Genomic DNA, 123,163 nt, shown 5'->3' on the forward strand with positions numbered 1-123,163 from the left:
TTTCTTTGCAGGTCGAGCGTGATATTTTGTACAATTCTTCTTTACAAGTCCAACCTCACATTACAAAAGAAACATTTATTATCTTGTTTTTTTTTCTTTTGTAAAGGACCTTTAGCAACTTCATTTTTGGGATTCTTAGTTTTCTTCCCTTTGCCCTTGTCTTTAGAGGTACTTGATAAGTGGGCACTTTGATTCTTTTCTTGGTTTAGTCTTCCTCTTCTTTTACATAGTATGAAATGAGATCATTAAGAGACCTTTTCTCCTTCTAACAGTTATAAGATACCTTAAACTATCCAAAATGTCAAAACTTAGTATATGAGTAAGTATTTTGACACCTCAAGTTTTAGCACCATAAGTTTTGGAGCAATGTTCGACATTCTCATGATGTATTTTCTCATATTTCCTTTGCCATATATTTCATGGAAATCAAGATCTAAAGAAGCGCAATTGTTTCTGCCTTATCACTTTATGCAAAACTCTTTTAAATCTGAACAAGGATATTTTTAACACTTGTTATTTCTTAAGATATAACATCCCTAAAGTGCTCTTGAGTGTCCTGGTTAATGATCATTAGTCTCATGTAATTTGAGCAGTCTTACTTCTCATAATCTTTCCTTTCTTCAAAGGTACTTGAGTCTGTAAGAAAATGGAGTTTCTCAATCCTTAATGTAAGGTTGAGATCCATAAAGCCAAGAACTATCTTCATGTTCTCTTTTCAGTTATTAAAATCTGTTCCATTGAGGATCGAAATTGATTTCAGATTAGTAGATACAAAAGCAATTTTTGTTGGACTTAGAACAAGAGAAATAAAGTATTAAATAATAAATATTTTCAAATAATAGTCCAACCCATTTCAAGACACCTAATGCACCTTAAATTTAAAGTCTTTGGAGAATAATATTAATTGTTAGGGGTTTATAATGTTCAAACATTGACAATAAAGCATGTCTAACAACAAAGTTATCTTTGGATTCATTTATTATTGACAAGCAAAACCTTATAATTATCATACGTTTACCATCACAGTGTGTATGAAATCTAGTTAAATATTAAACACAAACATGAATATACATAAAAATAAACATTTAAATTTCTTATGAACTAACTGAACAAAAAAGATTCACTTTGGTGATTTCTTAATTCAAATAACTCATTTAAAATTATATAAAAAATGTAAAAATTTGAATATTTATTAACTCCAAAACCAAAATATATTTATATTTGTATTCTAAAATCTAAAAGAATATATACAAATATATAGTTTATATTTCAATTCAATTGTTAGAAAATAAAATAATTCCTATGCGCACCAACCCTGAAACGTATGCATACCATAAGCGCACAATCAATCCACCATCATCACTCACAACTATCACCACAAGACAAATATACACCTCAAGCAAGTCCCCGCTAGCCACAAGATCTGACGCAATGATTTATAGAAATTTAAGATGTGTTCTTCAATCTCTTTCTATTGCAAAAACACAATCGTTATCCTTGGAAATGACTAATATAATCAATTTTCTTCAACATATCACAAAAGAACATGATCACCATCATTGGAATTTATAATATAATAGATTTTCTTTTATATGAAGCAATGATTTGGAAAAAGTTGTTAGAAGTGGACTTTAAGTCTAACTCAACCCCACAAAACCAGTTTGTAGGGTAAGGTTTGCATCTACTTATAAACTATGAATTGGCCTTATCTCTAGTCGTTGTGAGACTTCAAAAAAAAAATAGTGTTTTTATCCTCGTGCAAAAACCAATTCCATTATGACTTTCTTTCAAATAAAAATATCTTCATATAGGGAAAATCTTAACTTAGATCATGTTAGCTTGATGTTCCTTATGAAGACCACAACTACTTCCTTCTCTATTTATACAAGATTATATGTGTTTTTATTTGGATCTTGAGTGTGGACTTTACGGAGAGGTGACATGATCCTAATTGTGTTTTGATAGATCTTTTAGTTTAGAGAGGGTCTTCTCATTGATGAGAGGGGAAGATTCACTTACAAAGACTCTTCGACGCTAAAGTCAACAAGAGAGTTATGATATATAAATGATGGTGAGTGTTATGGACTAAGCATTCCCTTGGCATACTAGTTGAACTTATAATATCAACATGGATCGTGGACCTATGTCCTATTAAAATAATACTTAAGTGAGGAGTATATGTGTTTTTATTTGGATCTTGAGTGTGGACTTTACGGAGAGGTGACATGATCCTAATTGTGTTTTGATAGATCTTTTAGTTTAGAAAGGATCTTCTCATTGATGAGAGGGGAAGATTCACTTACAAAGACTCTTCGACGCTAAAGTCAGCAAGAGAGTTATGATATATAAATGATAGTGAGTGTTATGGACTAAGCATTCCCTTGGCATACTAGTTGAACTTATAATATCAACATGGATCGTGGACCTATATTCCTATTAAAATAATACTTAAGTGAGGAGTATAATAATAATATAATAAATAGTAATATAATGATAAATAGTAACCAACATATTAAACTACCAAGATTTAATATGATAATATGACCCAAATAGACATAGTTTGGGTTGTTCCATATGCAAGAATTTGATGTATGGCTTTGTCATTTTCATTCATCCATACACTTCATTATTCAACTTCTTCAAAGCATTCTTTAAATTCCCACTCAAGGATAAATATGTTGCATGTCATGTTCCATGACGGAGGTCATGTGAGTCAAGTCACAATTAATTTATAATAGTTGGGTTGTTATGCTCTTAAGTACAAAAAATTAAACCTTGATTATTAGTTATAGCTTTTAGCCTATGGTAAGCATTCAATTCAACAATCGGTACCAAAATCATGGCCATAAGTTTGATTTCCAACAAGAGAATTGTTCAGAGAAAAATTGTTGCAAGTGAAATCAATTATCTAAACGAACAACTTGTTACTTCCTTAGTCCAAAATTTCTAAGCTTATTATAGATCTTAAACTATACTACATGAGGTTTTCAATGTCATTTCCTATTTTATTATTTTTTTCCCAATGCTTTAAATAAGAAAAAGTTTAGAGCTAACCTATTTTTTAATTTTCTATGCTTGAGTCTAAGGTGCATTACTTGTAACAAGAAGCATTGTTTATGGTGCATGGCTTGTGAAACAACTTTCTAAGGTCCCATTTATTAAGGTTAAGAGATGTAGTTTTAAATTAAATGAACAATGAATATATTCTTCCAGAAATTATTATAAATAGATAAAACAATATTCTTCATTAAATCTAAGATTTCATTTCTCAAAAATTATATGCACTTCTCTATAATTCAAGATTAATCATTCATCTTTTTTAATGATTGAGTCTTACCTTTATGTAGTTAGTGTAGAATAGACCAAGCTAAGTCAATCATAATCTTGATATGAGTAAGTTCATATCTCAAATAAATGATCTTATGACTTTCATTTTTATTTATAATTTGTGGGAGTTTTATCCTACATCTACCTTAATTAATTAAGCATATAGGAAAATTATATTAATATGAAATAACAGAGATTTTGGTTGCATATAGAAGATATCTCCATGTAAGAAGTTAACATCTTCCATTCGTTCAATTAAGTTCAGTTCATATACATTGAAATGTGATGAATTTCTTGGTTAGAGCTAAGGTTGATTTAAATTAGAAATACATGGAGATAAGGTTTATTTGATATATACATATTTTAACTTGAATAGGAAACACTTGCATTATTTACTTTATTTAATCACTCTAAAATAAATATTCTAAGGAGACAAGCTATTAATTTAGTCAATTCAACGAACGTTCATGCAATACAAGTAACATACAAATTAAATTAATAAGCTTCCCTTACCTCTGAGCGTGACCGAACGTTCCTAGAGGCAGAATAAAATTTCACCACTACAGGTTCTTCTACCGTCAATGCTTGACAATTCCAACTACACCAAGTGACAACCAAAACACTCTCAAAACCACTCACTTGGATAATGGTGATCAACACATGCAACCAGAACTGAGTTTGCATGTCTAGGAAAACGAACGACTAATTGAAGAGAAAGACTTACCAGCTCAGCTTAACAAACTGAACGATTTATCTGGAAGCTCTTGATGCCAGAAGTGCTTCTACGGTGTCTTAACGAAGATCGGAGAAGAGAAAGGGTGAGATTTCGTAGAGAGAAGATGAAGGAGATTTAGAGAGAAGGAGGTGAGAATGAAGTTTCAGAGTTTTGGAAGAGAGGTTGCATGCAGAGAGTGGTGTGAGTTTTCCTGAAAATCAAAGTTTTGCTTTCCACGTCAAAAACGGACGTCCGCTCATCAGCCAACACCTGCCCTTTACCAGCTGAGTGTCGAGCCCCTCTCTTGACACGTGCAATCCACTAAAGTGAATCATGAGTAGATTTTAATGGCTCTGACATGTTGTAATTTATGAACTTTTGAAATATTGATTATCTTACAAATAAAATTATCTATGATATATCACTTGATTGATTAAATAGATTTTCTTACGTACGTTAGCATTGTATAAATGTTAAACTCAATAAATAAGACCAAATACTTTATATATTGATTCTAATATTTGTTTTGATGTTTAGTAGAAATGGTTTTAAAAATGACAAAAATTAAAGTTCTAATTAAGTTAAGTATATAAATTCCAAATTTCACTATCTCTCTAAACAATTTTTTTCTTTCTTCAAAATTTATAAATTTTATTTCAATTATTAATCTTTCTCCAATCAAAAGTGATATTCTAAATGTAAGAACTTAAAAAATTGAATACTAGAGTTTATAGGTGTTTTAAAATAATGAGATCGAATATTTTAAAGTTAAATAATTCAATAATATAAATAGAATTTTATAAACTCGTCTCTTTATCTAAATTATTCATCATCTCTTTAGAAGTCTTTCTCTAAGTTCCCCCTTCCTTCTCTCTACAAATTCTAACTCATCGATCATTTATTTGACGATTAGGAAGTGCTCAAGATATCACATCAATGCATTCTCCAACATCTACTGATCAGTTCTAGTATAAAGCAAGTAAGTTTGACTCCTTTTTCCTTTTGCTTTTAAGTTGAGATCATGCATAGTGATTCCTTCTCCCATGTGTCTTTTGGTCTCTTTTTCTAGTTTCTTATTGATTAGAGGTTTTAAGGACTTTCTTTGATCATAATTTTGTGTTCTATAGGTGTTTCTAGGAGTCCTTGAGCTAGAAGTAAGGTTGGTGAGTTTTCTAGAGTTGTGGTATTAGAGTTGATAGGTGTTTAAAATAATGAGATAAAATATTTTAAAGTTAAATAATTCAATAATATAAATAGAATTTTATAAACTCGTCTCATCATCTAAAACATTCGCCGCCACTATAGAACTCTTTCTATGAGTTCCCTCTTCCTTCTCTCTACAAATTCTAACTTCTCGATCATTTGTTTGACGATTAGGAAGTGCTTAGGATATCTCAACATTGCATTCTCCAACATCTACCGATCAGTTTCTAGTCTAGAATAAGTAAGTTCGACTTTTTTTTCCTTTTGCTCTTAGGTTGAGATCATGCATAGTGATTCCTTCTCCCATGTGTCATTTGGTCTCTTTTTATAGTTTCTTGTTGATAAGAGGTTCTAAGGACTTTATTTGATCATAATTATGTGTTCTGTAGGCGTTTCTAGGATTCCTTGAGCTAGAAGCAAGGTTGATGAGCTGTCTAAGGCTGTGGTAGTTCTCCCTAAGGTAAAGGAAGCTAGTGTTTTCTTTTAATATGAGTTATGAAGTATGAAATGATAGTTATTAGTAATTGAGTTGAATGCATGTTGAATTGTATGCTTGAAAGGAGTATGTTAGTAGTAATTGTGTTTGAATAATTGAATTTGGTTGAATGATTATGGCTAAATGTGATTATTGACTTGAATGTTGTTGCTACTGTTGTGAGATTTTTGGTGATGAATTTGGTTAATGTGTTGAAAAGATATGATATGGGCTGAGTTATGAACTATTTTTAGTCAAAAAAAGAGGTTTTGATAAATGATTTTTAGAAGTGAGGGTCTAATTGGATAAACAACAATGTTAGACATATTGTAGGGTCACATAGAACTTGTTGATAGCTCGAGTTGATAAAAATATGTGATAGAAGTGAATAGGAGTAAAGAAGATGGTTTAAGAATGTTTTTAGGCTTAATTTATGGGTTTTAGAGAGTGAGATTTTGATTTGGTAGGTTTCAGGTAGGTTTGAGTGTTTAAGGTCTGTCCCTAAGTCATTGGTGACTTGTTCAGACTCCTAAGTGGTTTGATTATCAGCTAAAACTTGTAAACTTGAATTACGGTTGAAGTAGGGTTTTGGTTAATTTGAGTTGAATTTTTGTTGTAAAATGAGTTTAAAACTAGATTGAGTTAGTTCATATACATTTGGTAGAAGTTGTAGCTTAGAACTTCATCTAGAAGTGGTAGAAGTTGGTAAAAGTGCATAGGGTAGGTCATGAGAAAATGAGGGATGCAAATTCTACATATTTTGGTGTTGTAGAATTATGTAGAGTGTCAGGGAGAATCATTGGGTGAGTTTTAGAGGGTGTTGGCAGTGGGTTTTAGAGGTTAAGCGAGTTAGCTCGTTGGGCTTGTGGAGCTAGTGAGTTGGCTCGCTAGACGAGTTTTTGAGGGTACTAACAGCGGGTTTCAGTTACTAGGCGAGCTAACTCGCTAGCTTGTGGAGCTCACTATTTTAGCTCTTCACTAGTGCAGTCAAGGGAAACGACAACGGTTATTTTCGCCTATAGGCAACAGTTCCTGAACCGAGGCATATACAGGCGAGGTAAAAAGTCTACCCATTTTTGCCTCAGTTGTGAACCGAGGCAGTATCTCAGACTCTACTACCTCAGTTAGGACTTGAACAGAGGCAGTAGAGTGTTTTCCAAAAGCATAGTGATACCACCCAAAGCTACAGTGATACCACCCAAAGCTATAATAATGCCAATGTAAGCATGCTTCCAGTCATTGTAGCGATCCCCTGCGGAAACTTCCAATGCCTCGAACCCTTTAAATATGTTGATGATACTGATGATTATGGTGGCGTATCCGATGGTGTAGTAGTAGTAGAAGTTCTAGTAGATTTTGATTTTGTGATCCTTGTTGGGCCTCAAAAGCATAGCAAAAACCTGTATTCAGCGAAATAGGTAGTTTCTTTGAGCCCCCATAACATTCAAAAGAAGTGGGTTCGGAAACAAACAAACGAAGAACATCTCATAAATCATACTTGAAGGGTTCCAAGGTAGAAAAGGGTGACTCCGAGTGCTCTATGGGTGTCGTATGAAAGTGAAACAGAAGCAACAATTTTCTTCTACCACCACAACAACATTACAAATTCAACCGCACTTCTACACCAACAAGCTTCAATATTTCAGCATCACAATTCCACACAATATGTTATCACTTCATCACATTCTCCTCCAACAAAAGCCCGAAAATCTAAAACAATTATCCAACTTTCTTAGCACCTAGTTAATTTTCCAAACCAGAAGCAGAAACTAAAATAAAACCCTAATTGAATAATTTCTTAAAGGATGGACTTCTCCACTCAGAACTAAGAAAAAGAAAACCTAACCATAAGAATTCCGAGTCCGCCGAACAACGAAGCCAGCAAATTCAGATGTCCTAGAAGGTGATTCCCCACCCTAGCCATCGACGCTTCTCCAAAGGCCTACTGCTGCTGACGTTGGTGATGAGCAAAGAGCGACGCCTGCTGTTGGGACACCGACACGGTGACGGGTTGCACGACCATTTCTGGAGCGACGACGAAGCTCCAAATTTGTCCGAAATCGGGGCGAGCAGGGAGGGCCCATAGTCCGAGCGGGGTAGAGGGGCCCACGGAAACAACGTCATCCTTGGAAGTGTCATCGTCGGTGCCTATGCGCTTGCCGAGGATGAAGGGCGTAGGAGCGAGGAGCTGCGACTTTTGGTCGGAGGCAGAGAAAGGCGAGGAGAGAGACGCAAAGTTGGCCAGAAAAATAGCTACTTACATTTCTTCTTCTTCGAAATGAACCCCCACTTGATCCTGCTTGACTGGCACCAGAAAGAAGATCCAAACTTTCCTTAGATTGGATGTTGGACAAAGAATGCGATTGAGGGGTAGAATCAGAGAGAGGAAAGGTTCTACGCGAAATGGGCGAGGAAGAAGAAAACTAAAGGTTAAATTTGTTAACCCCTGCAAGCGATACTACCTCGGTTAGCAGTTAAACCGAGGCATAAACATGTTTTCATACCGGTTCTGGGTGAACCGAAGTAGTAGGTCAGGCTCGAAAAGCTGAAAAGTCTGTTGTGCAGAGGGGTAGGTGGAATTGCAGGTTGTTAGGCATCAGTTGTATGCTTTAACCGAGGTAATAAAGCTTACATGCTTCGGTTCCTTTTAAACCGAGGCGTATAAGTTCGCCTAAACTACAAAAATGCCACCGCGTTTTGATAGGCTTCGGTTTCGCCTAAACCGAAGCCTATTGTGCGAGTTTAAATAGCGTTTTTTTACTAGTGCTTGCTGGGCGGGTGGAGGCTGCTAGTTGAGCGAGCCTGTGCTTGCTGGAAACTTTGTTTTTGGTGTTGGACGTGTGGATCTGAGTCTTTTTTGGTGTTTTAACTTCTTTTATCTTATGTGCATGGTTTTAAATGATATGATGGTTTGTGTTATGATATGTGGTATGGTTTGGAGCATATGATTGAATGTATGTGAGATTTGTAAGATTTCTAAGGAGAATTCTTAATGGTTGTATCAAAGTATTATTGGTATGAATGTAGGGAGCCTAGTCTTGGAAGTTATCTTGACAATCTAATAATTATTCATTCTCAACTAGAGAGGAGTGATACATGTGGTGAGAGTAGCAGAAAGCCTTAGTCTAGGAGCTTTCAGTATGACCTAAGATGCGGTACAAACTAACCTTGTGAATGTGGTAGAGTAAAATTCATTGACAATGGCTCTACAAAGTACTAGAGGTCATCACAAGTACATGACTCGTTATAGTTCGACATTCATTAAATATCCGAATAGTCTAGTCTAGATCATTGGTATGATTAAGATGTTTGGTATACTTTATGTGAAGTATAATGTATACATAACATGTTAATATATATATATATATATATATATATATATATATATATATATATATATTATGATCGATTTTGTATCACTAGTTTACCCTCTTTGTTTATTCTTGGTTTGGGTGTTCTTGTGTTTTGTTTCCTTGGCGATGATCATCTGGTGAGTGTGAGTAGAGGGTGGTGGTATGTTGTAGAGCAAGCTTAGAATGGAGGTGCGACAGACATTTAGTTTCTTTTAGACCAGCTGGGTGTATATAGTTTTGTTGTGTTGGCTTGTATATATAAAGTTAAATTGTGGTTATAATTTTGTATAACTATGATGAAACTTTTAATTTCCTCGTCTTTTTAAGTGTTCTATTTTATTGAATATGTGATAGTTCATCTATAGTATTTATACTATGTGAATGAGATGTTACACTAAAGGATAGTAGAAACTATAATAATTTGATCGAATTAGATTTGTTTTTATTTGTTAATTATAATCTTAATCTTAATATGATATACATAGTGATGTATTTTGTATATGATATACATATTGTGTTATTATAACCCCTTATAGGGACATGAGATTCTAAAGTTATATTTTATTTTGTGATGGTTCTAATGAGTAATTACTAGAGATGAACTATCCCTACCCGACCCGACCTGTTGTCATCCCTAGTACTTACTAATTCTCGGTGGTTAGTACAAGTCTTTTAGAAAATATTGAGTGAGAGGATTTTTCTTTTCAATCATTAATTGTAGTTGAAGATTCTTATATATATTAGACGAAGGTAATTGAATAGTAATTTTTTGTGCAATTTCTTTAGTATGAAAATGTAATTGTTATGAATGAGAGTGTTATTGATGTAAAAAGAACATGTTTTCATGAATATAAATATAAAGTATATTTCTATTGATATGGATGTTTATATTAATTTACCCTAATATATCTATAATGTGGTACCATTATGCAAAGTAAATGAATAATTAATTCTTAATTCTAAAACATCAGAATAAATGAATGACCTAAATAATTGATAAAAAAAATACTTACCACTTATATCTAGTGTTCCTTCTAATTGATTTTCGCTTAAATCAAGACACTGTAGATGTGGAAGTCCCCTCAGAGATAAAACAAATTTGTTGCTAAAACTGTTACCCAGGAGGATTAGTTCTTGTAAACTGGTTGGCCATTGGAATCTGTCATTCTCTGATGAAAACAAAACTGAAAGCATCAACTTATCTATAATTACTATATTGTTTTAATGTTGTAATAAAGTAAGGATGAAAATACTGACCACTTAGATCTAACGTTCCTTCTAACTTATTGTAGCTTAAATCAAGATATTGGAGATGAAGAAGTCCCCTCAGAGATGAAAGAAATCTGTTGTTCAAACTGTTTGAACTCAATTCTAAACGTTGTAAATTGGTTGGCCATTTAAATGTCTCACTGATAAAAACAAAATAGAAATATGTGGTTACGAGTCGACTCACTTAAAATAAAACAAAACTAAAAGCATTAAATTTTTGGTAATCACTATATATTGTAATATGAGAAGTATATAAGGGCTTACTATAAATTGATCTCCAACTCAATTCACTGTTATTCAAATATAAAGACTCGAGGGATGAGAGTCCACTGAGAGTAGAGCCAATATCAGTTTGGCTGCAGTTGTTATAGGACAAGTCAAGGACCTCAAGATTCCTCAATGTTGACCATAAATCTGTGTCAATACTCAATTTCGTCCGGATTGAATATTAGGTGTTGTCAACACCCAATTTTGTTCGAATAAATTAAATTCATCACAAAAATGAATAAAAAAAATTAAATATAAAAAAAAAACCAAAATGAAAAGTACTATTTGTTTTACTTTTTGCACCCCCAAATTTTCTTTTACACACTTAATCCAATGGCCCAAAATAATCTTTTTCTTTTTTATTTCCTCACCACCCATCTTCTCTTACCACACCCCACTCTCCACATCACCATCCACATCACCCTCCATATCACATTCCACATAATCTACCTTTTTCATTCACTTTTTCCACCTCATTTCCATATTAATTTTTATATACCAACTTTTCTAATTATTCCACTTACATTTTTAATCATCTTTTCTCCACCAACTTTTTATATTATTTATTTCACTTATTTTCTGTAACATCCCGATTATTATAGCATTAAACTATAATAGAGTTCTTACATCATTGATACAATAGAACAGTTGATAGGAGGAGGAATAACAGTTTTCCTCATTATTATACAAACCCTCACTCATAATTCAAACTAAAATACAGTTCACACTTAAAACAAAGACTAAAATTATAAGGCTCAATCTTATAACTAAGCTTCCGTCGATCCTCCATCTAAAGCTTGCTCCACCGGCACATCACCAACTTCTGCTCCCATCCACCGGATGATCATCGCCAGACAAAATACATAACACCAAATAACAACCACACAACAGACAAAGCAAGGGTGAGCTAATGCAACATAAAATGTTATGGTAAATTAAATAAATAATCAAATTTCCAACTTACAAGTTAAATTACTCAATAATACAAAGAACATACCATACTCATCGTAAACTCACTCCTTCGAATAATCGTATGAATATTGAACTCTTAGCTAGTTCTACACTTACCGTGGTACTTTACTCAGCTACATCCTTCCTACTCTGTCCCCCAAACTGGATCTTCGGATATGGATGCACTTATTCGCTAGCTCAAGTATTCTATTCTACTCTGTCCCTCAAACTGGATCTTCGGATATGAATACAACAACTGAAGCTACATCCTTCCTACTCTGTCCCCCAAACTGGATCTTCGGATATGGATGCACTTATTCGCTAGCTCAAGTATTCTATCCTACTCTGTCCCCCAAACTGGATCTTCGGATATGGATGCACTTATTCGCTAGCTCAAGTATTCTATCCTACTCTGTCCCCCAAATTGGATCTTTGGATATGAATACAACAACTGAAGCTACATCCTTCCTACTCTGTCCCCTAAACTGGATCTTCGGTAAGGATTTCCCATTCTCCATCACATGGCTTTCTCTCTAAGAGAGATCGAAACTATTGAGAGCATAAGAATGAACCCCTAAATCGGAGTTCCTATATTCATACGTACAGTACTTGACACAAAAACAACAAGGAGTTCCTCCTTGGAACTCTATTCCACACTTTCCATTCATAAATACACATGTCAACATATTATCATCTTTAGTCATATCTCAAGAAAATAACTCTTACATACTCAGACATTTCACATCCTCACAGAAACATCACTTATTAACACATAACTCTTTATAGTCTATTAATTCGAACCCTTAAGTAGTTCAAACAGCTTGGATACCTTCACTAATAGCTCCGGAAGGGTCAAAAACCCCCATATCGACCTAAAGAACGTCCAAAACGGACATCCAGAACTCCCAAAACGTCAAAAACATCAAAACACTAAATTTGTTACGCATAACTCGCTCCAGCGAGTTAACTCATTCACTCAAGCGAATTTACTATTCCAAAATCACGAAAATTCACTTCCCGGACTATAACGACTATTCCTTTCATCATACAGATTTTCTAGACATCCAAAAACTCATCTCCTATCAACAACCCATATTCATCCAAATCTTATAAACATCTAAACTAAACATATAATTAAAAGGCAGCGGATAATTAGTACAATCCAAAATTTCCGATCAAAACCTAGTCTCCTTTTAAATCCATAAACAGATTCAAAATCTTCGATCTATACGTATACCTAAAAACTTCCACCGATTCAAAATACTTAATACGAACAAGATCTCTTCAAAACCATCAAAACAGAGGCATATCCCAATTTCAAACCGTACATCAATTCAAAAGATACAACAGAAGTAGAATTTCATTCTAAAATCATAAAGAGAATCAAAATCCTAAACATATACCAAATTTAAAATCATACAGAAACAAAAAGACTCAAGGTTAGCTCCCCTTACAGTTTTCTCCTTAGCTAGCTTTTCGAAACCACTTTGCGAACGTTCCCTCGACTCAAATCACAGCTCTAAAGTCCCTCTGCTCCAAAACCTTCGTACTCTAGCCTCTGGTTCAACTTAGGAACCATTCCAGCCCCTGGGACGTCCTTAAATAGTCAAACATTTGGCCAGAAACGCGTTTAAACAGTAAAACGCGTTTAAACAGTCAAAAACGCGTCAAAAACGCGTCAAAAACGTGTACACTCACTCGGACAACTTTGTCAGTCTGGTTGAACCCCTTCCCGATGTCGGAATTACGTGTATGAGTACTCGAATCGAAGCTATTTGAGTCTACTTTCCAATGGAGAAAGAATTAACTCAATATCTAATTTATAAAAAAAGTTATAATTGAAATACTAAACCTTGTCAAAGTCGACAACATTGTATTTTGTACTATACTTCGTACTTTTGTTACAACTTGTTACATATTGAGTTTCTTAGTATTCTAATGACCCAAAACTTAATATTTCTTCTAATTTTCAGGGTCTTACATTCTTCCCACCTTTAAAATTTTTCGTCCTCGAAAAATGCACTTGTTAATCAAACAGATGAGGATAGAAGGTCTTCATTTCTTCTTCCAATTCCCATGTCATCTCTTGGGTCTTCTCATTCCACAATACTTTGACCGTACGAATATCTTTTCCTCTTAGTTGCTTCGCCTGAACATCAAGAATTCGTACTGGTTTTGCATCTAATGACAAATCCTCTTTGACTTGAATATCATCCACCTCGAGTACATGATCAGGACTTGACACATATTTCCTCAATTGAGAGACGTGAAATACATTGTGCAAGTTTGCCAGTTGAGGAGGTAGAGCAATCTCATATGCTACCGGTCCAATTCTCTTGATAACTTGGAATGGACCAAGAAACTTCGGAGACAACTTCTTGGATCTGATAGCTCTCCCTACTCCAGTCATCTGAGAAACTCGTAGAAACACGTGACTTCCCACTTCAAACTCAAGAGGCCTTCGCCTATGATCTGCATAAGACTTTTGTCTGCTCTGTGATGCCTTCATCCTCTCCTGTATCAGTTTCACCTTTTCTGTGGTTTGTTGAATTAATTCTGGTCCTAACATCACTGTTTCCCCTTCTTGGTACCAACATAGAGGTGTCTTACATCTCCTACCATACAGTGCTTCATATGGTGCCATGCCAATGCTTGCATGATAGCTGTTGTTGTAAGTGAATTCAATTAATGGTAAGACCTCATCCCAAATACCCAAGTGATCTAAAACACAAGTCCTCAACAGATCTTCTAAGGATTGAATCGTCCTCTCAGACTGTCCATCAGTTTGTGGATGATACGCAGAGCTCATTTGTAATTTGCTACCCAATTCACTTTGTAGAGACTGCCAAAATTTTGATGTAAATCGCGGATCTCTGTCTGACACTATGCTCGACGGTATTCCATGTAGTCTTACTACTTCTCTTATATATAGTTGGGCGAGCTTCATCATAGACATCCTTAGATTCATTGCCAAGAAGTGAGCGCTCTTCGTCAACCTATCTACCACAACCCATATAGCATCATGACCCTTTCCTGTCCGTGGTAAGTGGGTTACAAAATCCATAGCGATACTGTCCCATTTCCACTCAGGTATTTCTAGTGGTTGCAACATACCTCCAGGTCGTTGATGTTCTACTTTAGCCTTTTGACATGTCAAACATGCAGACACAAATTGTGCCACATCTCTCTTCATTCCAGACCACCAGAAAGACTTCTTGAGATCTTGATACATCTTAGTCATACCAGGATGCATGCTAAGACGACTTTGATGTCCTTCCTCGAGAATCAACCTTTTTAGCTCAACGTTATCTGGGATACAGACTCTGTCCCTAAACCTCAAAATGCCATCAGCTCCTAACATAAATTCTCTGGCTTGATCTGTACCCAATAAACCCACTGTTTTCTGCAGCTCGGCATCTAATAATTGTTTATCTTTGACTAAACCCAACAAATCACTTGATATCATTAAGTTGCTGCACCTGATGAAATCCGGCTTTAGCTCGACATACAACTTCATATCCCTGAATTTCTCGATCAATTCTAACTCTCTTACCATTATAGTAGATACATGCACTGTCTTTCTGCTCAGAGCATCTGCTACTACATTAGCCTTACCTGGATGATATAGAAGTTCAAACTCATAATCCTTCAAAAACTCCATCCATCTTCTCTGTCTCATGTTTAATTCCTTTTGATCAAAAAGATATTTCAAACTCTTATGATCACTGAACACTTGGAACTGTGCGCCATATAGGTAATGCCTCCAAATCTTTAAAGCAAATACGACAGCTGCCAACTCTAAATCATGAGTGGGGTAATTTTTCTCATGATTCTTAAGTTGTCTCGAAGCATAAGCTACTGCTTTCTTTTCTTGCATAAGTACACATCCCAGTCCTTGATATGAAGCATCACAGTATACTTCGAAAGATCTTCTTGGGTCAGGGATCACTAACACTGGAGCACTTGTCAACCTCTTCTTTAGTTCCTGAAAACTGGCCTCACATCGGTCTGTCCAAGCAAATGGATGATCTTTACGAGTTAATTGCGTCAATGGTGACACAATCTTGGAGAATCCTTCTATGAATCTACGGTAGTATCCTGCTAATCCTACGAAGCTCCTGATCTCAGTTACAGACTTAGGTCTCTCCCATTGAAGCACAGCTTCGACCTTAGCCGGATCTACCGATATTCCACCATCCGATATGACATGTCCCAAAAATTGCACTTCTTTCATCCAAAACTCACATTTGGAAAACTTCGCATACAACTTTTTATCTCTTAACACCTCAAGAACTGTTCGAAGGTGATCCACATGTTCTTCCCGAGTCTTGGAGTATATAAGAATGTCGTCTATGAAGACCACGACAAACTTATCTAAGAAAGGTCTGAATATCCTATTCATATAGTCCATGAATACAGCAGGAGCATTGGTTACACCAAAAGGCATAACCACGTATTCATAATGTCCATATCTGGACCTGAAAGCAGTCTTTTGTACATCTTCTGCCTTTACTAAAATCTGATGATAACCTGATCGTAGATCGATTTTCGAAAACACTTTCGCTCCATGTAACTGATCCATTAAGTCGTCGATTCTTGGCAACGGGTACTTGTTCTTGATAGTCAACTTATTCAGTTGTCTGTAATCCACACACAATATGGAGCTCCCATCTTTCTTCTTGACTAACAACACTGGCGCACCCCAAGGTGAAACACTTGGTCTGATAAATTGCTTCTCAAGCAAGTCTTCTATCTGCTTTTTCAATTCTGTTAATTCAGCTGGAGCCATCCGATATGGAGCAATTGATACTGGTCCGGTGCCTGGTATCAGATCAATTGAGAACTCAGTCTCTCTTTGAGGAGGCAGCCCCGGTACATCTTCAGGAAACACATCCATGAAATCACTCACTACTAAGTGATCTATGCTCCCTCCATTCTTGTTAACCTCCATGTGTGTCAACACTATGAAGCAACACGACCCTTCTTGTACTTCACGCCACAATTTCCCCGAAGATAATATCCTTGACTCTTCCTCTTGAGGAAATAACAATCTTTTAGCACCGCAGTCTAAGAGAATGTGATTGGAAGTTAGCCAATCCATTCCTAAAATTACCTCTAAACCTTGTAGAGGTAAGCAGATAAGATTAACTCTAAACTGACGTCCTTCTACTACTACAGGACATCTAGTACATGCTAGAGATGTCTTAACTAAGCCAGAAGCTGGAGTGGATACTATCAGGTCATACTGTAGCTCACTCACAGTCAGTCCCAACTTTCTCACACAATCATCAGAAACAAAGGAGTGTATAGCTCCAGAATCAAACAAAACACAACAAGCTTTCCCAAACAGTAAATAATTGCCGATGATAAGATTACCTGGCCCAGTTGCCTCCGCTCCAGTCATCGCATACACTCTGCCCACAGCCTGAGGTTTGGTATCTGCCATCTGTTGAGGCTGATTAGTTGGTTGTTGAAGCCTTGATCCTTCAGATGTGGGACAATTCCTGGCAAAGTGTCCCTCCTTCCCGCAGGTATAACACTTCATAGGACCAACTAATTGAGGGCAAACAGACTTATAATGTGGTCCTCCATAGCCAAAACACTTCACCACGCTAGATTGTCCTTCTTGACCTGATGGATGAAACGAAGGTCCTTTGATTGCTTGAAAAGGAGGTTTAGAATAGGGCTTCCTCTTGTCTCCATGATTGAACTTGTTATCTCCATGATTGAACTTGGACCCAGATGGTCCACCAATTCTCTGTGACTGTCTTTGCTGACCTTGAACTTCATTCTTGGTCTTTTCTAAAACTTTGGCCCTCTCCACTAATGTAGGAAACTCCTTAATACATAAACCTTTTACTAGCAATTTGATATCTCCTCGAAGGCCATTTTCAAACTTCCTACATTGCCATTCTTCATCCATATCCAGAGTGTGGAAGCGAATCAGATGCTTAAACTTATCAGCATATTCCGTCACGGACATTCCCCCCTGCACTAGCTGAAGAAACTCCACTTCTTTGGTAAACCTTACACTGTCAGGGAAATATTCAGCATAGAACTTCTTCTTGAATAAGTTCCAAGTGATCGGGGTACCACTTCTTTCCAACAGTGTCCTTGTACTGGTCCACCAGTGACTGGCCTCTCCTGACAATAAATATTCAGTATAAGCCAATCTATTCTCTTCTGGGCAGTTTTTGGCATTGAAAATCCTTTCCATATCTCTAAACCATTGGTCTGCTTCATCCGCACTAGTATTACCACAGAATTTAGCTGGATGGTGTTGAAGAAAATTCTCTAGGCTCCATTCTTGAATTGGAGTAGGTGGAATATAAAAATGGTCAGTGGAAATTCTTGCACCACTGTTCATTAATTCCACATATTGTCTCTGGTGTGCCTCGGCTGACACCCTAGCAGCTTCCAATTGTTGTAAAGCAACTGTGTTTTGTTGCATCAAGGATGCATTCTGCTGCTGCATCGCCACCACAAATGATTCCATTACTCTTACCAGATTAGAAACATCAGACCGTACAGGTGAAGGAGGAGAAGATGGTCTGGATGCCATGGTTCTGTCCAACGAGAGGAACCATTAGTCTAAAAATTAATTCCTATAATCGAAAGACACAACTAAGATCACACAACTAAAACATGATATCTTCATAACCTACAGGATTCCTAGGGAAAGAACTGCTCTAATACCATTAATGTAACATCCCGATTATTATAGCATTAAACTATAATAGAGTTCTTACATCATTGATACAATAGAACAGTTGATAGGAGGAGGAATAACAGTTTTCCTCATTATTATACAAACCCTCACTCATAATTCAAACTAAAATACAGTTCACACTTAAAACAAAGACTAAAATTATAAGGCTCAATCTTATAACTAAGCTTCCGTCGATCCTCCATCTAAAGCTTGCTCCACCGGCACATCACCAACTTCTGCTCCCATCCACCGAATGATCATCGCCAGACAAAATACATAACACCAAATAACAACCACACAACAGACAAAGCAAGGGTGAGCTAATGCAACATAAAATGTTATGGTAAATTAAATAAATAATCAAATTTCCAACTTACAAGTTAAATTACTCAATAATACAAAGAACATACCATACCTCATCGTAAACTCACTCCTTCGAATAATCGTATGAATATTGAACTCTTAGCTAGTTCTACACTTACCGTGGTACTTTACTCAGCTACATCCTTCCTACTCTGTCCCCCAAACTGGATCTTCGGATATGGATGCACTTATTCGCTAGCTCAAGTATTCTATCCTACTCTGTCCCTCAAACTGGATCTTCGGATATGAATACAACAACTGAAGCTACATCCTTCCTACTCTGTCCCCCAAACTGGATCTTCGGATATGGCACTTATTCGCTAGCTCAAGTATTCTATCCTACTCTGTCCCCCAAACTGGATCTTCGGATATGGATGCACTTATTCGCTAGCTCAAGTATTTGCACTAGTGAATATTTAAACTATCACCAACCACCCAATAGCTCAAAGATTCAGATAATCTTTCTATTTTGTTTTAGATTTTATTTTTATTCCTTTTGTTTCTACACCCTCCTTATTATTTAATGTCCACACCACTTAATGAGGGTATAAGACTTTTTTATCCTTGGGTCCCAAAATACAAATTAAACTCAAAAGTTTACTTTAACTCTCTTTCTTCCTAAAATTTGGCCCACACGTATTAAATATCAAATCACCCTTCTACCATCGATCCAACACATCATATTGGTAACGCACACCACATAAATCATCATGATAAACAACATAGCAATCATGTGTTCTAGTTAATCAATAATAACATTAAATAATAACATAATAATTATAATTGTAGAAAAACATCACATAATTATTTACTCCATTAGTTAATTTTCAGAATTAGTTACACGGATTAGCTTAATTATAGGAATTGAGCAATTTTTGTTTCTAAAGATATATTCTGTCTACTGCTATACATATACCTACTTTTTGTAATCATAAAAAATATGTTTTTGAATGTCATTTCACAATTAAAAAAAAAACACCTTCAGCTCCTTCATTCTAACTTTGCTTCCTCTTTCTTCCACCTCTGCTGCGTAACGACACTGGACCACTCTTCGGTGCCTGATATTTTAATTTTTATTTGTTCATGTTGTATTTTTCCTACTGTTCTCTAATAAGTTTTATCTGCAATACAACATAAGACAACTCTAGATTATGATGTCTGAGATTAATTAGGTTATATCCGAATTTTACGGTGGAGATTGATAAGTCATGATATTTACAAATGAGACGAAAGCATAACAATTTAGTTAGAAGATAAATCTTTCTATCATTAATTAATGTATGTTACATACAAGTTTAGCCGAACATATTTTCCTCAATTACCCACAATCATGCTCCAAGTACACTCCGAAAGGCATATATGCTACCTTTTTTCTAACAGCCAACCACCTTAACCAAATCTAGCGACATATAGACTTTATGCACGTAGTTGGCTAAAACACCATGAATAAGAAAATTTTTCTATTTGAAAATTTGTTAGTATTCAAATTAGGGTTGGGCAAAAGTAATTATACTGTACTGAATTACAGTTAACTGTGTTATATTATACTTAAAATAAACTAATCTATTTTTACTAAAAACTAAATAACTTATTTTTGGTTCAGTATATTATACTTTTAGTACAGTTAACTGGTTTGAACTGTGTGAACTGGTGTGAACTCTGTTTTTATTTCTTTTAAGTCTTTTGAGTCCTCATTTCCACTTTCTCTCAGCGAGCGAAAACCCTACGCACTTCAAGACCTCCTCCTCCAACGAAAACCCTACATAGTTCAACACCTTCTGCACAGTGTACTGGCGTGACCGGTTTCGATTGGGAAGTGCCCTGCATAGTGTACCGGCGTGGCGTTGAGCATAGCAGCAGTGTTGCTTGGTGCTTGTAATCCCAAGACTGGGGCTAGGATCATTGCTTTCGTTGGTGGTCCCTGCACTGAAAGACCTGATTCGGTAAATGAATTTATGTTCTTCGCTGCTTTCAAATGGAGTCATTGGTGATAATAGATTTTATTACAAATGGGTCGAATGAATTTATGTTTTTGCGGGGGATTATGAAGTCTGTTCATTTTCATCTTCTTCTGTTTGATGGACATTATTGTTTTGAAATTTGAATCAATAGGTTGGAGTAGCAGAAATCAAAGTTGCAGTTGAAAAAAACTAATGGCCTTGTTGTCTTGTCTGAAATTTTTGGTCATTCGGTCTTCAAGGACTCTTTTAAGCGTGTCTGAAATCATCAATTAACTCCTTGGTTTTTGGGTTGTGTTTACAAATATAATGAATGATTTTGTTTGATCTCTTGAAAATGTCTAGACATGAGTTTTCTTAGATTGCATAATGTCAGCAAAGCATTGGAACCATACTGATTGTGAGTTTACAAAATAGGGTCCATGTCATCACCCACTTCATGAAAATTGTATTATTATTATAAATAATATTAATTCTTTTGGTTGCTTCATCTTAGTTGAAATTATAATTTTTAGGTGAACATATAGAACCGAATAACACATTGGAAGAATTGTATATGCTTTTTGGAATTGAATAAGTAGAAACTTTGTTGGAATCATACTGTCCAGTTTCTTGGCAGCCAGGGCAGGAGCCTGTGTGAATAAACTTCGACTGTGTGAATAAAATTTAAAACAGATGAATCATTTTATATTTAACCCTGTTTAGCTTGGTTACACTAGCAGTTTTGCTTTATCTAAACTCATGGACAACTATATAAAAGCTTCTCATTTGTTACTTCGAAGCTTTTTCTTTCAAAGTTTTGAATGTTGAAACCAATAGAAAAATGAAAACCGTATAAAAGAGCTTTTACTTTCCTTTATTTTCTTGGATGCAATGATGAAATGAATTAAAAAGGATTCGTGTTGAAAATCCTGGTGTACCACTTTCATTTGGAGTCAAATTTATTGATACACTTTCTAGCTTATATATAAATTATATAAATTATACATTGTTTTTCCTCTAATTGTGAATTCTAATAATGTATTTGCCATCTCTTGTAACATTGTTTTTCTGCTTTATTTCTGTAAGCTGTCGGCCAAGTCAAAATATAATTTTGTAATGTTTTTTTTTCTCTGTAGAGTATATCCTCTGCACAGGCTAAAAGATTCACAAAATTCAGGGAAAGGAAAGGGCTTATTGAGAAAGATGTGGTAAGCTAGTGGAATAGATTTTAAATTTGAATGACTATAAATGAACAAATAAAAGATGTTAATGCAGTTTTAATTATCTTCTGCTTTTGAAGGTGAGAACTGATAGATCGATCCTTTCTATGAAGGGGATGATAATCCAAACGTAAATATTCTACGAGATATACTGTTGACCTATTCATTTTACAACTTTGATCTTGGTTATTGCCAGGTAACTATGTCGTACATTTTGGACTTAATTTTAATTGCTGTGAATATTATATATCTTGATTACCAAAATTTTGATCTTATTCTTTTTGGAAGTTGAGTCCTCATTTTTCCTTAAACAGAATATGTATGTAGTCACTACAGCAGGGATGGGTATCTTAATGGCTATTATCTTCTTGAACCATGTCATAACTGCATAACTCACTATAGGGATTTAGATTCTATGGTTAGTGTTAAAAATCATGCATTCATTAGCATATGAGCAATGGAATATATAAATGATGTACTCCTCTTACTTTAAGAACTAATTTTTTGGATTTAGTAAGGTAAAACTCAAATTTTTAAGAGCTAAACTTATCTGCACTGAACCATCATGCATCTGTTATCAGTAATTTAATTGAAAAACTAATAATAGCTAATAGCCCCTGTACTATTTTTTTAGCTAATAATACGCAAATTTTAGAAGACCCTTGTGAAGATATAAATTTATTCAATATAATAATGCAGAAACAGATTTAACAGTAATGAAACACCAACATTGGACGAGACAAGTGACCCACATAACCCTATCATTGTAACACATAATTAATAAACTATCTAAACAAATCTGGAAAGTGGAGGGAGAGAGAAAGAGAGAGAGAGAGGGTACCTGAAGAAGGGATTCCACTCAAATATGAAGTATGTCAAGAATATTAGAGCAAATCATTCCACTCAAATATAGATCTAGAGCATATTTCACATATTACGTACATGGTAGCGAATTACCTTTGCATAAAACATAAGATCTAGCGTATTAAATACCATTTTAGATCATAAAAATAAAAAATTATTTTTCTTATTTTGAAAATATTTAGTTCTCCTAATATTCAAATAAAATACTAATAAACATACGAGTCTAAAAAACTGTACATAGTTAATTCAAGTAAATATATACAAATATAAATACCTTGAACTGAAAGCATACGTAGACATTTGCTAAGTTTACAATAAGAAATTATGTGTCATAAAGGAGATAATAAAATAGGAAAGATCCTTTTGTCAAATGGAGATTTAGATTCCATACTTAAGTCCATTACATACAATACTTCGAATAGCAGTAGCAGTGTTTGCTGTTGTTTAGGTTACATAACATGTTACAAAGCTATATCATCATCATTTAGATTTTTTCAGATCCTATATCATCATCATCATTTAGATAAATTTGCCTTTTGTTTGATTCAACTCTTAATTAATGTAGTGACGTGAATGTCAGAAACGGTAGAAACTCTCACACCAAATACTTCTAGAATGGATTATTTACCTCCTTGTATCGATTCATCGTCAACTGAGAATAGTAAGGGTCGATCAGATGTGTGGGGACATTTTACTAAACAAAAACCACATTCTGAGAAGAAGGCCAAATGCAATTATTGTGGTGATTTGATTAAATATTTGGCTGGAACAAGTGGGATAAGGAATCATTTGGCGAGATGTAAAGAAAATCCTAATAGAGAAGCATTCAAAAGGCAAAAGCTTTCATCATCAATTGGAGAAGTTAGTGTTAGCCCCTCACCAACTATTTCTAAATTTGACCAAAATGCATCTCGAATGAAGTTGGTGAAGATGTTTGTGAAGTCTGAGCTTCCTTTTCGATTTGTGGAAAATGAGGACTTCCGTGACTTTGTATGGTCCTTGCAACCACGATTTGAAGTCCCATCCCGCACTACATTGAGGCGTGAAATATGGGAACTCTATGAAGAGGAAAAAGCAAAGTTGAAAGTGTTTCTATCAAAGCAGTGTGAGAGGATTTGTTTAACTACAGACACATGGACTTCAATCCAAAACCTAAATTACATGAGTTTAACAGCTCACTTTATTGATAATGATTGGAAACTTCAAAAGAAAATTTTGAATTTTTCTCAAACAACGGGACATTCAGGGGAGCTTATTGCTAAACATGTTGAGGCTTGTTTGAATAATTGGGAGTTGAAGCGAGTCCTTAGCATCACTGTGGATAATGCTACAGCAAATGATGTTGGGGTCCAGTACCTCAAAAGAAGGATGTTATCATGGAATTTTCTCGTCTTAAAGGGAGAATATGTTCATATGCGTTGTTGTGCTCATATATTAAGTTTAATTGTGAAGGAGGGCTTAAAAGAAATCAAAGATTCAATTTCAAAAATCTGAAGCGCAGTTAAATATGTGAAATCTTCTCCCGCTAGATTTGCTAGATTCAAGGCATGTGTTGAACAAGAGGGAATTTCTTACAAAGGTATTGTTTGTCTTGATGTTGAAACAAGGTGGAATTCAACTTATTTAATGTTAGAGGCAAGCTTGAAGTACAAAGATGCCTTTGTCTTGCTAGATATGCAAGATAAGAAATTTAGTGTTGAAATGGCCAAAAGTAATGGTGGTGTGCCATTAGAAGAGGATTGGGAATATGCGAGGCCCATTCTACCATTTTTAAAGATGTTTTATGACTCTACCCTACGCATTTCTGGTTCTTCTTATGTCACCAGTCATATGTATATGAAGGAGGTGTTTGGAATTGGTAAAAGGATAGTAGTGATTTGAGCATAAAATTGATGGCAATGAGGATGAAGGGCAAGTATGAAAAATATTGGGGAAATCCTAATGGAATTAATATCTTATTATTGATTGCTGTTGTGCTTGACCCTAGGAGTAAGTTGTATTTTGTTAATTACTTTATTGACTACCTCTTTGAATCTAGTATGGCCAATGAATTGAAATCAAAATTATTGTCATCTTTAAAAACACTTTATGAACAATATCAAGGTATTGAGGAGGGTTCTCAAAGTAGCCAACAAGAATCTCAACTAGATGATGATGATGATCCTCATGGCATGGGTTTCTACCTAAGAGCTACATGACGTAGATTTGATTATATATCAGAACTTGATAAATATTTGAGAGAGGATCCTGAACCTTATATGAAGTCAGTTGAGCTTGATATTTTACATTGGTGGAAAGTCAACTCGACTAGATTTCCTATCCTTGCGAACATGGCTCGAGAGGTGTTAGCCATTCCTATCTCTACCGTAGCATCAGAGTGTGCATTCAGTACAGGAGGAAGAGTGGTTAGTCCTTATCGTAGTTGCCTAACGCCTAAAATAGTGGAAGTGCTTGTTTGCACACAAGATTGGTTAAAAGGAACACCTTTCTCTATACTTTTTGACGAGGATCCTAAAGAACTCGAGAAATTTGAGCAAGGTGAGATTATATGACAAATTTATATATTTTTTAATTTATATTTTACGTGTTAAAAAATGATTAAATATTTTATTTTATTTTTGTAGAGATAACATCTCAAGATGAAGTGGGACCTTTAAGTGCTGCTATTAATTTGGATGATTGAAAATCAAGAAAGAAGCATTGATGTAAGTCCTCGACCTTAATGTAAGGCTATTGAAGATGTTATTCTTGAGCTTGAACTTAATGACTATTGTGTCTTGTTTTCCCTAACAATGGTTTTATGAAGTTTTTAATATTTATTTTACTTTTCCAAATATAGAGGAGACCAACACGTTTGGCTTTGAAAGATTTGCGAGGAAGGTTGTTTGCTTCATCTTCCTTCACCATCCATGGTTCTGGTGGCTTCCACAAGTAGAGATGGAACAATGAATTGCTCAAAAGGTTTGCCATTGCAGCAGGTAATAAAGGAAAATCTGAAGCCACTGAAGTTGCTGTCACTGAAGGGAAAAAGACCTGGTATAGTAAAATAGGTTTTAAATATCTTTGTCCAAGCTGTTTATTGTCCATTCCTTCAATTCAAAGAGTTTTTACTGCAACTCATATAAAGTGTAAAAGTTAAAAGAATGCTTCAGAATGAGAAGTTGTTTTCTTAACAAGATAATAGAAACTGTTATTTACAAATATCATAATTCTGACAGCACAAAAGATGTAACTGATGATGCTTTGCCTGGTAGTAATTGGTGATTACTTTTCAGTTTTCCTACTACTACTTTCATAGTTCCTTTAAACTTTAAGATCAAATTAGTTTGTTTTCTTTGAAAAACTGCTACAGGTTTTTGTAACTATGAGATGTGATATTCTTTTAGAAGATACCAGAACACTTACTTTTGAATAAGCAATTATGCTGAGTTGGTATATATAGTATATATATAGTAAAGTAGCTTCATACTTTGGATTATATTCATGATGTCATCATAATGAGTACATGTTACGCAGTATTTACATAATGCTTTACAGGATGCTTTCGGGAAATTAAGTGTAGAATATTTTAATGTTTCAACATTAATAATTTTCAAATGAGTGGAATTTTAATATTAATGTATGCTGATAATGTTGTTCATACTGATGTTGAAGGAGAAATCATCCTGAACTTCTGTTTTTCTTTTCTCTTCATGCTATGAAAATGTGTTTATTCTACATCTGGGTATGTATGAGATCATAGCATAACTTACTAGTTTGAAAGAAGCTTGTATAAATATTTTATTTAATCACTGTTTATATCATTGTTGTACTTTTTTTGGACAGTTTTTAGTTGCTTCTGCACCACCTTTGAACTAAGGATTTTAAAAAGCAAGATGCATTTGTAACTGGATTTGCTTTGCATCAAACTGAACTATACTATAGTAAACTGAAAAATAGTTTACTAAAGTGCACTGTACTATAACTTAACTAAAAAATAGTTCAGTTCAGTTACTCTGAACTATTATTTAGTTCAGTTCAGTTTTCTTAAATTGTTTTATAGTTAACTATAAATTTTTATAGTGCAGTATAGTGCACTTTGTCCACCCCTGATTCAAATCCATGCTTTAACTTGTGTTAAGATGAACTTCCATATGACTGGGATGCACGTGTATTTTCACATAATGCTACCTTTGTTACTTAAATTAGGTAGTAATCTAAATTGGTAAAAGTGATTCCTTGTAGGCTTGTGATTGGCTGCGTAAACTCTAGTTTATTTATCACACATTTTCCAAATATTTCCGGTAATCATTCAAGTGAAAAATAAGTTATATAGCAGGAATACAAGCAAATAGGTTAACCCTTTAAATTTTTACTTCCTCGGGTTGATGTAGTAATTTTAAATTTGTGCCGATAAAAATTTTAACAATTCCAAAAATTTAAAATATATAGTATTTGAATTATTTATGATTAATTTTTCTTTATTTCTTGTATATATATTAAATTTTAATTTTCTTATTTGTATAAAGCAAATTAAGTTTTTTTAAGATAAAATTTTATTTTTAAAATATTTGGTTTAATGGACTGATTCATCTAAACCTTGACCATGGTTGACTTTGATCATCTTTTGTTTCTTACTAAATCAACTTGGCCTTCAATAACAAAGATTTAACTAAGCCAATCCAAATTGAAATGTCGAATTAAGTTAATTAGAGAAAAATATCGATTCGAGCAAAAGATCTAATTGAGTAAACTTTAATTAAAAATCGAAACTAATCAACCATAACTAATTGCTGACGTTAATGGATTCTAATTAGAGGTTGAAACGAATAATCTTAATTGAAGATCGAAAGTAATCAATTTTAACTAAAGGATGAGATAGTTAATCTTCGTCGAATATCAAAACGAGTTTGAATAAAAATAATTCACAATAAATTCAAATATTCATTGGGTTAAATATGTTTTTAATCCCTAAACTATTGGCCATTTTTGGTTTTCGTCCCTCTTCCAAAGTAAGGTACACTTTAGTCCTCATACTTTTCGAAACTTTGGTTTTAGTCCTCCAAAACTAACACCGTGAAAAATATGCTGACTGTGACTAACGGTAAACTTACACAGTTTTTTTTTTTTCAGTTTATCAGCTTTTCTTCCTTTCTCTCTCCCTCGTCTCATCAATTTTGGCCTCACCAGAGTACTTCATTCTACCTCAGTGCTTGCCCAGTTACAAATGTTTATGATTAAACTGTTTGTAAATTTCTTATTTTAAATTATCCAGGTTCCTGGAACATGGCGTTGGATGCTTGGAGTTGCAAGTTTGCCAGCAGTTCTTCAGTTTGTACTCATGGCCTTTCTCCTGGAGTCCCCCAGATGGCTTTACATGAAGGTAAAAATATTCCCAGAAATAAATCACTTAGAAATCACAGACTTTGTGATTTTCTTTTCTTACCCGCCAAATCATATCTGTTGTAATTCTTCAATCCATTTCATATCTAAATCCTTGCTTCGATTGATGAATAAATTTGAATTTGATTATTACAGAACAGGAAAGAGGAAGCAGTTGGTGTGCTCTCTAAGATTTACTCATCACCCTGGTTGGAGGACGAGATTGCAATTCTGGAAGAACTCCTGGAGCAGGAACGCAAGAGTGAGGCGAAAGTGAAGTACAGTGATGTTTTCAGGAAGAAAGAGATTAGATCTGCATTCAGGAAGAAAGAGGTTAGATTTGCTTAAAAAAACAGTTTCCTTTCAATTAACATTTCTAACAAAGAAAACATAAAGAGACGAGGGAGAGAGAAAGGAAGAAAAGCTGATAAACTCTGAAAAAAAAAGAACTGTGTCAGTCTACGGTTAGCCACGTCAGCATATTTTTCACGGTGTTAGTTTTGGAGGACTAAAACCAAAGTTTCGAAAAGTACGAGGACTAAAGTGTACCTTACTTTGGAAGAGGGACGAAAACCAGAAATGGCCAATAGTTTAGGGACTAAAAACATATTTAACCCATATTCATTATACAAATTATGGATAATTTCAATAGTTGAAATCGAAATAAAAAATTTCAATATGCATCTCGATTAAGAAAATTTGAATGGACAAATCTTTTCCAATCTGGAAAGTTGTAGCTGTTGATTGCATTAAAAACCAACTTTAATTATAAGAAGAAACTTAGAGGGATTATAAAGGATATCCCCTTGTACTCCATCTTATCAATATTGTACACAAAAACCAAAACAATATTATTAATCTCAGCTGTGATTCAATTATTAATAAACTTTTAGTTGATATAGTTATTGAAATAGAATACTGACAAAATGAGAGGGTATTATCTCATTCAAACCCCAAGAGATTATAAACAGATTATTTCTGTTACTTCTGGACTCTGCATATTCTTCCACTCTCTTTGTAACTCTTCCACTCCCTTTCTACGGAATGATTCTCTACATTAATGAAACGTTTCATTGCACAATGTAAATTCATAAAATGGTAACGTCTTTTCAATGTTAGAATGCGAAAAGACGATGGATGCAGTTCAAAGTGTCTTTACATCTTCAATATAAATAAATACCTGAATGCTTAGAAAGCCCCTTAAAAATAAAAGAGAGATACTTTGAAGCATTCTTCATAAAAAGGTTGTATCCTCTTAGATCATTAAAATTTGATCTTTTCCTCTACAATGGCTGCCGATGGAACTGAGGAACCTGTTACCTTGAAGCTTATGGTGATGAAAGGGAAAAAAAAGGTTGTCATTGCAGAGGCAGGGAAGGAGTTTGTGGATATTCTGTTTAGCTTCTTAACATTACCTTTAGGAACCATTGCAAGACTTGTGCGTGAGGAGTCCAAGGTGGAGCCACCTGAACTTGCATTGAGCAGCCTCTATCAAAGCGTAGAGAATCTTGACGATGGGTATCTTTGCACAGATACGTGTAGAGAAATGCTGTTGCGTCCCAGAAACTCCATGGAAGCTTACTGTAGGAGATTGAAGCTAAACATTGACGACACAGAATCCACGGAGTATTTTGTTTGTAACAACTTGATCAGTTGTTCATACTCAAGCCCAGTTAAGTTAAGCACCTTCAAAAATAAACAATGCAGATGTGGCCACATGCTGGCAAAACCGATTTCTGTTGAAACCTCTTGTGTCTTTGATGGCATTCTTAAGAGTAATTCCCGTTTTATGATCACGGACGATCTGAAAGTCATCCCAAACTCAATGGATAAAATCGTTAATGTGCTAAAGAACAGTGGAATAAAAAGCATGTCTTCAGTAAACGTAATGTCGGTAAATATAACTAAAAATCAGGTTTGTTTAAGTCCGAATGATGAATTTGCATTTCCTTTCAGTTTCTTAGGATTGTTTACTTAGCAACTGATTTAAGGTTGTGATGATTATTCTTCGAACTCTCCTTTTTACAGGTAGTAGATATGTTGAAATGTTGTTTGTGCTCAAGGACAGTTTTGACAGATTTGTTCTTAGAAAAACTTCCCAGAGAGATATTACATAAAAGGAAAAGAATCGCTCCCTCTGATTTTGAAGCAAATGACAGTGGTAATAAAATCATAGTGAAGATAATGCAGAGAAAATCTAATGGGAAGATAGTGTTTGCTGAAGGAAAAGAAGATTTTGCAGACTTTCTGTTTAATTTGCTAACTATTCCCTTAGGAGGAGCGGTACATATGATGGAAGGGTGTTCTTGTGTTGGTAGTCTTGATGGATTATATAATAGTGTTGTTGATTTGGATGAAGATCATTTTACCACAAAGAAAGTGAAGAATAAGTTTGTTGATCCTGTACTTGCCCCACAGTTCAAATTGAATAGTTTGCTACCTTTAACGTGCGACTATGTCCCCAAATATTTTTGTTACGTTAAGCTTGACAATCAAAAACGACACGGACATGTTAGTAGAATCATTGAAGATTACTATTTAACTTCCGTGTTGAAGTCATACGACTCATTCTCGGAAAGGTGTGTTCCTGTAAAGTTTGTGGACCCCATATCTTATACAAATAACAATGGTAAAGGATATTTAAAAGGACCGACAACGTATATGGTAACAGATGATTTGGTCGTGACGCCGTCTTCCTCCATTTCTGTTATGTCTTTGGTGAGCAGTATGAGCATTCCCGTTGATGACTTGCAAGAGAAAGTGGTTAGCATTGGCACGGAGGAGGTAAGACCACTAAACTGAAAATTCATAGTGTTATTTCTACGTAAAATGCTTTTCATCTTTTCCATCGAAAGAGTAAAGATTGATCTGTTAAATGAATTTAAAAATATGGTAATGTATTTGTCAATGTAATTCTCAATTTTCAGCTTGTGTTAACTTTTGGCAGGCAGTGACAGTAATAAGTTTATGGTGTTGTTGCAGGGTGTGCGCATATTACAAGCGTCATTGAGCTCTACATCAGCCCTAACATTAGGTCTCAGCCACTTAACAAAAGTGAAAGAGGACAACTGAGTTATATTTACTTCTAGTCCTTCTATTTATTGTCTTTTTCTTCATTTTCGGTAATTCTATATCTGCATTTTAAAATGTTCTGTTGTCGTACAAAGATTTTGCAGTTTTGCAGCAATTTCGCTGCTTTATTCTTTCATCTTTTTATTCTTTAATCTTTCCCAACATCGGAGAAGCTAGAAATTTGAAATCACGTTTCGTTGCTCTACAACTACATTTTAAAAGACCGATTGAGCCAAGTAAAAATGATTTTATTTTATGCGTAACCTAAACCGTTCAATATAAAAGGGTTAGACTTACATTTTCAAATATATTACGTACATTCTTTTACATGAAAATCCAACGTAAGTAAAGACGTAGTAACCACTTTTTCATTTTAGTTCACTTAAACCAAAATGTAGCTTAGATATTCATACTTTTAAAATTTAGTTTAGTTTATTTGTGATAAAACTCTCGTTAAACTTGGATGCATAATTGAAATAAAAAATAAAAAAGCTTATTTGCATAATAGAAATTTATTCAGAAATACACCTATCAATATAAAATTCTTTTATGTACTAAATTAAATATTTACTATTAAAATTTTAAATGAATTGACTCACAATATCATATCCAAATATACTCTTAACCATTAGGAGAGAGATGTCTTTTCTATAATTGAAAGTATTTTCTTAAAATCAAGAAATATATAATATAATAAAAAATTGTTAATATAATTAAAAACTGTTGTTAATAACCTAATCAATGATACAAAAGTACTTGTTAAAAATATTTTCTTAACGAAGAAGAGTGAATTGGTTCTATATTAAAAATTATTTTTTTCGAAATTTATGAAAATTTTTTAATTTTTTCTTGAAAAACAAGCAAATAAGATTGTAATGCAATAAAAAAGATAAGAGATAGAAAGACAAACACCAAAATTTTTATACTAGTTCGGCCTTAATGCCAACATGTAGCTCTCTTTCAATCAACTTAAGGGAATACTCTAGTTACTAAGAGATACATCAAGAAAGGTGCTTAAAAGATTTGACATGCAAGATTGTAAATTAAGGAATACTCTAGTTACTAAGGGAGACAAGTTTAGTCACAACCAATGCAAGATTCCCTATGCTTCAACTATAGGGAGTTTGGTGTATGCCTAAGCATGTATGTGTCCACATATAACATACATAGTTAGCATATTAGCAGATATTTAAACAATCCAAGAATGGATCATGGAAAAGAAACTAAAAAAGTTATGAAATATTTCAAGAGAACAAATGATTATATACTCAGATATAAAATATTAGTTGCCGAATGCCAACTGTACCACCATTTCAGATGCTACTAAATACTTACAAATTTTTCGTCAATATTCTAAATGTATGTATGTATCTTGCATCTAAAAATAAAATTTAAACATTCATTTATTTCATCAAATAAATGTTCCGTTAAATAACATATATTTCAAATAATAAGAAAACATTTAAAACTATTCAATAATTAAAAATAATTAAAAATTATTCAAAATACATCCAAAATAAAATAAAATGCATTCCGAAATCAATCTCCAAACTCTTAATTGTTTTACATCTCACTTAGTCATATCATTATCACAAGGTGACATGTTATGTACTTCTTTTATTTGAAAACTTGAGCAAAACCATGTCCTCAATAAAGTAGTAACAATTTGTACACACAAATTCTATATTATAGAACCATCTTCGTCTCCAGTAAGGATTAATATAGAGAATTGCTACAATTACCAGGACTGTCGATGTGCATGACACACCAAAACTTATCCAAAAAACAAATATGTCAATGAAACTGCAATTGCCGCCATCAGTGTGAGAATTATTTGGTGAAATAGCATGTGGTTGTATATAAGGATTGCAACTTCTTGGCAGTGGCGGTCCACAAAGAAAAGCATTACCTTCATAACTGCTTTCATCAAACGTAATAAACTGACCTTTCCGCTCTGGTGTTTCACCAGTTAAGTTGTTATGTGCTACACTAAATACGGCAACAAAAGACAATCTACTTATTTGAGGAGGAATTTTACCACTCAATTTGTTAAAAGAAAGATCCAAACTCTCTATTTGTACCAAATTGGAAAATGAAGCTGGAATTTGTCCAATTAAATCATTGTAGGACAAGTTCAATGCTTTGATTCTTGTCAAGTTTCCAAATTCAGATGGAATATTCCCAGTTAATTTGTTATTGGATAAATCAATGCCAGACATATAACCAAGGATATCCCCTTTGTAAGTGTAGGATGTTTTCTTTGTAGTAAAGTTCACCTTTTGTTTCACATTTGGATATGTATCCCCCCACCTAGAATAAAAATCACCAGTAAGACTTAATTCTTTAAAGTTCTCGTCCACAAAAGGCATTTTACCCAAGCAACTGGGTAACAAACCAGAAAGATTATTAGATGAAAGGTCTAGTATAAATAGTTCTTTCAATTGGCATACATGTTGTGGTATATGACCTGAAAAGTTATTCCCTTTCAATATGAGAATGTTCAATGATGAATTTTCAAGATCCAATATCATGTCTTGAATTTTACTGGTTATTCTATTGTAACTTAGGTCAAGAATCATCAATGAAGATCTGCTGAATGTCGATTTGGACAAGCCAGTAAACCTATTATTGCTCATGTGGGCGAATTTCACGAAAGAATTAGCAAAAGACGGTAAAAAGCCAGAGAAATTATTTCCTGAGATGTCAAGATATTCCAGAGCGTTCAGTTCCACAAATCTTGTTGAAATAGATCCTCCCAGATTATTGTTTGACAATGAAAGCTCGGTCAACCTCGAAAAATTTCCCATCACACTTGGTAAATTTCCCACTAAATGATTATTGCTTAGATCCATGGTCGCCAACGATGTGATAGAAAAACTATCTATACTTCCAGAAAGACTATTTCCGTCCAAATACAACTCTTCCAAATACTTCAAAGTCGATATGTTTTTCGGTATTTCTCGTGAAAAATTGTTGTCAGAAAGATCCAATGTATCCAAAAAGTGCATTTGGCTGAATTCACGAGGGATTGAACCTTGGATGTCATTTATAGACATGTTCAGAACTATCAAATTCGGAAAGATTGAACTGATGTTGCTGCCAAGTATTTGACCAGTTATGAAATTGTCAGACACATCAATCGTCGTTATCTTAAGAAGAGGACGTGATGGTACCTCAAAATTACCACTAAAAGAGCAATTTCTGACACTAATGACTTCCAATTGTGTGTTATTTTTCAACAGCCAGTTAGGAAATTCCCCATCCAACTTGCAACTGGTAAAATCCAGACTAGTTATGTTATATTGGTAAAGAAGAAACTTGGGGAAAGGAATAGAATTTGTGTCTGTTGTTGATGACAAACTAAGTACTTGTAATTGAAATTTCGGAATCCAATTTTGCAAAGGGGACAATGAGTCCATGATGACTTTGTTGCCATCACCATAAATGAACTTAAGATTTGAATGATTGGCAAATGGTGTAAAAGAAATAGGTACCTCAAATTGGTTTTCTTCGAAACCAAAATATTCAAGTGAAGTAAGACTTGCAAGGTTAGAAGCAAAATTTCCAATGAAGTAATTATAAGATAATTTCAGCGTTCGAAGAGATGTCATGTTTACAAAAGACGACGGAAGTAATCCTTCGAAGTGATTATAGGATAGATCTAACTCTTCCAGCTTATTCAGCTTAAACCAATCTGAGAATTCAAATTTTGAGAATAAAATTCATTATTTAGGGACACAATGAAAATATATAAATATTTTAACAAAGTGAGAAAAAAAAAAGTTGTATTGAGTAACTTAAAAGGTGATTTATTAAGAACGTTACCAACTGCAGGAAGTGTGCCATTTATGTAACATTCGAAAAGTGACAAAACTTTCAAAGAAGTCAAATCTCCAATACTTTGAAAGAAATCATTTTCCAGATTAGAACTTCCATCTAGTATCAAACTTCCTAGGTTTTTTAAATCATGAAAATCTGCAGAAAACAAAAAAATGATAAGCTTAATGTAACAGAAAGGAAATTAATTTACCAAGAAAAGTTAAGAAGTATTAGGTAGTACCTCGAGCCACAACTGCTCCTTTAAATTCATTCCAACACATAGAAAGCATCTTGATTGACGATAAAGTTCGTAGGGACTCCCTTAGTTTCTTCCCATCTATCACATTATCATCTAAAGTAAGGACCTCCAATGTGCTTGTACTTTGAAAGCCTGCAAGATGTAATGTAAATTAACTAAAAGTATGCAAATATATATGAACTTTGGCTAAGTAATCACATTTAGCAGCTTCAAAATGCAATGATTTTATCCTAAACATGTCTCTTTCACAGGTAAACCATTAATTAAACTTAATGTTCTTAAATACCTTCGTAGACCACAAAATTGTTGATTTGATTTAAACTTAGATCGAGATTCTTCAGACTGGTGAAAGTGGATAATCCTGCAAGAGATACATGTCAAAGTATAATAGTAATGGTACGTGTCAGTAAATATTTCTATAAACCTTCTTAATTGCTGATATTCATTATTTTAAAACGTATCATCTCTCTATAAACAACTTTTCTAGTGTTTTTTACCTTCTCCCTAAGAGTTCTAACTCCTAAGTCATCTCTTTGACTATCAAGAGGTACATAATCGACCACAGTAACGAGGTCTACATTTCTACACGATCAATGTCTCAATAGAGCAAGTAAGTTTCGGCTTCTTTTTCTCTTTTCGTTCTTAATGGAGATCGTGCTTAATGATCTCTTGTTGCATGTGAGTTGTAATGTCTTTTCCTAGTTTCCTGTTGATCAGAGGTTATAAGGACTCTCTCTAATCGTTGTTCGGTGTTTTATAAGCGTTTCTAGAGTTCCTTGAGCTCTAAGCAAGGGTTTGGTGTTTATAGAGTTATGTTGCTTCTGTGTAAGGTAAGAGAAGCTAGATGTTTTAGCATTAACTATAATTGTCTTGCAAGTTTAGTGGTTGTTTGATTATTAACTTGATTGCGTATTAATTTGAGTAATTATGATATGTTAGTTCAATTAGATGTGTATATTATTATATTGTATGATCTATGTATGATGAAGTTGGATTTCTTTGTCGTCTTGAATGATGTAATATGAAGTTGCTTCGATGTTGGAAATTTAATTCAAAGTGTTTGGAGGGAAGAAGGATCAAATACTTGGGTGGTGAAGTTAAAAAGGAAGGTTTTGATAGGTGAGTTTGAGAAATAGGTGTTAGGATGAAGAAACAACTATTTCAGGGCTGTTCGGATTAGAATTAGCTTATACGTGTGTTAGAATGGAGTAGTAGTCATTTTGGAGTATTTACAAAGTTTTTAAAGTGTAAATCAATTCCTAACATTGATTTATGAAAATCCAAATAGTTTTAAAGTGTAGAGCTCAAGTTTTTGCCAAAAATCTATTGAGTGTGCTTAGTATAATAGAGCCTAGGATTTTGTCAAGAATATTAAGTGTGTTTGATCTAGTAAAGTCTGGGATTTCTCCACTAAGTGTGTGTTTGGTCTAGTAGGGTCTACGGTTATGCAAAAAATCTACCATGATATTTGATATGTATATGTAATTAATATGAATGTAGTTATTTCCGAGAAGAAAATACTACATTAAGTGGTTTTAAGATATTTATTTAATAAGGATTTTGGGAATGAGATTCTTTGGACTCTACTAATATTATATTTACATAAAGAAAGATATTATGCGATGATAGTTGACTGAGGTTCCTATAGACTTAGATGTTTGAGTTTGATATTTGTGATGTATGTTGTTTACACACATAAAAAATATTTTAAAAAACTCACTATCGTATCCTGTTTTGTAAATTATCATTTATGTGAGTTATGATCGTGTGTTATATGGAATATATAATAATACAAGTGAGGATGCACAAGAGTGATATGGGTTGAGGATGAATGAAATTAACGTAGATATTGTTGGGTACAAACAAAGTCCCACATCGAATAAAATAAGAGATGGACATGAGTTTATATACACATAAGATACCTCCATTGAAAGAGGCCTTTTGGAGTGGTACCAAAAGCAAATCTGTGAGGGCTTGGCCCAAAGCGGACAATATCTTACCAGTGTGGAGAGCTATGTGTGTGTTGTCCCTCCCTACAAATGGTATCAGAGCCAAGTTCAGGTCTGGTGACCGGGCTTAGTCGAGTACGTCCCTCCATGATAAAGTGAAAGTGAAGCCTGACAGGTGGCCAGATGTTTCATGAGAGGTGGAGAGCAAGAGATGCTCAGTGTTGTGACCATGGATTGTGAAATAGGGCAAGGAGATGCTCACTGTTGACCATGGTGTACTCGAGGATGAGAAAAAAGACTTCCGCTGTAGGGGAGGTGGAGAGCCATACTCCTTTGTTTGAGGGGAGGATATTGGGTATAAACAAAATCCCACATCAGATAAAATAAGAGATGGACATGAGTTTATATACACATAAGATACCTCCATTGATAAGAGACCTTTTGGAGTGGTACCAAAAGTAAATCCGTGAGGCGTGGCCCAAAGTGTGGAGATATATGTGTATATCAAACCTTCTCAACAGTGGTATCAGAGCTTTATGCTCTGAGTACCGAGAGAGAAAGAAAAAAAAAGAGAGAGAGTAGAGTCAAACACCGCGAGAGAAAAAGTGAGTGCTTGATTTTTTTTGGAGAGAGATGACAAAGGTTGTCAATGGTATGAGTGTGCCACAATTGACGTGAAAAACCAATTATGATAATTGGTGCCTACAGATGAAGGCAAGGCGTTATTGAGATCCCAAGATGTTTGGGATATGGTGGAATACGGGTACGTTGAACCTGATGAGAATGAACATCAGACGGTGGCACAAATGACAGTGTTGAAGAAAACTCATGCAAGAGATGGGTGATGGGTGAGCATTGTATTTTATCTATAATGCAGTAGATGAGTCGGGATTCGAAAAAATAGTGAATGCCAAATCATCAAAGGAAGCGTGGGAGATATTGGATGTTACGTATAAAGTTGATAAACACGTTAGACAAGTCTGAATACAAGCTCTTAGAGAAGAGTTTGAACAGTTGAAGATGGAGTCAAAAGAGCATATAACCGAGTACATAACTCGAGTGGAGAAGGTGGCCAACCAACTCGGAAGGAGTGGAGAACAAATGCCATCAAGCTGGGTTGTGGGAAAATTTTTGAGATCCCTTACAAAAGATTTCGAAAGTATCGTGTGTGTCATCGAAGAATCTAAAGACTTGTCAGTTCTCACAGTGGATGAACTTGTGGGGTCATTAGAAGCCCACGAACAAAGGAGAAGAAGTTGGGATGATAATGTTGAACCCGATGATCAAGCACTACAGTTAGAGTTTGACTCAAATAAAACTCGGATTACTCAGAGCCGAGGTCCTGGCGACAAAGGGCGAGGAGGTCGAGGACGAGGTGGACGTGGCCAAGGTAATTTTGAGAATGATAGTGAAGAGCAAACCAATCAACAAAATTGGCGTGACCGAGGACAAGGGAAAGGCCGAGGAGATCTGTCAGGAGTTGAGTGTTTTAAGTGTGGCAAGTATGGCCACTATGCAAATGAGTGTAGATCAATCAAGTGCTACAACTGTGGCAATGCTGGCCATATTGCAAAGTATTGCAAGACTGACACAAATGGGGAGACTAATCTCCTTACTGAAGATGTAGAAGAACTGTTGCTGGTAAAGAGCTTGGATGTAGTGGACATGGAAAATTCGGTCTCAATAATGGATGAATTGATCTCGGTAAAAGGTGCGACAGACGTAGAAAAGGAACTCAAACAAAAAGATGAAGAGATTCAGCGGATACGGATGCTTATGGATGAAGCTAATGAGATTATGAATAAATAGAGTGTTGAGCTTGAGGAGCTAAAGAAGGCGGTGTCGGAACATGGTTGAAATCAAAGACTGATGAGATTTCTACCAACTCGGTATGATATCTAGATACTAGGGCAAGCAATCATATGTGTGAAAACGTGAACTTTTTTGATAAACTCACCAAGGTGGAGGCCAAATTTGTGTCTTTCGGAGATGACTCTAAGGTGGTCGTGAAAGGACATGGAACAATTCGACATATGCAGAACAATGGACGAGTTGGAGAGATTAGGGATGTTTACTATGTTCCCGAGCTGAAGAGCAATATTTTAAGCATTGGACAGATAATTTAAAAAGATAATTCAATTTTTATGAAGGACCAGGTACTGTATTTAAAGGATAAGCATGGTCGTCTAGCAACCCAAGCAAAAGCGAAGAAGAACCGGTTGTATGAACTAGAGCTGAAAATATTGGAGAGAAGGTGCTTGAAGCAAGGTATGACTAGTAAGAGCTTGGATAACCCCAACTCAAATCTGGTTGAAAGAAGCAAACCCGATGTGGGATGATGCACATGGAAAGCCGAATGAAGGAAGGAATAATTGAAGTTTATGGGAGAGTTTGTTGGGATAAACTTAAATTTTAGGGTTTTATTAATAATTTTGTTTAAATCTTATTTTATTAGTTTTTTGGTCTAGTAATATTTAGTTTGATTTGATAGAGATAAAATTGGGATAGAAAAATTCAAATTGTTTCTAAATATCGTAATAGAAAAAGCAAAAGGGATCATCCAAAGTATTCTGGAAATTATTAAAAAAAGTATAGTATTCCTCGCGAAAAAAAGACAAGAATTTTTAAATTTAAAATATTTATTTATTCAACGGAAACCCAAAAAACTCGATGAATTGAGCGAAAACAAAAAAGATTCAACAATTTGGAAGAATAATTCAATGATTTCTGAAGCAACCATTTCAATTCAATCGATAAAGTTGACAAATTGTTCATTGAAAAAAAAATCTATAAAGGATCTGAATACTAAAAAAAAAGTAGTTATAAAAAAAATAGAAAAAATGAAAAAAGAAGAAAAGAAAAGAGGACTTGTAATTCCAGAGACAAATATTCATTCGAAGAAAAAAATTTATGATAGTAAAAGGATAGAATTCGGAAAAAAAATTTTGCAGATATTCCAAAGAAGAAATATTAGATTAACTAAAAATAAAAAATCACATTCTTTTTTTCAATTTTTAATGAAAAAAATATACATAGATATCTTTCTATATATCATTTGTATTCTGAAAATCCAGCTACAACTTTTTCTTGAATCAACAAAAAAATTTTTAAATAAATGGCTTTACGATAATGAACCAACTATAGAAAGAACTTATAAAACAAATCAAAGTATAATTTCCTTTATTTTAAAATTACACAAATAATTTAATAATAAGAATGCGAATTACCATAATTATTTTGATGTCTCCTTTTTGTCACAACCATATGTATTTTTAAATTTGTTACAAACCCGAATTCTTAACATAAACATATATAAGTTAAGACTTGTTTTTCAATATCATAAAAAATTTTTTTTTCTTAAAAATGAAATAAAGGATTCTTTTTTTGGAGCACAAGGAATAGTTCATTCTAAAAGAAAACAAAATAACCTGCTCAATTCTAAACTAAATCAATGGACAAATTGGTTAAAGAATCATTATTATCAATATGACTTATCTAACAGTAGCTGGTCCAAATTAGTATCACAAAAATGGAGAAATAGAATCACTAAATGTGGTATAGCTGAAAATTTCATACGTAGTTATGATTTTTTATTTATCTATGTACAATATTATTTTATGATAGATTAAACAGATTTTATTTTTAAGATAGTTGATATTTTATTTTCAAATTTTATTTTTATTTCCATAATATTATAAGTGTTACGGCTATTTAAAGCCTTCAATTATCAATGAATAACAAAACTCAGTTTTAGGAAAATATCTAGTGTATATAATGTGAGATTTTCTGATCAGATATCTACTATATATGTATATTTGTATTTTGTAATTATCTTAATGAGTTAAAGTTTTATATTTTTTATGAATGAATTTTGAAAATTTTGTTAGTTAAATATGTTTTTTTAAAATTTGTTCATACATATACATATACATATGGATATTAAAAATATATTTACTCATATAAAAAATTCTTAAGATTTTAATTGACTAATTAATGTTTTTATCTAGATAAATAAAATAATTATTATATTTTATATATTAAATTACTATGTTATAATTAATAATTGAAATATAATTTGTAAGTAATAATGATTTAAACTATAATAATATTACACATTATTATTTAAGAAAAAAAATGATATAAAGAAATTAATCTTTTAAATTATTTTAATTTTAATTTAAGAAAGCAGACCAGTAGACTCTGATTGACTAACCCACCTTTAACCAACTGATTTAGGCTTTGTTCGTTTAGAGTGATTTGGGGGAGATGATTTGGGGGAGATGATTTGAATGAATTTGAGTGGATTTGAGGGTAATTTTTTTGTTGTTTTTTTCAGTGGATTTGTGGGTATTTGAGAGTGGATTTGGAAGTAAAGTTTGTGAGAATTAGTATAGGATTTGATTGATGTGATAGATTTTAAAAATGAGTTTAATTGGTAGAAATTAAAGATTACCAAAATGCTCCAAGTTATAAAAATAATATAAAATGTTATTTATAAATGTTATATTTAATTGTAAAAATGTTTATAAAAAAAAATTATAAATAATTTATAAAATTAATGTTTAAAAATTATAAAAATTAAATAATAAACTTATTTTTAATAAATTAAAAAATATAATATACCTAATTTTATTAAGATTTAAATTTTTTAAAATTATAATATTAAAATAATTATAAAAAAACTGAAAAATAAGTTTGCATAATAAATATAAAAAAAAAAATCTGTAACCGGTTACGCGTTTGCGTAACCGGTTACATGTGTGCCACCAAAATTAATAAGCTCCTGTAACCGGTTACATGCTTCTGTAACCGGTTACGCCACCCCCTCCCAGTGCTTCATACCCCTGTAACCGGTTACGACTCTCCTGTAACCGGTTACGCTCCTTGTGTTACGTATCAAGTGAAGGGCACACACGACTTTTCATCAACAATTCACGCAAATCTCTTCAATTTTGCGAGTGATGAAAACGGAGTGCGTCCCGCAAATCCGTCCTCAATGATCCGTTCATTTCAGCTCAAACAAACAACCATGCATTGATAAATCGTCGCTCTCAAATTCGTATGAACAGTAAAATTTGTTCATGCGAACACAGGCTTAGTGAACTAAGTGGGTCGGACCTACCCACATATCCTAACCCACTTTATCACCCAAGTCTTAACTATATACATCATCTATAAAAAATAAAATAAATAACATCAAATATTCAAAATCTTTATAATAAAAACATAAAGTTCCAAATTTATAAAATACTGACCGCTTATGTCTAACTCTCCTTGGAATTGATTGCGGCTTAAATCAAGAAACTGAAGATGTGGAAGACCCCTCAGATATGGAACAAATCTGTTGCTCAAACTGTTTACACGCAGGTCTAAATGTCGTAAATTGGATGGCCATTTAAAAGTCTGATTATCTGATTAAACAAAATTGAAAACATCAACTTATCATATTAATTAATTAAATAATAAGGAGGATGCATATCCATGTGTTGAAAGGGAGTAATATCTTGTTTAAATATAAAATGCTATCAAATGTTAATCATAACTAACCTTTGAAAGGCCTCAACATACTGCCAGACTCGTTCAAGTTGCTCCCGTATAAGTCAAGGAACTCCAAAGAACTCAATTTTGAAATATCTAAAATACATATCCCGATTATAGACAGGTGGATATATTTTGTAATCAAGATTTATAATATGGAAAGTATATATGGGGCCGTACTGTAAATCGATCTCCAATTCAATGCACTGTTATCTAAATATAAAGACTTGAGGGATGAGAATCCACTGAGAGCAGAGCCAATATCAGTTTGGTTGAAGTTGTTATAGGATAAGTCAAGAACCTCAAGATTCCTCAATGTTGAGCATAAACCTGCAAGCAAGGAATATATCCTCCATTAATTAACAACTACTCAGCTCTATTAATGAAGTGGAAAAGTTACCGTCAAAGTGAAGATCCGAGTCCAATTCAGTTCCACTCAAATTCAGTTCCTTTAAAGATGTGAATCCCTCAAGGGATGGCAAGATCTCATTAGTCAAAGGGTTCCCACTTATGTGAAGGACCTCCAGATTACGACGCAGCTTTCGTGACACACTTTCAAAAACTTATATATATGCACCAACAAATGTGAACAAAAAATATATAGTATAAAAAAATAGAAGATCTTCATGATAATAAAAAATAATACTGTTATCATTTCTTTAAATAAATAAAAAAATTGGTACTCACCCTGGTTTAATGAAGATGTACTGAACTTATTTTCCCTTAAATAAAGAGACTTAAGAGATGGAAGTCCATCCAAACAAGATAGAATGGTGGTATCCAGATCGTTATTATCGAAGCTAAAGAGCTGGAGATTTGGCAACTCTGTAAAGTATGTAAAAGAAAGTTGAAATAATGAGTATTCCATAAAACATAACAAACAGACTTATAGGAATGGATACCTGCATCCCCAACGCAACCAACTATATTGTTATATGCGAAGGAGAGGTTCTTCAAATCTTTGAAGACAGAAAAATCAGAGTAATTTATATATTGTTGGTCATAGAATATAGAAAGATCGAGTTGCGCCACTCTCCCCGTGGAGGGATTGCAGTGCACTCCTTCCCATTCACAGCAATCACCGGGTTGTTCACGGAAACGTAGGTCTAAAAGTGCTTCTCTCTCTTCCCTCCAACATCCTTCACACCACAGGGCTTCCAATAAAAGGAAAATGAGGAAACACACTCTCAAACTCTTCATTTTCTTTTTCATCCACTTCAAGGATTTCGTCTCAACCTATCCCTTAAATAAAAGGAAAATTTCGTTATTTCATTATTTTGTCAAGCCGTGTAAATGAAGACACTTGACTTCAGGTCAACAGGGAAGACCATAACTTCTCTTAGCTCCACCAAGAAAATATTCTTTCTCCAATTATTATTTATATTTAATTGGTTTTAAACTAAATTTAAATTTTTTGTGCCTTAGCATATCACATCATATTGATAGACTCAGATATTACGTGTCTTAATAAATAATTAGCTTTACAATTTTTCTTCTCGTTTGAAAATTACTTCTCCATTTCGTTTAACCTTGTTTAGTTTCAAATAAAATTCTAATAGTTTCTAGTGTTCTTTTTTGTGTAGTAAATTTTCATTATTAAATGATGATTATGTTTTATGTGTTTTTATTTTAAGTAAGAAGTACATTTTAATAATGTTTGTATAGTTTTTTATACCAAATTAAATATACTCTTTTATAAACGTGATAATGTTATTTAATTCTTTAATCATTTCATCCAAAAGTAACAAACGCGTGTTTGACTACGGGTGTGTCCGTGACAAATGGTTTAGACTTCAGGTCACACCTCAAATTGTCGTGTTAATATTTTATTCTATTGTTAATTTTAAACTCGTGTCTAGGACGAGTTAGTATTTATTAATAAATGTATATTATATTAAAAAATTAAAATAAATAATAAATATTTTTAACTTTATGAATAAGTATTAAATTGAATTATCATAAAAATTTATTTATAACTTTAGTATTGAAAGAAATTTTTTATTTTATTTCACATAAAATTAGACTAAGGATTTAACATAAAGCAATACAAACAAGAAAAAGTAACTTTAAGTTAGTTCGCTCAAACTTACCTCCTTAAATAAATTGTTCAAACAGTTGAATTGATAAAATGAATTTACTTAAATAAATTCTTTATGTATATTTTTCTTAATAAATATATATTATATTAAAATATTAAAATAAATAGTCAATATTTTTAAGTTTATAAATTAGTATTTATTAAGACGAGGCCCAATAGCGTGTAAGAAGAGGAGATGGCCCAATCCAACACTGTGCGTGGCATGGGTATTACCCTTTTACTGAAAGAAGGCAGCGGACGTGGCACACGGACTTATGAGTGTGAAAAGAGAGAATGAAGCTTCCAGAGAACTCTTGTGTTCTGGCGATGGAGGAGAAGGAAAATGGCAAGGTAGTTTGATGGCCGTAGAAGCATCAGACCGCAATGGTGTAGAAGGCAAAGATGAAGAGGATGGCAAGGGAGGTAAGTAAAATATAACCTTTTCTTATTTCATGCATATCTGTTCTGGTTGCTTCATTACTGTTTCTTACACTGAAAACACAAAGGGGAACTCTATTTATAGAGCTCCGGCAAACTGAAAACAGTTAGTAATAAAAGCTCAATAAAACCTAAATAATACAGTCCAGTACTGTCTGTTAGACAGTAAAGAATCTATACGATTCTCAATAGCCTCCCCTCAAGCTGGACGGTGTATGGTCACCAGTCCAAGCTTGGGAACAATAGACTTGAACTTGACGCGGTGCGGGAATTTTGTGAAGATATCGGCAAGCTGTTCGTCGGATCGCACTGGAAGGAGATTAAGGAGATGTTCCTGAATCTTTTCACGAACAACGTGGCAATCGAGTTCAATATGCTTGGTGCGTTCGTGGAAGCTCTGGTTATGGGCTATGTGTCGGGCAGACTTGCTGTCGCAGTACAAGGCGGGGACCCCTGACGCCTTAATCTGAAAATCCTGTAGGAGATAGCAAAGCCACTGTATCTCACATACAGTGGCAGCAAGTGCTCTATACTCAGCCTCAGTGGATGATCTGGAAACAGTTTTCTGCTTCTTAGATTTCCAGCAAATGAGAGAGGATCCGAGAAATACACAGAACCCTGTTGTGGATCTTCTGGTGGTAGGACATGTGGCCCAGTCAGAGTCACTGAATGCTTTTAAGTGCATAGGTGAGTCAGCAGGGAAAAACAGCCCTTCAGAGGGCTTGGATTTAATGTACCTAAGAATGTGCTGGATGGCACGATAATGGTGGTCAGTAGGTGATTGCATGAATTGACTAAGGAGATTAACACAAAAACATAGGTCAGGTCTTGTATTAGTGAGATAGAGAAGCTTCCCTATTAGTTTTCTGTATGGACCTGGATCATCCAGGTAGCTGTCCAGTTTGTACAATGAGGTTGTGTCACTTAAAAAGGGAGTAGAGGAAGGTTTGCATCCCAACATTCCTGTCTCCTCCAGTATGTCCAAAGCATACTTCCTCTGACATAGGTGAATACCTGCTTTTGACCTGGCCACTTCCAATCCTAGAAAGTATTTGAGTTCTCCAAGATTCTTTATTCGGAATCTCTTGTGTAGGAGTTCCTTTATGCTGTTGATTTCCATCATAGAAGTTCCTGTCAACACAATGTCATCCACATATACAAGTAGAGCAGTAAAACTTGTAGGGGTTGTTCTAGTGAACAAAGAGTGATCAGATTTAGATTGAGTATAGTTGACAGATAGTAAGAAAGAAGACAGTTTTTCAAACCATTGCCTACTGGCTTGTTTCAAGCCATATAGTGACTTTGTCAACCTGCAAACTTGTCCTTCATCGTGGTTGTTCAGACCTGGAGGTGATTCCATATACACCTCTTCATTGAGGTCTCCATGTAGGAACGCATTGTCAACATCCAGTTGGTGTAGGAACCAATTGTTTGAAGCTGCTAGAGCAATGAGTAACCTTACTGTGGTCAGTTTAGCCACAGGAGAAAAAGTGTCTAGGTAGTCTATTCCCTCTTGTTGTGTGTAGCCCTTCGCCACTAGTCGGGCTTTGAATCTCTCAATGTTACCATCAGCTTTGTATTTTGTCTTGTACACCCACTTACATCCTATAGCAGTTTTTCCTGGGGGAAGTTTGGTTAAAACCCATGTGTCATTGTCCTGCAGAGCCTTGATCTCTCTCTGCATGGCTTCTACCCATTCATTCATGCCTTTTGCCTCATTATAAGATCTGGGTTCCTTATTTGCAGTAACTGCCAAGGTGTATTTTAGATGTTTTTCTGAAAGATTATCACAACACAATAGATTAGATATCGGATATGGGGTTTTAAAACCATTCTTCACAGATAGGGATTGATTCACCTGATGAACATAGTCTTTTAGGTACTCAGGGGTCCTTCTGGGTCTGTCAGACCTTCTGTGCCCTTGAATCTCCTGGCCCCCTTCTGTATTGTTGCTGTTCCCTTCATCATCAGAGGACTGTTGTGCCTCTGCTTGATCAGCTACATCCAGTTCGGCCTGTGTATCATTGCTGATATGATAGTGATCTCTTAGAAGGTCACTGAGTGAATCGGCTTTGTCCTCTTCATTATCAGAATTTTCACTGTTACCTTGCTGATTTTTGTAAGGAAAAATGTCTTCATGGAAGACAACATTCCTGCTTATAAGAAGTTCCTTGGTATTTATGTCAAGCACAATATAACCCTTCACACCAGTTTTGTATCCTAGAAAAATACCTTTTCTAGCTCTAGGATCCAGTTTACCTCTATTATGCTCAAGGGTTGAAGCAAAACATAAACAACCAAAGGTTTTGAGGTTCAAATATGTGGGGGGCAGGTTATACAAAATATCATGAGGAGTTTTGTTATTTAGAATAGGGGTAGGCAGCCTGTTTATAAGGTAAACAGCATGTCCTACAGCATAGGACCAGTAAGCATTAGGTATGTTAGCTTGAAAAAGTAAGCTGCGAGTCACATTGAGTATATGCTGATGTTTCCTTTCAACAACCGAATTCTGCTCAGGAGTCTCAATACAGCTCCTTTGGTGATTGATGCCATGCAGTTTATAAAAATCCACACATTTAAATTCAGGGCCATTGTCAGATCTAATGGTTTTAACTACTTTGTTGAATTGATTTTTAATTTTAATAACAAAATCCTGTAATAGGTCTCTGGTTTGACCTTTATTGTTCATCAGGAAAATCCATGTGTGTCTACTATAGTCATCAACTATGGTAAGAAAATACTTATGACCATGAACAGAGATGGTGTTGAGGGGACCCCATATATCACAGTGCACAATATCAAAACATTCAGCAGTAGTAGAAGTACTCTTTAGAAAAGGTAATTTTCGTTGTTTAGCATAGTGACATGTGTCGCAAACAGTGTCAGTACCTATTCTAACATAAGGAAAATTTTCGCACACTTGTCTTATAACCTTGTCCCCTGGATGGCCTAATCTATAGTGCCATAGGTTTACATCAACACTCTTAAAAGAAAAAGCAGTCTTAGAAATGTATCTTTGATCAGGTTTAGGAAAAGCTTGCAGGTAATAGAGTCCTTTCCAAGAGTTAGCACATCCAATCATCTTCAATGTATGGTTCTCCTTTATCTGACAAACCTTAGAAGAAAAAATCAGACTGCAATTCAGGTCCTTAATGAGACTCTGAATTGAGATTAAATTGAAGCAAAACTCAGGAATATATAGGACATTGAAAATGATAAAGTCTTTAGAAAACTGTACCGTTCCAGCATGCTTAGCAGTAAGTGTAGTGTTGTTTGGCAGTCTTATAGTGATAGGTTTAATTGCATAGAAAGTAATAAAATTCGTTTTATCATGTGTCACATGGTCTGTGGCACCAGTATCTATTATCCAAGAGAGATTACCTCGTTTATTTTCAGTTTCATCCCTTTGAACTTGATTGACCTTGTGAGTTGATTCACCAACATTGTCTATCATTTGGAGAAGCTTCTGCATCTGTTCTGCAGTGATAGTGTTAAAAACATTGTTGTTATTTGCAATTTGTGTGTTCTGAACCCCCTCTGGTCCAGTGATGTTCTGACTAGCATTGGCAGAATTCCAGTCATTCTTTTTGTCTTGAATATTGTCTCCTTTCTTGTACCACGGTGGGTACCCGTGCTTAGAATAGCATTCATCAACAGTGTGATTCATCTTGTTGCAATATGAACACTGTTTGCCATAGTTGGGGTTTCTACCTCTTCCTCTTCCTTGACCACGAAACCCAGTGCCTCGTCCTTGGCCTTTCCACTGATTGCCTTTGTCAGCAGCATTGGCCAGAACTTTGACATCCACTGAACTGTGTTTCTCTTGTCTCTCTTGTTGCATAATAAGAGAGAAAACCCGATTGATGTTTGGAAGAGGATCCATCAAAAGGATCTGTGTTCTAACAGTGCTGTATGAATCATTTAGTCCTTTTAGAAAACATATCACATGTTCCATTTCCCTATACTTCAAGGAGATTCTTGAAAGGTCACAACTGCATGGTATCTTACATGTGCAAGTGGGTATGGGTCTTAGGAATTCTAACTCTTCCCATAGGATTTTTAAATCAGTGAAGAACTGACTCACCCCTCTTTCTCCTTGTTTAATAGAGTGTATGTCTTGAAGTAAATCAGAAATCTTGAAATAGTCTCCCTTGGAAAATCTTTCTTTCAACTCATCCCATAATTCTTTTGCTTCCTCAACGTATATAACGCTCTCAGCAATTTGTGGGGAAAGGGTCTTTGTTATCCAAGATAGTATCATCATGTTGCATCTCTCCCATGCATCAAACATGATATCATTTTTCTGGGGTTTCTTGATAGACCCATCAATGAATTTAACTTTATTCTTGGAAAGCAAAGCTCTCCTCATGCTTCTGCTCCAAGAAGAATAATTGCTTTCGTTCAAGACTTGTGTGATGAGAGTGAGTCCTGGGTTCTCCCCTGGGTGTAGATAGTAAGGACTGGATGGATTGGAGGACTCTCCCTGGTAGTCCATGAGAGTATCCCAAGAAAACAGTCCAAGATAACAAGAAATAGTCCACTGTTATTAGAAATGGTCCAAGATTATTTGCAGAGGCAGCGGAAGCCGGTCAGATACTAGACGAGCTCTTGATACCATATTAAGACGAGGCCCAATAGCGTGTAAGAAGAGGAGATGGCCCAATCCAACACTGTGCGTGGCATGGGTATTACCCTTTTACTGAAAGAAGGCAGCGGACGTGGCACACGGACTTATGAGTGTGAAAAGAGAGAATGAAGCTTCCAGAGAACTCTTGTGTTCTGGCGATGGAGGAGAAGGAAAATGGCAAGGCAGTTTGATGGCCGTAGAAGCATCAGACCGCAATGGTGTAGAAGGCAAAGATGAAGAGGATGGCAAGGGAGGTAAGTAAAATGTAACCTTTTCTTATTTCATGCATATCTGTTCTGGTTGCTTCATTACTGTTTCTTACACTGAAAACACAAAGGGGAACTCTATTTATAGAGCTCCGGCAAACTGAAAACAGTTAGTAATAAAAGCTCAATAAAACCTAAATAATACAGTCCAGTACTGTCTGTTAGACAGTAAAGAATCTATACGATTCTCAATAGTATTAAATTGAATTATCATAAATATTTATTTATAATTTTAAAAAGTCAATATATATATATATATATATACTACAAAATTAATGTATTATAGGAGAGGTTTATTCCTCCGGGTTTTGAAAACCTCTACAAATTCTTGGCGGCTTTTATTAACCGCAGATAAATTGAAAGAATATTTTTTTGTTTGTTTTGTATTTATGGTATTGTTAGTATATTATATGCATATTCAGTTGATAAAGTTGATAAAATGTGTGCGATATCATTGATTCTGATATCATTGAGATTGGAAAGGCTGTAAATCCTCTTCGAAAGCATGGATCAACTGACATTTGTCTACTAGCGCCGACTCTTATCGAGTATGAATTGGTTTTTCTTTAATAATTGTGTTTCATATTTATATCCTCAGCATCTATAATATGTATTCTTGTTTGTTTTGTAATTATGGTATTGTTAGTATATTATATGCATATTCAGTTAATAAAATGTATGCGATATCATTGATTCTGATCGTATAATGTTCGACGCTTTTAAGTTTTGAAACAAATTGGTTACTTTTTCAACATTCTGATGAAAGAAATTAATTTGGGATTGCATGATTTCGTTTTTGCAAAACTTGTGATGAATTTTTTATTTGTCCCCTGTTGCGGGTCCCTGTGTTGGTGATGATATCGTAGGTGAAGTCTCCTTCTCTGAATTTTTTATTGATGCATTTTCAGTTAAAGCTGAAAAAATGAGACAGAGAGAATGATGATATGCATTTTTCTGCAAAAGATAAAATAGATATTTACTACTTTGTAGGCAATACTAAATAAATATTTGTTGTAGCTTCTTGCTTCTTGCCTTCCCGCCTTACTAAGTTATAATGATGAAATTGTCAAACAACTAACAATTATCTTTGTCTTTCCTTTATTCACTAAGTTCTTGGTAAAAATCATAATGCAGGCAGAAACTGAAAAGGTAAAAAAAAGAAGAGAAGAAAGGGCACTTGAGAAAGCACGACACGAAGAAGAAATGGTAAGTTCATTCCATAATCTGTTATTAGAAAAATTATCATTAATCTAATGGATGGACAATTCTTTCTTAACACTTGACACTCATGTTTCTGGCTGGTGCCTGGCTGTGGTGGGAGTACCAGATTAAGCAATTATTTCTTATTTTTTGCAATCTCTTTCTGAAAAATTGCTTTCAACTTCAGAGTGCTCTTTTAGTTTTCTTGTTTGAAAGTATGTCACGTGTCTATGTTTGGTTCTGCTTTCTATTCTATTATTAATTATCTTTGTTTGATGTGGTTTTGACTTTCAATGTGTATTTTATGTGTACAAGTGGTATTGAGCAGAAAGAATCATATTTAATATTTCCTAATTACTAACTATTTTTCATTGAAGCCTAATGACGTGGAACCAAAACCTTCCAATGGAAGAACAAAGTGAGAAGAGCTTGGATGAAAAAGTTGACTCTGTCTTACGTACAATAGATTCTCTTGATAAGATCGTGGGATGGTTGAAATCCAAGGTCTTCTATAAGTCTTTTTAAATTCAACATTTCGCGCTATTGTTATTTTCTTGTGATCTTTGGTTTTGTATGCTGAATGCATAACAGGTGGAAGAAAGCTTTTGTGAATCTCCTTCTGTGGCAGCTATAGGTTACAGGAGTATGTACTTTGATTCACAGAAGAAGGTTGTTTTCTCTTCTTTGTTTACAATTTTAAGTTTCTGATGCATCTTTTAAGCTTATCTTTTGGTATGATATACATACATATATACATATACATATATATATATACACATACATATAAATACATATACATATATATATATATACACATATATATATATATATACATATATATATATATATACATATATATATATATATGTGTATATATATATATATAGATTGAAGCTTTGACAGCAGAAAATCAACTATTAAATGGAAAGCTGAAAAATGCTCTGGGCAAAATAAAAGTGGTATTTTACAACGTTATTATCGTAGGCTCCCTTCATCTTGACTTAAAATTATGCACCAAAAAGTATTGCTGTTTGATACTTAAATTTGTTAAAAGTCTTGCTGTTTCAGAATTTTGTAGTTTCATTTAGGTAAAGATGAGTAAAGGGTTAGGGAGAGTGGTTTTTTTGTATTTGGTTGGAAGGTAGAAAGCAAGCATGGAAGCTAATGAACAAGTATAGTTGGCCTGATTTATATACTTATTTGTTGTTGGATGATAAGATCTGATTACTTTAGAATTTTTTTATTAAATATATAAAAAGAAAGCACTTTGTTGATGTAACGATTATGATGAAAGAAAACTTTCCAAGGAAAGAATAAATTTTAAATCCTTACCAAATTAAATGCTAATAGTAACCATTTTTTAGTGCAAAACTTAATTTGATGTGTAATATAATAAACCTCACATCCTATCATGTCGTAAGTTACTTCTTCTAAATTATTATAAGAACTAATGGGCATAATAAAAACAATAATAAATGTTATTGAACTTCCAAAGAAACTGATAAAATTAAAACATTTTTTTCCAAAATCGAGATAGATAAAAAGATAGAAGAAATACTTTTCTAATATATATCTACTTTCAAAATTACTTCCTCTCTTAAGTGAGAAATAAATATTTACAAAATTTTCTATTCTTTTTTTTTTCTACTCACAATATAAACACATTAATAAAAAAATTGGAAATTAAATAAAAAAATAGAAATATAAACTTAAAAATTATAAGTAGTGTAACTTATGAAATAATATTAAATAAAAAGTAAAATCTCAAAAACAAATTATTAAGCAAGTATAATTGTAAATCAATTCTTAAACCAATGTTTTTTTATAGCACAAAGAATCACTTATCTCTAGACATCACTTATCCAGATGGAAGGTATGTTGCAGTCTCAAGTCGGGGCAACTTCTACTTAACTTGGGAGCCTGGTCAGGTGAGGATTTTATTTCAGTGTGACTTTTTTTTGTCTCTGTTGTGTCTGGTACTTGTGCTATGCCTTTCCTAGACTTTGAATTATGAGAAAATGTTCGCCTGGAATGAAATTATCAATATGAAAATTCTGAAGTAGCTTTAGATAGATAGATATGTTGGTATTGAAATTATCGCCTGGATCCAATACTCATTGTTATTGAGATTTAACTATATATGATCTAAAGAACACTAATTGTGTGGTGGATCAAGAATGGAGTGCAAGTGATCAAAATTTTAATCTTGTACACAAAAATACAATACCAGATCTTCCACTTTTTTCTACTAAGATTTCAACCTTAAACAGTGCTGCAGAAGAATAATTGCAAGATGCACTTTCTTTTTCCCTGTCACCAACTTGTCCTTTTAAATCATAGTTACATTAATTAATTAGAACAGGAATAGCAATTAGCAACCCACCAAAGTAGTTGAAATAAACGATATCAATTTACTTGTTTTTTCTAGGAAAATCTGTTGAATCATCATCAGTTTCTTGATTAATTTATTTGTTACGTGTCTTTCTAGCAAAGTTCCTTTGTTTCTAGATTTTTCTTCTTCTTTTTTAACTTTTAGAAATTTGTATCCAATTTAATTGTTGTATTACCACAGCTTGTATCAGGACTTACAAAGTTCAATATTTTGGATCTAGGGTGGTGTGTGACGGATAATAGTGAACCTACTTTGAGAAGATCCCTAGTTAAGAAATTTCCTGAGAAGCAATTTTTTAAAACTGATATCAAAATGGCACCCATAAACTGTCCGGTAATCTTCATGTCTTAATTAAATGATAGATGTTCTCCAATTACTGTTTCCTTTCTGTGTTTATGCAATGATGTTTATTTCTTTTCCACCATTAGACTTATGCACAATTCCAATGTGGTTTCTGGGAAATGATGATATATGTTCAAACTGCACTTCATGTTTACAAGGTGAGATGATAGAGCTGATAGTGGTTTTCTTTTACAATAATTAGTTAGCACTTGCAATACTATAGACTTTTACCCATAATTTCAGCAATAACCACTTTGTTGATTATTACTATTAGTGAACTCTACAATGTGGTTTGAATGGTGAAACTCTTTCTTCCAAAATCATTACAATCATGCATTGAGAATGATGTTTGTGTAAATCTGTTAGTTCTTTGTTCTATTATTTTTTTACTTTAATAATTTCAGGGTTCCGGCCACACACCTCCACAGTTGAAACCTGATGAATGTTTTGGCATGATAGATATCTAAGATGGCTTTGCTTGAAATTAAAATTCAAGGTCCGAATTTTTACTAATGTTATTGTTATTTTTGACTATAAGAAATTTATATTTGATAATATAATATTATGATTTTTTGGATGATAATATAATATTATGGTTATTGTCTAAACATATTTGATTGTTAAGTATTATAGTCCTCGATCATTTCAAAAGGAAACTAATTCCAGTGTTGCTTCCCATCAATAATTGGATGAGGGGATGATCCTTCGAGTGAAGCTTTGAATGCTGAAACAAATAACGAGAAGTTGGAGCTTTCGGTGCAAGGTTTGATTTTTCACTAGGCATTTGTTTTCTTGATTATGTACAATGTTTTAGGGTACTAAATTTTGATGCTTAATATTTGTTTATATTGTTTTAAGGTTACCTACAAAGATATATATCAATGGATCATCAAAGGAGAAGAAGAGATAATGTCAAACACAATAAAAGGGTTCACTCAACAACTCGGCTGGATTTTAGAACATTTTAATGGGAAATTTTAAGTAATTATGTGAGTTTCTTATTGTATCATAGGTTGTATCATAGGTTTTAAAGTGGATTTTATTAGTTTATATATTAGTTTATTATAAGGTGTAATTAAGTATAAATGTAAATCATTATTTGAACAATTTGTTGTATTAAAATATGTTTATTATTTATTTTATAATATTCAATATTAATTTCATATTATTTGATTGCTATAGAGTTTTTATAAAAATTATAGATAATACAAAAGAAATATCTGAATTGTATATTGCGGTTTTAGAAAAATCTTGGCTATTGACGGTTTTGAAAACTCCCAATAATATTGGAGGTTTTCACAAATTAATATTAGCGGTTTTCACAAAACCTCGCGCGGTTTTCACAAATCTTTCGTTAATACAGACGATTTTGAAAAACCCTGCTAATATCGACGATTTTGAAAAAGAGTGTCAGAAATTATTTAGCGACGTAGTTTTTTCTAACGATTTTCGTAACTGCGAGTAACGTATTTTTCGGAATTAAAACCCTCAAAAACAAAAAAAAAATAACCTCCAATAAAATTATAAATTTTTGTAGTGATATAATTCTAGTATTGAAAGAAGCTTTATATTTTTTTTCACATAAAACTAGCCTAACGGTTTAAAATAGAAAAAAAAATGAACTTAGCTGATTCAAACTTACAAATTATATGTCTAATTCTTCTTTAAATATATTGTTCAAACAGTTCTATTGATAAAATAAATTGATTACAAAAAAAGATACCAATCACTATGTATTAGTTACCAAGTACATAAACTATGACGATTTAAATATCTGTAAAATTAGGACTTAAGATAACAAATGTAAGAATAAACTATTAAAAATGAAGATAGCTTCAACACAACTACAATACCTATAATAATGGTTATGCATACATAAAAAGTTATATTTATCAATTTTACTATATATGATCTATATAACTTTTTTTTCCTAAACATTATCCTCTAACTATTTATAATTTTTTCATTTATCTATAACTTCCACTAGTATATTATTGACAAATTATTACCGACAGTAAATGATTTGTCGATAATTTTATTGACGAATTTATTAACTGAATGCATAATGCATATTTACTGACTAATCGAAGATTGTTGGTAATGAATTTTGTTACTCACTAGTGGACATATCCCTCAATATACCGTTAGTAATCGTCATCATTACCTATAGACGATGGTTTTCAATATGTTCTTCGAGTTTATAAATTAGAACTTGGTTTCCCTCTCCCCCTTTTCGTTTTCCACCAAAAGCCCTCCTTCCAACCTTCGGTCCACACCAGATAAAAATTCTTTTATTGCTGGCAAAAGTCCCTATCAAAGTAATGAATGAAAGTATAAAAGTTATAACAAATATATTGATGTAACACTACATTTACCCAAATAACACTATATTTTATTTATTCAAATAACACTACATTTACATTATAACAAGGTACAAAACTATTAAATAAAAAAAATCAAGGTAGAACTGTCAACCCATCAGGATACAACACTCAGTCAAACTGAATGACTCATTTTAGCAACATCAGGGTAGCACTGCCAAGTCAGATAATAGAAGTCCACTAATTGGTATCTTTAACTTTGTGGCTATGATTGTAAACTACACTAATATTTCGCACTATTGTTTTCACTAACAATTTTCTATGTTAATCTATGGTTACCCTAAATGCTATCTATAGTATATAGAACATATACTCCATAGTTTCTATTAAACCCTTTCGACACCAAATATCAATTTAATTGTAAACCACAAACAAAATTGATGGAACCAACTCCACTCTTCAAGATAAAGCTCTTCCAAACTCAGAATGGACGCAGCGAAATAGAGAAATGGAGGAAGTTTCTGGTGCACGCCAAGTGTTTGATGAAAGGTTCAGTGAGGTTGGATGAGTGTGTAAGGTTTCTCAAGCTCAGACGGTCTTCCAAAGGGGTAAGAAGCTAGAGGAAGGAGTGCGAAATCGGCACTAGAAGGTGAACTCGAAGTATAGAGGTCTGGAGTAATCTCAACAGCACTTCAATATATCTTTCAAGTTGGATTTTACATGGAGATTGACGAGAGGGTCGCACCTCCCACAAAAGTTGTGCATAAAAGAATGCAGTATAGACTAGGAAGTGACTCCTAGGTCGTCTCTCAAAGACCAATATTGTTGTGGTTCAGTTTCAGATTTAAACATAAAGTAGGGGGAGTTTGATGGTAGTTTGTGCGGAAAATTAAATTTAAATTAAAACAGCAGTGCAGAAAACGTAAATGCAATAAATAAAGAAAATTCAGAAAACGATAAATTCAGAAAATGGTAAATTGTAGAAAACGGTAAATTGCAGAAAACGGTAAATTGCTGAAAATGGTAAATTGCAGAAGATGGTAAATAGCAGCAGAAATTAAATTAAAACAATAAAACAGACCTGGAAGTTCACGGTAAATGCAATCAAACTGTAGATTAAACTGAAATCCATTACAGCAAGGCAGAACATTACTGGAAATTAAACCCCAAAACCTCCCCAAAGGGGGAGGGGGAAAAATGAAAGCTCAGCACAGAACGTAAATTGCTTCCTAACTATCCTACTCCTAATTCTACTTACTTCTTCTCTGCTGCTCTCCTTCTTTTATAGCAAATATTGTGCACCTACTCTGTCTACTTCTGCAGCCAGGTTTTGTGTTTTGTCTTCGTAGGTTGAAGACTTTCTTCACCAGGTGCTCCTAGCTGTGCCAGCAAAAATAAGGTGGGGTCCTCCATGTTTCACCTACACTTGGCATCTTCTTCACTTGCCGTGGTTCCCTTCTCCTTCTTCATTCCAACCGAGAATACCACTGCTGGATTCCAAACCTCCGTGCTCTCCTCCCTGCTTCCACATTCCAGTTCCTTGCTCACGGCTTCTTCTTCTTCAACTAGACTAAGATTGTGGAGCATCTCCTTTACTGGACCAGCTGCTGGACGTTCCTTCCATGTGCATCCACCCTTCTCCTTTCCGTTCAGCCATGGCCTCCTCACGTTGCAGCTGCTTGCTTGGGCCACTTTGCTGGATGAAGGCCGTGAGCTTCTCCTCTTCTCCCAGCTGGACCGTGAAAATCTATGGATCTTGGACGTGCTTCTCCTTCCAGTCGTGTTCAATTCCTAAGCCAAAAATACAAACACTATCTTACGTGATGGCTGCTGTTATGGAGTTGCTGCTGACATGGAGGTCTTCTCTACTGGTGGCTGCTCCGAGCTAGACGTCTTCTTCTCCAAATGCTGGGCAATGAGCTGCTGCAAAGCCAAGAAGACCGTGAGCTTTTAAGTGGTGTGGCCGTGGACTCCTCTTCAATAAAATTCTGCACTTGATTTTGGAGATCCTTCATGCGGACAAGAGCTTCCAACGTGGCCCCTCCTCTTTCAATAACCGTGAGCTTTTGCAACATGGTGGCTCCCACTCTTTGATTTCAATTAAGGCTGAATGCTCTGCTGAATGGCCGTGAGCTTCTTTGGTTGCTTTTCCCAAATAATGGACAATTCAAATGCAATTCACGTTCCAAGCTATGCCATTAGAAAACCGTAGGTGGTCCCATGATTGTCCCCTTTAACACTTTACAAAACCAAGAAAGGAACATCCCATTTTGTGGGCTGCCGTGAACTCCCTCTGCACATTTTCTTTCATCACTTTTGACAAAGCAAAAGGGGGCCGTGTGATTCCAAACTAATGTGGTCCCTCCTCTTATGTGGCATACTTTTCAATTTTGTTTAATATGTTTGGTGCTACATTTCATACGTGAATTGTCACATATTCTTCCAAATTAATTGAGAACCGTGGCTGCACTTATGTGGTGGTAGTCTCCTTCTTCATTCCAAACCAAAAATTGTTTGCTGCCAAAATTGGCCGTGTGGCATGGGTTCCAAATTCTTCTACGTGAAATGGTGACCAAATGGGTATCAACATATAACACATAACAATGAAACGTGTTTCATCCAAACCATGACACCACCTTTCCAACTCTAAATAAAATTATTTCACCTCCAGTTTACATAGATCAACACACAGATTAATTTAATGCAGCTCGGCTTCGACTAGATAACACAGTGTGTAAATAAATATTCTTTCAAATGTCCAAAAATATTTACAGAATTTTTCCTGCACTCAATAATGTAAACAATTATTCTCAGATAATTCAAATTAAGTAAAATAAGAATTTCTTATCAAATTAAGCACAATCAGTAAAAACGGGAAAATACTGGACAATTAAGCACAATTCCCTGATTAATTCTAGCACAATAAACTAAGTGAAGTGAATAAAACATTTTGCAATCTAGAAGCCAATTCTCTTTGTAATCCTAATTCGGAAGCTAATGGTCCAAATCCGGAAAGCACTTCAATTCTTCTCTTTTTTTATTCTCCTCTTCCTTTGGCTCACCAAGCTTCCTTGGTTGATTATCCATGGTCTCCAACCTTTATTTAAGGCCTACAAAACAATGCAAATGTTATTTAGCAAAGTCAATCCATCTAAGACTTAGATAAGGAAAGATTTTTTTGTTAAAAGTCTTTATTCACTTCCCTTTCTTAGTCTTAGTCTATGTTGATACTTCTTTGGATGAGAAGTCCTTAAAGGAGTTACCATAAAAAAATGATAACAAAAAAGTACTATGGGAGACCATAAACAGATCACAAACAAGTAAAACAACTTTCTAGGGAACCATAAACACACCATAAACAAATAATTTAACATGGTATAATAGGGTACCACAACGAAAATGGGACATCACAACATACATAATGGGGGACAACAACCAAACACAAATCAAACTTTATGGGGGACCACAACGAAAACAAGCATACATACAACAAAAACAACCATAAACAAAACGAAAGCAATCATACACGCAACTTCAAATGGAACCCACTTTGTTGTCCAAAATACCCCCACGAAGAATGACAAATGCGCTTCCAAATCTCCAAACGTGGTTCTGCTTTTGAAACCCTTAATTGTATTATTAAGATTATAATTTCCCTAATTCTAAACCATGTTTTCATGTCACCCTATATTTCACTTATACGTCAGAAGCAATATTTCCAAACAATGCCACATTGCTATTGTCTTCTGACACATCATCAAACACTTAACCCCGTTAGTTTGTATTTAACGGAAATGACTTGATTGAGACAAATTTTATCAAGTATGAACGAAATTGAAACTTTTTAAAAGGTTAGACCAACTTGACATACTATAACGAAACTAGAGACAAAAAACAATTAAACCCAAAATGAAAATATGTAAATATTTTAACAAATGGAGAAAAAAATATATTGAATAACGTAAAAGGTGATTTAACAAGAACGTTACCAGCTGCAGGAAGTGTGCCATTTTCCGAAAGTGACAAAAATTTCAAAGAAGTCAAATCTCCAATACTTCAAAAAAATCATTTTCCAGGTTAGAACTTCCATCTAGTATCAAACTTTCTAGATTTTTTAAATCATGAAAATCTGCACAAAACAGAAAATGATAGGAAGCTTAATGTAACATAAAGAAAATTAATTTACCAAGAAAAGTTAAGAAGTAAAAGTAGTACCTCGAGCAACAATTGCTCCTACGCATAAAAAGCATCTTATTTGATGATAAAGTTCGTAAAGACTCCCTTAGCTTCTTTCCATCTATAACATTTATATCTAAAGCAAGCATATCCAATGTGCTTGTACTTTGTAAGCCTGCAAGATGTAATGTGAATTAACTAAAACTATGCAAATATATATGAACTTTTGCTAAGTAATCACATTTAGCAGCTTCAAAATGCAATGAGTTTATAAATATTTCTATAAACCTTCTTAATTGCTGATATTTAATTTTAGTTCTTTTATCTAAGTTAGTCTAATCTAGCTTCATTTTTATAAATTTGTAAATGATTCTTAAAATATATTCATATTTATTATTTTGAAACATGTGTAATATTAAAATTATTATTTTGGTTTTGCTATCTTTTGATGATGTAATATGCCCATCGCAGAGATCAAATTTAAATAGTAAAATATTATTTAATATTGACTAAAATGACAAAAGAAAATTTGGGATAATAAAATAAAATTTAGGAACCAAAAAGCAAATTAAAGGGATAGATAATATATTTAAGTATAATTTATTTTTTTTATCGCTATAATTATTTTTCTTAAAAGATAGATAAATTATTATTTCTTAGGTTATAATTGTATTAAATTTTACATGACTGTAAAATCACAGAAAATGGTAAGTTAGAAGTGGTGATAGTCTAAAAATAGTGAGACTCGGTTATTTTAATATTAAATGATTTATTTATAAATAATTTTATTATAAATGAGTTTCATTATTTTAAAATATATCTTCCCTCTAGAAACCATTTTTCTAGAGTTCTCTACCTTTTCTCTAAGAGTTCTAACTCCCGAGTCATCTCTTTGACGACCAGGAGGTACCTAATCGACCGCGACAACGAGTTTTACGTTTCTACTCGATCAGTTTCTTCAATAGTGTAAGTAAGTTTCGGCTTATTTTTCTTTTTTCGTTCTTAATTTAGATCATGCTTAATGATCTCTTGTTGCATGTGAGTTGTAATGTCCTTTCCTAGTTTCTTGTTGACCAGAGGTCCTAAGGACTCTCTCTGATCTTTGTTCGGTGTTTTGTAAGTGTTTCTAGAGTTCCTTGAGCTGTAAGCAAGGGTTTGGTGTTTATAGAGTTCAGTTGCTTTAGTGTAAGGTAAGGGAAGCTAGATGTTTAAACATTAACTATAATTGTCTTGCAAGTTTAGTGGTTCTTTGCTTATCAACTTGATTGAGTATTAATTTGAGTAATTATGCTATAGATCAATTAGATGTGTATGTTATTGTATTGCATGATCTATGTTTGATATGATGAAATTGGATGTCTTTGTCGTATTGAATGATATAATATGAAGTTGCTTTGATGTTGGAAATTTAATTCAAAGAGTTTGGAGGGAAGAAGGATCAAATATTTGGGTGGTGAAGTTAAAAAGGAAAGTTTTAATAGGTGAGTTTGAGAAATAGGTGTTAGGATAAAGAAACAATTGTTTTAGGGTTGCTATTTGCTCATTTGTAACTTGTTTGGGATGAGAATTAGCTTATATGTGTGTTAGAATGGAGTAGTAGTCATTTTGGAGTACTTACAAAGTTGTTTAAGTGTATTTTAAGGGTTTGAACTAGTGAGATTTTGAATTTATTTTAGGTTCTATGTATAAATTGTCATTTTAGAGGGTGTTGGTAAGTCATTTGTGACTTGCTGGAGTCCCTAAGTTGTTTAAAAATGAGCTATAACTTGTGGAATTCAATTTGGGTCTCTAAAGTGAGGTTTTGGTTAATTTTGGATTGGAATCTTATGATCAATCACCTTAAAATGAGGTTAGGTTGGTTTAGATATGTTTGGTTAGGTTAATTCTAGTTTAGAATACAATCTAAGAGTGTTAGAAGTTGGGAAAGATGCATAGGATAGGTCATGAGTGGTTGAAAGGTGCAAAATCTACAGTTTTGGCGCTGCAAAATTATGCAGTCTCGTTGAGCGAGTGATGAGTCATGTCATGAGAATAGTAGAAGGTCTGAGCCTAAGGTGCCTTTCTCTAGTTGGTAAAAGGGCGTTTGTTGGACTAACCTAGTGTGGTAGCTTGGGTAGTACAATTGTTCTACCACATCAGTGCAAGAACCTTTGTAACTCGACATTCCATACAATATCCGGATAGTGAGTCTAGGTCTTTGCATGTTAAGATGTTTGAGTTGATGTATGTTATACAAATGATTTATGTATGTCATGTTATAAAGGTGATATATTTTGTCTTGTATCTAGTTTACCCTTGCTTTTGTGTTATTTGTGTTCATGTTGTTCTTTTCGTTTGCAATGACCACCTAAATGGTGTGAGCTTAGGAAGATGTTTTTTTTCAGTTGTTCCAACAAAAGTTGAGGGAGAAGCAGATGAGTTATTAGATGGATCTACAAGAGTAGATCTCTTCTTTGAAGAAGGTTTGTTTTACTAGTTGTTCTTTTAGCATCTACGTAACGTTTCATTTTGGTAGTTTTATACAATTAAAATGGGATGTTATATTGACAACGCAAGAATTTAACAGAAAATGGATTATTGGAATAAAACTATCAATAAAGAAAATATCAACTAAATTTTTACACATAAACATATTAACTATTATCGAAAAAAATTATCAATAGGAAAAATATAAATAGCATATATTTTAGTTTCCCTTAGATTTTACTAACGTTGTGTTCACTTCAAGGGAAATACTATTTATGAGGAAAAGCGAGCGGTAATTTGCGAGACATTTGTTGTTCGTTTACACTAATTTGCAAAGAACGAAATGCGCTGATTTGCAAGATGAGAGTGTTTTAAGCATCTCACTGTCTTGAAGAGATTTGCAATGATTTACGTTCAAATGACATATGTGTCCTCTAATATTTGTAAAATACCAAGAAGTGTATACATTGTGCATTCACGAGTAAACAAAGCTATGCAGTTTCGCTGTTGCAGCGCTTATAGCCCTAGCTTCATGTTGAGGAGAGGTTGATGGATGAAGACGAAGAAAACTTCAAGCAACAGTTGAAGCAGCTGTTGAAGCCGCAATAGAAGCAACGGTTGAAGAAGAGTTTGATGTTCTTCAGGGGGGTGTATTCAGTTCTACAAATGGGGTATCCGGTTCTAGTGGTAAGAAGAAAATCCACATCTTCTTGTATTAAGTTCTATCTCAAACGTATTCGGTTCCATTGCTTTAAACAAATTGCAGACAACACGTATTTGATTCCATTGCTTTGAACAAATTGCACACAACGCTTATTCGGTTACATAGCGTGTTGTATTCGGTTAAGCTCTTATGGGATTTGAACACCACCGAGGATGATGAAGCTCTAATATCCGCTTCTTCTGCCGCTTTATCTTGTTCTTCTCACTTTGGGATAAGCACTTATGCTTCCACCTTGGTTGGTCCTCCTCCTCCTTCTTCCGTCTGCTTGGAACTGTGGCATGTATGCGGGCCCTTTGATCTCTCTACCGAAGAAAGGAAGTGTTGTTGTGTACTTGTAGAAAGAAAGGCATCTCAATCTGTCCTAGTCTTTCGGATGAGATGAAATATGACTAAGCAAGCTAGTTATGATGATTTTGTTTGAATGAGCAGAATGTCATAGCACTTGAAGCCAAGGGAGGAAAAAGCTTACTACATGGTTAACACATTGTTCTGTTTTGCTTTTCTTCTAAATCATTGTTACTGTCCCTTTTGTTATGATAAAATGTTGTGTTATTTTAAGCGAATGGAGTGTCTTTATTGGCTGATTTTAGTTTTAATTGTGCTCAAGAATTCTGCGGCTGATCCAGTTTGATTTATCATATTTTTATTCTAACTTTCTTTAATTATTTTTTTTTAAAAATATTTTAATTTCATTTCGATAACAAATAAAATCATAAAATATTACAATTATAAAAAAATTCATTTTACAAAAATTAAATTTTTGTACAAAATTAAAATTAATTTTAATAAATAATGTTAATTTTTTACTCTTTATAAACATTTTTACAATTAAATATAACATTAATAAATATCATTTTATATTATTTTAATATTTAAGGACATTTTGGTAATCTTTAATTTTTACCAATTAAACAATTTTTTTAAATTTATCACATTAATCAAATCCTACGTTAACTCTCACAAACAAATTCACTTAATCAAACAACAAAATATTTACCCTTAAATCCCTTCAAATTCGTTTCCCATGTTCTCCAAACACCTAGAGTGAAAAAAGCCTCAAACTTTTAGCTTCCATAATTTTCTCTGACAGCAATGGTCTTTATGTATTTTTCTTATAGGTTAAAGTAAAGATCTCGTACCAACTTTTCCACACAGTTAAAATAATATCAAAATCCAGAAAAAAAATATTACATATTGTTTATAAAATATTGGGACTTTAACTTTTGCATATTTTAAAACCGTTTACACGACAAATAAGAAACATGCGCAACAGAAATTTCCTATCAAACAAGCATACAATTGTACATAAACTTAATTCTCTCCAAAATCAAGAAAACAAGGATGGGAATCTAGTTATCATTAAAGAGTTCAATTTTTTAACACAATGAAACAGATAAAAGTGATGTGACTGAATTTAAGATGAAAAGAGAATAATTTAAGAAGTATCTAAAATTAATAATAATTTAGTGCATATTTTAGAAATAATTCCTAATATTTTAATTTTTCCATGAAGTTTTAAAATTAAGATATATCAGTTGGTGGGAACATCCGTCATTTTTCTTTATTTTTTTTAAATTTATTATTTCAAATTATATATATATATATATATATATATATATATATATATATAAACAATATATTTATTTAATAATTATTTTTAATTTTTTAATTCATTATTAATATCTCTAATCAATCAATTAAAATAATTATTATATATTTATATGTTAAATTATTTTATTACAATAAATAATTAAAATTTAGTTTATAAATGTTAATTATTTAACTTAAAATATTATTGTGTGTTTATATTTTTAAAAAATTAATTAATTGGAACCGTATGGCTATTCAAAAAAGTATTTTCTAAAATAAGAGTTTATAGAATCATCTTCATGTTTCACGATGAAAAACTGTATAAAAGCTGAAAAAATAAAACATATATATGAAATCGGATTTTGAGTTTTGGGTCGATTATATGCAACAAAAGTATTAGCATTTTGTCTTAAATAGTAATTTTAATTAAATATGAAAAAAATGTGATATTTTTAAAACATTTATCTTTTCAAAAAAATACTATATAAATGGAAAAAAAAATTAGAGAATATAAGAATTCAACAAAGATTAATTTTCACTCTTATATATTTTTATTCAAAAATCAGTATTTTCGTATTTCTAACCGAAAAGCTATTTAGAAAACTATTTGATTTTTTATTTAGAACTCATATGGCTCCGATGTAATTTCATTTATAATGAAAAAATAGAGATAATGTACTTCTTAAATGAAAAGTTATTTGAGAATAATGTTAGTTTTCAACTTTTAATTTTTTTACACCTAAAAGTAAAAGAAAGAATTTTAATTTTTTTATATTTATAAATATTTTCACTCTTAATTTTAATTTTAAATTTTAAAACCTTTAACATTATTTTATTATTTTTAAGAAAAAAAATGTGTTTGTGAAAAGTGGATGTTAAAAAGAGGATTAATTGATATATTGAGTGAATTAATCTGTTTTATTTAAGGTAAACATCCAAGTAGACCAAAGGATTAATTGATATATTTGGTCCAAGACAACTTTCTTGAAAATGATAGATGTTTATGTAGGTCTTTAATTGAATATTTGAAGTTGTTATGAGATGATAGGATTGAAATATTTAATATTTTTGCTTATAAAACTTTCATGTTGCATGCATTATTATTTTACACCATCAATCATTTTCTACCTTATAACCATTTGTTAAGGTACAATGTCAAGGATTATAAAATATATCATATATGTGAACAAAACATTATAGTTCATGATAGTGTCTTACATGCTCATGCCACCTTATATAGCGCATAACATGTATCCAAACATTGCCATACACATGCATATAGGTAATTTGTCAAATTCATAACATCTTGCATTTTCATGTTATTCTCATAACACAGCATGTATTAGCATACAATTTTGAAAAACATAAAAAAAAGTAACAGTAAATTCAGATTTAATTGTTTCCCATTTGGTTTGTTATCAAGTTATTGGAATCTTTCTTATGAGAAGTGAGAAAATATAAAAAGGTGAGCGGATTGAATAAATGGATAAAATAATGTTTGACGTCATCACTTTTGAAGCATTCATCTAATAGGCGCGCGAGGGCGATGTTGGAAGCGATGCCTCGGAGGAATGCGGTATCATGGACTGTGATGATCAATAGGTTGTTGGAAAATGGATTGTATGAAGAAGCACGAGAAGTGTTTGGGAGAATGCTGTAAACGAATGATGTGCGTGAGGACCGCTATGATTATTGGGTTTTGTAAACAAGGAAAGATGGAAGAGGCTAAAGCTTTGTTTGAAAAGATTCGATGCAGAGATCCTAACCCCAAAATTGTTTCCGATTCTTCGTAGGTTTCACAAATTAGGGATTTTCTCAAATTAGGAATTTAATGAAATCCCAATTATTTTTCATTTAAAAATTACAAAATCCACGTCACTAACACTCTTAGTCTACCACATGGTTCAGATTTGCAAAGTCAATATGCTACCTGAATGCATTCTTAATGTTGTTCACTCAAATTAAGAACAAGAGTGCAATTGAATCAATTTTACACAAATAGGAACCTAATTGAATTAAAAAAATAATTGAAGGACCTATTTGAGATGTTTATATATAAATATAGACCTCGAAAATGATTAAACCCTTTTGTTTTATAATACAAATTTGTGCATTGTAATATATGGACTTTCAAAATATTAATTATCTTAAAAATCAAATTAACCATGATATTTTATTTCTTGATTAAATATATTTTCTTACATTACCATTGTATAATTATTATGAACTCAATAAGTAAGAGTAGTTATACACTCTATACTATGGATTGATTGTAAGATCTCTAGTAATATTTAATAAATGTGTCAAATTAGGCAAATATGATTTATACAGGTTAATTGTGAATAAGAAATTTTGTAAGTCAACCCTTCTCTTCGGATGATGGATTATCTTACTTAAAAAATGTTTGTTCTTCTAATTTGTTATTGTTAACTTTTTGGCAAGTATACCAAATCGTTCCAAGTAATACAATGAATAAGTAAAAGTATCGTCTTCCAAGGACTTGTGCAACACATGACAATTCTTCCTTTTATAACTCAATTAGACATCAAAATGCACAAAACAACACAAGAAACTATTTTTGGTATTTTATCAAACAGTTGGTGTGCAAGAAATTTATATTTAAAAGAAACTTAGTTGGAATTGAGTTTCATGAATCATATGAATATAAAACTCTGTTCAATATTTCATTACTTCATTCAAACATTCACATCAAGGCATACTAGTCCTAATCACTTAGCAACTAGTTCTAAATTAACATATTAAAATGATAAACCCTTAGTCAATTTAACATACAATTTGCATTAAGTCCGATGTTAAGAATTATCAAGTTATTGAGTCTATCCCTAGATCCCAATCACTTCATGTTCAAAGTTACTTCCCAGTAATCAAAGACATTCAAATAACATTATATTTTCATATAATGATAATAAATTCAAGAAAGAGCATATGAACGAACAACTATATATTGAACAGGAAAATTAAATCACAGTGAGTTCATTACATCCAATCCCAACGAAAGAGAAATTTAACTACTCCTAGTCATCAAAAACGTACACATTTGAAGCAATCCCTTGCAACAATGGTGTCTTGATGCCTTGAAGTAGTCTCCGGAAGTTCCTAAGATGTTTTCATTTCTTTCTTGTGTCCAGAACTTCTGTCAGCCGAATGTTTCTGTCTTTTTGTCATGTTTTTTAAAGTCACTTAACTTCATTAATTCGCTCAGCGCACATGTACTGGTACGCTATGCGAATTTTCTTAACGGTTGCACTTTAAGTGATGTTATTCGCTCAGCGCACAAGTGCTGGTGCGCTATGCAAATTTCCTTCTTCTGACAGAGCGAATTTTGGCTTTCGCTTTGCGAAAATTGGCTGACAAAGTCTAAATAATACATCTTTCCTGTACAATATTTTACATAACAATATACTACCTATTACAACTTTTCAATAATTACAAGATTGAGCTCATTTATCAGTTATTTATATACTTATTATGATACAATCAAAGTGTATTGACTCTACTTTTTTTTTTTGTAATAGTATAGTCAAAATGTTTACATATTGCGCCAATTATTATTATAAATATAGTAGTTGAAAGTGCTAACTTATATAATTAGATAAACAAATAAATTAAATACAAACTACTAAAACATTATTTAAAAAAATTGGATAATGATATTTCAACTCCAAAATTTGACAACCTTTTAATTTCGACATTTGTTGACATGTCATTGGTCCATGTGGACAACTTTAAAAAAAATTAAAATGACGTGACATTAGATGAAATTAAGGTTAGAGGGTATTTCTTCTTCACGGGTTTAATTTTTTGGGATTCAAAAATTTGATTTATGAGGTGTGAGAGAAAACCTCCTACCACCTTTAAACCTACGTTCACCTAGAAACCGTCGCGCACCCACAAACCGTCATTTATCGAACTGTCGTCGTTGACAAAACTTGTCTCCGCCGACGTTGGGGCCAAATATAGCGCCATTTTGAAGCCCCTTCGAAGGTTGAAACCACCATTGATTTTGAAATTTTCTGTCAATTGTTTCTCCGTAACTGCCTTTTAAAAACAATATTGTAGGCGAAAATCACCACTGAAGACGAAAAAGCACATAAGTTTTCATGGTTCGTTTTGGTTTTTCTTTCTTATTGTTTGGTTATTTTCACTTGTTTTAAATATTTGACTTTTTTTTATCATTTTATAGTTGTTTTGTTTTCTGGGTAGGTGCAATGTTACAATTTTTTTATACGTAAAATAATTTTTGGGTTTGTGGTTGTTGTTTGGTTATTTTGACATATCTTTTATAAAATGTTTCCTTTGACAATCGTGAATTTCATTGGACAACAAGTTCAAAACATTGTAAGTAAGCGTATCGTATTAAAAATTTGTTACTTTCTTTGAATAATGTTTTCTAATGGTTGATTTTGTTAAAAATTATTTGTAGTTTCGTGAGCATGGGAGGTGCGAAGGGTTTCAATTCAAGAGTTTTATTGGGAGAAGTTTCGAATCAGGTATGGGGAGCTACTAACTTTAATTGTTTCTTTGTATGTGATTCATTTAGATGTTTAGGGAAAAAGAAATTAGAGGTTGATGTTTTGATTTTATTAAGTGTATCAATTGGTATGGGTAGTTGATCTATGTTTCTAATAAATGACTTATTGCGTTTATAGTTAGGTATGTCTCATGAATAATTTTTTTCACAGTTAATTATTGGTTTGAATGTCCAATGGATACTTGTGGTAATGGTCGAATAAAATATGAGACTTGTATGAATTAAGGGCTTAAGTTAATAAGATTTCTGGAATAAAATGATATGTTGTACATTCAAATTAGAGCCATATAAGGTTATATATGTTAGGTGCTTTAGGGTTAGCCATGAAGACATTGTTCACCACATCAAGTTTAGTTGCTTCATGAATTGTTGCATAAGAGTAGAAAGAGTTAAAATAATATAAGAAATAGACAACATATGAGATAACGATGAGTACAACAACATTTTTAATGTAGAATTTTCAGTCCAAAACAACACTAAACAACAAGGATTCTAATGCAAATTTTTAAAGAAAACATAAAAGCTTCTGGTGTAGATTTTTAAGTAAAACAACAACAATTATGGTATAAATTCTTAAAGAAAACAACAAAGCTTCTAGCGCAGATTTTAAAATAAAATAACAAGGTTTCTAGTACAGATTTTTAAAGAAAACAACAAATTTTTAAGGCCAAAACAACACACATTTAGAGCTAAAAACAACAAGCATTTAGAGTTAAAACAACAACATATTTGGTGCAACACTTAATTATCTTGTAAATATTAACCCTTTAATCCTAACTTGTGTTTTTAGTCTTATTTCATTTATTCTTATTTAATCACTCTCAACCACTTGCTCTTTAACCTTTAGATTTAAGCCATGTAGTTAATAACATCATTTTCTATTCACATAACATTTTAGAGACATATTACCAAGCACACAAGATCAATTTTTTTTACCGCATAATTAAAACATATTATAAATAATAGCCAATAATACTTGTTCATGGATAACATCTAGTATTGAAAAAACTTCCAATTTCTTTTAAGCATTCCCATCTCAATTCATGAAGCAACTAAACCTGATGCACTGAACAATGTCTTCATGGCTAACCCCTAAAGCACCTAACATATCATGGCTAACCCCTAAAGCACCTAACAATGGCTCTAATTTGAATGTACAACATGTCATTTTATTCCAAAAAGCTTATTAACTCAAACTCTTAATTCATGTCAGTCTCATCTTTTATTAGACCATTACCACAAGTACCCATTCGAACTTCAAACCAATAATTAACTGTGAAAAAAATTTATTCACGAGACATACCTAACTATAAATCCAGTAAGTCATTTATCATATACATAGGATTAACTACTCATACAAATTGATACACTTAATAAATTCAAAACATCAACCGCTAATTTCTTCTTCCCTAAACATATAAATGAATCATATACAAGCAAACAATTAAAGTCCATAGATCCCCATACCTGGTTCGAAACTTCTCCCAATAAAACTCTTGAATCGAAATCCTTCACACATCTAGTGCTCATGAAACTACAAATAATTTTTAACAAAATCAACCATTAAAAAACATTATTCAAAGAAAGTAATAAATTTACTTACATTGTTTTCATCTTACTGTCATATGAAATTCATGATTGTCAAATGAAACATTGTACAAAAGATATGTCAAAATAACCGAACAACAACCACAAACCCAAAAATTATTTTACATGTAAAAAAATTGTAACTTTGCACCCAAAAAGCAAAACAACTGCAAAATGATAAAAAAAATCAAATATTTAAAACAAGTGAAAATAACCTAACAACAATAAGAAAGGAAAACCAAAACAAACCACAGAAACTTACATGCTTTTTCGTCTTCAATGGTAGTTTTCGCCTACAACAGTGTTTCCAAACGACAGTTACAGAGAAACGAACGACAGAAAGCTTCAAAACCTACGTCAATGGTGGTTTCGACCTTCAACGGTGCTTCCAAAAAACGATATGTTCGGCCCGAACGACGGCGGAGATAGGTTTCGTCAGCGGTGGCATTGGGTGAATAGCGATTTGTGGCTGAATGACGGTTTTTCGGTGAACGGAGGTTTTTGGGTGGTAGGAGGCTCTCTCTCGCACCTCACAAATCTAATTTTTGAATCCCAAAAAATGAAACCTGCGAAGAAGAAAAATCCTTGAACCCCAATTTCATCTAATGCTATGTCATTTTAATTTTTTTTAAGTTGTCCACATGGACCAATGACATGGCGACACGTGTTGGAGTTAAAAGGTTGTCAAATTTTGGATTGTTAGTGTTTAGGGTTTAGGGTTTATTCAAATAATCTACTTATTTCTAATGATGGAGTTGCATCGGTGTTGTTCCTGCAAAAGCTTAAAAGAAGCTTCAACTAGAACCTTCAATTTTGTGTTCCTTTTACAGTGATAATGTGGAGGACTATTTATAGAGTTAGAAACAATTATTATTCACTTTATTATTTAGGAACAGTGGAGTAGTAGAAATTCACTAGTGCAAAAATAGTGTATAACGTCATGCGTTCAACGTTCAACCAATAAATAGCCAACGTTAAAAATGACCGATGACATTTTTTTTAAATAAATGCAATTATTAAACATCGTTTAGAATTGTAATTCGACGTCAATTTGTTAGATTTAGTAAATTTTGTGAAAATACTTTGTGCGAAAGTGAAAACGTATTTACGTATGACGTCGAATTCCCTACAATTAAACGTCAAAAGGATATAAAACGTCGAATGCCCCCATCATTAGACGTTAAAAGGTTAGTGAATCCAATAAAAATTTGAGTGGAATATTGAAAATTCATTCACTTTATCTTAGTTTGCGATACCTCTTCTCTGCTCAAACTTTTCTAGAACGAAGTTTGACGATCATCACACGAATCTTTCTTTCATTTGTTACAAATGCATGTTAATTAACTACTTTAAGTATGATTTTCGTTTGTTTTGACCGATTATTTTCGTGTTCTTGGCCTTCATAGGCGCATTTTGCTTTCTCTCTCACTGGTGACAATACTTTATTCCGACGAACTCACCTCTTGAAGGTTAGTTTTCGTTTTCGTTTTATTGTTTTATTGAACTTGTTTGTTGTTTGTTATTGTTGTTTGTTATAAATAACCAAAAACTGAAATTTGTTATTTTTCTGCTTTTCAGGTCTCGCAGGGTTGTAAAAAAAATCACAATTAATTTTAAAAAACAAAAAAATTGATCAACGTCGAATATTAAAAAAATTCAACGTTAATTTGCGTGAACGTCGAATTGTTTTATGTTCGACGTCAATTTAACGTCTCCCAATATGACGTCGACCTCGAATTCGACGTGAAAGGCCGAAAAATACCGACGTTATACGATATTTTTGCACTAGTGATTGTCTTGTATGAAACAAAATTAGAGTTTCTTACCCTAAGTGAGGCCTAATATCTAAATCTAAATTTTGAACACTTGTTCAAGCAAAATATTCTTCCTCAATAAAAAAATGTGGGCGAAAATAGTTGTTCATCTTGGTCAGATTTTCGGTCAAGAAAAAATTTGAGTGAGAATAATCTATTTTTTGTGAGAGATTTTCATTGAAGTGACAAACTAGTCACTTAAACAAATTTACATGAGAAATGAGAATTTTGGAGTTATATAATTATGAGAAATGACATGAATTGTATTTAAGACTTTTTACTGTTGAAATACGTGATTGGATTTATAATGATATGTAATGGTGTGATATACATAGTGATTTGTTTTGTATGTAAATACTTATTATGATATTTTATGAGTGTATTGGTGCATGTGAGTATGTTTATCCACAATGTGTGGTGAGGATATCTTAAATACCTTGATTTAATCACTGAAAATCTTTAAAAATAAGATAAATTATAATATATATATATATATATATATAAAGTGATGTGTAAATATTATTTTATAAATTAATTTTAAGATTACGTTAGTCACAAATAAGATAATATCATTGTCATATTAAAAGTCTTTTTATTGAGATTTTTTTATAATTATTATGTCATCACTAATGAACTCTTGTTGAACCATTTACAAATATTTAATATTATGTTCAAAATATTTATTCCTCATGATAAGATGCGTTGGAAATCGTACATACACTTCATTAAAATTTTTGTTCAAAATCACAATTTTAGAATAACATAGGGAAGACACAATCGGACTATTGTAGCTGATATCGTCCAATATGAACTATCACCAAGTCTCGTCGAGCAATGTTATAACACTATTGAACATACACCAACCACATCGTCAACCACCACAACTTCCTCCTTTCAATTTGCCAGAGACCCACACAAAAACGCACCTTTACTGCATGCATGAAGGAGATTAACCTCCTCACACCCCCAAAGTAATCACCAGGAAGTCACCGTGATACAAACCAAGACAAACATCATGTTAGCCCCTACATCAAATCATGCAAAACCCAGTTGCTATAATACATGTTACTATGGGCTTATAGCCGCCCGAACGGTAAAAGTGCAAGAGAACCTCTAAAGTTATTGAGCTCATGGCCAACCGATGGTACCTCCTAGGCAAATGAACCGAGCGGACAAACATTTAACCGCTCGGTACAAGGGGCTCGCAACCAACCGAACGATAAAGGGGCAGAAGAGTCGGCAGACCGATGATATCTCTCAAGTCAATGAACCGATCGGTAAAAAGAGCCGTAAGGTAATCAATAGTAATAACTGTTGTGGAGTTAATGAAAATAATTATCATTTATTGACAATTAATAGTCATTCATTGATGGTTAATGAGTCAGACCTAACGGTAAGCTCATTATAATTTATAAATATATTTCTGGCAAAGGAGACAAAGAACTTGAACTAAAACTTAGAGCTCTTATAACTAAATCTTGATTACAAGATTATTACGCAAAGTCACTGACTTGAGCGTCGGAGTGTCTTTTGCAAGTACCCTCACCCGCGGCTCGGACAAAGAGAAGAGAGAAGACAGCACAACTGGACATCAGAGCAGACAACTTTGAATGTTTTGGATTAGGGTTCTAAATCCTGCCGAAACAATACGCACATCCACTGCGACACTAGTGCAAAAACATTTAATATCGATGCTAAACAACGATGTTTATGCCAATAACGTAATAATAAAAGAATTAGTTGCATTGTTTATGACCGTCGTTATAATTGTAAAATTAAAAAACAACAACGATTCAAGGAGAAATTGTCGTTATATAATTGAAAAACGACAACAGTTTCGTGTAAAACTATCATTATATAGTTCGGCATAAACTATGCGATGCACCTACTAGGAATGCACCATGTCTATTAAAATAGAATGACTCAATTTCTCAAACCAAGAGGGGGGAGGGGGAATTGGTGAAGTGTAAAAACAAAAGCTTTTAAAATCTTTTTTCACAAAACGTGATGCCTTTACACTTTTCTTGAATCGCAAGGTAAATGATCAGCAATGCAGCGAAAACTTAATCGAATATGCAAAGAACTTAATCGAATGAATAAAAGAGAGTATGGATAAGAAAATTCAAACGTTGTGTCCTTCCAACCATAGGAAGCAAATGCACTATAAAGATCAAGGTTTTTATATTGCTCCGATCTCATCCACAAGTCAAACTTGACCTTAAAAAGAACCCCTAAACTCATTCTCTCATTCTCATCACGTTCTATAACTTCTCCAAAATAGAGCTGCTAATGCGAGATTGTTGTCTCCCAAACTAGACCTTTGATTGACGATCCGAACGATCAGAACGAAGAACCATATGTGTTGAACCTACTGTCCAAAATTCAATCCTATCCAACGGTTAAAGATTTTGCAACGACGAAAACACCATAGCAGGTTTTGTGATATGCGGAAATACTTTCCTCTTTTTATTTAGGCTATTTCTCCCAACGTACACCTCCAATTGACGATCCGTACGGTCAAAAGGGATAACCATATGTCTAGAACCCACTTTCCAAAACTAAGCCCGATCCAACGGTGATCAACTTCGTAACGACATAAACACCAGTGCAGGTTTTGTGATATGCGGAAATGACTTCTTTTCCTTCCTTTAACCCAATACTTGCCACATATATTTGCATGGAAACCCCCATAAATCATAACTTTATTCTCCCTTAACATCAAACTCTTTGTTGAGATAACCGAGCAACCATACATACTGTAAGACCCAAAAATAAATTAATACTATAAGATAATTTATTTTGCAACTAATATTTAGTTAGTAAGAATTTCTTATTTTGTGATGGTAATTGTGTATTTAAGTGTTTAAGATGTAATTCTATTATATTACTTACTTTGTTAAATTAGCATGGTTATTGAATTAAATGGCTTTAGGATTCTAAACTTGTCTTGCTTTTCTTAATTTAATTGCATGCGAGAACTTTGCCTATTTATGGTTGTCATAAAAGTTTGGAGTGTGATGGTTAGTCAGATGATCACGTGAAGTGTTAAGGATTTTGTGCCATATATGAATAAAGAGTGAATAAAAATAGCCACATCAACATACAGTCCTTTCGGGGCACATTTAAATTTTTTTTAGTAAGAAGACATACTTGGATGAAACAATTCTTGATGCACCAAAAGTTTGTTCCTGCTTTTGTTTATTTTATTTTATTTATTTTTTTGACAAAGGTTGGAAACTTTTCATTCAATTCCTTTAAATTTTATATTTTTCCACTTATTTGAAAGTAGTCCATTTTGTCTGCCATGCGGATCATGGGTTAGATTACTTTATGTATTTCAAATATGAAAGTTTGTTATTTCAAGAGTGGAACAAATTTCTTATGCAATAATTGTCTTAATACGTGAACCTGGTTTCATTTTTTTTGTTGTTCTAAAAGCTTGAACTATGATGTATATACATTGGCCATATGAAGAATTTATCTTCGTGCATACTAAGGGCTATATTGAGTAGCATGAATCTTTTCTTCTTCAACCATGACCAATCTTGCTGGAGAAAGAGGTACGGGAGCTAAACCATTTCTTTTATTCATTGTAGAAATTGTATGATTACCTTGAATTGCATTCTGTTGCATCTTGTTTGATTGGTAGAGACAATATCGTATCTTGAAAGCTGGTCATGAATCTTTTTGCTGTAAGATATACTCGTTATCAACCCTGATAAATATGATACAATCATAAATCTAGTTGAACAAGTGTTGATTCACGGTTCTGCACAAAGTGTGTTTCCAGTCATATGATTGTTGTAAGACGATGTCTTTCTTTAATTTATGGTTACGCTTGCTGACTTTGGTTGGGAGGCATGAAACAGTTTGGTAATAGAGAATAACCGAATACTGTTGTTTCATATATATTAATATGAGTATATGAGATAATGAAGAATTTGGATGTGAATTATACTTTTATGAGGCGTGCATGTTGGTATTGTCGTAAGTCTTCTCTTTTGTCTAGTTATATATTTCTTTTTCTTTAGAGCCATGCTTCTTGTGTCAGACTTACCATACTTACATGTTTTTAAATTTATTCCTTTATACCATACCACGACTTTCCATTCATTGTTGTCGGAAGCAAGTTTCTTTACTATTGGAATTCCAATTCCAGCCGTAATGGTCTATAGTAGTATAAAATTTTAGAATAGTTTAATTGCTATATTTTCCTTATAGAACATCTCTCACGGTACTAAATTCTCTTGGTATGTGTACCCTGAACATAGTGGCAGTAGCATATTGATTTCTAAACTATGGTAGAATAATAATTAAACAAGCTTACCACCTAATATCTTAAACCCTATATATATATATACATCAACCTATTTATCCTCCTCTCTATACGTTTCCTTTCTTTATTAGCCATATTACTTTGATTGATAAAATCTTATTTTATGTTCAGGCCATGATTCTCGGTTTCCATTGTTTTGTTTTTGTTTTTTTTTTTTTTACTACATGGATGACATAACAAATTGTGTTGTTTATCCATCACTACCCATAAGAACATCATTGTTTAAAGTTGTAGCATGTCATTTCTTTTCCTCTGTCCTAAATCAGAGAGTATGGCTATGATGAAGACACCCGTGGAATAGATAAACATACTAAGAATCATTGAAAGTCTAAACCAACATGTCAGACTTTATAAATCCTGCTGCTGGATTTTTTTCTTTATTTAAAGTAGAGCTTTGCATCAGACCATACCTCATGGTTCTTCTTACTTGAAAGAAAACGTTGTGGCCATTAAATGTACTAGATTCTGGCCATTTTAGATTAAATATGAATTCTTTAATAAGAATGATGCCATACCTTATTACTTAAATGTTATCTATGTGAAAAGGGCCAACACTACGTATAAGCACCATAGAACAAAGGTTTTAAGCCTTATAGAAAACTTGTTTACGGAGATAATAATGTGTTCTAGAATATATTTAATCACTTCTCAAACACGGCCCTAGAAATCAGATTTGGAACCATGGCAACTCTCTCATATTGTATTGTCTTAATTGGAGCAAAAGTTTCATTTTTTTAACTTGTTATAATTAATCTACCGTGAGTCATGTACACCTGTCCAGGAAGCTCAGAAAATGCTGATTTTCATAATTTCACTGCAGTTAGTACAGTGGTCCAAAAATTTTAATTCCAGTGTCTAAAGAAAGCTTATTGAGTCTATTTTCTAACGCAAAAAGAACCATATTATTTGGAATTATGTGGAGAGAGTAATAAACAAAACAATAAAGAAAGGTTATAGTTGAAAATACAGAAAAAGGTGACGAAAATGTTATTTTAAACATTTTACTGCAGCTGATCCTTTAATCCAAAAATTACGAGTTAGCATTCATATGAAAGGTTTTTAAGTCTAGAATCCAATAAAACAAGAACCAACTCATTCGGAGTTCTATAGAGAAAGTTACGGGTGAAGCAATAAGCGAATGTCGGAATTGACAGCAATTTGTCTTGAATGTGATTTCTGTATTTAATGCAAGTTGGCATGTACTTTATTTTCGTGGGATCTAATTAGATAGCCTTTAAGAATTTTATAGTCTTATCATGCATAATCAAAAATATTTTATGCTTTAACTCGGTAGTTAAAAGGATAATTTCCTTTTGCCTATATAAGGCGATAGGTGGATACGAGTTCTATCATTTTACCCTTTTGAGGGAAATACAGATATCTAGCCCGTAAAATTCTAACTCGTGCTGAGTATTGTGCTTGGTGAATGGATGTTACTCACCAATGTTTTTACTCGTAAGTCCTTGAAGAACCGGGAAGATATGTCTAAAGCGGTGTGTGGAGGACGACTCTTATCCGAGGTCCAATAGCTGCGTGTGAAGGACCAGTGTCCAATAGCTGCGTGTGAAGGACAAGAACCGAGTTAGGTCCAATAGCTGCGTGTGAAGGACCAGTGTCCAATAGCTGCGTGTGAAGGACAAGAACTGAGATAGGTCCAATAGCTGCGTGTGAAGGACCAGTGTCCAATAGCTGCGTGTGAAGGACAAGAACTGAGTTAGGTCCAATAGCTGCGTGTGAAGGACCAGTGTCCAATAGCTGCGTGTGAAGGACAAGAACCGAGTTAGGTCCAATAGCTGCGTGTGAAGGACCAGCGTCCATTAGCTGCGTGTGAAGGACAAAATCAATAGGTCTAATAACTTCGGGTTGTGTCCGAAGAAATTTCCTTCTTCTGGTTACCTAGCTTTACATGATATAGTACAAGAGGATAAACAAACTTGAGTTCACTTATGAATTAATTTCCTAGTCAATTACAATTATGGTATTTCGGCAGAGGTGTTACGATCTTATTAATACGCGATTAATATTATTAGATGTTTATAGTGTGTACGCTTATCTGTAAATTATTATTTTTATGGTTATGGTTAGCTCACCCTACTTGTGTGACTACGATGATCGTATAACGCGTATCGTTATACGGGAGTAGATGATGTTCCAGGTGAAGCTGAAGAAGTTTAGAACGAGGAGCGTGTTGGGAAAATTACATGGAAATTTTAAAGTGCGAAAATAAATTGTTGTGAAGTATTGTACTTTAAGCAGACTTTTAATTTGTTATGGTTTGTAATTTTAAAACAACTTTTAATATTCGGTTTGTAATCTAATAATTACTCGCTAATACTTTGATGTATTTTTCAGTAATAATGTTAAATGTTGTGCCTTTAAAAGTAAACAATTATTTTGAAAAATTTTCTGTGACATTCCGAGAAGGGGTGTTACACATACATTCATAAGAAAAACCCAAGACAAATATTACATAAACCCTATGCCCATGCATATACATAAACCGTTGCCCGACAAGAGCAACATACAACCATAATCATAATCATATAAACATATATAAACAAGGATTATTAATCAAATAACCAAGAACACATATATCATACAACAATTAACAAACAAAGGTAAGTTTCCCATACATTGGCCAAACCTAGGGCTTTATCTAACTTCAAAAATACCACAAGTCTTGCCTTGCACTAGGTTTTTCTGTAACTCTTCATCTTCTCTCCTAGAAACGTCTCTTATCTCCCTTAACTCTCAAATTTTCGTTTTTGGATTTTAGGGTATCAATATGCAACCCCTTTTACTCTTCTCCATTTTATCCTTTTCTATTCTATTTCTATCTTTTTAAATAAAAATAATATCTTTCACTTAATCTATAAAACCACAAAGATTTCCTTTCTTATTTTATTTTATCTAATATTTAAACTATCACCAACCACCCAATAGCTCAAAGATTCACATAATCTTTCTATTTTGTTTTAGATTTTATTTTTATTCCTTTTGTTTCTACACCCTCCTTATTTAATGTACACATCACTTAACGAAAGTATAAGACTTTTTTATCCTTGGGTCCCAAAATACAAATTAAACTCAAAAGTTTACTTTAACTCTCTTTCTTTCTAAAATTTGGCCCACACTTATTAAATCTCAAATCACCATTCTACCATCAATCCAACACATCATATTGATAACACACACCACATAAATCATCATGATAAACAACATACCAACCATGTGTTCTACTTAATCAATAATAACATTAAATAATAATATAATAATTATAATTGTAGAAAAACATAACATAATCCAACAATAATTACGAATAATAATGTCCAAGTCTCATAATCATATTATTTCCTAATTATCACATTTTCCTAGGATCTTACAAGTGTTAAGATTTGTAATTGATTCACTGTATAGTAAATTACCAAATATAAGTTTATTTACTCCATTAGCTAATTTTCAGAATTAGTTACTGGGATTAACTTAATTATAAGGATTAGCTTAATTATAAGAATTGAGCAATTTTTGTTTCTAAAGATATATTCTGTCTACTGCTGTACATATATACCTACTTTTTGTAATCATAAAAAAATATGTTTTTGAATGTCATTTCACAATTTAAAAAAAAACACCTTGAGCTCCTTCATTATAACTTTGCTTCCTCTTTCTTCCACCTCTCCTGCGTAACGACACTGGACCACTCTTCGGTGCCTGATATTTTAATTTTTATTTGTTCATGTTGTATTTTTCCTTTTAAGTACTTTCATCAACAATATTGTTCTCTAATAAGATTTATCTGAAATACATGTTGGAATTAAGCCGAGTTTGGTAGTTAGTTGGTCAGGACAGTTATTGATTAACTGTCCAGTTGTTTTTCATTTTATAAATATTGAACCTCTGTTCTTGTAAAGCATCTTTTTCTGAGATCAGTGAATAATACATTTTCTGTGCGTTTGAGTTTTACTCTCTTTCTCTGTTCATCTCCTTGATCGTTCGGTGTAAAGGTCTTAAACCGATCGGTTTTGTTCGTGTTCTTGTTGGGTCGTTCGGTCATCTACGTTGCAGAGTGTTTGGCTAGGGACGTTCGTTCTCCAGTCGCATACGACACTCATACCGTTCGGTTGTGACGCTAAGTGCAAATCCTTGGTTTTCCTTCTTTTTCCTAACAGTGGTATCCAGAGCTTCAGGTTCGTGATTGGGAGCTTCGTATTCATCTAGGGCTTGGCGGAAGCTTGTCAGAAAAGTGATTGAAGCATAAAGAAGATCAAGAGTGTGTTTCTTGGTTAAAGATCTAGGGTGTAAAGAATGGCCAACAGAGATATGTCTGTTAATCTACCTGTTCTCACAGACAAGAACTGGAGCAGATGGAGCACACAAATGCGTATCTTGTTTCATGTTCAAGATGTCAACAGCGTAATGGAGGGAGCAGTTTCTGCGTCTGATTTGTGCGGCACTGAGAAAGAGGAGTTTAAGAAGAAAGATGATAGAGCCTTGTTGATTATCCATCAGTGTGTGGACGATAAGCATTTTGAGAAGATACAAAATGTGGCTTCAGCAAGAGAAGCATGGAACATCTTGGTGGGCTATCATGCTGGAGGGGAAAAAGTGAAGAAAGTAAAGGTTCAGTCGTTGAGGAGACAGTACGAGCACCTACTGATGGAGGATGGTGATAAGGTGAGTGAGTTTTTCAGTAAAACACTCTCAGTTGTTAACCAAATGAAAAGCTGTGGTAACATTGTTACTGATCTCATGGTGATTGAGAAAATCATGCGGTCACTGCCCTCAACATTTGATCATATTGTGGTGGCAATAGAGGAGTTGAGAGACCTTGGAAAACTCAAAATAGATGAACTACAAAGCTCTTTGGAGGCGTATGAAATCAGGATGCATGAAAGAAATCCCATCAAACGCGAGGAGCAGGTTTTGAAGGCTCAACATGTAGAGAAGAAGGCATTCAAGAAATGGAAAGGGAAGAATGGTAAAGGGAAGTGGAGAAAAGATAGGAACAAAGATGATCATAATGAGTCTTCAACAGAGGATGAAGGCAAATCTTAGAAGAATTTCCAGAAGAAAGACAAAAGGAATATTGAGTGTTTTAATTGTCATAGGTATGGGCATTACGCTACTAAGTGTTATGCTGAAAAGAAAGAGCAGAAAAAGGATCAAGGAAAGGAGGCCTATGCAGCTCAAGTGGAGTCTGATTCAGAACCAATCATATTGATGACAACTACATCTGAAGTAAGTTCACCCTCTCAAGATAAATCGTGGTATTTGGATTCGGGATGTTCGAATCATATGACCTGCAACAGAGATTGGTTAGTAAATTTTGCTGAGTCCGAGAGGAGCATGGTGAAATTTGCTGATGAGAGCACCTCGAAGGTAGATGGAGTTGGTGATGTGGTTATCAAAAGGAAGAATGGCTTGCGTATCATTCTAACTGGTGTACTGTTTGTGCCTGCGATAAGGTACAATCTTTTGAGTATTGGCCAGTTAATTCAAAAAGGTTTTACGGTAGTAATGGGAGATTTCAATAAGGTTAAAGTGTTTGACAAAAAGAAGAACCTGATCTTGAGGAGTAAGATCTCGAAGGATAAAACTTTTCAGATCAACCTAGTGAAGTCTGCAATGAGTGAAGAATCTGGTGAGATCATTACTGATACATGGACTGGTGACGAGGAAGGTTTGGTGCATGTAGCTATGCTTGCATGCACAAACTCAATCGGTCAAACAGAGGATGAAGATATGTTTGCATGCGCAGAACCGATCGGTCAAACCGAGGCCTTGAAGAAGTCCGTGTGGAAGGAGGAAATCGTTGAACTGAATGCTACAAAAAAAGCATGGGGAGTCGGTGTCACTGGTGAAACGAGACATGGAGAACACCGTTCGGTCACGTCTTTCAATCAGGGAGTCATGGGAGAACCAAGATATTACGAACATTGTTCGGTCAAGTCATTCAGCCACACCCGACCTCAGCATTCATTCAACTGGCGTCACACAAGAGCGTCAAAATGGAAATCGGACTCAAACCGGTCGGTCATGTCACTCAGTCGCTCTTTCGAACCGTTCGGCCTTGTCTGCACAACTTACACAAGTTGGCGTCCGCCTTCGTCACGTGACTAGCAAGATCACACCGTTCGCTCACACATCGATCGGTCAAAACCGTTCGGTTGTCTCAATGCGATGCACGGGATAGGCTGGAAAGAATGGTTGCTTCCCCGCTAAGTGCTCGGCTTAGAGGGGAGTGTTGGAATTAAGCCGAGTTTGGTAGTTAGTTGGTCAGGACAGTTATTGATTAACTGTCCAGTTGTTTTTCATTTTATAAATACTGAACCTCTGTTCTTGTAAAGCATCTTTTTCTGAGATCAGTGAATAATACATTTTCTGTGCGTTTGAGTTTTACTCTCTTTCTCTGTTCATCTCCTTGATCGTTCGGTGTAAAGGTCTTAAACCGATCGGTTTTGTTCGTGTTCTTGCTGGGTCGTTCGGTCATCTACGTTGTAGAGTGTTCGGCTAGGGACGTTCGTTCTCCAGACGCATACGACACTCATACCGTTCGGTCATCTACGTTGCAGAGTGTTCGGCTAGGGACGTTCGTTCTCCAGTCGCATACGACACTCATACCGTTTGATTGTGACGCTAAGTGAAAATCCTTGGTTTTCCTTCTTTTTCCTAACAATACAACATAAGACAACTCTAGATTATGATGTCTGAGATTAATTAGGTTATATCCGAATTTTACGGTGGAGATTGATAAGTCATGATATTTACAAACGAGACGAAAACATAACAATTTAGTTAGAAGATAAATCTTTCTATCATTAATTAATGTATGTTACATACAAGTTTAGCCGAACATATTTTCCTCAATTACCCACAATCATGCTCCAATTAGTACACTCCGAAAGGCATATATGCTACCTTTTTTCTAACAGCCAACCACCTTAACCAAATCTAGCGACATATAGACTTTATGCACGTAGTTGGCTAAAACACCATGAATAAGAAAATTTTTCTATTTGAAAATTTGTTAGTATTCAAATCCATGCTTTAACTTGGGTTAAGATGAACTTCCATATGACTGGGATGCACGTGTATTTTCACATAATGCTACCTTTGTTACTTAAATTAGGTAGTAATCTGAATTGGTAAAAGTGATTCCTTGTAGGCTTGTGATTGGCTGCGTAAACTCTAGTTTATTTATCACACATTTTCCAAATATTTCCGGTAATCATTCAAGTGAAAAATAAGTTATATAGCAGGAATACAAGCAAATAGGTTAACCCTTTAAATTTTTACTTCCTCGGGTTGATGTAATAATTTTAAATTTGTGCCGATAAAAATTTTAACAATTCCAAAAATTTAAAATATATAGTATTTGAATTATTTATGATTAATTTTTCTTTATTTCTTGAATATATATTAAATTTTAATTTTCTTATTTGTATAAAGCAAATTAAGTTTTTTTAAGATAAAATTTTATTTTTAAAATATTTGGTTTAATGAACTGATTCATCTAAACCTTGACCATGGTTGACTTTGCTCATCTTTTGGCTCTTACTAAATCAACTTGGTCTTCAATAACAAAGATTTAACTAAGCCAATCCAAATTGAAATGTAATTTAAAGAAAAATATCGATTCGAGCAAAAGATCTAATTGAGTAAACTTTAATTAAAAATCGAAACTAATCAACCATAACTAATTGCTGACGTTAACGGATTCTAATTAGAGATTGAAACGAATAATCTTAATTGAAGATCGAAACTAATCAATTTTAACTAAAGGATGAGATAGTTAATCTTCGTCGAATATCGAGTTTGAATAAAAATAATTCACAATGAATTCAAATATTCGTTATAAAAATTATGGATAATTTCAATAGTTGAAATCGAAATAAAAATTTTCAATATGCATCTCGATTAAGAAAATTTGAATGGACAAATCTTTTCCAATCTGGAAAGTTGCTGTACAAATTCTGGACTCTGCATATTCTTCCACTCTCTTTGTAACTCTTCCATTCCCTTTCTACGGAATGATTCTCTACATTAATGAAACGTTTCATTGCACAATGTAAATTCATAAAATGGTAACGTCTTTTCAATGTTAGAAAGCGAAAAGGCGATGGATACAGTTCAAAGTGTCTTTACATCTTCAATATAAATAAATACCTGAATGCTTAGAAAGTCCCTTAAAAATAAAAGAGAGATACTTTGAAGCATTCTTCATAAAAAGGTTGTATCCTCTTAGATCATTAAAATTTGATCTTGAAGCTTATGGTGATGGAAGGGAAAAAAAAGGTTTACATTGCAGAGGCAGGGAAGGAGGTTGTGGATATTCTGTTTAGCTTCTTAACATTACCTTTAGGAACCATTGCAAGACTTTTGCGTGAGGAGTCCAAGGTGGAGCCACCTGAACTTGCATTGAGCAGCCTCTATTAAAGCGTAGAGAATCTTGACGATGGGTATCTTTGCACAGATACGTGTAGAGAAATGCTGCTGCGTCCCAGAAACTCCATGGAAGCTTACTGTAGGAGATTGAAGCTAAACATTGACGACACAGAACCCACGGAGTATTTTGTTTGTAACAACTTGATCAGTTGTTCGTACACAAGCCCAGTTAAGTTAAGCACCTTCAAAAATAAACAATGCAGATGTGGTCACATGCTGGCAAAACCGATTTCTGTTGAAACCTCTTGTGTCTTTGATGGCTTTGTTAAGAGTAATTCCAGTTTTATGATCACGGACGATCTGAAAGTCATCCCAAAGTCAATGGTTAAAATCCTTAATGTGCTAAAGAACAGTGGAATAAAAAGCATGTCTTCAGTAAACGTAATGTCGGTAAAGATAACTAAAAATCAGGTTTGTTTAAGTCCGAACGATGAATTTGCATTTCCTTTCAGTTTTTTAGGATTGTTTACTTAGCAACTGATTTAAGGTTGTGATGATTATTCTTCGAATTCTCCTTTTTACAGGTAGTAGATATGTTGAAATGTTGTTTGTGCTCAAGGACAGTTTTGACAGATTTGTTCTTAGAAAAACTTCCCAGAGAGATATTACATAAAAGGAAAAGAATCGCTCCCTCTGATTTTGAAGCAAATGACAGTGGTAATAAAATCATAGTGAAGATAATGCAGAGAAAATCTAATAGGAAGATAGTGTTTGCTGAAGGAAAAGAAGATTTTGCAGACTTTCTGTTTAATTTGCTAACTATTCCCTTAGGAGGAGCGGTACATTTGATGGAAGGGTGTTCTTGTGTTGGTAGTCTTGATGGATTATATAATAGTGTTGTTGATTTGGATGAAGATCATTTTACCACAAAGAAAGTGAAGAATAAGTTTGTTGATCCAGTACTTGCCCCACAGTTCAAATTGAATAGTTTGCTACCTTTAACGTGTGACTATGTCCCCAAATATTTTTGTTACGTTAAGTTTGACAATCAAAAACGAGACGGACATGTCAGTAGAATCATTGAAGATTACTATTTAACTTCCGTGTTGAAGCCGTACGACTCATTCTCGGAAAGGTGTGTTCCTGTAGAGTTTGTGGACCCCACATCTTATACAAATAACAATGGTAAAGGATATTTAAAAGGACCGACAACGTATATGGTAACAGATGATTTGGTCGTGACGCCGTCGTCCTCCATTTCTGTAATGTCTTTGGTGAGCAGTATGAGCATTCCCGTTGATGACTTGCAAGAGAAAGTGGTTAGCATTGGCACGGAGGAGGTAAGACCACTAAACTGAAAATTCATAGTGTTATTTCTACGTAAAATGCTTTTCATCTTTTCCATAGAAAGAGTAAAGATTGATCTGTTAAATGAATTTAAAAATATGGTAATGTATTTGTGAATGTACTTCTCAATTTTCGGCTTGTGTTAACTTTTGGCAGGCAGTGACAGTAAGTTTATGGTGTTGTTGCAGGGTGTGCGCATATTACAAGCGTCATTGAGCTCTACATCAGCCCTAACATTAGGTCTCAGCCACTTAACAAAAGTGAAAGAGGACAACTGAGTTATATTTACTTCTAGTCCTTCTATTTACTGTCTTTTTCTTCATTTTCGCTAATTCTATATCTGCATTTAAAAATGTTCTGTTGTCGTACAAAGATTTTGCAGTTTTGCAGCAATTTCCCTGCTTTATTCTTTCATCTTTTTATTTTTTAATCTTTCCCGCCATCGGAGAAACTAGAAATTTGAAATTACGTTTCGTTGCGCTACAACTACATTTTAAAAGACCGATTGAGCCAAGTAAAAATGATTTTATTTTATGCGTAGCCTAAACCGTTAAATATAAAAGGGTTAGACTTACATTTTCAAATATATTACGTACATTTTTTTACATGAAAATCCAACGTAAGTAAAGACGTAGTAACCACTTTTTCATTTTAGTTCACTTAAACCAAAATCTAGCTTAGTTATTCATACTTTTAAAATTTAGTTTAGTTTATTTGTGATAAAACTCTCGTTAAACTTAGATGCATAATTGAAAAATAAAAAATAAAAAGCTTATTTGCATAGTAGAAATTTATTCAGAAATACACCTATCAATATAAAATTCTTTTATGGACTATATTAAATATTTACTATTAAAATTTTAAATGAATTGACTCACATAATATAATATCCAAATATACTCTTAATCACTAGGAGAGAGATGTCTTTTCTATAATTGAAAGTATTTTCTTAAAATCGTGAAATATATAATATAATAAAAAATTGTTAATATAATTAAAAACTGTTGTTAATAATCTAATCACTGATACAAAAGTACTTGTTAAAAATATTTTCTTAACGATAACGAAGAAGAGTGAATTGGTTCTATATTAAAAATTATTTTTTTTGAAATCTATGAAAAATTTTTAACTTTTTTTTGAAACACAAGCAAATAAAGATTGTAATGCAATAAAAAAGATAAAGAATAGAAAGACAAACACCAAAATTTTTATACTAGTTCGACCTTAATGCCAACATATAGCTTTCTTTCAATCGACTTAAGGGGATACTGTAGTTACTAAGAGATACATCAAGAAAAGTACTTAAAAGGTTTGACATGCAAGATTGTAAATTAAGGAATACTCTAGTTACTAAGGGAGACAAGTTTAGACACAACCAATACCCAAATGGATATTCAGAAACTCAAGAAATATAGAAGATTTCATATGCTTCAACTATAAGGAGTTTGGTGTATGCCTAAGCATGTATGTGTCCACATATAGCATACATAGTTGGCATATTAGGCAGATATTTAAACAATCCAAGAATGGATCACTGGAAAGAAACTAAAAAAATTATGAAGTATTTCAAGAGAACAAATAATTATATACTCACATATAAAATATCAGTTGCCGAATGCCAAGTGTACCACCATTTCAGATGCTACTAAAAACATACAAACTTTTCGTTAATATTCTAAATGTATGTACCTTGCATCTAAAAATAAAATTTAAACATTCATTTATTTAATGAAATAAATGTCCCGTTCAATAACATATATTTCAAATAATAAGAAAACATTTAAAACTATTCAACAATTAAAAATAATTAAAAATTATTCAAAATACATCCAAAATAAAATAAAATGCATTCCCATATCAATCTCCAAACTCTTAATTGTTTTACATCTCACTTAGTCATATCATTATCACAAGGTGACATGTTATGTACTTCTTTTATTTGAAAACTTGAGCAAAACCATGTCCTCAATAAAGTAGTAACAATTTGTACACACAAACTCTATATTATAGAACCATCTTCGTCTCCAGTAAGGATTAATATAGAGAGTTGCTACAATTACCAGGACTGTCGATGTGCATGACACACCAAAACTTATCCAAAAAACAAATATGTCAATGAAACTGCAATTGTCGCAATTAGTGTGAGAATTATTTGGTGAAATAGCATGTGGCTGTATATAAGGATTGCAACTTCTTGGCAGTGGCGGTCCACAAAGAAAAGCATTACCTTCATAACTGCTTTCATCAAACGTAATAAACTGACCTTTCCGCTCTGGTGTTTCACCAGATAAGTTGTTATGTGCTACACTAAATACGGCAAGAAAAGACAATCTACTTATTTGAGGAGGAATTTTACCACTCAATTTGTTAAAAGAAAGATCCAAACTCTCTGTTTGTACCAAATTGGAAAATGAAGCTGGAATTTGTCCAATTAAATCATTGTAGGACAAGTTCAATGCTCTAATTCTTGTCAAGTTTCCAAATTCAGATGGAATATTCCCAGTTAATTTGTTATTGGATAAATCAATGCCAGACATATAACCAAGGATATCCCCTTTGTAAGTGTAGGATGTTTTCTTTGTAGTAAAGTTCACCTTTTGTTTCACATTTGGATATGCAACCGTCCTAGAATAAATATCACCATTAAGATTTAATTCTTGAAAGTTCTCGTCCACAAAAGGCATTTTACCCAAGCAACTGGGTAACAAACCAGAAAGATTATTAGATGAAAGGTCTAGTATAAATAGTTCTTTCAATTGGCATACATGTTGTGGTATATGACCTGAAAAGTTATTCCCTTTCAATATGAGAATGTTCAATGATGAATTTTCAAGATCCAATATCATGTCTTGAATTTTACTGGTTATTCTATTGTAACTTAGGTCAAGAATCATCAATGAAGATCTGCTGAATGTCGATTTGGACAAGCCAGTAAACCTATTATTGCTCATGTGGACGAATTTCACGAAAGAATTAGCAAAAGACGGTAAAAAACCAGAGAAATTATTTCCTGAGATGTCTAGATATTCCAGAGCGTTCAGTCCCACAAATCTTGTTGAAATAGATCCTCCCAGATTATTGTTTGACAATGAAAGCACTCTCAACTTCGAAAAGTTTCCCATCACACTTGGTAAATTTCCCACTAAATGATTATTGCTTAGATCCAAACTATCTATACTTCCAGAAAGACTATTTCCGTCCAAATACAACTCTTCCAAATACTTCAAAGTCGATAAAGTAGAAAACACTGGTCCATGTAGCTTATTATTTGAAAGTCTCAAAATTTGGAGCGTGTCGCCAGATATGTTATTCGGTATTTCTCCTGAAAAATTGTTGTCAGAAAGATCCAATGTATACAAAAAGTGCATTTGGCTGAATTCACGAGGAATTGAACCTTGGATGTCATTTATAGACATGTTCAGAAATATCAAATTTGGAAAGATTGAACTGATGTTGCTGCCAAGTATTTGACCAGTTATGAAATTATCAGACACATCAATCCTCCTTATCTTTAGAAGAGGACGTGATGGTAGCTCAAAATTACCACTAAAAGAGCAATTTCTGACTCTAATGACTTCCAATTGTGTGTTATTTTTCAACAGCCAGTTAGGGAATTCTCCATCCAACTTGCAACTGGTAAAATCCAGACTAGTTATGTTATATTGGTAAAGAAGAAACTTGGGGAAAGGAATAGAATTTGTGTCTGTTGTTGATGACAAACTAAGTACTTGTAATTGAAATTTCGGAATCCAATTTTGCAAAGGGGACAATGAGTCCATGATGACTTTGTTGCCATCACCATAAATGAACTTAAGATTTGAATGATTGGCAAATGGTGTAAAAGAAATAGGTACCTCAAATTGGTTTTCTTCGAAACCAAAATATTCAAGTGAAGTAAGACTTGCAAGGTTAGAAGCAAAATTTCCAATGAAGTAATTATCAGATAATTCCAGCGTTCGAAGAGATGTCATGTTTACAAAAGACGACGGAAGTAATCCTTCGAAGTGATTAAGGGATAGATCTAACTCTTCCAGCTTATTCAGCTTAAACCAATCTGAAAATTCAAATTTTGAGAATAAAATTCATTATTTAGGGACACAATGAAAATATATAAATATTTTAACAAAGTGAGAAAAAAAAAGTTGTATTAAGTAACTTAAAAGGTGATTTAATAAGAACGTTACCAACTGCAGGAAGTGTGCCATTTATGTAACATTCGAAAAGTGACAAAACTTTCAAAGAAGTCAAATCTCCAATACTTTGAAAAAAATCATTTTCCAGATTAGAACTTCCATCTAGTATCAAACTTTCTAGGTTTTTTAAATCATGAAAATCTGCAGAAAACAGAAAATGAAAAGCTTAATGTAACAGAAAGGAAATTAATTTACCAAGAAAAGTTAAGAAGTATTAGGTAGTACCTCGAGCCACAACTGCTCCTTTAAATTTATTCCTACGCATAGAAAGCATCTTGATTGACGATAAAGTTCGTAGGGACTCCCTTAGTTTCTTCCCATCTATCACATTATCATCTAAAGTAAGGACCTCCAATGTGCTTGTACTTTGTAAGCCTGCAAGATGTAATGTAAATTAACTAAAAGTATGCAAATATATATGAACTTTGGCTAAGTAATCACATTTAGTAGCTTCAAAATGCAATGATTTTATCCTAAACATGTCTCTTTCATAGGTAAACCATTAATTAAACTTAATGTTCTTAAATACCTTCGTAGACCACAAAATTGTTGATTTGATTTAACCTTAGATCGAGATTCTTCAGACTGGTGAAAGTGGATAATCCTGCAAGAGATACATGTCAAAGTATAACAGTAATGGTACATGTCAGTAAATATTTCTATAAACCTTCTCAATTGCTGATATTCAATTTTAGTTCTTTTATCTAAGTTAGTCTAATCTAGCTTAATTTTTATAAATTTGTAAATGATTCTTAAAATATATTCATATTTATTATTTTGAGACATGTGTAATATAAAATTGTAAATGATTATTTCTTAGGTTATAACCGTATTAATTTTTACACATTGACTATAAAATTCCATAAAATTATATTTTAGAAGTGGTGGCAGTCTAAAATAGTGAGACTCTGTTGTTTTAATATTAAATGGTTCATTTATAAATAGTTTTGTTATAAACGAGTTTCATTATTTTAAAACGTATCATCTCTCTATAAACAACTTTTCTAGAGTTTTTTACCTTCTCCCTAAGAGTTCTAACTCCTAAGTAATGTCTTTGACTATCAAGAGGTACATAATTGATCACAGCAACGAGGTCTACATTTCTACTCGATCATTTTCTTCAATAGAGCAAGTAAGTTTCGGCTTATTTTTATTTTTTCGTTCTTAATTTAGATCATGCTTAATGATCTCTTGTTGCATGTGAGTTGTAATGTCATTTCATAGTTTCTTGTTGATCAGAGGTCCTAAGGACTCTCTCTAATCTTTGTTCGGTGTTTTGTAAGTGTTTCTAGAGTTCCTTGAGCTGTAAGCAAGGGGTTTGGTGTTTATAGAGTTCAGTTGCTTTAGTGTAAGGTAAGGGAAGCTAGATGTTTTAACATTAACTATAATTGTCTTGCAAGTTTAGTGGTTGTTTGTTTATTAACTTGATTGAGTATTAATTTGAGTAATTGTGATATGTTAGTTCAATTAGATGTGTATATTATTGTATTGTATGATCTATGTTTGATATGATGAAGTTGGATTTCTTTATCGTCTTGAATGATGTAATATGAAGTTGCTTCGATGTTGGAAATTTAATTCAAAGTGTTTGGAGGGAAGAAGGATCAAATACTTGGGTGGTGAAGTTAAAAAGGGAGGTTTTTATAGGTGAGTTTGAGACATAGGTGTTAGGATGAAGAAGCAACTGTTTCAGGGCTGTTTGAATTAGAATTAGCTGATATGTGTGGTAGAATGGAGTAGTAGTCATTTTGGAGTATTTACAAAGTTTTTAAAGTGTAAATCAATTCCTAACATTGATTTATGAAAATCCAAATAGTTCAAAGGGAATTGAGTGATAAATGAATCGGGTACTCATTGAACACTTGTTAAGCTATTGTACATGCTCACTGAGTGAGAGAGGATAAAATCTTTATAATAATATCTATTTTTGTGAGATGAAAATACATGACATGTACGGTCTAATAAAGCCTAAGATTTTGCAAAAAGGTCTACTAAGTGTATGTTTGGTGTAGTAGAGCTCAAGTTTTTGTCAAAAATCTACTGAGTGTGCTTAGTATGGTAGAGCCTAGGATTTTGTCAAGAATATTAAGTGTGTTTGATCTAGTAAAGTCTGTGATTTCTCCACTATGTGTGTGTTTGGTCTAGTAGGGTCTAGGGTTATGCAAAAAATCTACCATGGAATGATATTTGATATGTATATGTAATTAATATGAATGTAGTTATTTCCGAGAAGAAAATACTACATTAAGTGGTTTTAGGATATTTATTTAATAAGGATTTTGAGAATGAGATTCTTTGGACTATACTAATATTATATTTACATAAAGAAAGATATTATGCTATGAGAGTTGACTGGGCTTCCTATAGACTTAGATGTTTGAGTATGATATTTGTGATGTATGTTGTTTACACACATAAAAAATATTTTAAAAAACTCACTATCGTATCCTGTTTTGTAAATTATCATTTATGTGAGTTATGATCATGTGTTATATGGAATATATAATAATACAAGTGAGGATGCACAAGAGTGATATGGGATGAGGATGAATGAAATTAACGTAGATATTGTTGGGTACAAACAAAGTCCCACATCGAATAAAATAAGAGATGGACATGAGTTTATATACACATAAGATACCTCCATTGAAAGAGGCCTTTTGGAGTGGTACCAAAAGCAAATCCGTGAGGGCTTGGCCCAAAGCGGACAATATCTTACCATTGTGGAGATCTATGTGTGTGTTGTCCCTCCCTACAAATGGTATCAGAGCCAAGTTCAAGTCTGGTGACCGGGCTTAGTCGAGTACGTCCCTCCATGATAAAGTGAAAGTGAAGCTTGACAGGTGGCCAGATGTATCATGAGAGGTGGAGAGCATGGGATTCTCAGTGTTGTGACCATGGATCGTGAAATAGGGCAAGGAGATGCTCAGTGTTGACCATGGTGTACTCTGGCCAGATGTATCATGAGAGGTGGAGAGCAAGGGATGCTCAGTGTTGTGACCATGGATCATGAAATAGGGCAAGGAAATGCTCCGTGTTGACCATGGTGTACTCAAGGATGAGAAAAAAGACTTTCGCTGTAGGAGAGGTGGAGAGCCATACTTCTTATGAGTGTGCCATAATTGACGTGAAAAACCAATTATGATAATTGGTGCCTACAGATGAAGGCGTTATTGAGATCCCAAGATGTTTGGGATATGGTGGAAGACGGGTACGTTGAACCTGATGAGTCGAGATTCAAAAAAATAACGAATGCCAAATCAACAAAGGAAGCGTGGGAGATATTGGAGGTTGCGTATAAAGGTGATAAACATGTTAGACAAGTCCGAATACAAGGTTTCAGAGGAGAGTTTGAACAGTTGAAGATGGAGTCAAAAGAGCATATAACCGAGTACATAACTCGGGTGGAGAAGGTGGCCAACCAATTCGAAAGGAGTGAAGAACAAATGCCATCAAGTCGGGTTGTGGGAAAATTTTTGAGATCCCTTACAAAAGATTTCGAAAGTATCGTGTGTGTCATCGAAAAATCGAAAGACTTGTCAATTCTCACAGTGGATGAACTTGTTGGGTCATTAGAAGCCCACGAACAAAGGAGAAGAAGGAGTTAGGATGATAATGTTGAACCCGACGATCAAGCACTATAGTTACAGTTTGACTCAAATAAAACTCGGATTACTCAGAGCCGCGGTCCTAGCAACAGAGGGCGAGGAGGCCGAGGACGAGGTGGACGTGGCCAAGGTAATTTTGAGAATGATAGTGAAGAGCAAACCGGTCAATAGAATTGGCGTGACCGAGGACAAGGGAAAGGCCGAGGAGATCTGTCAGGAGTTGAGTGTTTTAAGTGTGGCAAGTATGGCCACTATGCAAATGAGTGTAGATCAATCAAGTGCTACAACTGTGGCAATGCTGACCATATTGCAAAGTATTGCAAGACCGAGACTAATCTCCTTACTGAAGATGTAGAAGAAATGTTGCTGGTAAAGAGCTTGGATGCAGTGGACATGGAAAATTCAGTCTCAATAATGGATGAATTGATCTCGGTAAAAGGTGCGAAAAAAGTGGAAAAGGAACTCAAACAAAAAGATGAAGAGATTCAGCGGATACGGAGGCTTCTGGATGAAGCTAATGAGATTATGAATAAACAGAGTGTTGAGCTTGAGGACCTAAAGAAGGCGGATGTCAGAACATGCTTGAAATCAAAGACTGATGAGATTTCTACCAACTCGGTATGATATCTAGATACTGGGGCAAGCAATCATATGTGTAAAAAAGTGAACTTTTTTTATAAACTCACCAAGGTGGAGGCCAAATTTTTGTCTTTCGGAGATGACTCTAAGGTGGTCGTGAAAGGGCGTGGAACAATTCGACATATGCAGAACAATGGACGAGTTGGAGAGACTAGGGATGTTTACTATGTACTTAAGATTGAAACTGTAAAATAATTCTAGAGGGCTTGATTGATCCCTCTCACAATCTTCTATTTATAAGAATAAATTGATATACAAGTACATGATAAATAGGTTAATCCTAGACACAATATAATCATGATAAATAGGGTAATCCTAGACATAATATAATCATGATAAATAGGGTAACCCTTGACACACTATAATGATGATAAAATAGGATAAATATCCTAACACTCCCCCTCAAGCTGGAGCATACAAATTGTATGTACCAAGCTTGGAACAAATAAACTCAATCTGAGGACCCCTCAATGACTTGGTCAATACATCTGCGAGTTGATCGTTTGACCCAATAAACTCAGTACATATTTCTTTGGTCAACAACTTTTCACGAACAAAATGACAATCAATTTCTATATGTTTAGTCCTCTCGTGAAACACTGGATTTGATGCAATGTGGAGAGCAGCTTGATTGTCGCAATACATCTTCATAGTATGGATGTCACAAAATTTAACCTCTTGAAGGAATTGTTTCACCCATATAAGTTCACATGTTAGTGATGCCATTGCCCTATACTCGGCTTCCGCGGTTGATCGAGCTACTACATTCTGTTTCTTACTTTTCCATGAAATAATGTTTCCTCCCAGAAAAACACAATATCCTATTGTAGACCGTCTATCAATAGGTGAACCTGCCCAATCTGCATCACAATACCCAGAGACATGAATGCTTCCTTTATCTTCATATAACAATCCTTGCCCGGGAGCCTTCTTTACATACCTTAGAATGCGAATGAGAGCATTCCAATGGTCAACACATGGAGCCTGCATGAACTGACTAACCACTCCAACTGCAAAGGATAGATCTGGCCTTGTAATAGTGAGATAAATCAGTTTGCCAACCAGCCTCCTATACCTCTCTGGATCGGAGAATAATTCACCTTCTTCTGTCCTTAATTTCTGGTTTGGGTCCATGGGACTGTCTACCAGTCTACAATCAATCATGCCTGTTTCTTGTAATATATCAAGAGCATACTTCCTTTTGGAGATTACAACTCCATCTTTTGATTGCGCTACTTCAATGCCTAAGAAGTATTTGAGACTTCCAAGATCCTTGGTTTGAAAATGCCTACACAAGTACTCTTTTAGTTGAGATATTCCAACAACATCATTTCCTGTAACGACAATATCATCAACATATACTATTAAGTAAACACATTTTCCGAGAGAAGAATGACAATAAAAAACTGAATGGTCTGCTTCATGCGTTTTAGCCCACATTTTTGAACAATGGAGCTAAACTTTCCAAACCAAGCACGTGGGGATTGCTTGAGGCCATATAGAGATCAATGCAGTTTGCATACCATACCAGACTCCCCCTGAGCAACAAACCTAGGAGGTTGCTCCATGTAAACTTCTTCCTCAAGATCACCATGTAGGAAGGCATTCTTGATATCCAATTGATGAAGTGGCCAGTGACGAATGACTGCCATGGCAAAGAAGAGACGAATAGTAGTCATCTTGGCTACAGGAGAGAAAGTGTCACAATAATCAAGACCATAAACCTGAGTGTAACCTTTTGCAACAAGCCGAGCTTTGAGCCGATCAATTTCACCATCAAGGCCAACTTTAACTGCATACACCCATCGACAACCAATCGCCTTTTTTTCTGGGGGAAGGGGCACCAGCTCCCAAGTATTACTGTGGTCAAGAGCCTGCATTTCTGCAATCATAGCTTGTCGCCATCCAGGATGATCAAGTGCTTCTTTCACATTCTTGTGTATAACAACAGAGGACACTGAGGATAAAAGAGAAAAATAGGAGGGCGACAATCGATGATAGCTTAGAAAATTATAAATGGGATGAGGGTTCCGAGTGGAACGAGTACCTTTTCTGAGGGCAATAGGCCATGCTGAATCATTTGCACCAGGAGGCGTGGGAGGAGGTGACGAGGGAGAAGAATCTAAAGTAAGAGATTCACCATTGTCTTGGGGAGGTGGACTATCCATTGGGGCCCTGTGTGGGATGATCTCAGTATGTGAAGAAACAGGTGTAGAAGGATTGTGATCAAGACTTGGAATGACAGAGACAGTGGAGCTATTTGACTTAGTCATTGGAATAGGAAGGACTTGTTGGAGGATAGAAACATCCTGAACAGATGGAGAGAAGTAAGGAGTCTGTTCAAAGAATGTGACATTGGCAGACATGTAATACTTCTTAGTTTCAGGAGAGTAACACCGATATCTTTTTTGAAGTCGAGAATAGCCTAAGAAGACACATTTGAGAGCGCGAGCGGAGAGTTTGTCTAGACCTGGAGACATGTCATGAACAAAACATACACAGCCAAACACTCGGGGAGATGTATGAAAGAGAGGATCATTAGGAAACAAAATGGAGAAAGGGACTTTATTATCAAGAGAAGAGGGGGGCATCCTATTAATAAGATAACATGCAGTTAAGATGGCATCCCCCAGTGATGGACAGGAATATGGGCACCAAGCAAAAGGGTACGTGCAGTTTCAACCAAGTGTCTATTTTTTCGTTCTGCTATACCATTTTGCTGTGGTGTATGAGGACAAGTAGACTGATGTAAGATACCATGGGAACTCAAGATGGCAGAAAAGGAGGATGAGAAATACTCTTTTGCATTATCACTTCTTAATATTTTGATTATTTGACCAAATTGATTCTTGATTTCATTAAAAAAGGATGTAAAGATAGCTAACAATTCAGAACGATTTTTCATAAGATAAACCCAAGTACATCTTGAATATTCATCAATAAAGGTAACAAAATATCTAAAACCAAAGGAGGAGATACGACTAGGTCCCCATATATCAGAATGGATGATGGAAAAACTAGAATTACATATTGATTGAGACCTTTTAGGAAAGGAAGATCTAACATGTTTTTCTAATTGACATGACTCACATTGTAAGGTTTGGAGACCACTAAGTTCAGGACACATCTTTTTTAATTTAGACAAATGAGGATGGCCAAGTCGATCATGTAGCACTTTAGGATTAGGAGCAGCAACACAAGACACCCTTGGACGACATCCAAAATGGTATAATCTGTCAGTTTCATATCCTTCTCCAATCTGTCTCCCCGAACCACGCTCCTGTATAACAAAAGATTTATGATCAAAGGTAATTGAACAATTTAACATTTTAGTCAACTGGCTTAAGGAAATTAAATTAAAAGGACAATTAGAGACAAAAAGGACTGAGTTGAGATTGAGGGAGGGAGACAAAGAAACATGACCGACTCCTTTGGAAGAAGTTTTAGATCCATTTGCAAGGGTTATGAAATGAGGTTTTTCTCGAAAGGAAATAGATGAGAACAAAGAGGTATTACCAGAAATGTGATCAGAAGCACCTAAGTCAATTACCCATGAATTTTGACATTCCATAGATTGAGATGGTTGTGCCAAGCTGTTAGACTTTAACCTTAAATACTCTTGATATTCATCCTCAGAAAACATAGAAGTGGAGGTTTCAGTTTTCGAAGTGGAAGTTTTAGTCTTCGAAATATTGACGGTTTTGGAAGGGAAACCATGTAAGAAGTAGCAATTCTCTTGAGTATGACCCATCCTTTTACAATATGTGCATTGAGTACGTCCCCGACCTCCTCGTCCTCCTCGTCCTCCTCCTCTAGTGCCACGTCCTCCTCTTCCTCGTGTGGCAACCATGACATATGGTTCCACTAGTTCATGCGCTTCTTGAGTTTGAGATACGGGGACACGCAGAAGGCGAGTGGTCAATGTTTCCATAGAGGGGGGACCTCATGACTAGTTAGAAGTTGATCTCTGAGATGATCAAAATCAGGATGTAGGGCACGAAGGATCAACACCATGTAAAATTTGTCTAGTTTCTTTTTGATATCCTCTAATGGATCTACTTCCAAAAACATCCTAAGTTCTTCGACAGTAGATTGGGCTTCAGCCATGAAGGAGACCATATCATGGTCTGCCATTTTAAGAGATGCAAGCTTGTTCGTAGTGTCAAAGAGACGTTGAATATCGTTGGCATAAATGCTTTGGGCTATCTTCCAAAAGGAGTGATAACAGGGCACACAACTGGAAATCTGTTTGTTTCCACTGATCAGCTTTTTCAGTAGGCACATGGCTTCCATCTCGCTCAAGGTGGTCATAATGCCTTTGGCCAAGGAACCACATTTCAACGGCAGCAGACCATGATAGATAATTTTTTCCATTTAGCTTCTCGGAGGTAATTGATGGACTTCCGAAGAAAGAAAGATTAATGCCAGACGCCATTTTTGAAGAAGACGAATAGTACTAACGAGGAACAAGAAAACCCTAAGGGTTTAGACGAAGGAAACTGTGACAGTGATGGACGACGGTGACCGGCAACGGCGGGCGGTGGCCGGCGACGAACGACGGTGGCCGGCGGTTGACGGTGGCCGACGGCGGACAGTGGCGGGCGACGAAGAATTGTGGCGCCGGACAGATATATATTATGAGACAGAAACCAGAGCACGATCGACCCGCTCTGATACCAACTTAAGATTGAAACTGTAAAATAATTCTAGAGGGTTTGATTGATCCCTCTCACAATCTTCTATTTATAAGAATAAATTGATACACAAGTACATGATAAATAGGGTAACCCTAGACACAATATAATCATGATAAATAGGGTAATCCTAGACATAATATAATCATGATAAATAGGGTAACCCTTGACACACTATAATGATGATAAAATAGGATAAATATCCTAACAGTTCCCGAGCTGAAGAGCAATATTTTAAGCATTGGTCAGATAATTTAAAAAGATAATTCAATTTTTATGAAGGACCATGTATTGTATTTAAAGGATAAACATGGTCGTCTAGCAACCCAAGCAAAAGCGAAGAAGAACCGGTTGTATGAACTAGAGCTGAAAATATTGGAGAGAAGGTGCTTGAAGCAAGGTATGACTAGTAAGATCTTGGATAACTCCAACTCAAATCTGGTTGAAAGAAGCAAACCCGGTGTGGGATGATGCACATGGAAAGCTGAATGAAGGAAGGAATAATTTAAGTTTATGCGAGAGTTTGTTGGGATAAACTTAAATTTTAGGATTTTATTAATAATTTTGTTTAAATATTATTTTGTTAGTTTTTAGGTCTAGTAATATTTAGTTTGATTTGATAGAGATAAAATTGGGATACGTAGTTATGATATTTTATTTATCTAGGTACAATATTATTTTATGATAGATTAAAGAGATTTTATTTTTAAGATAGTTGATATTTTATTTTGAAATTTTATTTTTATTCCCATAATATTATAAGTGTTACGGCTATTTAAAGCCTCCAATTATGAATGAATAACAAAACTCAATTTTAGGAAAATATCTGAGTGTATATAACGTGAGATTTTGTCAACATATATCTACTATATATGTATATTTGTATTTTGTAATTATCTTAATGAGTTAAAGTTTTATATCTTTTATGAATGGATTTTGAAAATTTTGTTAGTTAAAAATGTTTTTTAAAATTTGTTCATACATATACATATGCATATAGATATTAAAAATATATTTACTCATATAAAAAATTCTTAAGATTTTAATTGACTAATTAATGTTTTATCTAGATAAATAAAATAATTATTATATTTTATATATTAAATTACTCTGTTATAATTAATAATTGAAATATAATTTGTAAGTAATAATGATTTAAACTATAATAATATTACACGTTAATATTTAAGAAAAAAATGATATAAAGAAATTAATCTTTTAAATTATTTTAATTTTAATTTAAGAAAGCAGACTAGTAGACTCTGATTGACTAACCCACCTTTAACCAACTGATTTAGTGAACTAAGTGGGTCGGACCTACCCACATATCCTAACCCACTTTATCACCCAAGTCTTAACTATATACATCATTCTATAAAAAATAAAATAAATAACATCAAATACTCAAAATCTTTATAATAAAAACATAAAGTTACAAATTTATAAAATACTGACCGTTTATATCTAACTCTCCTTGAAATTGATTGCAGCTTAAATCAAGAAACTGAAGATGTGGAAGACCCCTCAGATATGGAACAAATCTGTTGCTCAAACTGTTTACACGCAGGTCTAAATGTCGTAAATTGGTTGGCCATTTAAAGGTCTGATTATCTGATAAAACAAAATTGAAAACATCAATTTATCATATTAATTAATTAAATGATAAGGAGATGAATATCCATATGTTGAAAGGGAGTAATATCTTGTTTAAATATAAAATGCTATCAAATGTTAATCGTAACTAACCTTTGAAAGGCCTCAACATACTGCCAGACTCGTTTAAGTTGTTCCCGTATAAGTCAAGGAACTCCAAAGAACTCAATTTTGAAATATCTAAAAATACATATCCCGATTATAGACAGCTGGATATATTTTGTAATCAAGATTTATAATATGGAAAGTATATATGAGGCCGTACTGTAAATCGATCTCCAACTCAATGCACTGTTATCTAAATACAAAGACTTGAGGGATGAGAATCCAGTGAGAGCAGAGCCAATATCAGTTTGGTTGAAGTTGTTATAGGACAACTGAAGGACCTCAAGATTCCTCAATGTTGAGCATAAACCTGCAAGCAAGGAATATATCCTCCATTAATTAACAACTACTCAGCTCTATTAATGAAGTGGAAAAGTTACCGTCAAAGTGAAGATCCGAGTCCAATTCAGTTCCACCCAAATACAGTTCCTTTAAAGATGTGAATTCCTCAAGGGATGGCAAGATCTCATTAGTCAAAGGGTTCCAACTTATGTCAAGGACCTCCAGATTACGACGCAGCTTTCGTGACACACTTTCAAAAACTTATATATATGCACCAACAAATGTGAAAAAAAAATATATAGTATAAAAAAATAGAAGATCTTCATGATAATAAAAAATAATACTGTTATCATTTTTCTTTAAATAAATTAAAAATTGGTACTCACCGTGGTTTAGTGAAGATGTACTGAACTTATTATCACTTAAATAAAGAGACTTAAGAGATGGAAGTCCATCCAAACAAGATAGAAGAATGGTGGTAGCATTATCCAGATAGTTATAATTGAAGCTAAGGAGCTGGAGATTTGGCAACTCTGGAAAGTATGTAAAAGAAAGTTGAAATAATGAGTATTCCATAAAACATAACACAGATTTGCAGTTTTGAATAAGCAAAGAGCAATTATAGGAACGAATACCTGCATCCCCAACACAGCCAACTGTATTAGATGACAAGGAGAGGTTCTTCAAATCTTTGAAGACAGAAAAATCAGAGTAATTTATATATTGTTGGTCATAGATCAAAAGAAGATCGAGTTGCGCCACTCTCCCCGTGGAGGGATTGCAGTGCACTCCTTCCCATTCACAGCAATCACCGTCTTCACGGTAACATAGGTCTAAAAGTGCTTCTCTCTCTTCCCTCCAACATCCTTCACACCACAGGGCTTCCAATAAAAGGAAAATGAGGAAACACACTCTCAAACTCTTCATTTTCTTTTTCATCCACTTCAAGGATTTCGTCTCAACCTATCCCTTAAATAAAAGGAAAATTTCCTTATTTCATTATTTTGTCAAGCCGTGTAAATGAAGACACTTGACTTCAGGTCAACAGGGAAGACCATAACTTCTGTTGGCTCCACCAAGAAAATATTCTTTTCCCAATTATTATTTATATTTAATTGGTTTTGAACTAAATTTAAATTTTTGTGCCTTAGCATATCACATCATATGGATAGAGTCAGATATTACGTGTCTTAATAAATAATTAGCTTTACAATTTTTCTTCTCGTTTGAAAATTACTTCTCCATTTCGTTTAACCTTGTTTAGTTTCAAATAAAATTCTAATAGTTTCTAGTGTTCTTTTTTGTGTAGTAAATTTTCATTATTTAATGATGATTATGTTTTATGTGTTTTTATTTTAAGTAAGAAGTACATTTTAATAATGTTTGTATGGTTTTTTATACCAAATTAAATATATTCTTTTATAAACGTGATAATGTTATTTAATTCTTTAATCATTTCATCCAAAAGTAACAAACGCGTGTTTGACTACGGGTGTGTCCGTGACAAATGGTTTAGACTTCAGGTCACACCTCAAATTGCCGTGTTATAATATTTTATTCTATTGTTAATTTTAAACTCGTGCCTAGGACGAGTTAGTATTTATTAATAAATGTATATTATATTAAAAAATTAAAATAAATAATAAATATTTTTAAGTTTATGAATAAGTATTAAATTGAATTATCATAAAAATTTATTTATAATTTTAGTATTGAAAGAAATTTTTAATTTTATTTCACATAAAACTAGACTAACGATTTAACATAAAGCAATACAAACAAGAAAAAGTAACTTTAAGTTAGTTCGCTCAAACTTACCTCCTTAAATAAATTGTTCAAACAGTTCAATTGATAAAATGAATTTACTTAAATAAATTATTTATGTATATTTATCTTAATAAATATATATTATATTAAAATAAATAATCAATATTTTTAAGTTTATAAGTATTAAATTGAATTGTCATAAATATTTATTTATAATTTTAAAAAGTGAATATATATATATATATATATATATATATATATATATATATATAAAATTCTAGTATTGAAAGAAGCTTTATATTATTTTTTTTTACATAAAACTAGACTAACGGTTTAAAATAGAAAAAGTAATTTTAAGTTAGCTGATTCAAACTTACAAATTATATGTCTAATTCTTCTTTAAATATATTGTTCAAACAGTTCCATTGATAAAATGAATTGATTACAAAAAAAGATACCAACCACTATATGTATTAGTTACCAAGTACACTATTTATGATGATTTAAATCTCTGTAAAATTAGGACTTAAGATAACAAATGTAAGAATAAACTATTAAAAATGAAGATAGCTTTAACACAGCTACAATACCTATAATCATGGTTATGCATACATGAAAAGTTATATTTATCAATTTACTGATTTATATAATTTTTTTTTCCTAAACATTATCCTCTAACTATTTATTTATAGTTCCTTCATTTATCTATAACTTCCACTAGTATATTATCGACAGATTATTATTGATGACAAATGCAAAATACATATTTACTCACAGATCAAATATTGTTGGTAATGGATTTTGTTACTTATTGGTGGATATATCCCTCAATATACCATTAGTAATCGTCATCAGTCATTACCTACAGACGATGGTTTTCAATAAGTTCTTCGAGTTTATAAATTAGAACTTGATTTCCCTCTCCCCCTCTTTGTTTTCCACCAAAAGCCCTCTTTCCAACCTCCCTCAACCTTTGGTCCACACCAGATAGAAATTCTTGTATTGTTGGCAAAATTCCCTATCAAAGTAATGAATATAAGTATAAAAGTTATAACAAATATATTGATGTAACACTACATTTATCCAAATAACACTATATTTTATTTACCCAAATAACACTACATTTACATTATAAAAAGGTACAAAACTATTAAATAAAAAACATCAAGGTAGAACTATCAACCCATTAGGATACAACACTCAATCAAACTGAATGACTCATTTTAGCAACATCAGGGTAGCACTGCCAGGTTAGATAATAGAAGTCCACTAATTGGCTATCTTTAACTTTGTGGCTATGATTGTAAACTACACTAATATTTCACACTATTGTTTTCACTAACAATTTTCTATGTTAATCTATGGTTACCCTAAATGCTATCTATAGTATATAGAACATATACTCCATAGTTTCTATTAAACCCTTTCGACACCAAATATCAATTTAATTGTAAACCACAAACAAAATTGATGGATGCAACTCCACTCTTTAAGATAGAGCTCTTCCAAACTCAGAATGGACGCAACGAAATAGAGAAATGGAGGAAGTTTCTCGTGCATGTCAAGTGTTTGATGAAAGGTTTAGTGGAGGTTGGATGAGTGTGTAAGGTTTCTCAAGCTCAAACGACCATCCAAAGGGGAAGGGGTGCGAAATTGACACTAGAAGGTGAACTCGAAATATAGAGGTATGGAGTAATATCAACAACACTTCTATATATATATATATATATATATATATATTTCAAGTTGGATTTTACATGGAGATGCACCTCTCTTACACATAAAAAGCATCTTAATTGATGATAAAGTTCGTAAAGACTCCCTTAGCTTCTTTCCATCTATAACATTTATATCTAAAGCAAGCATATCCAATGTGCTTGTACTTTGTAAGCCTGCAAGATGTAATGTGAATTAACTAAAAATATGCAAATATATATGAACTTTTGCTAAGTAATCACATTTAGCAGCTTCAAAATGCAATGATTTTATCCTAAACATGTCTCTTTCATAGGCAAACCATTAATTAAACTTAATGTTCTTAAATACCTTCGTAGACCACAAAATTGTTGATTTGATTTAAACTTAGATTGAGATTCTTCAGACTGGTGAAAGTGGATAATCCTGCAAAAGATACATGTCAAAGTATAATAGTAATGGTAAATATTTCTACAAACCTTCTTAATTGCTGATATTCAATTTTAGTTCTTTTATCTAAGTTAGTATAATCTTAACTTAATTTTTATAAATTTGTAAATGATTCTTAAAATATATTCATATTTATTATTTTGAAACATGTGTAATATTAAAATTATTATTTTGGTTTTGCTATCTTTTGATGATGTAATATGCCCATCGACACATATCAAATTTAAATAGCAAAATATTATTTAATATTGACTAAAATGACAAAAGAAAATTTGGGATAATAAAATAAAATTTAGGAACCAAAAAGCAAATTAAAGGGATAGATAATATATTTAAGTATAATTTATTTTTTTATCGCTATAATTATTTTTCTTAAAAGTTAGATAAATTATTATTTCTTAGGTTATAATTGTATTAAATTTTACATGTAAAATCACATAAAATGGTACGTTAGAAGTTGTGATAGTCTAAAAATAGTGAGACTCGGTTATTTTAATATTAAATGATTTATTTATAAATAATTTTATTATAAATGAGTTTCACTATTTTAAAATATATCTTCTCTCTAGAAACCATTTTTCTAAAGTTCTCTACCTTTTCTCTAAGAGTTCTAACTGAGTCATCTCTTTGACGATCAGGAGGTACCTAATCGACCGCGGCAATGAGTTTTACGTTTCTACTCGATCAGTTTCTTCAATAGAGCAAGTAAGTTTCGACTTATTTTTCTTTTTTCGTTCTTAATTTAGATCATGCTTAATGAGCTCTTGTTGCATGTGAGTTGTAATGTCCTTTCCTAACTTCTTGTTGATCAGAGGTCCTAAGGACTCTCTCTGATCTTTGTTCGGTGTTTTGTAAGTGTTTCTAGAGTTCCTTGAGCTGTAAGCAAGGGTTAGGTGTTTATAGAGTTCAGTTGCTTTAGTGTAAGGTAAGGGAAGTTAGATGTTTTAACATTAACTATAATTGTCTTGCAAGTTTAGTGGTTGTTTGCATATCAACTTGATTGAGTATTAATTTGAGTAATTATGCTATAGATCAATTAGATGTGTATGTTATTGTATTGCATGATCTATGTTTGATATGATGAAATTGGATGTCTTTGTCGTATTGAATGATATAATATGAAGTTGCTTTGATGTTGGAAATTTAACTCAAAGTGTTTAGAGGGAAGAAGGATCAAATATTTGGGTGGTGAAGTTAAAAAGGGAAGTTTTAATAGGTGAGTTTGAGAAATAGGTGTTAGGATAAAGAAACAATTGTTTTAGGGTTGTTATTTGGTCATTTGCAACTTGTTTCGGATGAGAATTAGCTTAAATGTGTGTTAGAATGGAGTAGTAGTCATTTTGGAGTACTTACAAAGTTGTTTAAGTGTATTTTAAGGGTTTGAACTAGTGAGATTTTGAATTTTAGGTTCTATGTATAAATTGTCATTTTAGAGGGTGTTGGTAAGTCATTTGTGACTTGTTGGAGTCCCTAAGTTGTTTAAAAATGAGCTATAACTTGTGGAATTTAATTTGGGTCTCTAAAGTGAGGTTTTGGTTAATTTTGGATTGGAATCTTATGATCAATCACTTTAAAATGAGTTTAGGTTGGTTTAGATATGTTTGGTTAGGCTAAATCTAGTTTAGAATACAATCTAAGAGTGTTAGAAGTTGGGAAAGATGCATAGGATAGGTCATGAGTGGTTGAAAGGTGCAAAATCTACAGTTTTGGCGCTGCAGAATTACGCAGTCTCGTTGAGCGAGTGGATTCTAGCTAAGCGAGTAAAACACTTCTCGTTGACCGAGTGTAGCTGCTGAGCGAGCAAAACCCACTGTTTTTGTTTCCGCACAGCGAGTCATGGTGGCTGAGCGAGTGGGCTGACAGACCCTTTTAGTTGAGCGAGTAGACTTGGTGGTTGAGCAAAAATATCAGATTTTCAACTAAGTTTTTATATATTTTCTTAAAGTGTGTTCAATGTATGTAAGTGTTTGAATAATTGATTGATAATACTTATTATGAAGTATGAATTGATTTATAATTTGAATTGGAAACAAGAATATGTATATGGTTTCAAATGTATTCAATGTAAAGGTGAAGTGATATCAATGGTTTCAAAGTTGTGAAAATGAGTTTCAAGGAGAAACTTATTGGTGGTAGTTTCACGTGTTGATAGTATGAATGGTCGGAGTTAAGTTGGGATTTATCCTGATAGTAGAGAGTGATGAGTCATGTCGTGAGAATAGTAGGAGGTCTGAGCCTAAGGTGTCTTTCTCTACTTGGTAAAAGGGCGTTTGTTGGACTAACCTAGTGTGGTAGCTTGGGGTAGTACAGTTGTTCTACCACATCAGTGCAAGAACCTTTGTAACTCGACATTCCATACAATATCCGGATAGTGAGTCTAGGTCTTTGCACGTTAAGATGTTTGAGTTGATGTATGTTATATAAATGATTTATGTATGTCATGTTATAAAGGTGATATATTTTGTCTTATATCTAGTTTACCCTTGCTTTTATGTTATTTGTCTTCATGTTGTTCTTCTCGTTTGCAATGACCACCTAAATGGTGTGAGCTTAGGAAGATGTTTTTTTTTCAGTTAGGTTAGTGAATCCAATAAAAATTTGAGCGGGATATTGAAAATTCATTCACTTTATCTTAGCGTGCGATACCTCTTCTCTGCTCAAACTTTTCTAGAACGAAGTTTGACGATCATCACATGAATCTTTCTTTCATTTGTTACAAATGCATGTTAATTAACTACTTTAAGTATGATTTTCGTTTGTTTTGACCGAATATTTTCGTGTTCTTGGCCTTCATAGGCGTATTTTGCTTTCTCTCTCACTGGTGACAATACTTTATTTCGACGAACCCACCTCTTGAAGGTTAGTTTTCGTTTTCGTTTTGAAGAACTTATTTGTTGAACTTGTTTGTTGGTTTTTTTTAATGTATTTGTTGTTGTTGTTTGGTTGATCTTGTTTGTTGTTGTTGTTTGGTTGAACCTGTTTGTTGTTGTTGTTTGATTGAACTTGTTTGTTTTTTGTTATTGTTGTTTGTTGTTGATACTACATTACACGTTCATAGTTCATACTTTATAAAATACCAAAAACTGAAATTTGTTATTTTTCTGCTTTTCAGGTCTCGCAGAGTTGTAAAAAAAATCACAATTAATTTTAAAAAACAAAAAAATTGATCAACGTCGAATATTGAAAAAATTCAACGTTATTTTGCGTGAACGTCGAATTGTTCTATGTTCGACGTCAATTTAACATCTCCCAATATGACGTCGACCTCGAATTCGACGTGAAAGGCCGAAAAATACCGACGTTATACGGTATTTTTGCACTAGTGATTGTCTTGTATGAAACAAAATTAGAGTTTCTTACCCTAAGTGAGACCTAATATCTAAATCTAAATTTTGAACACTTGTTCAAGCAAAATATTCTTCCTCAATAAAAAAATGTGGGCGAAAATAGTTGTTCATCTTGGTCAGATTTTCGGTCAAGAAAAAATTTGAGTGAGAATAATCTATTTTCTATGAGAGATTTTCATTGAAGTGACAAACTAGTCACTTAAACAAATTTACATGAGAAATGAGAATTTTGGCAGTTATATAATTATGAGAAATGACATGAATTGTAAGACTTTTTTTTATGTTGAAATACGTGATTGGATTTATAATGATATGTAATGGTGTGATATACATAGTGATGTGTTTTGTATGTAAATACTTATTATGATATTTTATGGGTGTATTGATGCATGTGAGTATGTTTATCTTGTGGGATGTGTGGTGAGGATATCTTAAACAATATTATGAAACATTAAAGATGAAATTAAGAAAAAAAAAATACCTTTGATGATTTAATCACATATATGCAAATCTTTAGGAATAAGATCAAATTATAATATATATATATATATATATATATATATATATATATAAAAAGTGATGTGTAAATATTATTTTATAAATTAATTTTAAGATTACGTTAGTCACAAACATATTAAGATAATATCATTGTCATATTAAAAGTCTTTTTTATTGAGATTTCTTGATAATTATTATGTCATCACTAATGAACTCTTGTTGAACCATTTACAAATATTTAATCTTATGTTCAAAATATTTATTCCTCAACATGATAAGATGTGTTGGAAATCGTACATACACTTCATTAAGATTTTTGTTCAAAAATCACAATTTTAGAATAACATAGGACAAGACACAATCGGACTATTGTTGTTGATATCGTCCAAGATGAACTATCACCAAGTCTCGTCGAGCAATGCCATAACACTATTGAACATACACCGACCACGTCATCAACCACCACAACTTCCTCCTTTCAATTTGCTAGAGACCCACACAAAAACGCACCTTTACTGCATGCATGAAGGAGATTAACCTCCTCGCACCCTCAAAGTAATCACCAGGAAGTCACCGTGATACAAACCAAGACAAACATCACGGTAGCCCCTACATCAGATCGTGCAAAACCCAGTTGTTATAATACGCACATCCACTACGACACTAGTACAAAAACATTTAATATCGATGCTAAACAACGATGTTTATGCCAATAACGTAATAATAAAAGAATTAATTACATTGTTGTAATTAAGTGTAACATTATAACAACGATTTTAAGGATGATCATCGTTATAATTGTAAAATTAAAAAATAACAACGATTCAAGGAGAAATTGTCGTTATATAATTGAAAAATGACAACAGTTTCTTGTAAAACTATCATTATATAGTTCGGCATAAACTATGTGATGCACCTACTCGAAATGCACCATGTCTGTTAAAATAGAATGACTCAATTTCTCAAACCAAGAGAGGGGGGGGGGGGAATTGGTGAACTGTAAAAACAAAAGCTTTTAAAATCTTTTTTCACAAAACGTGATGCCTTTACACTTTTCTTGAATCGCAAGGTAAATGATCAACAATGCAGCGAAAACTTAATCGAATATGCAAAGAACTTAATCGAATGAATAAAAGAGAGTATGGATAAGAAAATTCAAACGTTGTGTTTTTATATTGGTTCGGCCAAGCCTACATCTAGTGTCCTTCCAACCATAGGAAGCAAATGCACTATAAAGATCAAGGTTTTTACAACAAGGTTTTTATAGAGACCTCACGTCAAAAATATAAAACACCTCTCTAACCCTCTAATCTAATATAGGCAGCAAACAACAAGACCAGCAGCAAAAACACCCTCTTCTGTTGTCTAACCCTTTAAGGCACCCTCAAAGTCAAGAACACCACAGTTCTTCTTCCTGTAATCACAACACGTAAACCAAGTCAATCTTCAAAAGATTACAAATCCTAATCACGCAGTAAACACCCAATGTGCAGATTGATTAGACGTTTAAAACATAACAAGTCCTGCTCCTCAACAAATCTCAGAATCCTTGATCACCATGGTCAATCTTGATTCTTGGAGCTTTTCCCTTCTTTGTAAGATCACACCACTTTCTGTTAAAAAATATAAAAGTGTTAGAATCACTAAAGTTCTTACAGAATTCAAATCAGCGTCAATTTATAGTTAAACACATATCAGACGCATTTTAATCGACTTTACTACTAACGTAATCAAATACACCATTTAGTTATAACAGTTTAGCAACAATCACAACAATTAATTGAATGTACAATTAATGCAATCGACTATCATTTAATGTTTGGTCAACACAATTAAAAATATGACCGTTATGTTAGTTGTGACAAGCATTTAACAGATTTTCAAAACATCAATCAACTTAGTCGAATACAAATCACATGCAATCGATTAAGCAACAATACTTAGCACAATTTTGAAAACTTTTCTTCTTAAAAAATCTCACAACACACTTGAAAAGATTTTGTGTAAACGCACGAGTTTTAATCGATTCACCCCATAATGTAATCGACTTAAAACTGTTGTTTTGCCACATATTTAAAGTTCAACTAAAGTACATGTGGTTTTCCTTTTCCAAAAACATGTGTCATGCACTAGTGCAGAAAGGGCTTTAGACGTCCGGTCATTGGGCCTTTTGACGTCCGACGTTCCCCCGACGTCTATGCGGGTGACGTCGTTCAAAACATTGGTTGTCAGGCCGGACGTCTATGTAGACGTCCGTTGTGTCAGGCTGGATGTCTATATAGACGTCCGTTGTGTCAGGACGGACGTCTATATAGACGTTCGCTTTGACATGCCGGACGTCTATATAGACGTTCGCTCTGAACAGCGGATTCAAGCAACGCGCACACTGCTTAAACGTAGCAACCATGGTCTTCCCCTTAGCCGTGCACTTCTCCGACTCAGGCTTCTCGTGCAACTCCTACTTCCACTCGTTCAGGAGCTTCTTAAAAAACACCAGAATCTTATCCTCGTCGCACAGCTCCTTAAAATTCGCCTTCATACGCTTCAAATCTTTATCGGCATCAGCGCCACTAGAGCCTCCCTCGCTCAAGTCGTCGTCGCCACCTCCACCCTCTCGGTCCAGCCTCGCATCGTCGTCCTTCTCGAAGAGCGTGACTGGCTGCTTTAGGAAGCGGAGGCGGCGGATGACCTCAGGTTTCGGGAGGACGAGGTTGTCGATGTTTTGTTCGTCACTAAGGGAGGTGGAGGCAGCAACGGTGGCAGATGAGGATGATGCGGAGGTGGTGTTCAAGGAGGTGGAGGCGGCAATAGCGGGGTCGGAGGACGTTGCTTGGCGCTTTTGCGACTTTGCTTCTAATTCGCGCTTCTCTTGCTCGCGGAGTTTTTAGATTTCCTTCTGTTGTATCTCTGAGCGTCTATAAGATATTCGCGGTGGTTTTAGACGTCCGGCCTGGGGGGACGGACGTCTGAAATATTATAAACGTCCGGCCTTTTGAACGTCCGTCCTAGAGGGGGCCGGACATTTATAATATAATAGACGTCCGTCCTCCTTCAAGACGGACGTTCAAAAGGCTGACAGAGTAGTTGAACTCGTCTGCCTTTTGAACGTCCGTCTTGGAGGGGGCTGGACGTTTATAATATAGTAGACGTCCGTCCCCCTCCAAGACGGACGTTCAAGAGGCTGACAGGGTGGTTGGAGATTTAATTGTCTTCAGCCCCTTAAGCGTCCGATATCGGGGGACGAACGTTTATTATATTATAGACGTCCGATATCGAGGGACAGACGTTTAAGGGCTGACATGGGGAATTGAAACGTTCAGTTGTTCAGTCTAGTAGATGTTCGTCCCCTCACACGGACGTTCATAATATTATAGACGTCCGTCTCGACCGAAGACGAACGTTTAAGGGCTGACATGGGGAGTTGAAACGTTCACTTGTTAAGCCTACTAGACGTCCGTCCCCCCACACGGACGTTCATAATATTATAAACGTCCATCTCGCTCCAGAACGGACGTTTTAAGGGCTGACCATGGGGACTGAAACGTTCACTTGTTCAGCTTAGTAGACGTCCGTCTCGACCGAAGACAGACGTTTAAGGGCTGACATGGGGAGTTGAAACGTTCACTTGTTAAGCCTACTAGATGTCCGTCCCCCCACACGGATGTTCATAATATTATAAACGTCCGTCTCGCTCCAGGACGGACGTTTTAAGGGCTGACCATGGGGACTGAAACGTTCACTTGTTCAGCCTAGTAGACGTCCGTCTCGACCGAAGACGGACGTTTAAGGGCTGACATGGGGAGTTGAAACGTTCACTTGTTAAGCCTACTAGACGTCCGTCCCCCCACACGGACGTTCATAATATTATAAACGTTCGTCTCGCTCCAGGATGGACGTTTTAAGGGCTGACCATGGGGACTGAAACGTTCACTTGTTCAGCCTAGTAGATGTCAGTCTCGACCGAAGACGGACGTTTAAGGGCTGACATGGGGAGTTGAAACGTTCACTTGTTAAGCCTACTAAACGTCCGTCCCCCCACACGGACGTTGATAATATTATAAACGTCCGTCTCGCTCCAGGATGGACGTTTTAAGGGCTGACCATGGGGACTAAAACGTTCACTTGTTCAGCCTAGTAGACGTCCGTCCCCCTCACACGGACGTTCATAATATTATAGACGTCCGTCTCGACCCAGGACGGACGCTTAAGGGCTGCCATGGGGAGCCTAGGAGACGTTCGTCCCCCTCCCACGGACGTCTATAATATTATAAACGTCCGGCTCGACCAAGGACGGACATCTCGAGTTTCACTTATTTACGAATATGCCACCGGTCAATTATATACGTTGGGGCTTGTGTGGACGGACGTCTATGGGGGGACGTTAAAAGTCAATTCTGCACTAGTGATGCATATACATATAAAATCACATATTTAACAGTGATATGCAATGAACAACACAATCATGTTCTCATGTATGCTCATACATATTTAACATAGTAAAGAACAACATATAACATGTAAACACATAACATGTAACACAAAATATACATGTGTTATTAATTATGTGTTGTCATCATAAAAAACACAAATATTTCTGAGATTGGGTTAAGCAAAACCTGTGCTCCCCCTATCAACAATCTCAACAATGTCTTCAGAGACTTTAATTTAATTTTTATGTTTTGTATGTATTAATCTCTCTATTGTCCAGTTCATTATCATGCATTTCCTATAAAAAGGTTTAAAGAATAATCCTAATGTATTCTTTCAAAGATTACTGTACCATATATATACATACAAGGGTTCTATAATTCTTTATCTATTAAAGGAATGACAGTTCACTAGTACAAAAATAACGTATAACGTCACGCGTTCAACGTCCAACCACTAAATAACCAACGTTAAAAATGACTAGTGGTATTTTTGTAAATAAATGCAATTATTAAACGTCGTTTATAATTGTAATTCGACGTAAAAGGATATAAAACGTCGAATTCCCCAGTGTTAGACGTCAAAAAGTTAGTGAATTCAATAAAAATTTGAGCGGGAGATTGAAAATTCATTCACTTTATCTTAGCGCGCGAGACCCTATTCTCTTCTCAAACTTTTCTCGAATGAAGTTTGACGACCATCACATGTAATATTTCTTTCATTTAATACAAATGCATGTTAATTAACTACTTTATGTATGATTTTCGTTTGTATTGACCGATTATTTTCATGCTATTGTCCTTCATAGGCGCATTCTGCTTTCTCTTTCATTGGTGACGACACTTTATTCCGACGAACCCACCTTCTGAAGGTTAATTTTCGTTTTTGTTTTGAAGAACGTATTTTTTGAACTTGTTTGTTGTTTTTTTTGTTGAACTTGTTTGTTGTTTTTTTGTTGAACTTGTTTGTTGTTTTTTTGTTGAACTTGTTTGTTGTTGTTGTTTGGTTGAACTTGTTTGTTGTTGGTTATTGTTATTTGATTGAACTTGTTTGTTGTTGGTTATTGTTGTTTGTTGTTGATACTACACTACGCGTTCATAGTTCTTGCTTTATAAAATACTAAAAACTGAAATTTGTTGTTTTTCTGTTTTTCAGGTCCGTAGAGTTATTAAAAAGGATCACAATTAATTAAAAAAACAAAAAAGAATTGATTAACGTCGTATATTGACAAAATTCGACGTTAAGTTAACGTTGTATATTGACAAAATTTAACGTTAATTTAACGTTGAATATATTAAATTCGACGTCAATTTAACATTGAATATTTTAAATTCGACGTCAATTTAATGTCTCCTGATATGACGTCGTTCGTGAATTCGCCGTTAAAAGCCCAAAATATTCAACGTTGAACGCGATTTTTGTACTAGTGGTTGCACAAATCTGTACAAATTATAATAATGTCTAAATTATAGCTAACACAATATTTAATTGCCTAATGCTTGCTAATAGAATATTTGACATATCTTAACACCCCTCTCAAGTTGGTGCATGAGTATCAAACATTTCTAACTTGAATAGAGACTCATTAAATACTCTGTTTGACACTCCTTTGGTGAGAACATCAGTCAACTGAAATTCTGATCTTACAAAGGGAAAAGAAATTATTCTAGCTTCAAGCTTCTCTTTGATGAAATGTCTATCAATCACATACTTTTTTTCTATCATGTTGCACAGGATTGTGAGCAATTGCTATAATCGATGTATTGTCACAATACAAACTCAGTTTCATTTGGTTTAAAGCCTAAATCTGATAGAACATTTTTAATCCACAAAAGTTCACGTACACCTAGTGTCATGTCTCTAAATTCTACTTCAGCACTAGATCTTGCTACAATTGTTTTTTACTCCTCCAAGTTATAAGATTCCTCCTACAAAAGTAAAGTATCCAGAGGTAGATCTTCTATCATCTTTTGAACCTGCACAATCTGCATCAGTGTACTCTTCTACCATTAAGTTTCCATGATTTGAGAACAAAATTATTTTTCCAAGAGTGGACTTCAAATATCTTAAAGGCACTCAATCACAAGACACACTTAGTGAAAGATTTTGTTCTACCCACACTAGGTTTTTCCAAGTTTCTTTTCACAAACACAAAGAGTTTCCCTAAGACACACAACTATAATACTCTTAAGTGAAAACTTCTTTTAAGTTAGGTTTAAGTTAAGTATTTATAGACTCTTACATTTGAAAATTAGGTCAGAAAACTAGGAGTCAGGTTCGTAAGTACTACTGATAATCGATTATCATAAGTTATAATTGATTATTCCAGAAACATTTTCAAATAACAAGCTCTTATTGTGATAATGGATTATAATCAATTATCCTCAATGATAATCAATTATCATAAAGGATTTTTATAAATGATTGATTTTAATGGATAACTAATTATCATTAGTGATAATCGATTATCATAGAGGCTCTTATGAAAAATAAAACTTGTTTTGGGTGCTCTGCTACTTGGGTTCTACTTATTGACTCTTGAACTACTAAATTAAATACAATACACATATTACAAGACTTTAACAACTACATTCTTAATACTTTAATGTATCTCTTGAATCCAAACATTCTTTAAATCTTCAACACTTCTCCATGAAACATCATCAAAATCCTTTATTGAAGCAAGATGTTCATCGTCTTCTTTTGCTAATAATCTCTCCCTTTTTTATGATGATCAAAAATTTGTTGAAGGCTTGTGATATATCCCGTTTTTGAAGGTCACGTTCTTAATTAAAAACTAAAAAGAAAAGAATAATTAATCCAGAATATAGATAAATAGCAAGATATCAATATAATCCTATATCTCTCCCTCAAATATGTACTAGTTATCACAAGATGTCAATCAAAATACGGTCTTTGTATCGAAAGTCTTCCTAGCAATGGTAGAAATGAGAAAGTGAAACATCATATAAGGATGAAGACCCATTACCTTAAGGTTTTGGGTAAAGAGTGGAGTCGATCCCTTATGTGGTTGAGCTCATGTCTCATTGGTATTGTATCTCCAAAATGAAATTCCTCCTCAATAAAACCTAACAGTGGTATCAAAGCCATGTTAGTCTTTGTTGACCGATGAACAGTGGTACGAAGGGGTACTCGTGGTTGGGAATGTTTCCGCTGGAGGGGGAATATATCAATATAGAAGGGATTCACCTTTGAATGGGAGATTTGCTGGGAATCCAAGTATGAGTCTAACTATTACATTGGATAGAAGTGAGAAAGTGAAGCACCATATAAAGGTGAAGACCCATTAACCCATTGTCTTAAGGTTTTGGGATGATGATGGTGTCAATCCCTTATGTGGTTGGGCTCAAGTCTGATTATTATTGTGTCTTCCTAGTGAACCTCTTCCTCAATAAACATAACAGGTCACATACGAATTATGTGTTCTGTTAAAAATCTCATGTTACACACTCTAATATTTTTGTGAAATTAAGTCTTAAATTCATTGATCATTTAGGGGCTTTAAATAGCCGTGACATTTACAATATTACAAAAATAAAAACTAAAATTATACTAACTTCTCCTAATAGAATAAAAACTGCATCAGATGGCCTAGCTTTATTAGTTGGCCAATATCCAAATAAATAAAATCAACATAAAAAACAGAAACAATAATACGAATACCTAATAAAAACTATAAACGAAAAAACAACTTTAACCCTTTTAATTTTAATTTTATGTTTATTTAACAAAACTCTCACATAAACTTAAAATCTTTATCTTTTATTCGGCTTCCCATGTGCATCACCCCACATCAAGCTTGTTTCTTTCAATAAGATTCAAGTTCTTCTTTTTCCTTATGACCTTCTTGTCTTTTACCTTGGTTGACCTCTTTAATGCTTTGACTGACTTTGTTATGCCCAACTTCTCAATAACCTCAACCAACTTGTTTTTGACCATAGGCGATTTCTCAACAATCTTGGTTGACTTCTTCATCTTGTCCAAAATTTTACTCATCATATTTTTTGCTATCTTAATATTCGAGCTTTTCATACCCTAGTTCTTCTCAACATCTTCATCTTCCTCTTTTCCGTTTTCATCTAGTTCAAGAACACTAGATGCTTCCTCCTCCTTGTCAACACCCGCCTTTTTTAGCTCTTCAAGCTCAACCATTTGTTTACTCATATTCTCATTAGGTTCATCTAGAAGCTGCTAAATCTCTTCATCTTTTTATTTGAGTACCTTCTCCAAGTTTTCCTTTTCTAGGTTTGTCGCAACATTTATCGAGATCACTTCATCCATTGTTGGGACCGAGATCTCCATGCCCATTGCATCCGAGCTCTTTGCCATCAACAAGATTCGACACTATTCTTCATCTTCTTCTTCCGTAAGAAGGTTTCTCTTACTTTTCTTCTCTACTCGACAAAATTTAGAAATGTGATCGAACTTACCACAATTGTAACGCTTCCTCAATCTGCATTCGTTTGCAGAGTGACCATGTTTGCCACACTTAAAACACTCAACTCCCAACCGATCTCATCGACCTTTCCCTTGCCCTCAGTCATACCAATTATGTTGATCGGTTTGCTCTTCACTATCATTCTCAAAATTACCTTAACCACATCCACCTCGTCGTCGACCTCCAAGACCTCAACTCTAAGTAATCTGAGTTTCATTCGAGTTAAATTGTGCCTGTAGTGCTTGATCGAGAGGTTCAACCCGTTCATCTCAACTCCTTCTCTTTTGTTCGTAGGCTTCTAATGACCCAGCAAGTTCATCCATTGTGAGAACTAACAAGTCCTTCGATTCTTTAATGGCGTACATGATACTTTCAAAATCTTTTGTAAGGGATCTCAAAATTTTTCCCACAACTCGACTAGCAGGCATTTGTTCTCCTTTCTTGCCGAGTTGGGTGACCACCTTCTCCACCCAAGTTATGTACTCGGTTATATGCTCTTTGGGCCCCATATTCAATTGTTCAAACTCTCCTCTAAGAGTTTGTATTCAGACTTGTTTAATGTGATTGTCACCTTTATATGCAACCTCCAATATCTCTCATGCTTCCTTTATTGATGCGACATTCGTTATTTTTTCGAATCCCGACTTATCTACTACATTGTAAAGAAAATAAAATGTTGATCCATCTCTTGCATGTGTTTTCTTCAACGTCATTTGTTCCACCGTCTGATGTTCGTCCTCATCAGGTTCCATGTATCTATCTTCCACCATATCCCAAATGTTCTGGGATCTTAATAACGCCTTCATCTGTAGGCATCAATTATCATAATTGGTTTTTCTCGTTAATTGTGGTACACTCATACCATTGACAACCTTTGTCATCTCTCTCACAAAAATCTCAAGCACTCACTATTTCCCTCATGGTGTTTGACTCTTTTCTCTCTTTTTTCCTCTCGTTACTCAGAACATAAAGCTCTGATACCACTTTGTTAAAAATCTCACGTTACACACTAATATTTTTGTGAAATTGAATCTTAAATTCATTGATCATTCATGGGTTTTAAATAGCCTTGACACTTACACTATTAGGAAATAAAAACTAAAATCATACTAATTTCTCTTAACAAAATAAAAATTGCACCAAATGACCTATTTTTATTAGCTGACCAATATCTTATCTAAATAAAATAAGCTCGGTATAATAAAAAAAACATAAACAATACTACGGACACTAATTGTTCCGGTATGGGTCAAGTTACCTAAGCCCTGCACAATTTCCTCCACACGTCGTCCGGTCCACGCTCTCTTGTCTTGTCAAGTCTTATTCAGTCTCTTGTGCACCGACCGGAGATGTATCTATTAAAGGTGCTCTGATGCCAAAGTTAGTAATAGTTTGATCGATAAGTTAAGCGTTGTAATAAATGCGTAATTAATGAACCTGTCTACCTCTTACCTTTGACTTGTATTTATAGTTTTAGTCGTGGGCTTTGGATTAGCAAAGCCTTAATCACGGCCCAATCCACAACCCAATTATCCTTAATCAGTGTTTTACCTTAATCATGTTCGAAAATCCACCTATCTCGACTGTCCGACCTTGATGTTCCTCGGGTAGTGTTCGTCTACCCCGTCCGAGGGTCACCAGGACACTAATAAAAACTATAAACAAAAAAACAACTTTAAGCCTTTTAATTTTAATTTGAAGTTTATTTAACACGTTCTACAACGAAAAGTGTGGATCTTCTTTTTCAAACTCTTCTATTTGACACTCTTATCTTCGAGTGAAATTGGGAAAAATAGGGTTTGCATCAGTCATCGCACCACCCATTTGCTTTCATTTTCAATTTGAAAAAAGTTGGGCGACTCCATTTTTGGGAAAAATACCTAATAAAAGATGTTACCTTTGTTTTCGCTAAAACTCATTAATGATTATAGATGCTGGAAACCACCTTAAACTATTATTACACCTAAAAAAACACCCACGCTAGTTAAAAAGCCACCCAAACTAGTTCAAGTGTCCCATGGATAAAAACTAACCAAATTCACCCAAACTAAAACTACAAAACAAATATACAAATCTATATGAAAAGAGAGATTGTGCCAATAAAAAATCAAAATGGAAGATGAAAGTGAAGGAGAAAATGAAAGTACAAACCTACGAAAATAAAAAAGGATAAAACAAACCTTGTTGTAAAACTACAAAGTTACCCCTACAAAATCACCCATCTTTCATTATACGAGGTGAGACCCCTCATATTTAAAATAACATTAAATTTGACAATTTTGTCATATAAATGACAACTTACCATAATCCTTAATGTAAAGAAGAATCTTTATCACTATTATTTGTCTACTTTTCTTACAACGCCATATTGAACTTACAAATTTTGGTAGTTAAAGCATTATGTTAAAATCATTGGGATATATTTTTAGGGAACTTTTGTGACTCTTAGTCATTCTTATGTGTCAATGTGATGTATTTAATACTAAACACTTTTATTCCATGTCCAAGATACTCATCTTTGATCTTCTTACATGACATCAAAAGATCAACATATTTATTTTTTTTATGTGTTTTGCTATAAGACTTCATTTTGATTTTCATATGCATCTAGCATCTCATCCAATCTTTAGGAAATTCATTTAATCTTTTGACCTAGCATTTTACATTTTGTTAGACGATTTTAATATCTACTTCACTAGATAAATTCGTTACGAATATCATAATATCAAAATATGTTATTATAAATATGAGTATCTTGAACATGACTTTTATATTAAAACTTGTAACTTATCATCTTTTCAATGACAAATAAACAGACTACCTTCATCTTCCAATACATTCCATCTCTATGCTATATAATTAACCAATTTCAATATTATTACAATAACTAAGTTCACAAAAAATAAAAAAATAAAAAATTCTACTGTTTCGGTTACTTGTGAACCGAGGCAAAATCCTACTTCTTTTTGTCTCGGTTCACAATCGAGACAAAAAGTCTACTTTTTTGTCTCGTCTGTATATACATCGATTGCGGAACCGCTACCTATAGACGAAAATAATTGTTGTCTCTTCCCTTGACTACATATTGCAATAATAATTTTACTCATTTATTCAAATAGTTTTTAAATATATCTCTTCAATTAAAAATATAATCAATTATCTTAAAACTAAGCAATGCAATACTACTAAAATATTTGAGAAATATTTAACATGTTATTAATAATATAATTAATTATTTTAATTTATTAAAGATAATTGCATTTAATGTGTGATTTGAATATTAAAAAAATACTTATATGTCTTTTACAAAAATAGTAAACATAAAAATAAATATTCAATTTTAATAAATAAAATAGTAAGTGAGTTAGGGAATCATACTACTAGTGAAAAGTTTCCTACAATTTAAATTATAAGGCTGAAATAATGTCATAAAACATTATTATACCATGTAGGAGAGTTTTAAGAATATACAGTAGATACTTTGAATCAGTTGTTCATAGAGAAAAAAAAGACAAACCTAGTAGTCTAGCATATACGTTTAGAAAAATGCATTAATTGATAAACAATATTATTAATATAGATAAAAGGATAAAGTTAAAAAGTTATTCATCATAAATCTTCATTTTATCTTACTTTAACTCAAATATTTGTTATTTATTTCATTAAAAGACATTTAAAAAAAAATACAAATATAGTGTTTCTCTCACCTAACTTAATTTTTAGAATATTTTTAAAATTTTTTTTTATCAAAGATAAATAAGAGTGTTGTAAATGAAGGAATGAATTTCATTCGATTGACTATTTTTATATTTTTATAATATATGGATTGAATATGTTTACTTATCAATCCATATTGTAGATAATAGATAGACAAATTATTTTCTCAAATGGATTTAGTGTATCAGGAATAAGAAAATAAAAATAATACCAGACACATTGCCTAATAGATTGAGTTTCTCTAAAATGAATGATTTAAAAAAGGCTTAATTACCTACTTAGTCCCCCGAGGTAATTTTCTGTTTAGTACCCGGTTTTAAAAATGTAGGCATTT

At 33.7% G+C, this 123,163-nt stretch overlaps 5 protein-coding genes, 1 long non-coding RNA gene and 1 pseudogene across 8 annotated transcripts; 2 read left to right on the forward strand and 5 right to left on the reverse strand.

The window, feature by feature from the left end:
* Positions 1-11,181: 11,181 nt before the first annotated feature.
* LOC124845471 (uncharacterized) lies at positions 11,182-18,122 on the reverse strand. Its single transcript, XM_088097088.1, has 2 exons — positions 16,937-18,122; positions 11,182-11,432 (listed from the first exon to the last, which is right to left on the reverse strand). The coding sequence occupies exons 1-2, from the start codon at positions 18,120-18,122 to the stop codon at positions 11,377-11,379; spliced, it is 1,242 nt and encodes a 413-aa protein (XP_087953214.1). The 3' UTR covers positions 11,182-11,376.
* A 9,369-nt stretch (positions 18,123-27,491) lies between these two features.
* On the forward strand, positions 27,492-31,200 carry LOC148194009 (uncharacterized). Of its 2 annotated transcripts, XM_088097672.1 has the most exons (5): positions 27,492-27,826; positions 27,911-28,018; positions 28,174-28,350; positions 30,046-30,801; positions 31,000-31,200. In XM_088097672.1, the coding sequence occupies exons 2-5, from the start codon at positions 27,932-27,934 to the stop codon at positions 31,087-31,089; spliced, it is 1,110 nt and encodes a 369-aa protein (XP_087953798.1). In that variant the 5' UTR covers positions 27,492-27,826; positions 27,911-27,931; the 3' UTR covers positions 31,090-31,200. The 2 variants fall into 2 exon arrangements, with proteins under 2 accessions (XP_087953798.1, XP_087953800.1); XM_088097674.1 differs by lacking the exons at positions 27,492-27,826; positions 27,911-28,018; positions 28,174-28,350 and adding an exon at positions 28,420-29,932 and having other exon boundaries at positions 31,000-31,196.
* Positions 31,201-32,550: 1,350 nt separating this feature from the next.
* On the reverse strand, positions 32,551-43,899 carry LOC124847485 (cuscuta receptor 1-like). The gene is made up of 10 exons (XM_088095822.1): positions 43,557-43,899; positions 43,342-43,479; positions 43,055-43,216; positions 42,835-42,984; positions 42,664-42,750; positions 42,372-42,527; positions 35,454-35,528; positions 35,150-35,299; positions 34,915-35,064; positions 32,551-34,783 (listed from the first exon to the last, which is right to left on the reverse strand). The coding sequence occupies exons 1-10, from the start codon at positions 43,864-43,866 to the stop codon at positions 32,694-32,696; spliced, it is 3,468 nt and encodes a 1,155-aa protein (XP_087951948.1). The 5' UTR covers positions 43,867-43,899; the 3' UTR covers positions 32,551-32,693.
* A 24,262-nt stretch (positions 43,900-68,161) lies between these two features.
* Positions 68,162-72,067, reverse strand: LOC148194010 (uncharacterized). Its single transcript, XR_015781551.1, has 2 exons — positions 71,675-72,067; positions 68,162-71,359 (listed from the first exon to the last, which is right to left on the reverse strand). It is a non-coding gene; the product is annotated as an uncharacterized LOC148194010 (long non-coding RNA).
* Positions 72,068-86,672: 14,605 nt separating this feature from the next.
* On the forward strand, positions 86,673-87,696 carry LOC148194011 (uncharacterized). Its single transcript, XM_088095993.1, has 2 exons — positions 86,673-87,287; positions 87,483-87,696. Exons 1-2 carry the CDS (start codon positions 86,688-86,690, stop codon positions 87,570-87,572), a joined length of 690 nt encoding a protein of 229 aa, XP_087952119.1. The 5' UTR covers positions 86,673-86,687; the 3' UTR covers positions 87,573-87,696.
* A 1,422-nt stretch (positions 87,697-89,118) lies between these two features.
* Positions 89,119-103,443, reverse strand: LOC124821512 (cuscuta receptor 1-like). 2 transcript variants are annotated; one of them, XM_088096114.1, is made up of 10 exons: positions 103,104-103,443; positions 102,855-103,001; positions 102,567-102,728; positions 102,347-102,496; positions 102,175-102,261; positions 101,884-102,039; positions 92,017-92,091; positions 91,713-91,862; positions 91,479-91,628; positions 89,119-91,348 (listed from the first exon to the last, which is right to left on the reverse strand). In XM_088096114.1, the coding sequence occupies exons 1-10, from the start codon at positions 103,405-103,407 to the stop codon at positions 89,217-89,219; spliced, it is 3,513 nt and encodes a 1,170-aa protein (XP_087952240.1). In that variant the 5' UTR covers positions 103,408-103,443; the 3' UTR covers positions 89,119-89,216. The 2 variants fall into 2 exon arrangements, with proteins under 2 accessions (XP_087952240.1, XP_087952241.1); XM_088096115.1 differs by lacking the exon at positions 91,479-91,628.
* An 8,312-nt stretch (positions 103,444-111,755) lies between these two features.
* Positions 111,756-118,613, reverse strand: LOC124844421 (uncharacterized; annotated as a pseudogene).
* Positions 118,614-123,163: the final 4,550 nt, after the last annotated feature.

This window comes from Vigna umbellata, chromosome 8 (genome assembly GCF_029865625.1).
Source record: "Vigna umbellata cultivar VRB3 chromosome 8, Vumbellata_1.0, whole genome shotgun sequence".
In the NCBI taxonomy this organism is placed as follows: Eukaryota; Viridiplantae; Streptophyta; class Magnoliopsida; order Fabales; family Fabaceae; genus Vigna; species Vigna umbellata.

What these genes read in the sequence shown, in the direction of transcription:
- LOC124845471 (XM_088097088.1), bottom strand. Translation starts at nt 18,122, where the DNA reads ATGGCATCCAGACCATCTTCTCCTCCTTCACCTGTACGGTCTGATGTT. An exon ending in AGCGGAGGCAACTGGGCCAG is followed by an intron (nt 11,433 to 16,936) that starts GTAATCTTATCA and finishes GGATGGGAGCAG; the next exon opens with AAGTTGGTGATGTGCCGGTG.
- LOC148194009 (XM_088097674.1), top strand. Translation starts at nt 29,306, where the DNA reads ATGGCTGCCGATGGAACTGAGGAACCTGTTACCTTGAAGCTTATGGTG. An exon ending in TAAATATAACTAAAAATCAG is followed by an intron (nt 29,933 to 30,045) that starts GTTTGTTTAAGT and finishes TCCTTTTTACAG; the next exon opens with GTAGTAGATATGTTGAAATG. An exon ending in TTAGCATTGGCACGGAGGAG is followed by an intron (nt 30,802 to 30,999) that starts GTAAGACCACTA and finishes GTGTTGTTGCAG; the next exon opens with GGTGTGCGCATATTACAAGC.
- LOC124847485 (XM_088095822.1), bottom strand. Translation starts at nt 43,866, where the DNA reads ATGAAAAAGAAAATGAAGAGTTTGAGAGTGTGTTTCCTCATTTTCCTT. An exon ending in CTCGGATCTTCACTTTGACG is followed by an intron (nt 42,985 to 43,054) that starts GTAACTTTTCCA and finishes CCTTGCTTGCAG; the next exon opens with GTTTATGCTCAACATTGAGG. An exon ending in GAATTGGAGATCGATTTACA is followed by an intron (nt 42,751 to 42,834) that starts GTACGGCCCCAT and finishes TATGTATTTTAG; the next exon opens with ATATTTCAAAATTGAGTTCT.
- LOC148194011 (XM_088095993.1), top strand. Translation starts at nt 86,688, where the DNA reads ATGCAGAGAAAATCTAATAGGAAGATAGTGTTTGCTGAAGGAAAAGAA. An exon ending in TTAGCATTGGCACGGAGGAG is followed by an intron (nt 87,288 to 87,482) that starts GTAAGACCACTA and finishes GTGTTGTTGCAG; the next exon opens with GGTGTGCGCATATTACAAGC.
- LOC124821512 (XM_088096114.1), bottom strand. Translation starts at nt 103,407, where the DNA reads ATGAAAAAGAAAATGAAGAGTTTGAGAGTGTGTTTCCTCATTTTCCTT. An exon ending in TGGCTGTGTTGGGGATGCAG is followed by an intron (nt 103,002 to 103,103) that starts GTATTCGTTCCT and finishes CATACTTTCCAG; the next exon opens with AGTTGCCAAATCTCCAGCTC. An exon ending in TATGTTGAGGCCTTTCAAAG is followed by an intron (nt 102,040 to 102,174) that starts GTTAGTTACGAT and finishes TTGTTTTATCAG; the next exon opens with ATAATCAGACCTTTAAATGG.